Below are 115176 nucleotides of genomic sequence, written 5' to 3'. Positions count from 1 at the left end.
GGCTCGGATTGCAGTTGCTTGAAATGGATCCGGTGTAAAAGGGTAACTGGTGCATCCCTGTCCTTATCGACAGCACTACCTCATTTCTTTTCAGGATGGTTTTTATTAGTGTTACACTATGTCACTAGCACCTTTTTAAGATCTTTTTTTCTCCACGTGTATGATTTCTTTCTTGGTATTTTGCAGAAATAATTTTCAAAAACTGACTATGTTCTCATCTTGTGTCAAAACAGGAAATCACTCATGTGTTTCTCTTTCAATTTTGTATTCCTGTTCGAATCCCATGTAAAAAGAAAAAAACAAAGACTTTTAACCACGAAGCAACAAATCCAGCACCTCATCCACCGTCACACAGCTCATCTTTCACTCGTGGTAGACAGGATGAGGATTACTGTGGTTCTCAAATGTGTTGGACAACGTCTGTGATTCTGAGACACGGGCAGCCCTGTAAGGCTGGAACCTGTCCAGTTTGTATCCAATAATATTAACATAAATCACATTAATTTGCACACCACCAGGGCTTAGTAATAATAATAATAATAATAATAACAATAATAATAGTCACGTATTCCAGTCATGTTTTACATGATGTCTCATTCTCTCTCAGGTGGCTCTACTCATCCAGCAGTGAAATGGGATGGACATTAGCTTGGAGACCACTTCAATACTAGCCACTTTCACATCCTGTCTAAAACTCACCAGCTTACAATTCAATCACAACAACTACACAAAATGTTAATGATTCCTTTTGACATGTATATATATATAACACACTCAACATCTTTCTTGACAACACTGCTTGTCCTTAAACTTATTTATGATCTCTTGGAACAGGACGCATGAGTGTAACCTCACAGAGAAATATTTTTATAGTCTTGCAATATACTGTATGTACTTAGCATCCAGACACAAGATTCAAACATTCTGTACTGCAGTAGCAGTAACGTAGGGACAGAAATGAATGTGTTCTTAGTCAGACCGGCATCAAATATTTGTAAAAAGATGTAATGTATTACCCAGAAAGTGCCAAAGGTCTACTAAATGTATACTCAACACTGTTAAAATGTAGAATTTGTGATCCCAATGTAAAGAAAACAACAAAATCTAAATTATTGATGCTTCCTGATGCTGTTAAAGGATCACATAACTATTTTCTTACTGGCCTATATTTCTACTATGGAGAGGCGACAATTTGGATTATGTATCTATGTGGATGCACAGGACTCACTGAATTTTACTATTTGGGGAACCAATCTGATAATAACAGAGTCATTCAGCAATTCATGAAGGGCTGGAAACTGTTGCTCCTCATGAGCTATGACATCATGTTTTGGAATGTAAAATGCAGCACATTTTAAATGCACTGCAGCAAAGACACACTTTCCCCCTATGTGAGTGAAAATGTACCTCTTATATATGGTACAAAACAGACTTAACAGGCACTTGTATATAGTACAGTATTTGATCCAGGTTCTCAAACTGATACTGTTCTTGATATTGTTTTGTTTGTATGTTCCGATGATGGCCCTGAGTGAGTGAGTGAGTGGGTGAGTGAGTGAGTGAGTGAGTGAGTGAGTGAGTGAGTGAGTGAGTGAGTGAGTGAGTGAGTGAATGTGGACTTTTAGAAAGAAACACATTCTCAGAAGCATTCCAGTTTGATATCTTAAACTTTCACTTTCAGCTCTTAAGAATCCCAGTGTGTATTCCCGCTGCTCCGACAGTTTTTTCTTTTCTTTTCTTCCTGACGTGGCTTCTTCACTTTGTTGATTCATTACAGCATTCGTAAATACTTCTATCTGTAGTGATTGCTAAACTGCCCGGGCGATGATGAATGAATCGCGACAGTTAACAAGGTGACTTTCCTGTGATTGTCTAAACTGTGATGTTTGTCCTATAGAGGCTTTTCACTGAATGATTGTAAGGGTGTGTAACCCACCATAACCATTGCTTAACACTGGTAGTTTCCAATCCAAAGAAAACGCCCACTTAATGCACAGTTGTGAAATGGTTCTTATATATGAACACCTAGCAGACGTCGTTTTGCACTTGGCAACTGTTGCTCCTTATCAACATGGAGTAAAAATTGGTATGATTCTTCTCCCCAGCCTCATATATCTGTTCATAGTAATTTATTTACACCATAACATTAATTTGTTATGACTTGTAACACATTTTGGATTGGAGAATTGTGCATATTTTGGGGGGGCATCTGTAAGACAAAGAGGCCATTGTATCTGTGATGCTAGATTTAGGCTGTCTGATAGGGTAGCTATGAAAATCTGTTTTAGACAAAAAAATGGTGCTTGTTCATAGGTACAATGTGCAGTTGGTGGTGCACCTTTTCAGAAAAACGCCGTTAAGTTTAGGGGGGTTCATACTTTTTCCATGTTATGGCCTTGTTCTGTTCAGTTGCACAGTTTTCCCTGCATTTCAAGTCAAGAGGATCTGAAATGGGGATTAGGGATTAGATAGGAGCTCTACTAACCCTTTTAACCATTGTCTTTTAAATGGAATTTAGTCTTCACTTCCTGGTTTCGTTTGATGGCCAGAACATTTTTTGTTTTGTTTTTAGTGGAAAATCAGTCATTGGTTTCATTTAGTAGAGTTCAGTACTTCCTCTTCCTCTTTTTGTAAGTTTTATTCAACAGTATACCTCATGGTAACGTTGATTTGATTCTGATCAATTTATTGATACTGCACAGTTTGTAAAAAGTGGATTTTAACATATAATCATCCTTTTTTTATGAGCAAGGTTTTTTTTCAGGAGGTGATTGATTTTTTTTTACATTTGACCTCAGAGAGAGCTCCTATTCATCACGGTGACCCGGATGCATCTAATATGGTGGCGAGGGAGGTGAGGTGAGGTGAGGAGAGGGCGGAGTGGAATCCATCAAAATGCACTCATACGCTGTTATCCTGCAATAGTCAAAGTTGTCTGCCAGTGTGCTCACTCTTCTGTGTTATTTTGAAAGTTGAGTTTGAAGCATGAATGACGCATCAATGTAATCCCATAAAGTTGCTAAATCATAATAATCATCTATGGATATCCTCAATATCCAGAGTTATTGTCTGTCTAAAATGAGGCGCTGGAACAGACATTTTCAACAAAGCATCTCTCTTCCAGCACATAGTGTGAATAATGAACCGGGTCAGACAGTTTGCTTTTGAAAGCTCATGCTTCAAGCTCTGAAAAACTCGGAGGCAAACAAGAAAACGTCAGTTTCTGATGAATAACGGCCTGAGAGTCTGTTTTGATGGAATATACCATTTGATTGAAGTGCCATGCAGGGAGAAGGGCTAAAGGGACGTCCTCCCCACACAGGTCATACCTCTCAGTGCAGACAGTCATTAACAAAATTAAAATAATTGTCTCTTCTCTACTCAGGTGTCCCATCTTTGCATAAAAATGTAGAGGATCATGCCAGCATATCAAACTCAGATACATGTCATTTGTTGTCAATCAAAGCCTCATTTTGTTGTTCTGGAAAGAAAAATCAAGCAAACTCTTTATGCACAGATGATTGAGTTTTAGTTTCGTACAAATCACTGAGTGTATTCTGCCTCTCTGTCCATTCTGGTGCTTTGTGGTGAGCTGCTTTGTCTAGTGGTGTCACATTGTTGTGCATTTTTGTACATCTACTTCTATAGTTTTGTGTGTACCAGCTCAGTTGTGCTTCTCGGCATGTGTGAGCACAGACTCAAGACTCCACAGCTACTCAGACGACTTTGGTAAATCCTTGCGCGCCGAACAAGACCTCATTCATGTCGAAGAAGTTTTTGTAGGAGCAATTTGTAGAAGCAATTCTTAAGATTAGCGACTTTTGTTCTGGGCCATGAGCAACTTTGGACAGTCAACTTTACATTTTTAGAAGTGCAGTTTACTTTAGTCTGTAAAACAGCTGGATTACTCGGTGTTAGTCATGGTGACCTCAGTCATGATTTGTGATAGAAACATTGCTTGTTCAGAGGAATTGGGTGGAGGTTAGGTAGTACTTGTGGTTTGTAGAAATATTTCCACTGTGTTACCATGTGTGAAAATGTCATAACTCAACGCAAGATGTCTGTGGAAACTACTCTTCTGTAAATAAACATCAAAGAATGATGAAAGCTGAATTCAGTGTGATTCTTTGTATCACTTAAACCAAACAGCATGTTGTCTTTATTAACCCCCGTCTAAGAGGTTCTGGCTTTTCCTTTCTTCTTCTTGTTTGTGTGTTAGAAAAAATAACTCACAACATCGTTGACATGTTTTCTCGAAAGGTGGTCTGGTTATCCCTATTAAAGGTTTTATCCTTGTGTTTTAGGCAATGAAGAACCATTCTGCATGCAGTGACGAGCAATTGAGAAGGTACACTACACTACCATTAGGTGATAGCAGAGACTGAGGTACCAAAAGCCTTTTAATATTTAACATCTGTCCAGATACAGATACAGATCCAAAATGTTAGCAGGATAACTCAAAAATTAATTGATGGATTTTTGGAGGGATGGGTCTTGATTGGAATAATTGAAAAGATTGTAAGACCATTGTTGAATCCTAGGTTTGCATTATCCTGAATTAATTGAAATAGAGATATTGGTCGTTTACATTTAGTCATTTGACAGATGCTTTCATCCAAAGCGACGTACATACACAGATATTTGAATATAACACAATCAAAGATCTAGTCCGAAGAGAACAACAACAGCAGTCAAACAACGGCACATAGGGGCCAAGATGCAAAGCCAGGAGGAGGTATAGAGCGGATAGAATGGAGTTTGGTAACTCAATCCTCCTTGGGACCATAAAAGAGAAATGTCTGGTGAGAGTTTTAGGGCCGTCCGTTGGCAGAGCAGAGTGAGCGTGAGGGAGCATAAACATGAAAGACAAATTCAGGTAAGTGGGTTCCATTTTAGATGCTGCCTTGTAGATGAACATCAAGGACTTCAACTTAATGGGTCCAGCAGTAACACGTTGCAGAAGTCAAGCCGTGAGATAACAAGACCCTGCAGAGGTAGGGTCTTATTTTCCTGTCTGTCGCACAGGGCAAATCTGCATGACCGCGAGACTGAAGCAACTTGTTCTTTGAAGGTTAGTTGGTTATCAACTCTGACACCCAAGTTCCTGGCAGACTTTGTGGGATCAATTTAAGAGGAGTCACGCTGGATGCTGATTGGTGGTTGTATTGAAGTATTGGCTGGGATGATAAGGAGTTCAGTCTTTGATAGGTTGTGCTGAAGGTGCTGGTCTTTCATCCAGGCTGAAATATTAGTGAGGCATGCTGAGATCCATGCTGAGACTGCACAGTCTTCTGGCGCAAAGGACAGGAAGGGTTGTGTGCCATCAGCATAGGAATGGTAAGAGGAGCCATGTGAGCGGATGATTTAGCCAAGTGAGTTTGTGTGTATGGAAAAGAGAAGGAGTCCAAGCACTGAACCTCATTAAAATGATCATGAGTAGATTTTTAAGGTCTGTTAATAAGATAGTAATGGATGTTTTTTTAAGTGCCACCATTGTTTTTATGTATATATGTGTAGACTGTGTATACTTGTGTTTCAAAATCTAATTGTTCATACTAAAGCTACAACCTATGATGTTATCTAGTAAACTATTCCTAAAATAAAGCAACACATATTTGCCTTTTTGCATTAATGATATTAATTTTAATAACAAATCAGGGTATGTTTGTAGTCAACAAATCATTATAAATACAGAGAAATGCACGTTTTAGATAGCAAATAAGAGCATGATACTCTACCTTGGCAGAGGTTTGTGCTCTCTGAGTGCATCGTGATCATCATTATCTCTAAAGTTCTCTCAGTGAGTGAAGTTTCCTATGTGAATTATTTTCCTGACATTTACTGGTACAAAAATGACATTTAAGACACTGGAGAGCTTGCCTCCTTGGGTTGTTTCTTGTCCTATTCTAATCACTTTGACCTTTGAATCATATGAGTGTATGACGTATTGTCATATTAGTTTGTGTTGATAGATTATAATGAATGCCACATTGGTAAATATGAGAAGGAGGCAAAAAGGCTGGAGGATGTTATGAGAAAATAGGAGTACAAGGTAAGACTCAATTGCAGGCAACTACAAAAATATTGTTCCGGACCTTTTTTTTAACCAAACTCAAAAGTCACAATAGAAAAAGGGAAACACAAATAATAGGAACGTCTTGGCCTCAAGGCAAGAAAAGTCCAGAACTCAAAACAAAGCAAACTGAAATTCAAGGCAGGCCGGCCGGCCAAAAAGTTACCCACATGGGAAGGACAAGGACATAAGAAAAGGGAAGCCACAAAAGCGACAAAACACACAGCTGACATCAACCATTACAATGCAAGAAACTAATGTTAGGACCCTGAACTAGAACAAGTAACAGCACAGGATACAAAGGAACACACTGGCCACTGGATGGACTAATGAAGGAATGAGGGTCGGGTGTGTGTGCGAAGCTGGGGAGAGGAGTTGATTGGGTGAGTGTCAAGTGACAGCTGGTGTGGAAAATAGGAACCAAGTGTGTGTGTGTGTGTGTGTGTGTGTGTGTGTGTGTGTGTGTGTGTGTGTGTGTGTGTGTGTGTGAGTGTGTGTGTGTGTGTGTGTGTGTGTTTATATGTTTGTGTGCACTCAGGTTGGATATCCAATCTCAGTTTGTGTTGTTGTTGCAATAGTCTGAGCCATAATATGTGTATGCATTTGGTAGTAGAGAGCTGAACAAACAACATTTTAAACATTTAGTTCCGTACAAAGTACTGAAGATTCTCTTGGGTTCTGTCGGGGTCAGCCCTATGTTCCCTCAGCCCAATGGTCCCACAGCCCTATGTTCCCTCATTTCTAAGATTTTTTTCAAAATTAGGCCCTATGTTCCCTCAGCCCTATGTTCCCTCATTTCTAATAAGGCCCTATGCTCCCTCAGCCCTATGTCCCCTCATTTCTAAGATTTTTTTCAAAATTAGACCCTATGTTCCCTCAGCCCTATGTTCCCTCATTGCTAATAAGGGTTAGGGTTAGGGTTAGGGTTATCTAATCTTAAAAATGAGGGAACATAGGGTCTAATTTTGAAAAAAATCTTAGAAATGAGGGAACATAGGGCCTAATTTAGAAAAAAATGTTAGAAATGAGGGAACATAGGGCTGAGGGAACGTAGGGCTGTGGGAACATAGGGCTGCCGGAACATAGGCATGCTCCCGTTCTGTCCATACAATCACTCTTTAGTGTCTGCGGTAAAATAAAATAAGCCAGACTAGTTAATTTTATTTACAATGGTGGGCTATTGCCAACAGTCATCCATTTTGAATCGGACTAATAAAGTTGAGACAGCAGAGAGAAACTTCTTTGTGGTGTAGATGAGTGGTTTAACATTTTGTCTTGTGTTCAGCAGCTGAGGCTAATTATCAATCAGTCATTCTGAAGTGTGTGTGTGTGTGTGTGTGTGTGTGTGTGTGCGCACATTTTGACTTTCATTCTTTGCAGAATGGAGTGATGAGGAAGAGAAGCTAGAGAATAATTACTTCATTGTCCACTTTCACACCTCACCACACTAATTGCTGCTGCGTGAGGTGGGTGTGACTGCTGGATCGACAGAGGAGGAGAGAAGGAAAGTTTTAGGTGACCCCTGCTTCTTAAGTGGTGGATTGATAACTTATTGGGAAGTTTGAGCTCCTTTAACCACATTTTTGGGGAAATTATGGGGCAATTAGTGTTAATGAGCATTATTCAGGCCTCCAGGATCCCTCTGGTAAAGAAGTAATACCAGAGTGTACTGAATGTTTGTTAGGTAGGAGTCATCACATTTGTGTTGTGCTTCTTTGTACATCAAACCAACCATTGTTATTCAGTACCACAAATTGCTCAGAGGAAGTTCATTGCATAAGTAATGGCATGCAAATGGTTGAAGCAGTTGTCATAATCTATCATGCATATTATCTATTAGACACTTTTGTAAATGTGTCCTGAAGTGATGAATTGCTCTCAGGTGAAGCCTGATTTTGGAAATGAATAGAAGATTACACTAACTATTCATCAACCAGTTCCATAAAATAGATCAGAGGTGAATCTCATAATCCTTAATACAGACACAGTGTGTGTCTATTAACGTATATAATATTGACATTTGTGTGATAGCCACTTGAGGGCAGTATGTTCATTCTCAATAACATCAGTAGCCTAACCATGAGGAGAGTGCTGTGGGAGTGTTGTATGCGCAAGGATATTGCACAATATCTGCCTCCAGTTTTATATTTGCTTACAGTGAAAAATATACTTTCCTCCTACTTAAAATCCCCCAGGCAACCAAATTCGAACTCTGTAGCCATCAAATGCAAAATATGTGAGAATTGCATAATTACATCTGCATTAACGTGGATCTAGTTGTCTGGTTCTGTTAAGGGAAGAAAAGGCAGAGGAAAGTGAGAGCGCTTATAGATAAGAAGGTGAGGTGAGGGCAGGGAGACGAGACAGGAGCACTGAGGGGACATCACATGGCACGAGTCCCCCGGAAGATTTAGATAAAAGCCCTCACCGAGTCACACAGGGTTTGGACTCACTATCTTCAGCCACTCATCACTGTTAATCAGACCTCTTGTCTCTGTGCAGATGTCTGCAGAGGTGACACATGCACTCACCCACGCATACAAACAAACATACAAAACACCACAGGACAAACGCAATCACTTATGCATGCATTCACATGCTGTACGCACCCATGCACACGTCCGTGTCTGTGCATATACAAGAGACTGTGTTTGTACATTGGTGACACTTATGGGCCAGTAATGTGTATTGTTATTGTTACATTAGATTTCCATCTATAAGGAACAGGAGTGGCCTGTAGGCTGGTTCAGCTCACCTTATATTTCATCAGGGAGGCGAGCCTGTGGAGTTCGGAGAGTCAGGTGAGGGTTGTGCTAATGAGGTAGTGCTCACCGCCTGTGGGGAAATAACTGTGTGAGAATCAGGCTTTTCATTCTGCCTCTGCTAACTGTGGCTTTGCTTTCATGGTGCTACAGTTTCCAACTTCAGCCTCAGTGCAGTCCAGATCTGGAAGATGTAGAATTTTTATATATTCTTTGTAGTTCCTTAGGGAGTTCTTTCCTTTACATTTTAAATGCTGGTTCATTTTGACCTGTTCAACCTCCACATAATTAAGTAAAAGCATTGACCATGTTCTTTATCCTCGCTGAACCCATGTATGCCATATAAAAGCTTCTGGTGTCTTAGTGGGCAATTGCTGATGACTTCATGGGTATAAGTCTGGCACATGACCTTAGCTGAATGTCATTCCATCTCTGCTGTCTCTCCTGTCATAAAGATAGCATAAATGATCATAAATCATAATCATGATAATCTAATAATAATAAATAACCTTAAAATGAAAACTTTAGGTCCATGTGTTGCATGTATGCTTGATATCTAAGCCGTTTCTTCCTTCTGATGGCTCCATGGGTGTCACTATCTTTGCATGTGTTCCATGGAAACACAATAGGAAATAGGACTCCTTGCAGACAAGACGTTCAATCAATGTCAGCCAACACTGCAGGTTATAACTTGCCAACCTAAACAGACAGCCTGAGGAGGGAGAGAAGACAGGAGGGTGGGGTGGAAGATCACTCAATGAAGGCTGCAAGAAAAAGAGTTGAGAGGACACATGAAAGAAGTCATCTGCGTTATCTGGACATCACACAGTATCCTGGGACTAATATTGCATCCTGAGTGCTTTGCAATGCGCTTTGATAAACCTTGTTAAGTAACTGCAAAAAGGTGAGCTCAGTGGGACATCTGGCAGAGAAAGCAGGGAGGTGATGGCATTCGCTGTCAGTCGACCACAACAGGACCCCTGAGGGGGAATGCCAATTTTCTATACTGCCACCAGGGAAAAGAGCAACACTGGGATGTGGAATGAAAAAAACAGTGCATCACTGACCCCCTCATCCTGGCCCCAGAGCCTTAGATGGATGCAGTGGGAGTTTTATTGTGATGGTCCAGTGATTTAAGAATGAAGGATTGTTAAAATCAGGATGATGTGCGGTTTTGCACTCTTTATGTTTTGCTGTTATGCCTCTCCTCTCCCCTCCTCTCCCCTCCTCTCCTCTCCTCTCCTCTCCTCTCCTCTCCTCTCCAAAACAAACAGGTCATGGCTGAATAGATGCTCAATTGTGGAACAATGACCCCTATCAATCATCATTAGCATAATGCCATTAAGGCTTGATTGTAAGTAAAAGTGCTATATTCAAAGTTTAACTTCAGCAAAAGTAAATACATGTAAACATTTTTAATGTAGTGTTAAAATATGAATAATGACACAGAATGTTACCCCTCATTGTGTCTCTCCAGACAAGTCAATTATGAATATTCTGAATTGGAACAAAAATGGAGAACAAAGATGAGAGATACAAGGCTTGTCCCCAGTTTGTCATTGGAGAAACCTTTTTTGGTTTTGAGTATTTTAGTGCTTTTGTCATTTGGAGAATTAAATGTTCCTCCTTGGTGTAAATGACTGCAATATTTTATGAATTAACTACATTTGAGCAACAATGGAAAAGAAACCCTTCAGTGCCGGGCCGCACACATGAATTAAAGTGCTGTGCTGGCTCCCAGCCATCAGTCATCCTACAAGGCTTTTACCTGCCCTATACATTACAGCTCTGACCCCATGTCAAAGCTGTAGGAGCTCAAGTCTCCGCATACATTACAGCAGGGCCGACAGAGACATACAGACACACACACACACACACACACACACACACACACACACACACACACACACACACACACACACACACACAGGCACCTCAAACAATATACTGTATCTTTACCTTACAGCCTTTTAGCATTTGAAAGTGTTTCTTATTTCAGACTGTTGGTAGCAGTGGCAAGTCAGTGTGGCTTATTCCTGATGTAAGATTGCTTTGATTGCGCAAGTTCTCTCTTTTCTGCTCATGCATGTTTTCCTATTTACCTTTAATTTGCTGCATTTCTTGGAACTCTCTTGTGGAAGTATGCAAATGAACCCAACATGTTTTGATTTGGTATATAAATCATTATAAATTCCCTTTTGAATTGAAAAAGGGAGGTTCTAAATCCGTTCAATCCGCAGCACAGGCCCATCTGTGCACACATAGTGCACTCTGTGGACGTAAACTGATGACAAACGCATTACATTGACATTTAAAATCAAATATTTACCAGAATTTTTTTTTTAACATGCGTTTGGGAGCAACGTGTATTTGTGTTATTTAAGACTTCATCATTAGCAGTTGTGATGACAATAAGCAGAAAATATTCCTAAATTATAAATCAAAGTGGTCATGGCTTTATCAGAGCTGTCTTGTAAGTTGGGCCTGATGCATGGGTCTTACTTCCACATCAGTGAATAGTACAGGCTGAGTCTCAGTAGGCTGTGTGACCCACTTTGCAGCTCACTCAGTGAATGTGTGCATTGTGTGTTGCATCACACAGCACTCCGCCATTATCTACAGTCTCTCATACGTCAGGTCAGTGCTTGTCTTTCACTGCGAGGGGCGAGGATTACCCTAATGTCAGCCATTAATGTAGCTTTCCATATCCTGTAAACTAAAGCAACAAGAAATCACCTAAATATGAGATGCTGTATTTATCCATTCCTTTTATTTACATCCCTGCTACATTTGTTTGATTTTCTGTCCAACGGTGATAACGCAAACAGTTTTAGTCAGATTTGGATCGAACTTGACAGGTTGTTTGACGATAAGTTCAGAGCCTTTGCTATCGATTCGTTTTCAAGTTGGTCAAAAGTCAAAGTAACTCTGCAAGGTCAAATTTTCAGCCCAGTGCTAATGTGTGAGGCATATGTTAAAAGCATATATTATGGAAATGACATCACAAATAAAATTATACTTGTAATAAGCATTTTTACATGACTAATTTTGGTGATATGTATTACATTAGTATGTGGGTTATAATGGCCAGCTGAAATTAGCATACATATTACAAAGTAAATATTTAGCAGGAGATGAGATTCATCTCATGAATAACATGATCATCATCATCATCATGAAATTTCCCACTGTCCATCGGCGACAAGAATATTCATGATGGAAATTCCCACTGGCATTATCTCAATAAATGCTATATATTTTCTAATGATATGATGTCATTTCTATGGATTTCTTGAGGGATCTTTCAAACTACTATTCCACTGTCAAAGATGTGCTGCAGGTGTATCGTCTCTCTGAGGGATTTTCGAGTTTTACTGCAACAGCTTCTCCAACAAAACATAGAGTGTGTTCAGAGATATATGTAATATGGTTGCATTTGACATTTCTCTCTAATACAAATTCATGTCTACATTCAGTCATACCAAAAACACACACACACATACACATATGTACACACAGACAGTACCCATTGCATGTATATCCTGAACTTATATTAACATTTGCTGACTATTCCTCAGATGCTGCAATGAATCTGCAGTGACCCAAGGGTTTCACACAAAGCAGTCAACGACAAACTGCTCGGGGGCTGAGCAATTTATGTTTGGCCTGTTTATTGCTGAGCTTATTTACACTAGATGCCTGGGAAATGCTTTAAGGGCCATGTGCCTGTAAAATGTGTTATGGAATTGCCCTATTATTATTATTGCCATATCATTCACACATGGGGCCAAAAAAAAAACAAGGATGTGGCCCAGGATAATGGAAGAGGGAGTTTTGTCACTTGGCAACCTCTGCGTGTCATTGCATCAGTCATTTGAGGTTGTGGCAAACCGTCAGTTGTTACTGTAGTAAAAACACAGGGCAAACAAGGACTGTCTTGATGTATGAATGCAGACTGCTGCAGTGAAAACAGCTCCTGGATTTGATCTTGATAGTGCAATTGCAAATGTGAAGGAGGCCGATGTCACCCTGCTGATTAAAAGCTTATCATTACTAACAGGGACCTTTGCTCGATAAAGCATGGTTGTTAGTTGGACACTGGGCTACTATTTCCATAACTGACAAAATTTATTGGAGCACCAACATTTTTTTCAACCACTGCCTTTCAAGGCCACTCTTTATTCATATCTGCTTCACCACTGAAAAGCCAATAGCAGACCTGGACAATGTGTCAACATACTTCACCGCCGGAGAGGAGGAACTGCCACTGAATATAGAATATGATAACACCAATTTACATGGAGGAAAGTGACACTCAGGGCACTAAGAATAATGAGCGGATGCCTTGTACCTCGTTTTCCCACTTGGCCTGAAAAGCACAGCTGACTAATTGTGTGGACGGTACAGAAAACAAGAAAGAGAGAGAATAATTGCATATTTTGGAAGTGATTTGAATTGTGTGTTTTTTTGGCAGGGGTTTTCTATTCAGCATGTCTCATCTGCTAGCAATCCCACTGGGATTTTGATGTAGAAATGCCTGGGCTTAACCCTCATTTCACTTTATATTGAGAAGCCAAGGGTGGCCTCTACCCAGCACCCAGGAGAAACATCCTGCACCTTATTAACGACAAATCTTCCCGGGAGGCAGTGGCTGGAACCTTTAAGCTGTACGTTCCAGGGTAGAAAACGTCTCTCTTTGTCAAATAGAAAATTGACTTCCAAATGCTGAGGTTAAACCTTCTGAAGCTATGCTAACTGATCTGAATCTGAGAGGATGAAACATGTATTTATATGTATTTTTTCCCCAGGCAGGGACATTAGCAGAGTACCAAAGTGGGAGAGAGCGCTGAGCCACACCCAGTCAAACAGATGACTCGTGCCACGTGGCCGTAAGGACAGTAGCCCCCACAGAGTGTGTTCAGCTGATTTATGGTTTCAGCAGTCTGCCTGAGCTGAGATGATTATGCAGGCATCACCCGAGGCCCAGAGCAGCACCATAAAGGTTATTAGAGGTGCTCCACCATTCCACGTCCAGCCATATGGAGGGACCGTGTGGAAAGATGAGCTTTTAAATGCTGCACTGGGTATCTAATCCCTGAAAGGGGGGTTGAAATCCCTTCAACGCAGCAAAATGTAACAGAGCGCAAATACTCTCCCATTCTCGCTACCAATTTTGTAATCTAAGGCTGAGTGTGGCCTTTTCTCGACATAGACCGTGTGTGTGTGTGTGTGTGTGTGTGTGTGTGTGTGGCTCCCTACCAAGACCCTGAGTAACTCAAAAGGACGGTGTGCTAGAACTCTAGGGAATGCAGGAAATCAATATGGGATTGACTCTCTCTCCTGCACGGAGCCTCTCAGGCACTGTCATGTAAAATCATTTCCTTTGCGATGTCTGTGTTGATTGGGTCTCTGCCGTGCTGTGCTAATATAGTAAGGCTTAAAAAAGGTCAAAGCACCACTTTCTCTGTGGCTGGTTAAAGGGATCTTTATTTGAAAGACAAATGAGTGGAATCTAAACGGTAATGAATTTCTATCTGAACAACCTCCGTGCCGAGCGCAAAAGCTTTGTGCGAGCTGGGCAATCGAGTAATCGTTGAGCAGATTGGACAACATGCTGTCATGCTGTCCTTGTTGCACAAACAGGGCTTACATGGCTAGAGTTATAGGTATGGCATGCTACTATATGAACAGGAGGAGCATAAACAATAGGTGTCATCACTAACAGCTTAAAAGCGCTGCATCAAGGTGCTCCAGTTTCCTGCTGGAAACCAAGGCCCTGCAGGTCAAGTGAAATATAAACTCTAATGTGTGATCTTGTGTTTATGTGTTTGTAACATGATGGATTGTACCCAGAAATAACCAGGTATAGAAAACGGAAGAATGAAAGATAGTGGATGCATTCTATTTGGTTTACTATATGTTGAATCCATCTATCAATTCATTACCATTGGTGAAGAATCAATAGTAAGATGGCCATCAGTGTGATTTACTTTGACAGCGGCTCTTCTGAAAGCACAACAATAAAAGTGGGAGATATTACTGCTGTCCTCCCTCGGGCTAACCTTTTGCAGCTCCTGGCATTACTCCAAAGCATTTTATTATTGAGCAGCAATAGCAGCCCCGGCTGAAAAACAACCAATATCTCTAATGACATTCTAATGTGCCATCACTTTACCAGCTGAAACGAACCATCAGCTACTCCGCCATTAACAATTCACAGTTAACAACCCAACTGTTTCCTGGTGGGAAAGCTGCATGTGTGTCTCTGTAATGAGCCCCGGTGTACTCAGGTTTGTTTTTCTATTCAAAATTGACAGAGAGAATGGAGAAGGATGTCTCAATATTTTCCACTCTGATTTGTGCTTGATTTCTGTTAAATGGCTTAACAGGGTTTCAGGCAGTTACTCGATTGGCTTTGGTAACAGGCTGAACGTTTTGTATGGACTTGCATGAACTTAAGTAGGTCACTGTCACTGTTTTCATGAAAGTTGTAACATACTGGTGATATTTAAGACACAATTACCAGCTTTGTAGGCCATTGAATGGTCCTCTTCTGGATTCCAAAATAGAATTGTGTTATACTATAATGATGGTGACTTGTAAAATCTATTTTCTTTGGGTATTGCGTTTCCTTATAACACCCTGCATGTATACTGTATCTGTGCAATGTTCTCTCTGCTACTACACATTAAAAATGCAAAAGTTCCATTGTAAAATGTCACAGGAAAATACTTCTGACAGTGAATTTGTACCGAACGGAAATTACAACTTCATGTCCAGTGGCCTTTAAGTTCCATCTTGCAAGTGCTCAGGTTATATTATATATAACAAAGTCTGCAAGTACTGTAACTGGCAACAATGCATATTAGAGGCTCTGAGAATGTTTAAATGTTTGAGCACTAATTGCTGTTTGTGTGTCAAGAGCCCAGTTCCACCCACTTAAACAAAAAATGTTTGCAAAGCTCCATTGTTGCGGTCACATTCGGCTGGTCAGCTTCATGTCTCGGCTCTGGTATTACCACGTCTATTGGCTAATGTTTTATTCAAGTCCTGTATTCCCAAATTAAACACTAGCTCATCCCGCTTAAGTAGTATGGATTGAGAGCTCAGCCTCTATGCTCAAATCAAACAAATAAACCAGACTTCATTCAGGCTTTAAAACAGAGAGATTGTGCAGAGCAGTCATGAAGAGTGAAACAAGTTAAACCCTCATTATGTCGTTAAAATCTCTATTTTACTAACCATGAACAATTTTGAAAAATCTTATTGGCACTATTATCCTTGCAAATGGCTTGGGAGTTTGACAGACAAGTGGAAAATGAGAAAATAAAGTGAGAAAGGGATATCTAAGCACTTACCCTGTAGATTAAACAGCTAATTATGTGTCTGGACATTGCAGCACACCCAGGCTTAATTGACCTGCTGTAGTAGAATAGTGCTTCTTTTTCAGCAGTGGAATCCAGGAAAGATGAATGTGCATCCTAGGCACAAACAGATCTAATGTAGATGAATGCGCTTGTAGAAAAAGTGGCACTTTGTGATGTTGGATTAATTGTTTTGTTGTTGTCTTCTTGTTTTTCTCGATGTGGGACTATGCATTGTAATTAGCATAGAGAAACTAATTAGGATGGTAAAAGTAATGATTAGAGGTTTATGTCTGCTTTGACATTTTAATCGTCAGTGGTAAGGTTGTTTTGAGGTCACAGTCCGAAATATATGTGATGCACTAACAGACACAACTGCCACAACTGCAGGTCCACAGGCAGAAACACACTGAACCACAAATCTAAAACGAAAAAAGCTGTAAATGATGCTAACTTATTTTGATGGAGTGCCACCTTTACCTAGTTTCACAATGGTTCTTGCTGCCAGCTGGAAATCTGCTGACGAAAAAGGTTGGCCGGTGAAAAAGAACCCCATAATTTTACTACTCCAGTCAACTCAGCTGAGTCACTGCCATGCCTTCCATTGTGAACAATGAACTCATCTATCCAAGCAGACAAAACCTCATGTCATCCTCTCCCCATTGAAAGACACCCCTTTCTCCACAAGTCCCTAAAACATCAAACTCACTTTAACTATTCTATCTATTTTCCTGACCCATTATTAGAAGGATACCAAGACCTTGAACTTTACATTGTTAACTTTTCATTTACCTATGAACTTGCTGGGTTGTATTGGCATTACTCTATTATTGTATTAATCAAAACCTTTCTCTAGGTTTGCACTCATTGTCATTCTAATTTACAGGCTTTGCAGCTTGGCCTATTCTAGAGAATGAGTGAACAGGCTCAGGGAAAGATCAGTTCAGATCTTGAGTGGGCATTTCATCATAGAAACTAATTTGGTGGCGAAAAAAACAGGCATGTTGCAACTTGAATGATCTCTGAATCAGCCAAAAAGTTTCTATTGTCTAAAGCGATCCTCTGTGAGACTCTTTCTACTCATCTCATCTTGTACGTCTCTCTGGAGAAGACAATCAGGTACGTTCTACAATTTAATTTTTCAAGGTGATAGAATTGGCAAAGGAGAGATAAATACAAGATCATTTCAAAAGCTGACATTGCTGACAGAGCAGCTCCTAATAATACACCATCAGAGAAAAACAATGCCTGCACCTCCATTTAATACAGTGTAGAGGAACAATTCTTGAACGTCTTGGCAAAGGATGGTCAGAGCTTCCAAATCTTATCTGTTCAAGATCTGATTTCTTTGTTTTGCAGATCTAGTGTTTAGTGTTAACACTAGACTTCACCTGGGCTATGACTATTGGTTATAAAGAGACTAATGTCGGCTAATAAATTCCCCCTGAGACAATCAATGCCACTATCTGCATGGGATGAAGTTAATCTGTTCTGCTGAGCTTTTAGAGTCGACCCATGTATAATACTGCTGTATAACAGCATTGTTCTGGTCTATGTGCCTCTGTCACATTACACGCTGTCAAGAAGTTGAGGAGCAATCGCATAATCATTTAATTTAGTTCCCCTGCCTTCCCCATGGGAGATCATCATTCATTGGGTAGGCAGTAAAACGAACGGTCGTGACAGTTGTCATCTGTATTCACATCTGTTCCTCAGGTGGAGAGTGGCTCTAGTGTCATCTTACCACTTGTTACATCGCTCTAGGGTACTCTGTTGATGTCGAGAGATCCAGTCGCAAGTGGAAACCAAAACGGGTTTGTATTGTAAACAGGTCTGCTACTCATGATGATGCATCATATGAAGAGTGGAGCTACTTAAGGTGCACTCTGCGTGCTGTCTCCTCCTCTTATCAAGATGAATCAACCAGACATTCACTTGAGAAAATAGAGCAGCCAGAGCTACATCACCCCACAGGTAAACTAATACTCATTGTTTAGAGAGTGCATTGTGGATCTTTATCTTAACTCTGACTCACATTGGTGTGGAATAGTCATCATGAGCACTTCAGAAGGATTTGTACTCTGCATTTAGGTCTATTTTCAGTCATCTTACAACTGGAATAAGCCTACAGGTACAAAACAATGTATATTGCAAAATCACCAGTGTATTTCCTTTCTCCTTATCATACAGGACTTACTGAAACAGTGCAAGATTCTCTTCACCCATGTTGGAAAAAAGACCAATCTCAAAAGGAAGATTCTGGGCCGACACAGTTTTAGGACACATCAAAACACATACTGACCTGGCCTGATTACTGTTAGAATGTGTGAATGTGTGTGTGTGAGAGAGAGAGAGAGAGAGAGCGAGCATGTTACATATTGATATTCTCTCTCTCACAGACGCACAAACACACACACTCACACGCACACACACATACACATACTAGCGGTGGTAGCTCAGTCCATAGGGGACTCGCCTTGGGAACCGGAGGGTTGAGTCCCCGTATGGACCAAGCATGGACTGGCAGCTGGCAGCTGGCAGCTGGAGAGTTGCCAGTTTGTATCCGGGGCACTGCCGAGGTGCCCTTGAGCAAGGCATCGAACCCCGAAAAATGCTCCAGGTATGCCGCATCATGGCTGCCCTGCGACCCCTCCGTCTCATGTGTGCATGTGTGTGCATGTGTGTGTGTAAGAGGGGTGCAAGACAAATTTCAAATGAAGTGATTGCATTTAAACTGACAAAATAGAGTATCTATCTACACACACATGCTTGATTGAGATTTTGCCTGATTCACACAGCTGCTGCTAACACCCACACAAACGCACCTTCCCATTTCCATTCCATTTCCCCATGACCTATGCTTTATCATAAATATATGCCTGACACTATATGCATATACATTCTGAAAATACATACATTTACCTGACATGTATATTGTGTTTACAGTTTTAAAATGGCAGGCAATTATTAATCAGAGTTTAACAATATGTACATTTTTATTTAGTTTTTGTTGACGGATTCCACTTCCTGCCCTTGTGTGGAATTGTCTGCCCCACCTTGATTAGTTTCACATGTTCCTGATTTGACTCACCTGTTCATCATCAGCCCTCATCCCCAGTGTCTGCAGTCTGTGTGTCGCCCCTCCTTCTGTGCCACTTTGTCTTCGTTCCTCGTGTCATGCAGTACCAGTGTTGTTTCTAGTGCTTGCCTCCCAGGTTTTCCTGATCTCGGGCCGAATTTTGTTTGATTTACACGTATTTCTACCTACTCTTGAGTACTGAGTCGGCCATTTGAGTCAACATCTGTTGATGCCATCGTACAATCCACATATACGACTTTCAAACTGTTGAAATAGATGAAATAGATTTCAGAATGAATGGATCGAGACCAAGCATACTGACAGGATCATTTGGAGAAACACAGACAGTTAAGCACTTTAGAGGAGCGTAATGAAATCCTTCTGTGACCATCTGCCATGGGGCTTTCCTTTATGCACAGCAGTCTGGGCAGAGACAGGGACAGACTGTGGTGACCTCATGTTGACACTGAGACATAACTGCTATCCAGCTGTGCAGTGCATCGCTCCCTGGTTATTGATTGTCGGATGTGCAGCCTCAAGGTAGCAGTGCACCTTCGACTATTGCTGCTGAGATTTGCAGGTCTGATGAACCTGCCGCATTCTAAAACGCTGTAACATTAAATTTTCATGTTAAACAAACACTGATAAATCCATATGCACACCAAAGCAGCAACAAAGCAAAAGAGCCGTCAGTGATTGAGCAAGACGGAGGCAAACATATAGTGCCAAGAGAGGAGCAGTGTGAAAGGTGGCGACACTCCAGTGATTATGATTAATAGCGCAACTGTCAGTGTGCAACAGCAGGCAGAATGCCTGCATGTTAGATTATGTTCCATTCAATGAACATATGTCCAAATAATTTGTGAGGCAACACACACACACAAGCATCTTCATTTACGTTTAGCTTGTTGGATGGCCCTCAGGAGAGGACTTTATGATGCATTACAAACTTAATGATATGCAGGCTGTCATGAGACTTTGTACCTTCAGCTTCGACAGCAAATTCTTATTGGCTGGAAGTCAAATGGTAAATAAGCTATTTGTCATAAAGATTGTTGAGAAAAAGAACAGACCACCAACTTGTTTTGACTTGTCATTAATAAGCCAATCATAAAAAAGACTGTGGTTTTTCCTCTTCTGATTTCCCTCGTGATCAAGGCCAATCAGAAAAAGCATTTCACTGCTCCCTGCAGATTTAACTACATAGGAGTTTTAGGGCCGTGGACAGAGCCGGTATTTAACTCTCAGTCAGGCTGTGAGGCTGGCCAGTAGGCCCCAGACTCTGTCCGAAAAAGCAGAGAACGATTCAGCAGAGGCCCATAGCTGTAATTACATGTGAACAGATGGCCTTGCTGGAGGACTCTCGTCCCTCCGCCCCCTCCTGCTTCTCAACACCGCTACCTGCAGCGCACTGAGCTGGCCGCCTCCACAGTGTTGTTGCAGAGACAACAGTCTGCAGCGGTCTTTGTCAGCCGAATGGGCCAATTGTCCTTAAGCAAGACATGCTACTGTGCTGAAATGTTAATAAATGTGAATTGTGGAGTTGGTAACAAAGGATCGATCTTATCATTGTGTTATTGCCTCCGCTTTGGGATACCGCTGAAAGGTCTTAAACCCAAGACTGTTGATGTTCCTTCTTTGTATATCACGAGGAATCCCGTTGAGGCCTAATGGCCATTTATGGAAACGCATATACTTCCTTTGAGATGAAAATGAACTCTGCATCCTTAGATGATAGCGCTAAGAAAGAAAAGGTACAAAGTGTAAAGTAAGATGAGCATTCTGTTGGAGTCCTTCTGTGCAGTCCCATGAGATAACCCCTGAGTGGAATAGATGCTTACTGTGCTTGCCATGTCCTTTGTTCTCTCTTTGAGATCTCTGAGTTGATTTATGAGCGACGAATACAAATACTGCCTCTGTTTTGTTTTGCAGTGGCTGAATGCAGACACGAGGGGACAGATGTTAGAATCCTCCACAGGGAAATGTCTGTATATACTGAAGACCCATAATGTATGTATTTACAAAGTAGAACACTGAAGGCGGAAGCAACAATAGTGGCGTATCTGATCATAAAAAAGAGGAAACTTAGTTAAGTAATTGATCCTCCCTAGGCTTTTACAATCTAATGACTGTGATGTACTTATTTTATGATGATCTAATGACCAAATTCCAGACGTGTGCACTTGCTTTTAATCAGGGGCTGGAATTGGCCCGGTGTCAAATCAAAAGAAAACTGCACCCAGATGACTGTATCACACACAGAAATATGTGTGTGCCATCATGTGTGTTTGCCATAAAGCTGTCAGCCAGCAAAAGCAATTACGGCATTGTTGCTGCAGCACGGTCGGCTGCTCAGTGCCATGATTCAGCTCAGCATCTCATATATCAGGGTCAAAACGGCAAAGTTGTTGTCCCGCTGCAACATCACAGAGGTCGCTGCAGCAATTTCACAGACCACATATAATCGCTCCACAATACTGCCCACCTCTCGTGGTTCGGTACCTTGCTTTTTGCTTTTAACTATCGCGGCCGTACACCGGCTTTGCCTTAATTTAATGGCGAGAGGAGGAGCAGCTTTACTTTGCCCGCTGAGACACATTCGGCTGTAATTATACTCAGGCAGATTGGTTAGGGACAGAGGGCAAGTCACACAAACACCCACAGGATGCACATGGACCCTTATTTAAGCACATATATAGCACACCAGGGCACAGAGGTTCATACACAGACGCTGTGGACCCCTTACACAGGTCACACAATGGCATCTCCCCCCCCAGCACATGTGCAATACACACAATTTACAATTTACACACATACGACGTCTCCTGAGGCACATGGTGACTGTGATTGATTAATGCAGTGAAAGAAGAAGCACCAAAAGCACCGATGATGAAGTGCAATGGTGAGAAATGGGTGAGAGATGTGGAACTTCAGGCGGTGATACTGAACTGTTTGTGTGGGGAAACTACCGGTGACACTCAAACCACAATACAGCAGTTAATCTGTCTGCAGAGGTCATAAATTAAATTCATCCCTTTATGCAGTAACAGTAGGGCCCAGATACAGCTGTAAGTTACAGAGTAATTAATAGCCGGTACCTAATTAGGGAGAGAGTGGGACACTAACTCTCGTGTCAAGTGACTCTATTGTAGCTGTCTCAGGATTAGGATCGGATCAGCCCAAGTTTAATGACCTCATTACTGCCGAACTAACCTCTGCATTTCCTTTTTTCTAAACAAGAGCAGAGCAAAACGGAGTGTGAAGCTGCAGGACTTAGTGAAATTTTAGCAGGCACATCCAAGTCGGCTCATAATTTTGCCATCAGGTCGTCCTTTAAAATGTGCCACGGCCGACGATGATGGAGGAGTTTACAATACGCAAAGGAGAGGTCGATTTGGAGGTGAAAGTTGATGTAACTGCGCGTCATGACAGCTCCACAGTCGGATGAGTCAGATTACTGCTTTCCTCTATTTTTCCGCCTCTCCACAGGTCAGGCTGCTCGTCTGTGTCCCTGTCTGGTGCCTGCTCGGAGTACATAACTAACACTGACAGTCTTATCCCCCTGTTATATGATATTGTATTACATTCCTTTGTGTATGTTCTTGCAGTACTTTTTTGTGCTTGCTCTCTGAAAGCATAGTTTGGAAACAGGCCAGCATGAGGGATCCAGATTGAGATCAACCTGGAGGGCAAATATTACACACAGGATTTCAGGTAATTATTTGAAAATTCCACACCATATAACTTATATAAAGTATAAGCAGTTAAAGTTGTTTATTTCTATTAATGGAGCATCCTCTTGTAGAAAGGACTGCATGTTACTCACATAATACATGCTATCTTGTCTCTTTACCTGAATCTCTGTTTTGTTGTTTGGTCTGGCTGCACCTGGCAAACAAACAGAGCCTTTCCCAATACCCACATTGGATGCATTGTAAAGAACTCAACAGGAGTCAATATTCCAATGTGCTTACTGTCTTATCTTGAAGGGACGGAGTCAACCAGACATTATCCAGGCCTCAGGAGTCTCCTATGGAAAAAGAGTCTCATTAAACTTACTACAAACATGAGTGTGAAGCTGTGTGGCAGTGACTCTGCTGCCATTGGCAACACCTTTCCTCCTGGTGGTTGTAAGACAAAATCCAATCCTTGTCATTGAACAAAAGCCACGTACTCTCCGTGATTTATGCAACCTCGTGTTCACTGACCTAAAGAAGAACTTCACGTCATCAGGGGAATTTTAAAACACCTGAGATGAACTGAACCTGCAAAGCAAAGACAAATGACATGAGATGGTCAAATGGATGTTGTTTGGATTTCATAATGAGATACAGCATGTGAGCCTTTTTTTAACATCTAAAATATGCAGGTTTGGATCATTTGTTGTGGCCCTGAAGTCAAATCTGAGTTAGAAGGTAATACTTTTTGAGGGATTCCTATTATTTCCTTGCTTTCTTATCTTACTGCAGGTAGACTGATGATAAGTAGAGCATATCTGACAGGTGCAAGTGAAAAACAGAAACATTCAGAGTTATGCAGTGGATCCACTGTGTAGAATAGATGAAGCATAATAAAACATTGTAAATGTAGCAGCAACAACAAATGAATTCTGTTCCTTGACTTGATCGAGTAGTTGGTGGGTGGTTTTTGGACCTGTAGGCCTTTCGCTTTTGCCAGAATCAGGGAATGATATGTGAATTTGATTTGATTTCACACTGAAAAAATTGCAAGTGAGCCAAAATATACCAACAAAAGCCAAAAGAAGAAAATCAAAATAGGAAAACGTTTACCATTCACAGATAGCTACACGTCATGGAAGAACAGTTGGCGTACATTTCGAGTTGTTGTCATCAGCGAAACTGTGCCAACAGAACACAGCATATTACCCCACACCATATGAAAAAGAGATGTTACCTTCAAATGGCTGATCAAAACAATGGAGCACATTGCGCCACAAGCAGGAGCAATCACTGTGTTCAGACCTGTCAAAGACAATTACACGGACGGGCGAAATGTACCAATTCAGATAGATGAAACCATGTAGGTTTGACTGTGAACTTCAGATAACACTGAAAGATTTAATACTTTATGATGCTAAATGTGCTCTACCATGCATGTACATGTGGCCTTTTGTGTTTGTACTCCTCTATATAATGACACATCTGCCAAATGGGAGGAGAGGGACGTTTTCTTTCATTTTTTTCTGCCTTAGTTGGAATTGGAAATTGATCTGAGATGCAATTTTGGAAGCATTTTGTTTCATATTGGTGATAAATATGGAACCCTGACAAAGACTATTTGACATTGAACCCTCTTGATTTTGCATTTAAATTCCATCAAACTGGTCCCTAGAGTAGATGATTTCATTTGATTCCTACGTTTTTGATCCCAACCCATAATTCAATATTATTATAATCTCTAATTTCATTCCTGCTACTCTAATTACTGTAGTCACCTGTAACTGAAGCTTCTAAATGTAAAAGCACTCTGAGTTGTGATAGCAATTATGAAACCATGTGAAAATTGTTCAAAATGACCCAGATGTTGGAACACATTTGCACATACTTTATGCACATAGAAGAAAAGTAGACTTTTGTACAATATCTCACTAAATATATTTACATGACATACAATTCGCCATCAGTGCAATACATAGGAATGTTGCATATTTACCAAATGTAAGACTCTTTCCTTTATGAAGAAAAGTAAATCAAATGACAGAAGCTGATATAACTAATGTGAAAGGTAACATATGCAACTTTCATATTTGTTAACAGCTTCACGAGAAATAAAATAAATAAAATCTTCGTATGACCCTATAAACAATCAAATATTACGTATTGAAAAAGTAATAGATCACATGTACATATATATCTTCATACATGTAATGGATTGCTTTTGTACAAATATTTTATATAACTTTGGCAGTTTATCAGGAACAAAGTTATCAGAAAATATGAAACAATAATATCAAACTGTAAGCAATGTCATGTAAGTTTGCCTTCCAAAGCTCATGTTCACAGTGGTCATTCAGAAAGGCTGGAAGCCGATGGCCAAAACCAAAGAACAAAAACCCAAAAGTAAAGGAAAACATTTCCACCCTTTCAGCTAAGACTGTTAGCACTGGAGGCTGTCGTCATTGTTGTCATGGTTATAAAATTACAAACACCTATGAAGGTTTACATAGCAGTCATCGCCATTTAAAAAAACATGGTCTTTTTTTCAGGTCGACTTAAAATAGAAATAGTTTGAAGGCAAGGGGACAGGACCCTGCTCTGTGGTCACTGTGGAATCATGGGAGAGACTTGATCGAGAAAAGGACATGCACAACAGTGCTGTGTGTTGAAGAACATGAAGCAAAACCAGGGTGCAAAATGAAAGACTTTGCAACAATCAAAACGCCACACGGTCAGAGAATGACTTACACCAGACAAAATAACCGAGCAAATTTCAAACATACTAAGTTCACCATAATTCATTTACGTTGGTTTTGTTCTTTTTTCACTGATTTGGCACTTTATTGGAACAAATCTCTGTTCAAAAAGACTAAATGTTGTACAAAAGGTATTTCATGTCCCGTTAACATAAGTCATAGAATATAGTACTTAATAGTAAGCATACGGTAAGTAAACACTTGTACATACTGTAGTTTAAAATGAACATTCCAACAGATGTTTTACGCACATGCACAAAAACAAACAAACACAACTCTCTCTCTCTCTCTCTGTCTCACCCATGTGGGTCTCCTCCTGTTCTCTTTGGACAATCACGTTCTCCTGCTGTTCCAAGACCATCATGGAACCCCATCTGTTGGTACTACTCTCTCTCTCTCTCTCTCTCGTCTCTCTCTCTCTCTCTCTCTCTCTCTCTCTCCCCCTCTTTCTCCTTCCCTCTCTCCGTAAGACAAGACATCTTTTTCAATACTGTGTTTCGCTTCACATTACGACACTTCCTCTGTTGAGCGTGTGTCTGTCTTGAGACGTACAAACTCTTTGGCCACCTCATCGTGGGTCCTTTGAGAGAGTATCCTCATGATGGTGAGGCCAGTTTCGTCCATGGAGATGCTCTTCACCAGAGGGTAGCTGGCACAGCAGCTGCCCTTGTCTGCCAGCTCTCTGAGCTGGATGACCGTCATGCCGATGATGCGATCCTCTCGGGCGAAGCAGTAGTCCTTTACAGAGACGTGCAGTTCGTAGGCCTCTGGACCATGTTCATTACTCAGAACACTGGGAAAAAACAAACACAGGAGATTAGAAAGTGAAATGTTTTTATGCTGAATAGAAATTAGTTCATCAGTACCTTTAAATTGAACCTGTATAGGTGACAGATATGTTGGTAATACCCTACTTATGATTCAGATTGTGACGTCCAACAAAATTGACTTACATATCTTTAGTGTCACTTACTGTTGGCATCTAGCAGCTACTGTATATAAATTCCATACATGAAAAGCCCACAGTCTCATTAAAGCAAAACGGAATTTGCGCAAATGCAATTACATTTCAGATCCTGACATTTGTTTCGCTGACTTTGATGTGTCAGCAAATGCGTCTGGCTTGATAACATTTCCCCAATGAAATGCAGCCTCATTGTATGTGTGTCTGTGATGAGACAATTCAATCATGTTGAGCGAGTGAAATTTCAGTTTCTGTGCAAACAAGACATTATTCTAAGCCAGATCTTTCATTAGCCTGTTTTCTAATTATCCCCAGCAAGCTAACAGCTTCTAAAAATTCAAATGTCAATGGAATAAATGAATTTTTGTGCCGGCAGCCCCAGGGCCTGCACTCATCACACTAGCGTTGCCAAAACCCAGCGTAGGATCCCTCTGGATTCATCAGTTCAGCGGCTCATTGAATAACTTAACAGCAGCTGAATGAGGCACAAGTCTATAGATTGTTAAAACAGTTAATTGTCTCTGTTGTGTCTCTGTTTTCCGACAAATCAATGCGGCTAAAGTAGCATTTCTGTTCTATCTATCGTAAAATGCTTAGAACAACTGAAACGGTGCAGCACAATTAAAAGTACAAGACACAAGACAAAGCTGTAGTTGTTGCGCCATGTGAATCATGTGGTGTCACAAGTTGAGTTGGGAGATTTCATGTATTCCCTCTACTGTGGCTTCCTCCTCATTCGTCTCACCTGCCCAGTCTGGACACCTGCATGCCACCAACTCTACAGCACGTCTCCTTCTGTCCTCCCTCCACTCACTGTCTGTTTGTTAGTGTTTGTTCCAGTGTTACTCTGCTAATCTTCCTTGTCTTGATTCTTGCATTTGCGTCTGACCTCACAGACTATCACACCATACTGATGAATATATTGCAGTATACAAGCACAAGGCAGACTATTGTGTAACAGTTTGTATACTCGAGGTACAATACTGCATTATAATAAAGCTGAGGTGTGAACTCGGATCCTATTTATCTCATTATTCCCAAGAATCTCTCTCTCTCTCCGTATATGGTATGTAATGTTTTCTGAAATGTCAGCACCTTGAGCTACAGTCATTGAAAGAAAGCTGCTATAAAAATGAGGAATATCAACATCATCATCATCATCATCATCATCATTATCATCACTTCACCACCGGACAGGAGGGAGGCAGCATTACTCACTATTGGAATGTTTCATTATACTTTGGTGACCAATTATTATTCTTGGTCTTGGTGCTGAATTTGCGCTTCTTGTCAGCCAAGTGCGGTCCCACAGCATTGACCTCTACAAAAGGCCGGAACATGGCATTGGTCTGCCAGATGAGGTTGTTTACTGCGACCACTGTGAAAGAGAAACAGAAAAACAACTCCATGTCAAACACTTTGGTGCTTTCAAAGAAAATTACCAGATATATGCCACTCTATGCATTCTGCGACAATTCTTCTTCTTTCTGCATCTGTCTCCTTCTTGCAGATAACTGACTACATTGAGAAAATGTCACATTATGCTGAGATATTGTCAAGGCGACAGCAATGCATTGAGATAACAGAAACATTTCCAGTTATCCGAAACAGTAAGGGTAAACGTGCGTGTCTGCCGGTGTGATTCTCAGCACGCTGTTTTGCCTTGAAGCTGATAAATCCACACAGAGGAGGCAGAGATACGCATTAGTACCTCTCCAAAATGTCACACTATAACATAATGCAGCTACAAGCCATCTATACATATCTACACCCTCCCCTAATGGCTGTAAAGTATAATATGATGAGGCTGGCTGAGGGAAACAGATTAACAACAACATAGTAAACAGCAAGGCTTGAAGAAGCATTCCTATTTGATTGCCATAGAAACCAAACTCTGCTCAGACTGCTGGCAATCGCATTGTCATATCGCTGCTGCTGGCTGATTATAGCTGATTACCAGCTGTAGTGCATATGGCGCTGCAGTGGGAGGGAGAAACACACATCAGCCCAACTATGTGGACGATGTTTTCAGTTGTGCCTGCTTTTGGTCGCTGACAACCGTCGACATGGCAACGATTATAGAAAATGGACGTCTGTTTGAACGAAACGACATGAGAATCGATTTGTCTTTCTAGAACAAAAGAACTCAGAATGCAAGATAAAAAAATGATGATAAGGGAGTCTGGAAGCACGCGAATGCTTCTGAATCTGCAACCAGTAATTGTGATCAATACTACTTTAATAGATCTTTGTTTGGAGTGTGATGGGGAAGCTGGAGTATCATACGGGCTCCCAGTAGGTGCCATGTGTGAAAAACTACAGTAATTTCAGCCTTTATTAACTATCATTTTAATGCGATGATCAAAGTGCGGCCCCAAACACCCACATGGAACACCTGCTCATGTTCTCATTAAGTTGGGTTGATTACGCCTCTGGACTCTTTTCTGTTTCTACCATTTAGGGTGGGACAACGTTCACCTTTTTGATTTAGATTCGTTTATCGATTTTGTTGACCTTTAGTGGCCATTGTGTAAGTTGTGTAAGTTGGTAAGATTCTTATTTCTCGTTTTGCACTACATGACTTTTCTCCACATTCAGGAGTGTCCTCACTTGTTTCGTGTGCCGTAACAAAGAGTCGCAGAGTCGCCGCTTACCTGCATTTAGGTTTCACTACCATAGAGCACCACAAGCCAGATGAAGCACTTTAAAACTTTTAATTGTGTCCCACAGGAGGGTTTGTTTTAATTACAACTGTTTTAAAACTAAATGCTTGCTATGCATGCACAATTGTAGGTCTGATCTTGGTTATGCATCTTGTGTCACAAGGAGGCCATCCAAGCCCAGGTAATTGAAGTTTTGTGACCTACTTGGAGTTTGGACTAATGTGGTATTGGCTTTTTGTGCTTGGCCTTGTGTGTTTTGTATTTATTGGCATCCCAAAGGCTTTGCTCTCTTTCCCTTATTCCCCTACTTAGCCTCTCAGTAGCACTGGCAGCCACCAGGGCAACAGGGAACACAGGAGCCAACAAAGTCTTTCATTGTATAAATATGATGGTCCAGCCATCCACATGCTCCACAACTGCAATGGGAGACGATACGATGATCATTGCTGCCACTTTTGTGTGGATTTACATTGAAAATGTTTTTTGTGTCAGCCTATTGCTACTCCCCTCTTGTTTTTGTAAAGAAGAGATCTTGAATATGTGAGAATGCAGCTGATAATGTCCACAATAGCTTTATCACACACACAAGGCTGCATCACAAGCTGTCAATGACAAACAACAAAATGTGAACAGGAGAAAGCTTACCCTTCACGCTGACTTTGTGCTCTCCGGTACCAGGGTGAGAGATGAGATCCACTTGCATCGACGCCTCCCCCACCGATCCGTTGGATGACTGACCTGGACACACACCAAAACAGCAATAGAATCAGCGAGGGAAGTAAAAAAAAACAAGAGAGGGAGAGGAGGGAGTGAGAGAAAGAAGGGGAAACAGATGAAGGGATTGAGCAAGGGAGGGTAGAGACGCTGATCCAAAAAGGGGAGTAGAAACCACCTGTCTGCATGTCAAAGCCACGAACAAATCCAAGAATACCAGCAGGAGGAGGAATAAACACACACTGGAGCTCAACCCCATGTGAGCACAATCAAGGGTTCCGCCAGCTTCAGGCTGAGCCAGAAACCTGAACAACAATAAGAAAAACATGCAACAATCTCCCTGTTTTCAAGACCATGGCAGAGGCATACGGTAAGATAGGAACATCTAAATAATACAGCATCTCATAGGTAAAACAAAATTTGAATTTCACTACAATCCTGACAACTAAAAATGAAATGAAGGCTCGTTTCACACATCTGAGTGCAATATACATGCAGGGAGAGTGAAAACGTCCCGTCTCATTGGCCGATTCTGTCGCCCGGAAACAATCTGACTTGGTGGCTGAATGTTGATGCTGGGAGTCCCTGGGCTTCACCATCCAAAGGACAAACAGATGTTCAGCACTGGGAGGCAAGAGCTGGCGTGGTTGATGAAGGGGCATGTTGATCCAATAGCTAATCAATACGTGCCAAACAAGGAGTGCCCATTAGAGCTGGTAATGAAGAAACAAGCCTCCTGATTTATTGTAATGATGCACTGAAAGGTTGGAGGAGGGCTGCAGAATATTTCTACTGCACAATTAAGCCACGGACTTGTGGGAAATTAACAGAGGAATGCCGCTGCAGAATTGCTTCAGCTGTTGGTTGAAATAATTAAATAAACAAACAAATTCTATGTTTGGACGGGACACTTTCAGCTGTGCCTTTTCTGAAATGATGCACACTGAAATCTATATCAGACTAAATAGGCTGAGGAATGATTTCAATGTAAATAAAGCTCGATTCAAACACAATGCTGTCAAATACGCACACCGCATTATATTGGATCTGGCTTTACCATTTCCATTCAAGCTTAAAGAAGACATATGACCTCGGCCTTTACGCTCAGAGAGAGTCGTATATGCCTGCATGCACAGAATTAACTAGCACATGCCATAGTCTAAATATGGCCCCATCAGAGAGCTGGGGTCGCTGATTAATGAATCACTGTCCACTACACAACATCAAACATCAGCACAACCCTACATTGTTTACTGACCTAATACATATCACCCACCTCACTACCTCCACTTAACGACATCGCATTAGAGCACCTGGGATAATAAAAAGTGACAACAAAGTCACAGAGTGTGAATGTATGTAGAGGGAGGGAGGGAAAGACTTTAAAGGAAGACGAAGACGGAGCGATCTGAAAATAGGACGCTGTTAAACCCATCTGCCAGTCAGAGAGAGTGGCAATGCTGGTTGGCCTGCTGGCTGACTGGTTGATTGTCTAACTGGGTGTATCCCGCTGCCACTCAGCTTCCTCTGCAGCGTTCTGCAAGGCTGACCACACCAAAGCAACAAGGAGTTTAAAGCTTCAATGCCCCGCTAGGCTGAATCTCCCTGGACACCCAAAGGCATTTCTGCCTTGTTACAGAGACAGGGAGGGGGGGCGGGGGGGATGTATATGCATAGACAGATGGGTAAGTCAACAGCACACAGAAGTGGGTCAATGATGATGGAAGAATGGAGGCTTTCACCAGTGTTGTGGAAGTGACTTTGAAAATGAAGGTTTTCAAGCCACAACCTGGTCACGATTGAAAGTAATTATGCTGCAGCTGGGCAAATTATAAAATAATTATTATAGTATACTTATAATAGTCAGCTACAATATAATCTCCTGAAAAAATGGAGCTAACTAGTTTGTCGCTACGTCAAGGGGTTGTATAAGATGTCTGTGCTGTTTTATTCATAAAGCATATCACCAGAAAAATGTGGCAGTTTAAAAGTAATGTTAAGGTTAGGCTTTTAATTTGCTGCATGTTGTTCTTTCATTGTTTCCTGTTTTTTTTGTAATATCAACCTTTCCTCTTGTTCCATATCCCTCATTTCCTGCCCTTTCGATTTCCCTCCTGCGTGGTTGTCTACTTCGCCCTGATTGGTGATTAGTTTCACCTGTCCCTGATTCGCCTCATCCCTCGTTCACTAGTGTGTTTAGTTAATGTGTTTCTGTGCCTCTGCACCACTTCCTGTTTGTTCCTTACATGAAGTGGTCGAGCGTTACTTCTAGTGTTTGCTGACGTGCACTTGATTCCACATCCCATGGTTACACACATCAAAAATGACCAATTTTGTTAGAAATCATAGAAAATATTTTTTTGCGCAATTTCAGTACCAAGGGAAAGCAATTCGTCTTTGTGATGAATGTCTTTGTATAGACCCCGAAGGTTAAGTTGTTGTTTTGGAAATGGTGGAGCTACTGTCAAGGTTCTGGAAAAAAAGTAGTTCAGATTAGTTAGCTAAAACTGAAAACTTTTCTTGTTTCTTTCATTATTGAAAAAGCCCAATGACCTGAAGCAGTAAAGCGACAGAGAGAAATTGCTCCTAACAAGATCCTCAAACGTATATGAAGGCAGACAGGAGAGACATTAAGGCTGATGGGGGAAACAGCACTTTGTTATGGTTAAACCAGGACTGAGGATAAAAAGGTTTCCTTTTTCCGAAAAGCTCTAACTGGCAGGAGAAACTGCCCGTGATTAGTGATTAGTGAGTTAATAATGCGTTCCTTCACAGTTATCAGTTAAATGCCGTGTGATTAAACTAATGAAAGGCTTCAGATGTGTAGTACACAAACTGTGAACAATGGCAGCAACAAAATAAAGTGAGAAAATCAATTGATCGTCCAACAGGCTGAAACGTTCAGTATGTGTATTTTCACTCTGGTTAATTGTTAACAGCAGCTCCTCAAAGCGTATCCACAACATTTAATGAATATATTTAGTTCATGTCTAGTATTTGTCACGCCCAAAAGCTTAAGTTAAGATGGAGTTAAGTTAAGTTCAGGTCAAATTTACATACATTTACTTACACTGAATAATCAACTGAACGGCTTAGATGTCTCTTAATGGTCACAACTGTTTTAAAACATCAGCCAGACCTCCTACCTCAGAAATGCACTGGCAGACTGAATGTGTGCATGATGATTTCATTGGAACAAATTCTGGCAAAAACTGAGAATATCTCATTACCTTGAGAGGTTTGGGTGCATATATATTTCTTGATCAAGGCATCTGTAGGTTGAGTGTAAAGGCTGAGAGCGTATTTGAGGGACTTCAGGTCTGGGCTCTTCTCGAGGAAAGTTTTCTTCAGCCCGTTTCCTCCGGCATGAAAGTATTGCTACAGAAAAAGGAAAAAAAGAAGTCAGCAAACTTTTGCAGAACAATCAAGTATACGTAGGTTTTCTAGCTTCCCCAAGCCAAGCAAAAATTAATGAGTCTCTTTGAAATTCAATGACAAGTTCTGAGGGGCGTACAAACAACAGCAGGTTTTGCTTGGGAAAGAGCATGTTTATAAGGAGGAGAGAGCAGCTAGGAGACAGCAGTAATAATCAGTTTTACAGCTAATTACAGTGCACTTAAATCTGAAAGCCACGCTTGCATGGGTGCTGGGACTTTGTACTGATGAGCCTGATATATGAAGACAAAAAGGGCTTTGCAGTCTCACACGGTGGGGGAAAGAAAATGGCCATAGATAATCGTGTTAAGGAACGATATATATGCTCCCAAGATGCTATTTATTAACACAGGCACTCACAGGCTCATCAGGGGCAATTACATTTAAATAACACATTTAAAATGATGCAAAGTGATTCATCATGCGATTTCATAGGGGCTTCAACCGCCCATTAATTGGTCAAACAATCTATGAGCGAGCGATCGGGCGGTCAGATAGATTACTGACAACTCAACTCAAAAATGTTTTAGATGTTTGTTAGACTTTTGTTTGGTTTTAGCTTAGTTTGAGTCTCAGAGCCGATTTCATCGAGGCACGATCAGACTTCCTTTGATTGTGTGCAAACTTTTGTATGTGCGAGTGTGTGTGAGAGAGATTCTTTTTGAGCCATCTGTTTTGTTTTCTGTGCTTAATTCAAGGCACAAAGTCATGTCTGAGTCAACACGGTCTGGAGTTTTCGATGAATGGGAACGCCCACATTGTGAATGTCAATCCATTTAGAATGAGTGATTCTTAGGCACAGCAAACAGAAAAGATAACTTAAAAGCTGCACTGAATAACTTTTGGATGTTACAATAGGACTTTTGTGATGTTAAAACTTGTAAGTAAAGCCATCCCACCTGCAAATTCTAAAATAAAGCGGTGGAAACGAGCCACAAAAGGTCATTACCTAAACAGAACCAAACCACGTCATGACATACTCATTATTTATACACATACAGTATATGTATATTAATATGGATGTAATATTTTACTGTCAAGACGTCACACAAAATTGTACTGTGTCTGCATGGCCAAAATACTTCTGTCAGTAACAAAGATGAGGCGACTGACAGAATGTAATGACAAGACGAATACGCAACAACATGATGGCAAACATTCAGTACATACAGCATATGAAACACATTTTGATATCAAATATACTGTATGTACAATTTAATTTGTGTCATTTGGTAAATTTAGTGCCATAATGTTGTGGTGTGTAGATGGATCACTGTTCTGTGTGGGGGCATCAAAATTAGACACAGGGGAGTCATGTGATCAGCGCCTTAGTGGGTTCACTCGCTACAGCTGAACATAAACAGGATAAATCAGATGCAAACATACATTTCTCCAGCTGAGCCACAAAGTGTGGTGTGCTGGGCAGGCCTAGAGGGTAAAACCCGGATACACATGCTCACATATATACAGTATATTTACCGTATATGTGCTGTATGTGGCTCTGAATACATTATATAGTATTTTCCTTCATATGCTAGTATGGTTTATGTTTCTGCCATATGGCAAAGTTGGATTTGGTAACAGATGGCTTCCTTTCTTCTGCACATTCACTCGCAGATCAAAGGACAGTGGACATAATGCAAATTCACTGTAAGTCACTTCAATTGATTGAATGCTTTCTTTGTCAGATAAAGGGTATTGTGTGGGAGCTTCTGTTTAATGCATTTACCTATAATCTTATCCATCAGAGAGGTTCAAAGTTCATTCCTGGTTACATGTTTCACAGGGAATAATCCATAAATGGACTAACGGTCAAACATTCAAGCACTATGAACAATACGTGGTTTCAGCTACAAATTCAGGCCAAATGATTGCACTGTGATGTCCAATGTAGTGGATTTCCTAAGGATTTTGTATCCTTACACTGATGTCATATATGTATATATGTTTGAGATATCAAGGTCGACACTTAAGTCTCTATGAATATGTTTACTTACTGTGCCCCACTAGGATAGCCATATGCATTTCAATTTTTAATTTAATTTCAAGTAAGCAACCTTGCACATTTATGCTATGATTGCTGATCCCTCCTATAGGTATTACCACACTGAGAGTTTGCTGTTCTCAGTTGAATACTGATGAGAAAATTTCCAACGGCATGATTGATCTAAACGTGCAGGTGGTTTCCTTGGCGACGGCAGAAATCAGTTAGCTGGGCACTTCATGAGGTAGCGTTCTCACAGCAATGTTTCTCCATGGATCTCTTCTCTATTTGTCCCTGTAGACCTGGCTTGGTCTCCAAACAGCCCTCTCAATACTCCCTCACGACAAACACAGGGAAAATTAAATGTAAATGAAAAAGGACAGTAGACCATCTTCTCTTCTGCAGAGGGATTTGGAAAGAAATCCTTAATGGGGTTTGACTTGCATGATCAGAGGCTTTTACTCAACACTTTTACAAATTTCTTTGATCAAAAGTATCAGTGTATCTTTTTTTCCAGGGTAAATGTCATTACTGCCCTCCCAGTCCATTAAACTCCCACCCATCTTTGAAATTCCTGCCTCGAAGCCTTTTTGTAGTACAGATGGGATAATGGATATATAGCTGTAAAATGGGATGAAACACTTCAAATCATCTGAAAATCAGCCCGTCGCCCACACATTGCAGGGTGTCAAGTCCAGTCCAGTTTCAACTCTCACTTTGCTCTTGCGTCAATATATATCCATAAAAGGTTAAGCTCTCACTTTTAAGTTAAACAGCTGAGATATTTGTGAGCTCTACTGCGCGATACGATGGTAAAATCCAGCAGTAAACTCACCTTGATTGTTGGAAGCACAAGGTCCATGGCTGCACACTGTCGTGGACTCAGACTCCTGGCTTCCTCTCGTGTGACATGCTCCTGATAGGTTACCAGAATAAAATAGATGGTTGTTTTATAGTAATGAAGATGCATCTCGTTACGCATAAAACAATTAATGACACAATAACATTCATATTTTAAATTTTCCAGATATTCATCCAGCACAACAGAAATGACGTTAGACATTCAACATTTTACTGTTTATAATTCAAGAGTGGGCCCAGGCCTTCACACCTCAGGGACAAACCTAAGCCTTACTGTCTCACACAGCTTAATTATTCTCTAATTCTATTTTAAACATGACAATATTGTTTTTTCAATTGTAAATGAAGTTTGATTTGTGCAGTCATTGCAGCAATTTCCGAATTGGACACTGTTTATTTCCCACAGTGTTCCTTGACAGAAAACTGGCAAAACAACAGATACTTTTGATTGAAAGTCCATCTTTATTCATAACAACTGCTACAAATGATGGTCATTATCTACACAGAGCGCTGTGCCTTTGTTCCTTGTAATTTGCATCATTATTATTATATTTAAGTGGGAGAAAAGTGCACAAGATTTCAAAGAGAGGCTGCGGATGAAAGATGCATGTGCTGTCATCTGTAAGAGATCATATGGATATCATATGGATCATACTCAAACAAAACATAGGAGTGTCTCTATTACATTAAATGTTAAAGAATAAAATACACATATAAATACTTTTTGCTGTGCATGAAACACATCTCCTGGATGAGAGATTTGACTAAAAGGGAAAAAGTTAGTCATGTCAAAGAAGGAGAAAGCTTCCCTCCTCTGAAGAGTGAAAGAGGCCCTAAAATGACTCCCATAAAAGCCAAGGAGTCACTTGGGAATGTCATTACTTCCTCCCATAAATGTTGGTCTACTGTGCACCACTGACTGGTGAACTGGTAAAGTCCAGTTACCTTGAACTACTACAACGACACATACATAACTGTACAGTATACTGTATACTTAAACACACACTGGACTGAATGCATAACAGTTTTCCAACACCAGCAGATAATCAACGATGATCGGTAATAACTGGAGGATGAAAAGCTATCCCATCATCTGTGTGCTGATATCCTGATGTCACGGCAAATGAGAGGTAAAACATTTGCGGTGAACACACATTGTTGTCGGTGCCAAAGCTCACTGGGGATCTGTCATACCAAAGTTGTTAATAACACCACTTGTGAGACTACTGATCCATTCCAGCCCCTCACTAATCTGAGCCGCTGGGATTAGAACCCACAGGTCAAACCGGCAATTAAGACCGAAGTGGCCTAGTGGAGCACCGAAATATACTGAGCACAGCTAAAGCTTGGCTTACAGTATATGGCCATGTTTGTAACTGATTATGCATTACATCACATTTGGAGATAAAGTAAATGTCAACCAAACAATTCTTGGGTCAGGATGAGTGAAATATATACTGTACATATTTAATATTTAAGGCCTCTGTGTATTCTGCACACTGTACAATGCCCCTGATATAAAATGTAATACATGTTCAGCATCACTGCAGATCTTAGTGTAATGCATAGGCATATTGACTATTCTAATGCTGAGATGACAAGCTGGCTAAGCAGAGAGAAATCCCTTTGGAATCAAAAGGAGGCTCCCATATGCGGTTTCAGAGCTGCTATGAAATTTCAGAGTTATGTCAGCAACACGGGCCAAGGGATCATCTCAAAATTACCTTCAGTTTGGACAGCTGTCCCAAGTCCTTGGCGGCATTGAAGATCATCTGAGCCCCTTGCTGTTTGAGAGACAAACATTTTCCGTAACGATAGATAAACAGGGAAAATCAAATCAAAACTCTCATTACATGAATGTGCAAAGAGGAAGATGACAGCATGAACATAATGGGCAATGCTGGATAGAATTATGTAAGCATGTGATTAGTGAGGTGTGGCAGAAAGAGGAAAATGAAATGTCAATAAACAGCGCCAATCAACTTTACACACAGACACACAGCCACACACAGAAAACAATATGATGCAAAATAGGAACCCAGCTTTTACAAGGGAGTGTGGCATTGCTTCTCGATGTGTGTGTTAAGATTTAAGCTTTAGAGAGAAAGAACAGGGAGGCAGATGATGGGCAGAGAGATGAAACAAGGGAGGGACAGGGTGTCAGCGATCGAACTCACACTCTGATCACTCAGCGGAGGCAGAACAATTGTTCTCTCGATGGTGATCAGCACGATTTTCCACAGCTCTTTGAGGACTCGTTTCAGCACAGTCTTCTCACAAATCTTGGCAAATAGCATCAAACTGCAAATTTGTCAAAACAAGAAAAAAAGGCCACTTGTCAGGTCAGCACTGGAAGCACAAGTCTCACACGGAGTCAAGACAATCATGGGGCTGGAGGTTCTAAGAGGTGACACTATCTTAGAAGACATGCATAGGTTATACTGTATATGTCTATATGCTGAATAAATGAATGCACTTTACATTTTAATCTCACCCTATTGTGAAAAATGTACTTGGAAGACAGGTGGAAGGATTTGGCATTTCCATATCATTAAGAGGATTCCCTCTAATACCCCACTGGCCTCGATGTTGCTTTGACAGATAGCTAAGAGCAATTCCCGGAGCTTAGCTTGCATTCACCGCTGCTACAGTTTGTTCAAGAATACCACAGAAATACACACACTTCCTCTGTCGTTCAATTGATAAACCCTGGTGCGTTGTGAATACTAAAGTAGAACGACGGATGAATCGGAAGCCTCAAATTCACTCGGATTACTGGAAATAGAGTGGAAAGTCTCGCCATGAATTTGAAAAATAAATAAAAATGTAAGCAGAAATACAAATATACACATTTATTCTGTCAGAAGCACTGTTGAATTGTAATACTATGGCAAATACAGGTGACGACTGTGGTGTCATGGCTCTTATAATGCAATCAAAAATCTGTCTGCTATCCTGCAGGGCAAAAACAAAACACAGTGAGAAATGAATGGATCGTGAGTGGAGCCAAGGCATATTACTGCATGCCGGGCTGTGTTATCTGCCAACAGGATACAACATATTACGTAGTTAAATATATAGACTTAAACGCCTGGTGAAAGTGGCGTTGTTATCTCACAGGTCGTGGATCATCTTAAGTGAATTACAGCGGCGGTAATAGCAGATAGGTGGGAATCTCATTATTTTATCCCATGGCACTGCAGACTGTAGGGTCGTAAATTGTGGACACTCACTTAATCATGAGCACGAGGCAGAGGGTCAGTGTCTGTCCAATCACATGCCTTCAATGCAAATTGTTTAGTGCTTATCGTAGTGCTGGGAGCAACCCAGCATCCACGGACAGCCACAAATCCAATTTGGAGATGATTGGACTATAGGGAGCATTTCTGCAGAATATTTTTGAGAGGTAAAGGCAGAAGAAGATGCAAAATTTGACTTTGACAACTGGGAATATGTACATATTTTCAAAATATCCATATTGTGAGTCTCCACCCATAGGTAAGAAGAGAGGAGGAGATGTCATATGCCAACCCAGACAAATAAAAAGAGGGTGGAAGGTTTTGGAGAAAAGATTCACAAAGCTTCATTACTTGATCAGTGCATCCTCCTTGATACCCACTTTTTATCCAGAAGGTCCATTAGAGGCCTGAGGACAGTCTCTGCATCTATGGCAGCATTGGTCCCTTTGGCTGGGCCTTTCATCTGAATCAGCTCCTGGTTCATCTGCTTCACACAGTCTTCAATGACAGGTTTGAAACTGTGTAGTGAAAAAAGAAACAATTATTTTAACACTTGGGAATTGAGCACTTGATTTTTCCAGTCTTTGGAGCTGATGGCAGGTTTTTGGAGAGGCAGTGTTGTGCTGTGTCTGTTGCTGACGTTACATCATTTTAAAAAGCGACAGGAGCACAGGAGTATTTTATTCAAGCTGGACTTGTTTGTCACCTAGCTGTGCTCACTGGACACGTTTCACAGCGAGAGCCGGAGTCAATTATATTTTGAGTTGCTGTCTGTCAATAACTGCATGGACTTAATGTGCAATCTCTGTTATGGGACTGTGGCAGGATATGTGTGGAGTCATTCACCTGAATACGAAATGTGATCTTTACAATACACACACACCCCCCCCTCAAATCACTTCCGCTAATTCTCACCTGGAGCCAAACACTCCGCTGAGCTCATCCAATACAGTGTTGAGTCTGTTCTGCAGCTCCTTCAGCAGATCACTTGCCTCTGCATCCAGCTGTCAGGGTGAGACAGAGCGTTACTACATCATTACACTCTGTACACTAAATTGTACTGACTAAGAGAGTCCGGATCTTGGGAGGATGCCTCAACTGGGTTGGGGTGGGGTTGTATTGGCGACAGGACAGGCACAGAGGAGAGGAAACTTCCTCGCTGTTGCCCCCCCACCCCACTGATTCTGCGAGCCATCTGTACCGAGTAATGTGCTGAATACAAATGGACGGCACATCTGAGTGTTGAAATGATGGCTTGAGCTTGTGGAGTCCTGAGACATGGTTTCAGCACAGAGGCGGCCATACAAGTAGGAGGAATTTGTCGGTGTGTGCGACTCTACAAGTTAAGTGCGCAGTGAGCTTATCTTGCCATTTAACATATTGGTGCCTCGAATCTACAAACGCTCTGAGAGTGAAACCGTGTGACTGACTTTTTATTCTCTGGAACAAAGCTCTTTCCGCTGGCAAGATAGTATTGATGTGTTCAATTGCGACATTTCTACACATCAAAATTCACTTAACAGGGCTTGTGGTGCAAAACTCAGCATGTGAAAAACAACTGGGTATAAAGGCTTTAGTGGTGTTTGAAGACACAAGTCACTGCAAACTAACCTCTGTGACATCAGGAGGGCCGCTTCCAATTAGTGCTTTGAACACCGGGTCTTGCTGCTAGATTATAGATTTTGAAAACTCTTCTGACAAACAACACAAAGAAATAATTGCAATGTCTTCAGAGGTCAGTTCCCCCGACTTTGTTCATTCCTCTGTACAGCAGCAAAAGTACAGCAGTTGTTTTCAAGGCAGAATTGTGGGCCCCAAGACCGATAAATAGAATTTTCTGTTTAATGTATAATGGATGCTTAATGGAACCACGTGCTTTTAGATTGGCAGCGGCTAACCATCAGGCCTCTTGAAACCATGTATGCCTGACACAGTGATAAATCTAGAACTAAATGAACAATTATGAATTCCCATGTTGTACTCTTTAAAAATCCATAAAATGCCTGTCTGGGTGCTTTTACCAGCACCATCTATTCAGGTCTGCAGAGAAAATGTATTAACGGACCAATATTTATTGATGGGAACATGATGGATATGTGTGCTGTGCTCAGTGGGCGTGTCTGCGCCAACAATTCTTAGTATAAATACATCTGTGTGACTATGCTCAAGAATTTACGTTTGCCATGTACACATTTCTGAGCATCGATTGTGTTGGATTTGCAGGTGAATAACACATGTTGCTCAGCGAGGCTCTGTGTCTGTGATGGATGTGTCAGGCCAGGCACTGCATCACATGCATGATAGATCGTCACATTAGACCCGATAAGCTTAGGCATGGAGTCGCTCATCTCACACGTTCTAATGTCGGGAAGGCTCAGCTGGGAAGAGCATGTGTAACCTAAATCTTTTAGAGACCCTGTTATTCCACAGACATGCCTCAATCTGCAAAACCAACAAGGCAGATTGGTGTTTGTGTGTGTTTTCCATACGCACATGCTCATACTGCTGTCACTATAATGGAAGTGATAGCAGCATGCAAAACAAGATGTGCCTGTCAAAGGGAAACTTGCCCATAATGGTTAAATTTATTCTTTTCAAAGCAAGAAAATAGTGCAGGACTCTGGGGTTTTTTTCCCTAGCCCCATTGGCCTGGGGAAAGTTTTAGGTTGAGCTCTAATCTGCAGTCTGGCAGTGTGAAATTGAGCTTCTCTATTCTTCAAGAACACTGACTCTTAATGGGAATGTTGGCAAAGGAAATTCCCCTGCTGTTAGATAAACCACAGCACCTGTCACCTCCTCAGAGGGGCAATCTCCACTCTGACTCCATATGGTTACTTACGCCACCGTCAAATGCCTCCCTAAACACTTTCAGGAAGGCCTCCATTCACAGAAAGTCATAGGCTGGATTGGTTTCAGTTGTGGTGACACATAAATTCCCACTAGGATACATTATTTTACATCTGTTACACTTAGTGACTGAAGTCGTTATTATTCTGGAACTTTTCACAATCCTCGCTGTCCCATGGTAGCCAGTTTCAATGCATTCTAACTGGCGTTCAGAGCTCAAGCTGTACAAGCTCTTTCCTGGCTGAAAGCCTATCGACAACAGCCCAGCTTAATTTCCCTTTGCCTGTTTCAACAACATCTACCCGCACACATGTTGTCATTCTGAAAGCCCACATTGCCCTAAATGACTAACAGTGGTAAAGTAAATGAAGATTTAATAGCCTATCATCTCTAAGGTGAGAGAGGAATAGCAGCAAACAGCATGACACCCCAAATAATGGCCGATGCCAAACTTGAGAGATCGGTTAATGACAATTCAATAAATGGGTGATCTGTACAAGATTGTTGCTAATCTGTTATTAGCAATGCTTTCAGAAAGGCACTGTCTTATAAAATTGAGAGTTAATCGCTTGTAGGGAGCCATTCTGTGATAAATGCTGTGCAGGGAGGTGCATTATATAGAAGAAAGTATACCCTGACTGTGGAATTTTAATTTAAGAGAAACAACTTAATTCATACTGAATGTGCAGAAATGATCAAATAATTTATTTTGCTTCAATTAAGGGATGCGGAGATCTGATGTCATGACATCTTTAGACGATTTTAGCCTGGGAGTTATCCAGCGACGTGTCTGCTAACTGTGAGGAGTCAGCAGCACCTCAGCCGACGGCACAGCTGGGGAGATTTGAAAGTATTTAAGAAGCTCATTAGAGTGGTCTGAAAAATCCTTTCTGAAGCATTTTGAAGCTGCAGCCTGGGGAATGGAGAGAGATGATCAAAACCACAGCCAGCGACTTGGTGCGTCTCTTACTCCGCTTTTAAGGTTTGGGGGAGGGAAGGGGGGTGCTTGGGATAAATATTTTACTTCTATATCAACTTATATTTTTGCTATATTAGCTTTGGATATAAAATACAGAGGGGAAAATAGCAGCCTAAAGATGCGATTGGGCGGGTTGGGGCCACTGCTCCCCCTCCCCCCACCCCCGGAGTGCAGGGGATGGTGAGCTCGAGCAGCCTGTCCAGAGGCGTGATGGTAACTCTGACTCCGTATGCTCTGTGGCACATGCTGCTGCTGAGGAGGGGGGGTTGGGGCGGGGTGGGGTGGGGTGAGAAGCATAGGAGCGTGAGCGGTGAGAGGGAGGCACGTGGGAGGGCGTGCTGTTTGTTTTTTTTTGATCATTCAGTAAATGGTGGGAAGGGATGTTAAAGAGTCCTATTGCACACACCTTACAGAAGGACACAACCCCCTCCTCCTGGAGACAGATAGAGAGAGCACAGAAAGGAAAAGGGGGGAAACAGAAGACACAACCACAGGAGAAAAAAACGCAGGGCAAGACAGGAGTTAGATACTGGAGAGAAACATGCGTGTAAGTCCTAGGAAGACGTGGCAACTGACAGACCCACAGGGATCCACTGTGCACAGAGACAGAGGATTCATCTCAAAATGTACAAGAATGTCACTGGAAAATAAAATACACAAGAGGGTTGGAACGTGACAAGGTACAAGGGAACATTTTTGAGGAATGGTAGTAGGGGGATAGTCATAAACAAGTGGTGTTAGTAAAAGGGAAGTGTTTTCAGTCCATTACATCCAGTCAAGATCTGAGGGAGGCACATCCCTGCTGGGGTCAGATCATTTTCAGCTCACCAAGAAGTCATGTGAGGGAAGTAGAAGAGTGCCAATGCAAGGATCCACCTTCAAACATATTAACCAGCATGCACCCTACTGAAGTGTCCTCCAGCAAGACATTGTATCCCGGCTGGATCTAGTGGTGCTGTTGCGTAGTTGACCTTTTGCTTTTTTTTTTAAAGGGTTTTAAGGATTGAATTGGGAAGAACTTCACCCTTCCAAACTTGACACACCCACACACACACACACTTCTAGTGCACCCACACTCTCGGAAAGTCACTGACCTGTTTGCCACCCATAGACTCAAACATCTTCTCCAGCTGGACGCGGAGCTGCTGAATGTTGTTGAGGAGGATGCAGGGCTGCAGATACATAAAATACACCAAAAGTCTATTTTCTCTTTATACTCTTTATACTGACATTGTACTTTAAGGAACCGTTCAAAAGCTTGGAGTCAATCTTTACTGTTGAAAATATCCTAATGCTGCAAAATGTCAAGATAATCAAAATGGTAAGAGCAGAAAAAAACATGTCAATCATCTATGGGGAATATAGGGAAACAGAGAGTGATGCTTGTACTGAATATGTCAGACATTATCGATTCTCAGCGACACAATAACTTCCACAGACGTCAGACATTAATAACTTTCTTCTTTATGGGGACACTGAGTTATTCCTCACAGATTTCACTCAAAAGCACAACGGCAGAAAATTATGATAGTTGTAATGGACGGCACTGAAATGATCATTCTGGGACCCCGCAGGACAAATCTGTAAACAGCATCTCTGCAGTCAGCACCCAATGATGCAGCTCTCGCCTATATTTACGAGCATATTTGTATGAGTGATAGTAGATAATCAAAAGCTCAATAAAAGGAAATGGAGATGTCCCTCGGCTTCATATTTCCAGAGTGAAATAGTGAAAAATAAACACCGATGTAATCAAGGTCCAACAATGCCTGTGCTACATTTCATACAATATAATCAGCAACATGCACATTGCTATCTGATTACGCAGAAAAGATACACATCTGTCAACTGCTTTACATAATCCAAAGGCATATTGGCACCAACAAATAAGAGAAATTTGCATATATGACGAACATCAGGAAATGTATGTATTGCAGTAATCAGTATTTACATATAGAGATACACAATTACAATACACAATTCCTACAGGTTTCCCCTCACCGATGCTGCTGCTTGCTGTTTAAGCATTATGGAGCTCGTATTGTTTGTTTTTGAACCTGTCATCCAGGTCAGAGGTCATACTGTATATCCCAGCGGTAGATCAAGGCAACTGGATTATAGGTGTTGATTCATGAAAAGCATTTTTACCACGCATTGGTCTGGCTTCTTCATGTCGGTGTCATTACACACTACACTACACACACTACACACCTCAGATGTGACTCACTGGGTTTACATGAGAGTCTTGGTACTAGAAAGAGCGCTTTTTCGAGGAAACACTCTTTTGACTCACGACAAATGGAACTATTTTATACAGATGCTTTGAAGGAGAAGTTACATCAGCCATCTATGGTGTGCTAAGGCATCCTTAAAACAGAGGAGGTGGGCTGCAACCTCATCACTTGCAGAGCAGTTTGTGACCTAAGGAGTCGCCTGGCTTTGCTGGTTTATTGCTCATAATTGACTCAGAATTGTAGACAGTGAGTGAGCTGTTCAATTTCTGCAGCAAGTCTAGTTTAGTAGCTTTGAACAGCTACTGTCAGATTTTGCACACTGGACTTTTTCTCTGATTACATCATAGAGATGGAAATAGTTTTAATTAGAAAGTAAGTTTATCACTTTGTAACTCCATCTGCATGTCCTGTCTCTACGTGGGACATCTGAAGTTTTCTCCGGGACAAACATAATGAGCTTGTCAACTCAGTGAAGAAACATCTGCCTCCTCCTCTTGTACTGTGTGTGCATTTTCTGTCACTTCTGCTTCAAAGACCAGGGTGGCTAATTAGGCCACTGTGTGTGCTCTGTGTTTAGTCACCCATCACATTCAACAATGGACAGGCTGCCCAGAAAATAATGATCTTTTCATAGTCAGCTATGTGGTGTGAGATGAATAATTGGTTCTCAATTAATAGAGACACCCTGTTAAGATCAATACAGGATGCAGGTTAGACCCGAGCAGGTAGAATCAGAGAGTTAGCACCTTAAATATTCTCCACAAGGCGTGTATGTTTGCTGAACCTTGGCATTTCCATCAATGAACTCATAATTCTGCCTTTTCAAACAAACTTGCAAACTTTTGAGCTGACACTTACCACGTTCTCTTTACTTAAATACAAGGGAAAGTCCTTGGATATGATGGCAGCATATTGCAGAAGAACTTTGTTGATAGTCTGCGGGGGAAGGAGACAGAACACTTTATAATTACGCCTCAATCACAGTCCTTTTATTGAATCTTATTGAATCAGTAGGAGTCAGAGAAAACTTTGAGCAGTCAGAACTTAATAAATAGATAATGTCAAAGAGATAAAATACCCACAAGTCTCTCTTAGATCAATAGCAAACTGTTTAACTGTGCGTTATTTACTCTCCGCAACAGTACTCAGGATTCACTGGGGCAGCTTTTCAAAGAGCCTCACCTTTGCAAAGCGGCACATGAAGTGAGCGAGAGCCTGCGGGTTTGGACACTCCAGCTTCTTGATAATTTCAAAACTCTGGTTGAGTTGCGTGAACACGTCCACCACTGAACAGGAAAATAGGGCATGCTCCGAGGTCTGCTGGAACTGTGGGCAGACAGAGAGGGAAGGAGGGAAAATGGTGAACGACGGATTAAGGAAACAGGGAGGGAAGAAAATTTAGTGAGTGTAAGGAAAAAAAAAGGAAGAGAGCAGAGAGCAAGAGAGAGAGAGAGAGAGAGAGAGAGGAAGAGTGTTTCCACTGTAAGATCTCTCAGTGCCTCCTAATAGTTGTAACTTTATTTAGAACAGTGAAGAAGACGGTCCATTAACAGAATGACTCCATATCTTCATCCGTCACAAAACCACTTACAGCTGGCGATGCTGGCAATTGTGACTGCTGGTGACACCTCTTGCACAAGTGATCTCTCCTGCTGAAGTGTAATGTACTGACTAATAACGCAGACTAAAAAAAGCAAATCTGAACCTCAGACCCATAGGTCATTATTACTTTTTATCAGATGTTTTATTACTTCAATCCTGTCTGGCGTGTCACGTTTTCATTCTGTACTCGGGCACTTCACCCCGTTCATTAGGAGGTGATTCTTCTCCCTCTGAAAAATCTGTCCTTGTGGATATAAAAGCATCGGCCACAAGTGTCTTGGCCGGTTGAATATAAAGCAGAACTTTGAGAGATAATTAAATCACTGTACTCACTCCATCCTTCTTGTCTCTTTCCAGTGCTCCATTGAGGAAATCCATGGCAACGTCCTCATTCTCATCCAGCCACTGAATGACAAACGGCTCAAACCATCTAGAAAGGAATAAAGTCAATTATCACTCCTGGAAGTCACAGTTGGAAGTAATTAAATCACACCCTCCTGCTCACTTCGCCAAACTATTTCACACAAACTCCGTAGTCGGCTTAAAAACTCCTTACGACCACTTTCAAATCTCATGTGTGCGCTTCACATTTTGTCAATTATACACTTGTGGCTTCTTGATTAGGTACATTGTGAAAAGCCCCAGCAGATCTTAGGATAGTTTCTGCCAAGGCAGTTCATGCTGGCGCTGATTTCAGGTTTCAGCGTATCAACAGATTTGACTCGGAGGCAGACAAAGGACAACAGAGGACAGGACATGCCAGGACAGATGAGTCGGGCAAGGAAGCACGTTTGTTAGTAGAATAATAATGCTATTCTGTCTGTTCCACTTTGCCATTTCCTTGTTTAATATAGTGGCCCAGCTTGTCCTCAAAGCAACGAGCATCCCCTCAAAACTGCTTTGTACTCTGTTCTAAGGGCATTTGCAACAGGAGGGAAAGCCAATAAATAAGGAGGGTGGGGCAAGAGAGAGAGGAGACAAACGAAAGGTGGAGGAGGAGAGTGAATGTGTGAGTGATGCACATTCCTCTGGAGGAATCAATCCTGCTGAAGATGGTGTTTGACTGACAGCACCGGGGAGGGAGGGGGTGGTTGGGGGGGAGCCATTACTCTGATAGACTGGCAGGATGGAGGGAAGCGGGCACTGCATTCACCGCTTGCATTCCACACGTTACATTGCAGTTATATTGCACCATGGAGGAAGGGGGCAAGCCAAAACAACAATACATTTTCTTGTCGACTGTAAATTTGTATCTCTTTTGTTTCTTCATCCAAACCCACCACTTTATGATGATTTTCCACAAATCTTGTATCCCTGAATCACACTGAAAACCAGTGCTGGCTACTCAATAGAGGGCACACATGCATGCATCAAAAAAATGCACAATTTTAATTTCAACCTAGAAAAACAGTGTAATCCGCAGTCGCCAGTCAAAAACAAGTAACTTCTATGTTCTATACAGTATATGTTGACAAGCCACTCCTCTGTCCTTTGTATGGGCGGCAGGGAGAATGCCAGTCAACATCCCTTTTGAAATCCTACACACACTTTGGAGTGTGTAGGATTCCAAGCCCAATCCACTGCAGCAGAACTGTCAGGTAGGCGCACATTTGCACGTCCTCGCCAAATAAACATCAAGTAAACAACACTACAGTTTACTCCCACTGGCTCGTTGTCGACTAGGTCATTGTTTGGCCGCTGTAGATCCTAAATGTGTAGGAATGAAGTTGGAATATAAGAAGGAGCTCTGGACTTGGACTTGGCTTTGCAGTGAGTACGAGCCAGAAAGACCACACAAACACACACATATAACTCAAAAGCATGTATACCTTTATGGAAAGTGGTGTTAGATGCATGAGTGGAAAAAGTGTGATTAAACACTTTGAACTGTGACCCTGTTTACTGTGATCCTCTAATCCTACTCAAACCACCAAAGGATCCCTAATCCTTTCTTTCTTCCTTGGATTTACTTATATCTGTGCGTTGCTATAGCTACAGCGGAACAGAAGCCAAGGAGAATATAAGTAAATTAGTATGCTGTAAAAAGCAGCACTGAACGCCGTTCCAGAGGAGAACACACCGAGAGACGCTCCAAATTAAACAACTCCGACCTGACCAGCCTGACCTTGACATTCATCAGTAGTGATTCATCACTCCGGAGATTCCACTCCTCCAGAGTTCAGTGGCAGCCTGCTTTTCACCACTCCAGCCCAGGCTTGGCATCAGACATATCAATGTTGGGCTGGTGCGCAGCTGCTCGGCCATGGAAATCCATTTCATGAAGCAAAAGACGCACAAATACTGGGGATGTTGTTTTCAGAGGCAGTTTGAAAGTATGGTAGGATATTTATGCGCTACTTGCCGGCCTCGCTCGGTGAGTTTGGGTGGTCTGCCGCTTCATGGCTGAGCTGCTGTTGCTTGCGAGACACTTCAACTTCATAATAATAGTACTTATGACAAAAGTAGCATCCAGTGACAGCACCATGTTTAAAGTCACTGAGCTCTTCAGTGTGACCCATTCTACAGCCACTGTTTGTCTATGGAGATTGCATGGCTATGTACTATGTTAGCAATGGGTGTGTCTGAAGCGCCTGAACTCAATATATAGAAGGGGTCCACATAGATTTGGCCATATATTGTAGGGGTACATGCACAATAATAACTTCATTATGTAGCAGGTGAATTTTAGTTGGTCCAAATGTTGGGTCTGCTTCTGGTTCATTGAAATTCACAAGTTAGCAATTGCTCGGTGATGTCCTGGCAACATGTAGCCCATCAACTACAGGAAGCACAAGCCACAAATGCTAAAAACACTCAAAATCTGACTTATCATCAATAAATGGTAAGTTTACAGATCTTAACAAGCCAAAGAAACACAATCAGCACCCAACGCTCAGCAACATTATCTGAAGTTGTTCTGGAGCTGTCAGCCTGCATTGTGATTTGGATCGATGTCATGAAGCAGCTTGTTTGTCGAATTAAAGTCTTTAAGTTTGGCCTCAGCCACAGTCAGAAAAGACAGAACTTTCAACAAGAGTCTTAATGACTTGGTGTGAAATTCTTAAAGCCGATGAGAAGATAAAGGTAGCAGGAATGAGTGGATGTACAAAGCGTTCAACTTATTGAATGACTGAGAGTGAGAGAGAGAGAGGAAGAGAGAGAGATAACAAAGACACTTACAGTGAATATTCAGGTGGAACACCCTTGAAGGCCGGCAGGTCACGGACGTACTCATTATGGAACCATTTGACTTTGAAGTGAAGATTCATGTACTCAGTGCTTTTGCATAGACGATGCTTGTCGTGCTCTGTAATGCAGAATAAAACATGAGAAGCAAATCACATTGACATATTGTTAAAACACTGACACTAACAAAATGTTACAGAAACCCACGCTGCAATGCTTCCTACACTTATGGGTGTGCAAGTATCAAAGGTAAACAATTAAGTTAAACACATTTTATACCCCCACACAGCCAAACACAGCAAGTAAATACGTTTGAGCACATTTCAAGATTTTACCTCTGGCAATTGAGAAACAATGGCTAATGATATGCTTAAGTATTAAACAATGAAGCGAAATTAAATGTTCCTCTGCAAACATTTACATGGAATTTTATTTGTATTTCATCCTCATCTATTCACACATAAATGTAAGCACATATCTTAATGGGCTTTAAACAGACCAGGATAGCAATGGTTGCTGATAATCTGACATGTTGTCACGGCCAATTATGTGTAACCTGGAGCAATCAAATAATTAGCAAATAAAAGTAAGCTTGTGATTAACTCCAGAGATAGCCCTTCAATGACAAATATGCAAATAAGCAGATGCTCTAGTGGTTTAGAATTTCACATCAGCTAACATGGCTGCTGACTCATCGAATACAGTATCTCCACAGGACCCCCTGAAGGAAAGACGGATGATGTAAGGGAGAAAAATAAGTAAAACAGTGAGAAGGATGTGTGGAAAAAGACCAAGGGACAAAACAAGTCAAATATGCTTGCATTTAGAGCTCTGTAAATGAGACAATGAAGGAGAAACAGAGGGGACACATCTGGTTGTTCTGTCCTCAGCTGCACTACAGTACAATTAATGCCAACATGTGAAAATCCCAATCTAAGTCTGTCTGTCAGTCAGACACAGTAATCTGCATATTTAATATAAACCGTGCTACAATCTTCCCCTGAGCTCAGCACAAACACTGTATTTCCCTCGGTTGCCACTACGTTACATCTAATTGTAAATTGTTTTGTGAGACTCTTGTGACGTTTGCTCTATTAGCAGGTGTGAATTGCCGTCCCTGTCAGCTAAATGCACACCGTGTTGTGCACGAAAAACTTACACCAGGTGCCTCTAAGTAGCAAACGATAAATAAAAACACTCACACACACACACATTCACAATGTCTCGCAGATAGACGCTCATACATCAACACAACATCAAAGAGGTGCTTAAATCCATGCTCTGCGCCCTGGCTGTCATGCCTTAATCCCGATAAGGAGTTGGGTGCTTACTGTGATGAATAGTGCAACGCCTGCCACCTGCCAAATCTCATCTGAGGGCCCTGAGGAAAATATCTACATAGAATTAGCATATTTACATGTACCTGCCTATAATGTATTCAAACACAATGCAGGCTTTATTCATTAGGACGAAGATGATTCTGAAGGTTGCAGTCAAATCACAGCAGCCAGCAGCCGATGTGGAAAAGCACGCTCTTAAAACACAAGTTCGACTGTGATTAATGGAGAATTGTATTATAATGGCAAGGCAAGGCCTTTTAGTGCGTGTGAGTATGTGCGTTTGCGCACACCCACTCGTCTATTTTAAGTGTTAAAAAATGATTTTGAAGAATAATGTGGAAAGTTTTAACACAAAGAAGCCAAAATACAATAGTGGTCTAAAACTTAATTAAAAGTTTTGATAACGGTTTTTAATATCCACAACTGTGAGCCTTTTGTGGGAAAATCCCTCCAGTAATGTACAGAAATTGATGTGTTTTACTGTTCAGAGAGCAGAAAGATAAACAGAGGAAAAAGTCAACAGCGAGCGTGAGTCACCAACGCCACCGTGACAAAAGACGTCCGAATGTCAAAGTGCATCAGAAGAAAATCTAAGGAGAAGCATGCCACAGTAAGTTAGTGTCACTGCCAACACTGACTGGCCCTGCTCTTTGCACGGATCATTGTCAAACACCACAGTCATCACTCAGAAGTCACTAAAATATTTTTTTAAAGCATTTGACAAATTACAATGACTTGTACACACAGCAATGCAAGCTCAAGGGCTTTGTAAATACACACAGGGTGCTGCCTATCAGCAGGTCTCAGGATCAGCCTGTGAAATGGCTATACAGATAATGTGTGTACAAAATTGTTCTCGGCCTTGCATAAAAGGCTCAATATTCACAGTGTGTTATGGTTTTGGAGCTGGATCATTTATCAGACAAAAGGTAAGAGATCAGCATTAAACTACCTAGCTACCCACACACACATATGCACAGAATATACTGTACATGGACACACACAGAGACAATCGCATCTGGTAAATCGTACTGTCTGCATATACACACACACACAAACACACACACACACACACACACACACACACACACACACACACACACACACACACACACTCACACACACACACACACACGCACACACACACACACACACACACACAGTTGCAAAGGAAGCAGATGGAGGTCAGTTGGGAGACAGAAAAGAGGAGGTCAGCAGGTGCTTTGTTTATCGCCCACAGTCAGGCATGGCTTGTGTTTATGTGTGTGTGTGGCCGATATCATTGTCCCATTATTTACTCACTAATTCTCTTCACAAAAACACACACCTATGCAAACATGCTTAAGCATGTGAAATCATTACACAATCACAAACTAATACACTATTACCTATAATGATGCAACAATTACACTGCCAACACTGTGGTGCCGGGTTACAAGTAAATGATGCTCTGAGACAAACACGGGAGGCACAGGTACTGATGATAGGAATATCAGGTGTCCACATTTAGGGCGATGATGTAAAATGATGAAGAAGGTCCATGTCTAGTTATCCAGTTAATAACAATTTGGTGATTCAACACAGACACACACACGCAATTCTTTGACCCTAATCCCATCAAACTGATTCATAATAATGTGTTAATTTTACAGTTTGTGATGTGCAAATTGGCAGTGTTGGACATCCCAAAATGTCCCAAGATATAAAATCACACCGCCTTTGATTTAAATTGACTTCCTCCCAGGACCCGCTGCTGCTCTTTCCATATCTCCATACGCTCTGATGCTCCTCCCTATCTCTCTCCAGCAGTAGAATGTCATGTCTTTTCAACTTGTAGAGTGGCGTTTAAAATGCAGCGTGTTCAATATCAAAAGCTGGGTATTTCTGGTACTGTATACGTGTAATACGGTATGCTTTACCCCCTGGACACCAGTATTACTACCTTAAATTTTGCTGTGGGCCATAATGATTAGCACAGCTGTTTGAATGGAGTAATGTGAGTGGCTGAGAGGACACCTTTCCAGTTTAAATTAACTTCATCCAAGCCTTCTGCACATATGAAGTGTGCATCCACAGTCACTGCCTGACACACATACATGATCGAGTGTTGCTGTTACAACAGCTACCTCCCTATCTGTTGTGCTGCTGGTGGTAAACAGTGTGGGCAGTCCTGAGGGAGGTGTAGGCTCAGGGTCCCTGATGAGGTTGTCATCTTGTCTGAGTCAGCCCATAGGGATGCACACACTCATAGGAGACTCACTCACTCTCTGTGTCATTGATTTAAATGTCATAGACTTTGTGATAAACTGCAGCGATTCGACACTTTTCCCGTCTTCTCATTTGCATTCAGTGCATACATCTGCAGGATTATGAGATGACAGAGACAAAAGGCAGGAGAAGCAGACTTTCAACCAAGGCCAGTGTATAGTCAGTGTATGTGACATAATTCCTTCATCTTCTGACCCAATTCTGTCGAAGGACCTGCAAAGCTACACAGAGGTCTACTGACACGGCTTTACAGTGACACTAGAACCCAGGGACTGCAATAACCGCAACAAACTTGACTCAAACAAGGCATTTAGATATGGTTCATACTGCTGTGAAGCTCTGCAGGGAGACTTTCTTAGCTTACAAAAGACAAACAAATAGTATATTCACATACATCAATGCTTCCTTGCCCTTCAGTGTGTTGTATCAATCAAGATAAACTGGCAAAATACGTCCCAGGGGACCTGAACGCTCCCTTAAATGTGTTATTTATGTATATCTTCAATCAGCTATTTTGATAATGTGCTCAGCGTGAATGTATCTGGAAAATGCTTACGTTTATCTGTGCGTGGAAACTAAAGCATGATTAAGGTTAAGTGGTTATGGTTAGCTGACTACAACCTCTTTAATTTCCTAATCCATCTCTCCCTGATCGCAAAGCGATTTGTAAACCGAATGAGTAGCTACAAAACACTGACAATCAGCATTTATGAAATTTGTCTATATAACAAAATATGAGAGACATTGAACCGGACCTCTGTGCTTTGTAAACTCTGCATCTATCTTTGTCTACGCCAATATAAAAGCCATTGGCTGTTAGGTGAAGTGAAGACAGTAAATGAGAATTTAGTACATTGTGCATTACAGTGTAACGGCTGGAGTGCAGACCAGCGTATTAAAGTTAGCCTGCAGGGCCGCGTGGAGTGTCGTAAACAACGTCTTTCTGAGGAGAAACAGCGCTCTCACGGCTAAGGTACATTAATTGAAATTCAATTACAATATTCTATGGAGTGAAACTGCTCCCACACTGAAGATGAGTTAACGTGGTGCTGCGACGATGGATTTTTAATGTCAAGCGATTAAACAACTATACAGTGCCGGCATATACTATAAAACTCCATCAGGGAGCGTTGACTGAATTGACCCCTGAAGTGTCATCACTTTGCTGTCTCTGGAAAAGACATCTGGTCATAAACATGCCCAGTCACAGTCCAAGGAGCTGTTTTGATTTTTAGTATTGACTCGATCATAAATCTCAAAGGAAATCCCATTTTTAGAAACTCCTCTCTCTCTCTCTCTCTCCCTCTTTTGCCTCCCCTCTGCTTGTATGTGTAAGGCTAAACGCCGGTGCTGCAGAGATTCAGAGCTTTATGACCGGGGATAAAAATCCTTTGCTTACTCTCTTCAGATCTTCCCTCTCTCTCCCTTTAAGCGCTCTAACCTCCCAGTTAGCCCACAATTCTTCCACGCCCCTGCTTTTCCTCTGCGGGGTCATCAGTCATTTGCTCACTTTGATTCCCATTCTTTCCCCTCTCTCTCTCTCTCTCTCTCTGGCTACACTTTGTTTCATGTTTTCTATTTCTTACTTACATCTCCCTCTCTCTCTTTCTCTCGCTCTCTCTCATTACACATAAAGATTTACACACAGATGCTTAAATTAGAAGCATCCATTTCTGGCACGAAAAGCCTCCAAGGAGGATGCAGAGATTTCATTAAGTGATGTGCACGCATATGTAAGCACACAATCACACTCACATTGATTTCTCTTTTATTTGATTTGTCTCTCTTTTACCCACTCGCACAACTGATCATTTGCATCAAATACTTACACACACACACACACACACACACACACACACACACACACACAGACCGACAGACACACATAAATGGGGCAGCGAATCTTAACATCCTGGTCCGTCTCCTTCAGGGTGTCTCGGTCAGCTGCCCTGCCAGATCTGTACGCCTTCTTATGTAAACAGCTCACTCCGAGTTACTTCCACCCGTTTGAGAAACACAACCTGTCTTCCTCTTCCACCTCACCCACAGAAAACTCTTATATTCTGCGTGTGTGCAGCTCTATGTAAATGCATCACTTTTCTGCAGCTTCTACATGCATCCCTATCAACACACACAAAACCCTCTGAGACACCAACACTGGAACTGTTTGCAGAAAGATTCAACCAGTGGAGCCGCATAAGAGCCCCTTGATTAAATATCAGAGTATAGAAAATGTTACGCTGGAGAATTTAAAAACAATAACCTACATCAATTATGAACATTTTTCTTACACAAAGGATCCTAAAACCTCCATAGCGCCCCTTAGCTGCTAATCTTTACCACTGTAAGAGTAATTGCAGAGGGAAACACTGCTTGCTACATGCACAAATGAGAGAGAATTATCTAGCCACTAACAGATGCCAACCATGAAACCTTTAAATGGAAAGCTGTAAATAATTATTAGAGTAATGGAATCCTCTATGGTTTCATTGCTCTCATTTATAGATGACACACAGACACAATATGTTTAGGGAAACTATTTATTCCCTCTTTTATATCTGTCAACCCGCATTATTTTCTTGCCTGACCTCCCACGTGCTTTTGCTCATAACCATACATCACTCCGAGCCCACGCTTTGTATTCACGTGTATAAGAGGCAACGTACAATTCAAATAAAAATAAACTTTATCCAGCAATATAACTTGCAAACGTTATATTGCTGTACATTATAAGACGTAAATTTACCTACTAGGCAGTATGCTCATACAAATTGTCCAATAAAAACACATGTAGACTCAGTAAATGTCCTACATAGCATGTTATGTGAGGGTAACATATGGGGACACACAATAAAAGCCAGCTTTGAAGCGCCTGTCCATTTTATCTGGATTGGTTTTACAATCTGAACAGTAAAAAACATTACAGGATTTACAGTGCACATGCTTGTACTACGCTACTTCTTTTTATTTATGAGTTCTCAAACTCGTCTTCATATAACCATCAGCCTGTTTTTACAAAACCAAAGCCAGAACGCCAACAGCCATTAGGATGAACAACAATGAGCAATAACTCATGTAAAGTATTACAATGAGGGATGTGACAGCCGTGTCCTCCTGGCATGTGTCGCTGTGGGCAACCTGTGATGTACTGACAACACGAGACAGGAAGAGGAAACACAGAAGAAGAGCAAGAGAGGGAGGGGGAGGCTGAGTGCATCCTGCTTTCTTGTCTCCATTTGTAGCATGAAAAAGCCTCAGGCGTCTCACACACACATGCACCCATGAATGCACACACACTGCTGAAACTTAGTGTGAGTCAGTGACACCCTGCATAGTCACGTGGACACACACACACACACACACACACAGCCTCAATGCGAACATGGTTTTACTTATTAATAAGATTGTATCATTACATTTTGTACTTCTATGAGCCAAAATCAGCACTACAAAATATTTATCTTTGCTATTCTTGTGTTTTTCCAATATTTTAGCTTTTGTTTGCAAAATCCTTGCACCTTTTGCAGTTTTCAGAGGATCAAAACGGCATGTAAGAGATTGTGAACACAGGCTTTAAACCTCAACACAAAAAGAAGCTGTGCTGACTCAAGGAAGAGAACAACCTGCAGGTGTGTTTGTGCGTCAGCTGCACACCTCCACAAACCTCTGCTCCATGCACGGGCAGTTCAAAAGACCAATCTCCTCCCCGAATGAGCTGAATCCAATCTCCATGACGCCAACCACAAACCAAGATTGATGCATTATCGCCTAGCTTCCTCAAATTTCAGGTTTTTTTCCTTGATCCAATGATCTACATTTCAAATTCTAATTTAAATGTCACAACTGCAATTTATTCTTAATTTAGTAATTCCACTCAGTCCTATTTTGTGCATTTCATTCACTGCTTTCCATTATAAGATCCTAATGAGTTCACCCACATTTAATTTCCGTACTCCATTGTGCTCACTTATTGTTTCTTGTTCTCATTTTTATTGTTGGGCAGTAAGAAATCCCAAGGTGGAGCTTGTTTTATTCAGATTGCTGTTTATATCCAAAATACGCCCCTAACAAGAATCATTTCCACTCTGACTAACACCTGCTTTATATTTCACTATATTTATCATTGGCATCATTCTATAAACACCAATCTGCACACAGGCATATATTATACAGACAAAGTTGATATACAAGGAAATGGAAGGAAACTAACCATGGTTTTGAGTCTGATCATTTTGTAAAGATGCTACTATCATGTTGTTTCTGTCCAAACCAAGCAAAAATTCACATGTTATCAGGGATTTGATATGTTAATCTCGCCTGGTATGATCCAACCATCTCCTTGCACCTACGTGGATGATGTGTCTCACCTCTCTCAGCGTTAAAGTTCACATTTTAAACGCATCTCATATGTAACACCATTAGGCAACTATAGAATATATATACAGTATGCTGCATGTATCTATGCACATTGTGTATGTGGAGACACTGCAGTTCCCACAGGGTACCTGGTTGCCATAGCAACTCAGGATGGTTTAGAAATGAGAAAGCAGCAGGCGTGAGCTGTGTGGATGAGGATAAATCACACAGAAGCTCTTTAAGTGCTTTTCTGCCTTTTCTCTTAGGATGGGATTGGAGAGAAGCACTCCCAATCCTTGACCTCAATCCGACCACCGGGTTTCTCTAACCACCTCCTCTAAGGCAGTTAAACTTACAAATATGATACCTTCAGATTCACTCAGTAAGGCAATATATCAAATTGTTTAAACGCCAATGGCAAACCTCCACATGCATGTCCTCACCTATATACATGTTGTGCTGACAAGAGTAAATCCGCATGGATACTGACCAGGGTTGTGTACATTTCAACAAAGCTGTAACAAAGTTCTGTTTAAAAAATATGCCTCATTACCGTTTAGAGTTATTGTGGCAAGAATTAGCTGAGTGCAACTTTAAGAATAGAAATTCACACACCATAACCCTTTGTTCTTCAAGCCCGCTGAGTGCGCGCACACACACACACACACACATACACACACACACACACACAAAGCCATTAAACATTCATTCAACCCCTTACTTCCCATTCCATCAACCCTCCTCTACTCATCTCCCTTTTTTTGTTGGGGTTGAGTCAGAGGCCGCCCACCTAAAAAACACAGCCACTTCATTAACCTCCAGGATGTGTTTGCTGCCCTTTGGGAGGCGAGGAGGAGAATGAGGGTGTTAGGATTGAAGTGAAAACCCACAGCAAAGTGGGAACATCTGTCTTCCTGCCAGCAGAGCAGATCCAAGATTTATTGCTTGATCACTGAGAGGCCCTCTGCTGGCTTTGTAACAAGACTTACTCATGTTGACAAAATCTATACTGATACATCTCAGCTAATGGGAATACTAAATGTGAATTATTTTCCGGGTGAATTTTCTGTTTAAATGATGGCAACGTTACTTTGACAGAGCCATGGATTCAGACGGGGAAAGTGGAGAAATTGGGGAAAATACTTTGACAAACACAGTCGTTCTGTTATACCTAACAGGTATAGGAGTTGTTTTTATTGTTATTTATAATGGCAGAGTGCTTGAGCAGGGCAGTTTTCAAGTAAGAGCCTGAGATGGAGTTCACATGTTTGTCACCGCTGCCTTCAGGTACCTGCAGGGACTTAACCAACCAAAGCTGAACACATTCACACACACACTACAACAGCAGATGTGGGTGATAAAATAACCGTTAAAATTGTCTGTTTAATATGATACACCATACAAACGAACAAACTGTTTTATGGACATCTTCATTATAATCACATTAAATCAGTATGTTAATATATTTTTAATATGCCTTCCACTTGGAGTGTATTTTTTATTTCTATTATCAAGTATTTTGTTTATGCTTGATGGCCAAATTATTACACTGTAAACAGATGTTGCATCATCCTTTGGACTCAAAACTACTTTCAGCAGTTTCCTATATGTCCTTATCAAACTATTTGTCGCTATCAAATAGTTTAAATGGCATCTTTCTGATCAAACTCTATCACGAAGACACTGTTTGTGATTGTGCTGAAGTGAAACACTCAAAATGTCCAAGCTTCCACAGCGATCCCTCCCAGTTTGAGAAAAATTGCTTGTTAAGGAACTCCCATCTGTTTTACGTCTCTCCTCCCTGTTTGTACCGCATGACAATACAAAAGCAGTCACAGTGCATTTCACGCTCTATAAAACGGTATCAGTTGAATGAAAACAGAAACCGAAGTCTGAGATACAGAGACACACAACATTAATCTTATCCCTTAACTTCACCATCACATGCCGCAAAGTAATATGAATGAAAACATAAAATTGATCTTAAAGTCCAACACTGTCTGCACTTTGGTTTCTTATCACTTTGATGACATTCGGAACTCCCCAGACTGGGAAACACACCCACAAAAACACAACCCTGTGCATCCCATCTACTCGACTTTTGACTGTGGCATTGATTTGTTGTTTATCTTGATTAAAATACGTTCCAGTCTGTTTATAGTGATCAATAGAGGGAATCAGGGCAGTGTAATCTAGATAGACATTACAGCTGACCGCAGCCAGAAACAGCCGATAAACAACAATGTGACACCATCCGCTAAACAAAAGTCAGATTCACAAAGAGATAATTCTTCACCAGCGATCCAGCCGGTATATGCGCCACATGAGCTCATTAAAATACACTTAGTACACCGACACACACACATACAAGCACAATATATATATCTGTCTGATCCGCAGCACTACTGACCTTCCATAGCGTACTTCATGTCCAGGGCGAAGAGGTTCCACGTGATCTCAGCGCTGATCCTACCCGCGTTCAGCTCTTGTGGAAACCTGGAGGAATTGAAATGGATTCCAATCAGACTCATTTCCTGCATAATGACACGCTCGACTGGATGGCTTGATGGCTTGGCCCCAGTCTGGATCTCTAACAAACGAGTTAACAGATGTGCGCCAAGACATGGCTGGTGAATTTCATAATCTAATAATCGACCCCCTCCTCCGCATCTTCTCAATACCTGGTGAGAGAGAAATGGAATGAAGGAATGCAGCTTTAAGATGCAAAGTGCAGAAGATTAACGGCACGAGAGCAGAGAAAAAGAAGGCGGCAACCAATTTTAGAAAGCAATTTGTTATTTTGAATGTCTATGGATTTCCAGTCAAACATTGAAAGTGTGATGTCAATGGTTTAATTATCTGTGTCTTCAGACAAGAGATGGGAGGACATTTATAGATGAGTTGGGAGGTCACATCCCCGCAAATGTTTTTAAAAGAACACAAATTACTTTGCTTGAACCCAGTGCAGACACCAATGGCACACACGCTCACACACGCGCCCAAACATACCAGAAAAACACACTTGCTTCAATCATTACAACATCTTTTTATTGACAGAGAGAATGAAAACTCAAAGAACTTGTGGGCGGATCTGTGAGTTTTGTTTGCCCCTAGGCGAAAGGATGGAGAAAAAAAAAAAAAAAAAGAATCATCCCACAAACAATTGCGCCTTGTCTCATTTCTGTCGCTCTAAGAATTGTTCTCCCCACTTCGGTCTCTCTCTCTCTCTCTCTTCTGTCTGTTCCTGCTCCCTCATTGTGCTTGCAGCTGAGGAAAACAATGAAGCTCCTCAGCTGTAAAATCGAAGGTGAGATTTGCCACCGCATGGTTTATAATCTTCTTCAGCGGTAGGATATATGCCTTCATAATAAACAATAATATACTATAGCTTAACCTTAAAAAAAAAGCTAAAAAAAGTAAATCAATCCATTTATTATGCATTTATTATTATTATTACCTGCAGCTTGCAGATTTGTAGGTTAGTTTCCCCGGCCTGAGCACCACACTGACGCTTTGTATATGGCCATATCATTATTATTTAAAGGTGACAGCTTAACTCCGCAGTTCATCAAGAAAAAAGACGTCTGAGTAACCTGACCATAGGAGCGCCACGGAAATGGGCATGAATATTGCAAAAATCTGTCATTAGACAGTGTGAGAGAGGGAAAGCTCAAGGCATAAACAGAGGCTTAATAAGCATCGTAAATCAGCGGGAGGAAGGAGAAGCGGAGGAAGGGGGGAGAAGAAATAAACATGAGAGAGACGAGGAGGGAAAATAACATGCTTCATCTTATCACGACTCCCATTTTCTTTGTGTGACGTGATGAGTTCCGTTTCAGTTTTCATTCACATTACCCCAAATGATTTTAAGGACACTTGTCTCACTACAATCCTCACATCCTCTTCATCACTTTCTCTCTTTCTACACACAATATGATAAACAAGGCAACAAATGCGCTCTTCAAATACTAATGGTTCACAGGCGAAGTGTCTCATCTGGGAACCCGAAGATGGATGGATATTATGCCGCTGACACAATGTTCAACAATGCAAGTGTTCCCAACTGCTTAACATAAAATATGGCATAGTGACCAGTTGTACAGCTGGAACAGCAGGAAAGTGTCTGACTAATCGTTCTGATTGGCAGCGACCATCTGTGCTATAATGAAGCCATACTTACTGGTTAATGACTGGAGTGTACGCCGTCCGGTCCTCATCGATGACGGACACCATGAGGGTGATGAGTTTGGGCCAGAAGTCCAGGTTCTTTATCGATGGACCCTGCTCCTCGCGGGGAATGTCCAGCTTCCGGCTCTGGGAAGAGGGAAATCAGGAACGCATAGGAGAAAAGAGTTTAACAGTGTGCTGAGGGTGAAAACAGCAGACGTGGCGATTAGAGAAGTGAATTGAGAAATAATGACCAAGAAAAAATGTCAAAGATGCATGGGCTCAAAGGAGACAAGGAGATGAAGCCAGGGAAGGAAAAGAACAGGGATCTTCCAGCTGTATTAATGTGTTTCTATATTTGGTCTTGCATGGGACATCGTGTTACCTTTCTATTATATTTTAATCTATTTTACTGCTATATTTGCATATTTTTTTACGGAATAGAGCAAATAGGGAGGGACAGGGATGGGCAGCATTGTCACAAACCATCATTCACATAGTGAGGGCAATAAAACTATAAATCAAATTAAAGCTTGGCTGAATGCCACAATTCAGCCCGATTCCCAGTTGTTAAAGGGGGAATATGAGTAAATCAGTTTCTGCAGTGCGATACGTTACAAAGTGTTTCTTGGAAGTGGTCAATGTTGCACAAGTGGGTTTGATGTCTCTTGTAAATGCATCCAGTAACACAAAGCCATAGATCCTGAGTAACCCAGCTCCATTATTGATTAGTCCTTGACATCCACAACATGCTTAGCTCACCTCATTTAAATGTACACATATGTGCAAATACACCTTTAAAGTCTAAACGTTAAACAGTATCTTAAATGGCCTGAATTCGATCTGCGTACAGCTACAAGGGAGAGTGGATATGCATGAATGTGTTTTTTTTACGCGTCCTCTTTCACTGCTACCCATCCAACATGTCTGGTTACATGTCATGATGTCTTCAGGTGAGAGGAGCTCATTCTAACACCACTTATTATTCTGTCTTTGCCATCTGTCTGCACCGTACCAAGGGCGAACACACACAGAGCTCCTCTGGTGAGCAACTACCAGTCACTGTCTCCCTGCCTGCTGGTCCCGCCACAAATAAATACCGCAGAAAGGAAGCGATGTAACACAGTGATAGCAAGGCCACGCAAACAGATAAAAACACAGCTGAGCCATGACAGGAAGCCATGACTACATGGGAACACACACACACACACACACACACACACACACACACACACACTTATAAATACTGACGATGCCAAAAATGATCCGTCACTGTGGACTATAGAGAATGCCCTCCAGCAATAGAGGCTGTTAAACACACTCCGTCATTTTTATATGCAATTCTGGCTGAACCACAGTACAATTTTGATAAACAGAAAAGTGTGTTAAAAATGAAACATTTTCCAATCTGTTATTGAGTAATCCAGGTTGAATTATTTAGCAACCATTGGTTTATTGACTTGAGTGCGATACACAGAGGAAATGCAGGGGAGAGTTAATGTTGGGAATTCATTTTTTTAAAACATCTGTGATAAAAAGGTATGCAGTGGATGTCTCGTAAAAGATCCGACTGAAGGGACAGAATGTAATCTCATAGCAGCAAGGAAACCAAGATATGTCTTTTATCTGATTTGGAGTCTTGTGATGGAAAAAATGAAGTCTATCATTTTGTGTCGCAGGGACATGGAAAATAATTCCCTATGACCTCAGCTCCACACATCATATGGATCAAAAGCTCATGAATTTCTAACTTCGCATATATTTGCGCAAGAATCATGCATTCATGTAAGACTCAGTGAAAATGGCAGCAGGGTGGCAGTTTGAGCTTTACAGTCAACAACAAAGCTCTGTTAGGAATTGGCAATTTCTCAACTCATTGTGTTTACATGTACAGGAGCATACAAATCCTCTATGTGCTGCTATAGGCAAGCAGCACCTATACAATGTATCTATTATGAGCTACAAGGAAGAAGAAAAGGTTGTCATCCAGACACTAAACATTCTGATCATATAGAATTACATAATTGCATCATCTGCATATGCACAATACGTAGGGTCTGAAAGGTCGAGTACAGACGGGCTGATGTGTGCATAAAGGTGATTTTCTGCTAAACTGGAAGCATGAATAATCAACTGAACATCTCAGCAGGAGGCGAGTCACCTAGGTGAAAAATGCACACACTGTATCTCTACGTGTGTGTGTGTGCTTCTGCATGTTTTTATGCATATATGAAGGACAGTGAAGGTGGTTTTGTTCCTGCTAAATTGGATGCAGTATGGATGCCACTTAAATGTAGCATAGACTCCCTTTGCTCATTTGTATTCAACTCAAGTACGAACAAACACATTGTTAAAAGTGATTAAGTAGCCTGCTGCATTTTTACAGTCAACAGCACACCCAAGGGCTTCGATCTCAGTCGCACAAGAGTGGTGGAAACTGTACACAACCAAGAGCGAGGTGCAGTCTCACTCCAGCGCACAGGGCAGCGAGGACACTGGATGCAATACACACACACACTGCATTTGGCTTTCAAGCGCTGAAGAGTAGCTAGAGGTTTATGTTGTGTTTATCGCTCAGCGTCTACGTATGTGGGGAAAAGTCAACATCTCCATACATCCGGCTCATTATCTCCTGTTTCTTGACGTAAATGTCAAGGAGGGACGCGATGTCTCTAAGGGGGCTTCACCGTGGGCCCGAGGCCGAGGCCGAAGCTTTGGAAAAACATTCAAAAGGGTAGTAAATGGGGTTTGTGTGTGTATAAAGTACCAAGGTTAAAGGACTCACAGGCGTATTATATATGTCACAAATATATGTAACAATGCCACGAGTCCTGAACCCCACATGAGGTTGGAAATAAAGAAAGAACTACTAGAGGTCGCAAAAGAATGCTGCACTTACAAAAATAAGAAAAACAACTAAATAAGTAAAGATAAAACAAAATAAAGTACAAACAGCCACATCTTTTATTTAGAGTAAAAGAGGGATTCGGAAGGTGTAGTTGAGACTTTTAAAACCATTCAAGATACAGGAGGACCAAGCAGAGGAGGAAATAAGATACACTGCTTTGATTTGTCTTTCAGCTTCAGCTTTGACGGAGAAAAACATCAGGCTGGTAAAAGTGATAAGAAAGAGCTGTCTGTCCATATTCCAGCCGGTGTTTCAAAAAAGGCTAAAAGGAAAAAAAGATTAAAAAGATATTGGCTGTCCGCGCTGTGACATTCTGCCTCATGAAAGCTTCAATCCAGCCAGGCATCTTCAAACTATCCACCCAGATTACAGCGATAAAGAGATTACAGTGATAAGCTTCAAACCTGCTAACTGCTCAGTCAAAAAACCAGGAACCAGGCTGTCGAGGAAACGCTGATTAGTCCCATCACAGTCGGCCAAATCCATACCTGTACAGATAATCCATACATGTGCCAACAGGCCTGTATTTGATAACGGGGTTAGATAATTTGAATTGCACTTTCGTTCTGCAGAAGCCTTTGACTGAAGTTCTCTCTTTGCTCTTCAAACAGAGAGGAACGTTGACGGTAAAGAGCCTCTCCCTCGGTCTTCAAAGCTCAATTGCTTCTATTCATCTGTGTACTTATGCATTCATATTTAAATAATCTACACTACATTCGGCAAGTGTGTGTGTATGTGTGTGTGTGCTTGCACAGATGCATTTGTAGGTTTGAAGGCATCTCTGCTCTGCGCTCTGATCCCTTCACATGTGGATGAGCCAGAGACATTTATGGATGTTTTTCCTTTTACCTTTTCCTATTATTCCTTCAACAGCTTTCCATTCTACTCTCATCTCTTTTTCCTCTGCTTGGATTAAAAGAGCTGTTAGACTACACACACACACACACAGAAACACCCTTCCCCCCCTCCCTTCCTCTTCCATGGTTCCCAAGTCATTTTAGATACAGGCGGAGGCACAGAGCGTTGCCGTGTTATGCAAGAATCGTCGCCGCGGCGCCAGGCACTTTGCTGCTTTCTTGGCCACCATGTCAACTGTTGTGTCACCACACTCAGTCACTATTTGCGAGTAGAGAAATGGGGTTTTGAATGGGTTCCACCCGCTGTGTCAAATGCTACCTATTTCATAAGAGCATAATAATTCACAGTCACACTGTGGTTCGCTTTGGGGTGAAGCTGATGTCTTTCTCTTGTGTGTTGGAGAAAACACAGATATAAAGGCTATCTATCTACTGCAAACTGTGGCGGAGGGGGATGTAATTAGGAAAAGTGCCTATCTCTCTGGTTGGGTAATTGCTTATAATCCCTCAGGCTGCTTAAACAATGAAACTTATTATTCACGTTACGAGCGAATCACACCCTGTTATGACCCAAAAAGACTTTATTTCCTGAGGTGTGGTGGCCATTCTCTTTGGTTAGCAAACCGTGAAAAGCGTGAATAACACAGCAGCTTGTTGCCTGATTGTTTACTCATGCAAGGCAAACACGGAGGCTCACTAGCACGCGGGAATCCTGGATTCTGACAAATAAATCTCTGGATTTGGTGAATTTGCATGTAATTAGGGTGTGTGTGTGTGACTCCAGAAAGGAGAGAGAGAATACGCCTTCAGATGCTCATGACATGCGTGTGATATCTGCTATATTCTTATAGGAGGAAGCAACAAAGCAAAAGGCTTCCATGCACAGAAGCCTTCTCGTTCTCCATTCCAGCCAGTCATAGGCTCAGCGAGTCACAGGTCCCAGTGACATCACAACAGCAAGATGGATCCATTCATTGATGAGCTGTTTGCCGCCTGATGCTTCACTGTTTCTCCGTGGCTCTACACATCCAGCCAAATAAGCCCAGATTTATAAGGTCAAAACCCATTCATGCAAAGTTTAAAACACTTAAACTGCACATTTTAATGTCTCGCAAAAGCCAGTCACGTACTGCAGCCTACTGATCTCTAGCCATGCTGGGTCAAATTTGTAGTTTCCTGCCACGGTCACACACCTGCGTATGAAGCAGACTGAATCTGATGACAGGTGGACGCTGTGATGTCATGACAGGATGAAGGTCATGAATGGGTTAAATGCATGAGGTGAAGCAGTGACATGTCGGTGACGTTCTCACAAAGTTTGCAGCGACAGTAGAACATCATTGCTTTGATATTAAGGATTTTTTGAAGGACAGTCATCTTTAGATTATGATCAAAATTACTTGAGAGTAAGATTTTATGAAACTGGTGTCTTTTTTAACTATCTAATGTGTCTCTTGGTCATGTAGACGAGGTGAAAAGCCAGAGGAGAAGCTGAGGAGGATCTGGCGGCTGCTTACCTGATCCAGAAGCTGGTTGTACAGCTCGTGACAGTTATCGAAAATGTATTTGTACGTGGAGTCCAGACAGGCTTTCACACAATCCTTCACCACCTGACTGGCCCTGGGTGGACTCTGGAGCTCTTGTACCTATACACACACACACACACACACAGAGACATACACACAGCGTTAGTAAAGAGTTTCCCTATACCTCATAATCTAAGCTAAAAAATGGATATTACTTTACAAAATAATACTCACAACCCAAATCAATTATTCACTGTGTCGCAAATGCATTACCATGCACCACTCAGCAGCAGAGCCATTATAATATCATTTTACATCTTTAAAATATTCATAGTGACATATTTGCTTTCATGTTACCTTTGGTGAATCAGGGTGAGGCTGCTTACATCTCTCATGTATATCAAAATTTACTTCCAGGTCAGATTTGCATTTTTGGTGCATATGCAGTAAGTATAATGTATATTGTATATTGTATATTGCGTAACCCCTCTTAGGGAGAGAAGCGGAGCAGCAGCAGTGTGTGAGCTGCACACTGCATACAGCGACGCACAGAATGCTTGGCCATGGCACAGAATGAAAGCTTTGGTAACTTAAAGTGACAATTTTCATTCCTTTGCTCACAGCTGCCATCTTAGCTATGCTTCAGCGCTCCGGCACCACAACCCTCCTCCACCCTACACACACACACACACACACACACGCATTCTCCTACCAATGGAGATCTGAGTGAAGCCAAGCTTTTTATATAGCAGGAGACAACTAGACATACAGCCTTGCCTGTTGGGAGGCAGGAGCGGGAGAGGAAACAAGACAGAGCTGGGAGCATAAAACATGGAGGATTACTGTGTAGTAGACAAGTCAACAGACAAGTCATGTCACGTTTATATGTATGGGACAATATCGTGGACAATATCTCAAAGGGCCTTACAGGGCGACATTTCAACGGTTCCTGACCAAGGCATAATAGCAAACCAAAGAAGACAGGGAAACACACCCAAATACAAGTAAGAGGGAGGAAGAAGGAGGAGGAGGCGAGTTAAACAGGCAGAGTGCAAAAAGAGCCGAGGGTGGGAGAAGAAACACGTTACAAGGAGTCTGGAGAGATGTAATAAAGCAGGAAAACAGGATACATGAACCACTTGGAGCCCTGAGCCAGTAAAAGGATTTCGCCAGGGATGTGGTCATATGAATCATAAAGTCAGCGAGAAAGAGAGAGAGAGAGAGAGAGAGATAGAGAGAGAGAGAGAGACTAAACAAATGACGCCTCACTCACTTGGACAAATTGCACTCTCGCAATCTCCCAGTCAAGACATTGTATGACAGCAAATCATTTGGTTTTGAATGATCAGTGGCGTTAAAGGGGGCATGTTTTCAGGAATTATGTGTCAAAATTGATTTCACCTAAATGAAAAGTACCTGAAATCAATCTGAGTTTATGTTTAGAACTGATTGTGGGGCGAGTTTATGGCGATGTGACCCACAGTGAAGGTGGCGTCAATGAAAAGCAGCTGCCTTTCCTCTCTGACTGACAGAGACCCATAAAAGTAAGGTTGACATGTTGTAATGAAAAGTAAAATGTGAGACGGGAGGACATTCGAACAAATCAAGTCTGTGTCTGAACACGGACAGAGCTGCAGATTGTGTAACCTCCCTGACTGAGACGTGACACACACGGGACACATGAATATGTACATTTGCAATCTCACATTACATCTTAATGGATTTTAGGCGCCATAATCTGCCAAACTTCTTCCCTCGGCCACGAAACACACACAAGCAGACACACACAGTCGCTACCTTCATCCTGAAGAACGTGATACTGGTGAGCAGATCAACTGTGGACTTGAGATCTTGGAGACGCTCCGGGTTGCCTGCAGGGAAGTTATCCTAGAAAGAGAGAGAGGGAGGAAGAGAGAGAGAGACATTAGGGAAGGAGGTGTCGAGTTGAAAAGGAGCTTTTTAACGTCACACCGGCCAAACCTGCCCACCCATCAGCCGCGTCACGTTGCTCAGGAAAAAACATTGAAATTGATTACAGAGCGGCACCCAGCAATCATAACTAAATGACTCTCTGTCTAATCGTTTAGTGGACAGGGGAGGTCTCCACTGATGAGAACCTCTATTTCAGGGCCATGAAGTCATCAGGCAGTGCAGAGCAGCGTGACGGGGGAGCATATAAAGCCTGACAGCCCTGAGGCAAGGCATCACCGCACCATACATTATCCTATTTCTCCTACTCTCTCTGTGTCTGTGTGTGTGTGTGTGTGTGTGTGTGTGTGTGTGTGTGTGTGCTCTGATTTGCTTGCTTTCTATCACCCTCGACCCTGTGTCAATGACTGATCTGTCGTAGCCTTAAGGTCTGACAAACACAAGCACGTAACGGCTGGTGAGGAAGAAGCAACACCTTTTGGACATGAGAAGCGAGGATGTTTTGTTGTTTTATTGAACTGATAAAGGATTCAAGACGACCGACTTCTGAAGATTCAAGCACAGAAACACAAAAACAGACATGAAATTGGTTTAACGTAGGAAATATAAATAACATGTTTTTCGCTGTGTTCTTTGGCGCGGCTTGCTTCAAAGGCAGTCTGCTCACTGTTGCTTTTACATCTCTGGACTGTGATTAATATGATTGCTTGTAATTTCCAGGTGAAAATCTTGCCAAACTGAAACCGCCTCGGGCAAACGATGTCAAGATTATTCCTGAACGACCAAATGTGGATCACTGCCAATGAATCAAGCAAAACAAACACTGTGTTACGCCTCAGATATTCCAAAACAACTTTTTGTATTGTTTTTGTTGTTTCTATGTGATTGAAGAACCTCTATCCAACACCCTGTCATGTCCAATCCCACCACACTCCTACGAATCTACAACCTTGAACTACCGCGGAAGAAAAAGCGAAGGTATTGATCCCAGGAGCGCCACAAGTCACAACTTTCACTTCGGTGCTGTCATAGAAATCTGTCTTACAATGAGCTCACATGCATGTGACCGTGAGGAGAATAAAAGGCAGAGAAGAAGATGGATGTGGATGATGAATGATACTTTCTTATGTCTGTAACCTTCAAACACAGTGTAGCCATCAGTCCCTTGGTGATTCTATACAAAACCATAAAATCTCCTCACTGGAAGTTACCAGAAAATCAACTCAAATAAATGTTGCTTGGAATTTATTCATACCAGCTGTCGTTGATTATAAAGTCTTCATTATAATCACATTGTCAACTGAATATTTTAATTTATTCAATGAATGTGGAATCGATGGGAGAGCGAAAAGGCAAATGAATATTGTTACAATATTGCATCATGCGCTTCCTTTCCAATTCCAAACACATAAGCACTTTTACACAGAAGAGGAATATAATCCTTTGTTTTTAAAGTTGAATAATTCATTACATTTGCAAATAAAATCACTTGTAAAATATCATATGAATTACTAAATGACTGTCCAGAGTGCATTCTCTGGCAAACAAGCAGAAAAATGTATGATTGGGAATCTTGCTGTTTTTTGATACTCACACACACACACACACACACACACACACACAAACACACACACAAACACACACGCACACACGCACGCACACGCGCACTCACGCACACACACACACACACACACACTAAACAGCAGTTGCAGAGGAGGAACAACCAAAAACGAATAAACAAATAAACTGCTGTCTCCATACAAAATGTTCTAATCTCAGTAATCAGATTTTTGGCAAACAGTTTTGACTGCAGGTGGCAGATCGGTTTGTGTCTGAGAATCTCCTTTGAAAAAACAGCGAGACATTGCAGAACTGTTAGTGAAACACAACCTTGTTTTATTCTGTACTGAGTTCATGAAATCAGGAGCTTACCATGTTCAGACTTTGATACAGCTTGTATTGTGATTTAAAGTCCTGTGATTAGTAAATTGTTTACAGCTTAGTCATGACTTCAGCTTCCAAGAGTCCTCAGTAAGTTGTCTGTTTATACCACAGCCCAGTATTTACCAAGTTGTTTGTTCCTCAGGGCAACTGCCCGGAGATAATGCGCATCACCAAGCTAGCGACTGCATGTTTTAGCTGTAAATGTGTGTGTACTGTTATTTAAATTTCAGGGAGGTTTCTCCATTCTTACCTATGACGCACATGTAAAAGCCATTACGCTGCTCTTACAGGTGTTGCAGGAAACCACAGTAAATTACCTCATTCAAGCTGATTGCAGATAAGTGCAATAGAGTGATAAGAGCTCTCTATAAGTCACCTCTGTGTTCCATTTAACCTCTGGGCTGTTTGTTGCCATTTGATTTCATGTTCTAGCATATTAGATTGTCTTAGCTGCATGGTTTCTGTGATGATGTATTAAAATAATTTGCGAAATTCCATCAGACATAAGCAGCTGTACAGGCAGCAGTGGCTCAGTCCATAGGGGACTCTGCTTGGGAACTGGAGGGTGGCTGGTTCGAGTCCCCTGTAGACCAAAAGTGTGGATTGGCAGCTGGCAGCCAAAGAGTTGCCAGTTTGCCTCCAGGCCGCTGCCGAGGTTCCCTTGAGCGAAGGCACCGAACCTTCTGTGTGGAATTTGCATTGTGTGACACATGTTTGTATAAAAACTGCATGAGAAATGTAAAAAGCTGGTAAGAGTGAAGAGTAATTTCTCCACTCTGAAATAAGAATATGGGTCTTCTTCTTCTTTCCCTATGCATTAGGATAAAAAATTATGACCTCCTGGAACAATATTTTCTTTTTAAGGACATTTTCAATAAAATCTGCCCTCCCCATACGTTGCGAATGGCAGGCTTACATCTTGCCAGACAGTCCCCGTTCTCCTCTTCATCCTCAAAGTCATGTAAAGGAGTCTTTGCTCACTTAGACAGAATTAATGTCACAGTGATGACTGTAGTGCTGTTTTAGTCTTATCCGGTCAAAGACGAGTCACTATCAAAATGTATATGCCTGTAGCAGCAGATTAATTGATCAAAGTCCATCATCTTTACTCCCGACAACGTACAGCTGAAGTTGCAGTTATGTATAATGCAGTGCACCAAGTCTGCATATGTCAAATGTTTCTACTGTGATTCAGTTACGCTTTAGATTACAGGCATTTTAATGTTAAACATGGGTTCTGGATCAAGTGGAAGTGATCTGATCTTCAGCACCATGGACAGCTCCCCTTAAGGCCCCTCTATGCTGATTTAGAGAATTGAGGAGAAAATACAGAAATGCATTTAACATCTGGTATCAATTATCAGGAGACAGATCTCATCTTTTTAAAACCATTAAAAAAAAATGTTTCACAGAAAAAAATGTATTCAAACAATATAATTAATAATGTCTATAAATGTCATATTAGTACTTAAATGGTTCCTGCTGTTTCATTTGAGCTGTGAATGTTTTAAAGACGCCAACTCCAAGGATTAGAGATAATATGATAATACATTATGTTAATTTAAATAAAAGCCTAAAACATAAAGCTGCTGTCTCCATCTTCACTCAACATGTGCAGTTAATGAAGCTCATATCAGCTCTGTTAGTCGTCAGGCTGCTGTTAGTCTTTATGAATATCAATGTTTTGTTTCATGTCCGCATAACTTTCTCTGGGAATGTCGCTTTACATATTTCATTTTGACTCTGGTTTATAATACTCTGCCCTTTCATTAACATAATCCTTCTCTCATCAAGGTTGGCAACATATCTTTATAATCCATTGTAGTCCGCAAAAGGTGAGGCTGGTTTTGTCTCCTCTGCTTGTCTGTTAAGGGTTTTAAAGGGCAAACTCTGCTCTGGATTATGTGGATTTTCTTCAGCCTCTGTAACAATGCAGATCCAGCTTTGTCATCTCTTAGTTTCCTCTACCAGAAATGAGAAAGTCTCTTTTGACAGAATGTGGCATATGGCAGCAAGTAAACATAAGACGACGATTTCTTTTCATTGTTTTTTTAAAGTTTAAAACTTATTGCATATGAGCTGTTTTCGCTCTGTTTGTCTCAAAAATGATCATATAACTGGATGCTTATTGTATTGCCAGATGCCTTCTTCAATAAAAAACTCAAACCGTATTACATATAAGCTACTACAGTAAGCTCTGTCCTCTGCACTGAAGGAGAACGCAGGAAGCACTACACCACCTGAAGCAACAAATGGTTGTTTGTATAAAGTAACCTTTTCTCTGAAGGGATAACGCTGCACTGAGATCCATTTTAAAACGCAACACAAAACTCCCAGAGGTGCTTACTGAACAAACACTGCTTTATATCAAACTGTCCAAACTAAACCAACAGCCTGGATCCCTTACAACACACACGGATTACTGAATATTTATGTCCAGCGTAGGGAAAACCTGTGCGGCCCAGCTGGGACATAGACCCTCTACATAGTGTCAGTCTGTGTCACCACTGCTAGACTAAACTTTAAGGGGAAGAAATGCATGGGTGGCAAAATTTAGAATGGCAGCTGTACTCCCTCTCTGCTGATTCAAGCCCTTTGTTTTACAAAAGCAACCTTAATCTCCCTCAGAATGTCATTATAGGTAAATCCATACAGTGAGCAGGCACAGCAGCCAGATCTGAATCTTATTACTGTCCAAAAGTGGCAGGCTGGCTCTGTGGGACGGGAAGAAAAGAGAGAGCATCAAATATGTGTGTCTGTGTGTGTGTGTGTGTGTGTGTGTGTGTGTGTGTGTGTGTGTGTGTGTGTGTGTGTGTGTGTGTGTGTGTGTGTGTGTGTGTGTGAACTGTCGGCCTGTGTGGCAGGCTTGACAAGAGAGCAGCAGGGCATTTCTGGCAGGTGAAGCCAATGTGATACGCTGTGACTGCTCTCGACGCATGTGTCATCACCGGGCAGCCGGGCCATCCGACAATAAAAGAGGCCATCTCTCTTTCACTTAACCCTCTCATGCCTCCTTCATCACCCTCCCTCCAAAGCTTCCTTCCTTTTGTTTCTTCATCAATCGCTCTTTCCCGCTTACCTCTCCTCTCTAGCCAAGACCACTCTCTCATGCTCTGTATCAAAATCCCTCTTTTTTCATCCCATTACCTCATTTCATCTTTCTATTGCCTTTCCAAGCCCCTTTTATCCTCTTTCCCTCTCTCTATTCGTCTCTATCCTCCCCGTGCCACACAGGGAGCTGTAACAAAGAGCAGGAGGACTAAAGCTATCACCCATTCAGCCGACACACTGCCTCTGGTGTCACTTTAAAGGTGACTAAGGGTCAACTGTCAGTTACAGTTCACCATGTAATGCCACCAGCTGGCATGAAGTGTGTCTCAGGTGCACACGTTTTTTTGAAACACATTATGCATGGAGACATTGTATTGACTTGCACTCATTCCCTGGAGGATTTACCCGAGTCACAGCCACAACTGCTTCACGTCTAAACCAAACCCTTAATGTCACTTAATGTCATTCTAATTCAAAGCACAAGATACAATACCTAATACGATCACACATACACACACACAGAGAAACGTGACCCTACATACACACATGGGTATTTGTAAACAGCCCCAAGAAGAGTTAGTGGTTTGTGTGTATGTTTGCATGTGTGTATAACAGGATTAGCACTCCTCGGCTTCTGCTGGGTGACCATGTATGTCATGATTTCAATCTCCCTGAGTAGAATACTGCTGCACCTTTAGTGGCCTGGGAGTGACAGATGGCATTCTGAGATGATTCTGTGAGCAAGCTTCCTCCCAAACACACACATATGTTTTAAATTACTTACTGAAAACGTGCCACTTGCTGAATTAAAGATAGTTTGGGTTATTTTTAATGCATTTGTATGTAGCATCAGCAACATCATATGCAGTTCCATTCACTTACCAGAAGGTGGTAGAACAAATTAAGTAGATGTGAACCTGCTTATTGCCTATCGTGTCTAACAATACTTCCAAAAGGAATTATCAAATATATGAGGAACTGAGTCACTGACTACTTTTCTTTGCTTTTTACAGTGAGAAGCTTTATAGCAAACAAATAGCAAGCAAAGCACTGATCATTTCATGTGAGCGATAAATTGCCTGAAGCTTTACAGGGTGTTCTGAAGAGTACAGCCAAGAGGGAATTCTGCCACAAAACTCATTTGGGAAGTGCATTTTGGGAAATCAGAAATCCCCAATTTGACTAAGTGCTCTAATCACAAAACAATCCCGATGACGTATTGACGACGTATTGATGACGTCTTGATGACGTGGTTGCACACTGCAGATATTGGCACGGACAATATACATAAATACAGGACATCTCGACAGGGAAGAGATGACCCTATGTCTGAAATTACTACTCACAAGGAGGGAAAAAGCCACTGTGATGTTGCTAATATGGACATAAATCTGTGTGACAAGAGGAAAAACAAGCAGACAATGGAGTAGTTGAGATTTAGATGCTTTCATGCATATGGATTCACATTCTAGTAGCGTTCTGTGTTAAGGGTCCCCATCTCTATTTAATCTTGTAATTTTAGCACGGAAAAACTCTGTATTTGCTCTGTCTGTCTGTCTGTCTGTCTGTCTGTCTGTCTGTCAGGAAAAGAACCTAGTATCTATTAAAATCCTCCCATTGTGCTCTGTGAAACCATTTGTGAATGCACAGTAAAGCTGGTCAGTGTGTTTTCATAAGCCCCGACTCTCATTTCCACGTTCACACTCTGCACCACGTGCACATCAAATAATAACATGTGGGTGCAGCAAATTTGTCACTTGAGTAAACAGTTGTGTGAGGACAAACGACCTCTGACACCAACGACAGCAGGTGTGTTTCCTAATAAAGCATCAAAATGGGACAGCTTGATCTTTAGACCAGCTGGACCTGCTCAATGAGAAGATGTTTGGAATAAAGCACAATCAGGTTTATAGTTAGTGATCTATCTATACATAATAATAATCTTTGCATGGAGTTGAAGTGGATTGAGTGAAGTTAAGTGGATGTGAACAGAGCTGTTTAAAGTGCTTCTTGCTGTGCTGCGTAAAAACCTCGACTCTGGTGGGACTCGAACCCACAACCTTTGAATTACTCTTCATGTGTTTGACTAGAAGTCCAATGCGCTATCCGTTGCGCCACAGAGCCATGTGTCCTCTACTGCATGTATGCATCAATATGTCCATGTATGTAACTATCCATCTATGATAACAATAAGGAAAGGAAACTACCACATGTTATAATGGATGGGGAAACTGAAATGGTTAGAACAGAGCAGCTTAAAGCTTTCTTGCTGTACTTTGCTGCCCAAAAACCTTGACTCTGGTGGGACTCGAACCCACAACCTTTGAATCACTTTTCTTGTGTGAAGTCTCTTGACTAGAAGTCCAACGCGCTATCCATTGCGCCACAGAGCCATATGTCTGTCTGCCTGCCTGTCTGTCTGTCTGTCTGTCTGTCTGTCTGTCTGTCTGTCTGCCTGCCTGCCTGCCTGCCTGCCTGTCTGCCTGCCTGTCTGTCTGTCTGTCTGTCTGTCTGCCTGCCTGCCTTTGTCTGTCTGCCTGCCTGCCTGCCTGCCTGCCTGCCTGCCTGCCTGCCTGCCTGCCTGTCTGTCTGTAATTCAGCATTAGCGGCACAGATGTATTGTTCTTGACGCTGCAACACGCAGTTCCACTCGTCTCAGTCTCACTCACAGTTACCAAGGGCACACACTGACTTATCGTATACCTAACTGTCACACTCTATTGTTGCTGGAACGATATGTACCTAACCAGAAGGCACATTTTCATTTTAGCTCTACTATCAGCTATTAATTTGTTCACCCTCAACAACACGCATTCTGTGTAATTACATTCTGTCTTATTTAGATGAAGGGCACAAAGCACAGGAAAGTATAAAACACAGGTTTAAACGTGCCCAAGCAATAAGAAGATCCAGTCGATAAAGCACTTATGAAGGAGGGGCAAACACACAGCTGGCAATAACAACAAAGTGCAAATGGATTGGATCTCTAAGCCAGATATAGTAAGCACATCAACAGAGCCGACCAGGCAGGCAGCTTCTTAGATGGCCACACTTCTGTCAAAACTGCATGGCCAAATGGAATCCAAGCACAATACGGTGTTTACCGTAACTTAAAGGATGCAGATACTATACATAGCAAACTATTGGCATAATCCCATCATATCATCATAGACCGACAGACAAACACATCCTTGATCTTAGCTCACCACGCAAAATGTTCACACTTACTCGATACTTGGAGAGGTCGATCCTCAGCGAGTTATGCAGCTGGTCCAGCAGTTTGACAAACTTCTCCCTCTGTTAGGGTCAGAAATGCATAATTCACTCCAGATTGTCACCAAAGGCAAAACATTGTGTACAAGAATTTACAACACTGAGTGGTCGGTTCCATTGCTATGCATTGCAGTGACTCATTTTGACTTCCTGGAACAACATTAAGTGATTAGGCTGTATTGCCAGACTGGGCTTAGTGCCTGGAAATATTATTCAATGGCTGGCAGCATTAACTTATTAAATGCTCAGTCAGATTGTGCCTGCAACCTCCGAGATTTTGTTGATTTGGTTTCTGTCTTACAACTCAGTTTAGACATAAAAAAGTACAAAAGGGACAGATATCAATAGTTGATGCTGCACGAGTACTTTGTACATGAAAGTTGTGAGTGTGTATTCTGTGGAATAGTAACAAACATTTCATCTGGTAATTGGTCAATCAATCAATTAATCAACTGAAAACAATTTCTTTATTTTGACAGCTGTGTGTCCACATTTTGTATTACATCACCTTTTTTCACATCTTTTTTATAGTACCTCAAATATCAAAGACATGATGAGTAATGGCGCACATACCCCAAAGTTGGATGCAGCAAATCGATCAGAAGCAGATGCGGTGGTTGTTGTGGTGGTGGTGGTGTGGGCGAAGTAGGCATTGATGTTGGCGAGCAGGTTACTCATCACTGCCGGCACACCAGGACACATGTATTTGGCGGATAGACAGGAGAAATGCCTGCAGAGGAGGATACGCAGCCATTATCCCACTTGGCTATATGCATGAGAGGAGGAGCCGTGAACATTTTGGTGAGCCATAGATATAAAATCTCGGCCAAGGATCAATAGGCAATCACTGGGGAAAACATTCCTGTGACCACAAGGCTGTTAAATTGAAACCCCTGACCAGAGAGAAATTTTTAAGGCAGAGAAAATGATTTGGTAATGCTCTGTCTTCCTTTATCAGTGTTTTTATCCTGCCTTGGTGTAATCCGCTATAGCTAGAGAGAAATCCATCCATGTGAAACAGGGTAAAGTAAGTAAAGTGCAGGAAAAGTAAGTTTTAAACATATGGTGTGCAATTAAACTTGGATGTACTTTTTCTCATTGCAGTCACTTACATAAAAATATCCACCACCCTCCATACATTGATTAGCACTGCTGTGACCACACAGTAAAATGAAATCATGCAGGCGTACTGCAGAACAGTACTTCTTCATCATTTTCACCTTCTGGCTCCTGAAATGAATAACACATTTTTAATGATTAAGCAATTCTGTGGCAGGAGTAAGTGTACAAGTAACTCATTGCTGCATGTAACTTGTGTAATAAAAAAAATGTCTACATGAGTATATCCACACCAAAGATGCCATAAATCAAAGCAGCGTAAACTATAATATTACAGATACTGTTGACGCAAGTGTGATGCAATATTCTGCAATATAATAGTCTAGTAATAAAAACTATTGTCTCAGAAACGACCATAGAGTTGAATAGAGACCCCTTTGGCACTGTAAACTACAAATGAAGTTCACAAAAGGAGCATCTCTGCAGAGTGATAAACTGATAATAAATCAGAGGTAACTGTTGGCCACTGCGGCCTGAGAGAGGAGCATCACAACTAAGTGTGTAAAACTGTTCATTTTTTATAGAAACTCCAGAAAGTTAGGCATTAGAAATCTGCTGGGCATCTTGAATAGACTATACCTAAGATAGTGTTAAGGCTCAAACCAAAGTGAGAGCGAGAGTGAGAGTATTTGTGTCTTAGAATATAAGCCATGGAACGTTTGAAACCAAAGATGAACTCACACAAATTATTCAAAATCATAGACACTCAAATCCAACAGCTTAGTTGTTCTAAGTTGAGCAATGTGCTTTTCCTATCAGAGAGAGACTGGCAGAGTCGAATATGAATACACCACTGCTCAATAACACCAATGATGGAATCATCAATACCGACATAAATTCTAAATGAACAATGAAACCACTTCAGTGTATCTTAATTGTTTCCTGTTTGCATCTACAGATGAAGTCATCCCATATCTACCCTACACAAACCTGATTTCAACACAACATAGTGAGTGGCTCTACAGAGACAAAAAATGTGAATAACAACTCCAATCAAAAAGATCAACCTTTCTCTCAACACACAACAGATCTGCAACATTACCACCTAGCAGTGAGTCAGAGTTGCAGCGTGGTTGGGGCAGAGACGTCTATCTGAGCGACGAGCATATGGTCTTTTCACACACCATGTGGAAAGCCTCCTCCGTTATTATTCACCGGCATCTATAGTGAGTACCACTAATGGGTGCCAACTCCGTTCACACATAATGAGAGATGAGAATATGGGTATAAAAATATGGTATACAAAAATATAAGTGAATCAATTTGCACATTTACTTTCACGCGGCAGACAATAATTAACAGGACGGCTTCCTTATCAGGCTCTGGATGTAGCCCATAGCAATGCACATCTGGATGAACGAGATGCTTCTCACTGTAAATGTGCCCGCAGCTGAAAATCACGAGAAAGTAGGTTGAAATCTATAAATAATACATTTCAGTCTTCACTCTGAAATGGGTGAATCGACAAATTTCCTTTCACTCCGGTGCATTTTACACTCCGGCATCTGATATACTGTACATTTACTACTGTCAATGCACAGTCTACCTAATTTGCATTGAAATTGACACACATATTCAGTAAGATAGACAAAATGTGGAGTAAATATTTGTGTTCTTACGTCGTATTTTAAAAAAGAAAATCTAATCAATATATCTTTCCATAATGTGACTTCTTCAAAGGAGAGATATGCACCCACACACACACAGAATCACATACATGTTCTCATCAGGAGTTCTATTTAATTACTTGGCTTTCAGCCTCTAAATTACCCAGGAGCACTTGGGGTGAGGCGTGATGCATAGAGTGATGATGGCAGCTGCTGAATTCCCATGGTGCTTTTACAGCTCCATTTCCTGAGCTTATTATCAAAAGGGAATTGCTTCTGCCATTATTAAGAGGCCTATTTTTTAATGCACACCATTTTATGAAACATCTTATATGTACACAGCCACATATTAATTTGTTCTTCCAGACAGGTGTGAGAAATTAGAAAAAGACAGCAAGAAACAGACAGAAAAATAACAAGGGGCATGTGTGAGAAAAGGTATTGTGTGTGTGAGGGGGGGTGTTTGAAAGCTTGGGGAGAGTCTGGCAGCAGCCATGATTTATGCAGCCAACATGTCAGGAGTGACTGGGAGTCAAGGTTCTGTGATGAAGAGCACAGAAAGCTGCGGCCTTTCATAAATTCCTGATGAATCATAATAACTGCTGGTATGAAAAACTGTAAGCTTAAACAAGGTTCCAGCCTAAAGCGTGCACTCCTCCTGAGGAGGCTGTGATGCGGCCACTTAGCGCTCCGCATGCCTGCACTTACATAAGTGGTAGCCATTCTTCACAAGATGCAATCCACTGTCACATTGTGCAAACAGCCTGTCACCGGGAAACACCGCACTGACCTGCATCACACTGGGCAACAACACCCTACTGTAGATACTGTATGTGCTGTTGTAGCAGGTGTTTATTATTGTAGGATTTTGAAAAATAAATCAAAATTCTAATCCTTCTTTACAAGACTTATACCCTCGCACAGTGTTTGCCCTGAGGCCAGTGTTGCTAAGCAGCGGCTGAATGAGCCATTGGAAGCAGAGTGCTTTTTGCTAAATTTTTAACTATTCAAGCAAATAGCATCCAAACTGGGACATCAAATGCATTTCTCAATGCTTCACCTCAGATATGCACAAGAGAGCGGCAGAATAATGTACATGAAAGCATAAAAGTGAGCTGTGCCTTTCACTCAATTTACATTTAATCTGCGATAGCGGCAGCTCATTACACAGTCTGCGTCTGGGACTGCCCACTAAGTGCATTTTGCAATGGATGGAGGGCTTAGAAGGTGGAGTTCCTTAATGACTTTTTCTCTGTTTTCCTCTACAAGTACAGATTAGAATAAGTTATGCGCTGAGTTCTCAAGGCCTCAGTTACTGTCAATCAATGATTGTCTCTCTGTTTGGCAGAACTAGAGTTATGTGTATTTATTGAAAGTGTAGTAAAAGTTTGTGCTAAAAGAGTCATTCAACAAACTTCTAAAGAAATGTAAAAGACACTTGATTATAAAAGATCCAGACCAATTTGTCTATCATAGGATTAAAATGACAGATCTTTCCACAGGGATTACTTATGTCCTCCCATTCTACAAAGTCTTGTCAAAACCGACAGACTACTTTTTCAGTTGTCTTGTAATTAACAATGAACACATGTGGAGATAGGAGTGAAAGCATAGCGTTGGTGGAGGTAAAGCCTTGTCTGACAGCGGCTCTCACTGGATCGGGTGGCGCAGACACGACTTTGATATCATTAACGTCTCCCTATTCTCCCAGCTAACTGCAGTCAAAACATTAGAACATCGGATATTGCTCTCCAAGAGACTGGAGATGAAGGAGGTTTCAAGATTAATGACCACACAGCCACAGCTCCCTGACCCTTGCTTGTCTGATGCTGTACAATGGTCAGAAGGCACGTTCATGTTTTATTACCGCTCTCAATCCCTCTTTTGAATAAGGGTCTTTTCTGAGGTGCTACAATTCTTATAAATATTTCATTACAGATTCTGAACATATTTTGGCAGTGCAGTCACTCTTTTCTGCCCTCGCTGAGATTTCTAAAGAACAGAGGTTAATTTAAATCCATCTTCCCCACCTCCAATTTTCTTTATAACTGCCTTACATGTCCCTCCGTCCACAACCACGTAGAATTCAAATATCAGCTCTTGTGTGTGTGCGTGAAGGAAAGAGGCCCACACTGAAGGGAAACAATGGACTAAATAACACTGCGGGTCAGATGCATGATGCAGACCCCAGCAGTGGTTACCGGGATATCGACACTCAACACAGCACAACATGATATTTGATAAGTTTGATCAATATTTAATGACTTTAATGTTCGAGGTGGTTTGGGCTGGGTGTGGATGTGCATGTGTGTGTGAAAGAAAGACAGAGAGTGAGAGACTCATTGACTGACCGAGGGTCACTGAGGATAGACACACACACACAGAGAGAGAGAGAGAGAGAGAGAGAGACGCAGGAGTGGTAATGTGTGTCCATGATCAATCTGACCAGGGCAGGTTTTTCCAGGAGACCAGCAATCAATCAATCCATCTTAGGAGCCCGATAGACCTCCGAGCTCCAATTCTGCTGAGGAGACATTTTAACTACTCCTCCTCTCATTTTGCTCTCCTTCCCTCGTCTCCTTCTCTTCTCCACTCTGCCCAATGAGACAATGACAGACGAGCAAGACAAAGGGCCATAGATCAGGGTGGTACTAACGTCATCGCCTGATAGATGGACTCCACTCCGTATCTCATGGCAAACTCGTCCACTATCTCCTGGGACACGTCGTCATAGTAGACCTTCCACGCCTCGTCCCCTTTCACCTGGGGGATCTTCACCACGCCGCTGCTCTTCACCTCCGTCAGGTAGTGGAAGAGGTTCTGTGGGAAGACGCGACAAAACACAACAATGGAGCGAAATGAAACCAATATAAAGTAATGCGTCATCGTGAAACACTTGCAAACGGAGACACCTGCAGAGATGTTTTGACATCTTTCAGTGTGAATTTTGGAAAAACTGTTACTTTCACAGTATGACGTTTCAGCACATTTGATTTTAGAAATAGAACAGTACCAAAACAAATTAGTCAAATTCATGGCTGGTAGAGTTTGTCAGCTCTCCTCATCCTGAGTCATGTTTTGACGGTTACCTCATGTAAACACGTGTACTGGCCATGGGGTGGAACCACATTCTCCTCTCCTTTCATCTCCACGCTGATTTTGAGCCTGATGGCACCAGACACGGCGGATTTGTCAGTCCTCTTATCTGTAACACCCAACAAGGCTCATTTAGTCGTTTCATCAGGGGAAATGACATCAAAAATGATTTCCACGTTCATTAAGGATACATGTGTTGTACTGTCTCATGCAGGAAGGCTAAAGATGACTTAATAATGATTTAAATGTGTGAACCTTGCACATACACATGAGGGCTGCACATCGAAATCGTGATATGAAAATTTGTGTCATTATTAAAACGATGTCCTGAATGCGCTGCATGTGCAAGAGAAGAGGACCACTTCTCTGCTTTATCAATAACATGGACTAATTTAGTGTAACATAATCTTCTTCTTCTTTTCCTTTTGGCTGCTCCCTTCAGGGGTCGCCACAGCAAGTCATCCGTCTCCATCCATCCCTATCCCCTGCATCCTCTTCTCTTACACCAATTAACTTCATATCCTCCTTTACTACATCCATATATCTCCTCTTTGGTCTTCCTCTAGGCCTTCTGCCTGGCAGTTCCCTCCTTAGCATCCTTTTCCCAATAAATTCACTATCCCTCCTCTGTACATGTCCAAACCAGTGTAACATAATACATGAACTATAATATGTTAAAAATCTGTTCATTATATATTAATCACAAACCATTTACAGAACACCATAACGATTAGAAATGGAACTGCCACGTAATAAAATTCCCCAGGATGTGAGCTTTTAGTACAGGAGGACACCTTACTGCTGTCAGGTCACATAAAGATCTGGGAAATCCCAACAAGAAGAAATATTTATAGCTTATGAAAAAAGCTTAGCTTTGTCTCATTCTTCTTGTTAGTTTACACATTTTGGTTTTCTGACATATAAAAAGGTTCCAGCCCAATTGCTTGTTACCACAGGGTCAGTTAGGCAGTGACACCTAATGAGCTTTGCTGTTCCTGTCCTAGCCAGTAAGTAGTTATTCAGTGCACACACACGCACACGCACACACACATATACCTGATGGATCTGAGCGCTAATGGCACAGAGTCGATCTCCAGCTGCTGCCCTTAGCAACAGATATTAAATGGCTTCCCTCTGTGCTCTCTTGCACATACAATTTTATCGCCACTGATTTAAACCGAACAAAATGCACTGCAGACGGTCGGCGAAAAGACAGACAAGTGAAAAAAAAATTAAAATTACAACAATGTGTCAAAAAGACTGAGACAAGTGTTAAAAATGCAAAAGCGCTGAAGAGGAGCTGAAGAGGATTAGAGAGGAGAGCAGCTGAGAGGGTGAACACCCACACTGGCCTGTTTAAACATTCATTGTGAGCAGTTAAAAAGGCATTGAGCAGCAGCACGGGGGCAGAGGTCACTATTAGCACAAATGACTTCCTGTATAGCCAGAGAGAGCAAACAAAGAGAGTATCTGCCCGTCACAACATTTCCAACATAAGTGGAAGCTCCCATTGTGCCGCCATTCAAGGCCGAGCAGCACGGTGAGGTACAGGCGGGGACGTAAGGGTGAAAGACCTGAGCCACTGCTGTGTGTGGTGCCTCTGAATCTGATCACTAATGGCAAAACACTCAAAACAGAACCATGTACGAATGTCATGAGAATGCGCAGAAGAACTGGAGGGATAAATGAGGAGAAACGCCTCGGTGAGAAACTGTGATGAACATACCCAGATTGTACCAAACATCCATCTCTCCGCTGAGAGTGCGAACCTCGATAATGGTCTGGCCCAAGAAGTCGTCCGACTCGCGCTTGAAATGTTGCTTCACCCGTGATTTGATGTCGTCGTCTTCGTCCCACACACGAACCTTGATGCGGTCCGTGGCGTTGTGGCATTCACTGCGATTACGTGCGATCAAAACAACAAGCAGAGCAACAGAGCAGTCAGTGACGGATCATCAGGTCAGGATATTCAGTGAAGCAGTCAAACACACACAATCCAAGCGTGAGCATGGGTTCAAACACACTCTCACACACACTCACTCAAACATATGGGGAGCACTTCTGGCCTGGATTCACATGGGAAAATATGAGTCAATGTGGATGCCTTCGATGTGTATGTGGATATGGGTTGTGTGCTTCGACAAGGAAACACTGCACGTCTAATATGAAGTTCATTCTGCATCTCTGCACTTTTACACTCTGTCAGCGAGCACAATCACCATCAAATCATTGGTTTAGAAACAGCTCAAGACTCTTGAACTGTGATATCCCAAATATTCTCGCCAAGTCTGGGCAAAACAAAACATGTAGACAAAGCGGATTTCTGTGTCTTCTGTTGCAGTCACTGGTGTGTCAAAAGTTGCTCATGCCTACAATTTGTAAGTTAAACTGATGCGATTCATAAATATGACGCCACACATAACTGACTTTCCATAGTATTTCAGCAGTTTTGCTTCTCTGCAGAAACGTTGTCATCTGCCTACTCATACCGAAGATTGAGAGCCCCTGCAGGAGAGTGACTGTGGTATTTCTCTATCAATTCACGCCAAGGATTACCCCAGGAAGCTTTACAACGTAAAATCTCTCCTCACTCTTTGTCCCCCTCGTGCCTCAGTGCAGCCGACAGAGGATCCACAGTAATGGCACAGCTAAATAGAGCAGAGGTGGCCAAAGCACTTAGCCTCAGACAGGGTCAGAATGTTCGGTCCTGGAATTAAAACTGACAGATTAGATTTTACGCTAATGACATCTTGGGTGTGACAGCCAGAGAAACAGTATCTGCAGTATTTTTTCAAATAATCCCCTTCCTGGGTGAAGTGGCGGTTGCTGCAGTCAGGGCTTTGCTCTCTGCCAGGCACACAGTAATGTATCGCACTATTAATCTACATTACTTTAGTAATGGGAAAGAGCTTTATTATAGCCACCATCGGAGTCTCATTACAGGTAAGAAGGTAAGCCTGTAACTGCCATCGGACACACAGACACACACCTTCTCTTACTGTTAAATTTACTCAGGCATTTAAATTAGAGACGTATATTTAAATTAGCAGAAACAAATTGTTATAAAACTTGGAACCAACAGGGCAATTCATGTTTGTAACTGATCAGTTTAGACATGAATCAAGAATGTGTTGTAGTTGTTTAATTCATCATAGCACACTCACTTAACAGTTGTGTAATGGTGTAGCTCTGCGCCCCACACTTTGAGAACCACTGCATTAAGGTATTATCTGAAAGTCAGGACAGTTTACCGTGGGGCATTGTGTGAACTGGCCAAATGCAGTAATCCTCATCCATCTGGTGTTACAACTGTAGCAAACAACTCCTTGAAACTATGATCTTGCACCCAAGTCTGGGGTCTCATTTTGATTGTTTTTACTTATTTGTCTTGTACTTAATGATTGCATGTTGTCTGTTAGATGTGTTGCAGAGCAGGCCAGCATTGCTTGAACAGATGAGCTTCCTGCTCAGCCAAGAACATTAAAGTGAGAGCCAAATTTGACAGAATATCTTCAATTTAATAATGTCTCGAGATTGTCTTGGAATAGATTATTCCTGATCTTGGCAGGGGGATTATCTTGTTGGGAAGCTGGAGGTCAAGTAATGAAAGAATACTCACAAGTAGAACTTCTCATCCCAGACTGGGTTCAGGTTTCCAAAGATGGTTTTCGTCCTGCGTTTGGTCTTGCCCACCTGAACAGTGACATAGGGGTCGCTGGAGCCCGTTTTGTCCTTGGCCTGTAACCCCTGGGCACTCATGACTGATCAGGGGAGAAGAGGAGTAAGGAAGATTAATCTCAAATTGAGTCAGCAACATACGTCAAAACCCTGAAGATTTAAATACTTCATCAAAACTTAATAAACTTTAAACTTGTGTGCATGAGAGAGTGAACTAACACGGCCGTTTAACAGCTTGTTTCCATGTGATCTGTACCCAAATAAGCAGAACATGTGAACTATTGCAATCCCATTGCGAGATCTTGATTAGATCTCCGTCGCGGCCGGCCAACTGGAAATTCATTCCAAACAGCTGGGAGACATTTGCGAAATATCTTCGACCCACGCGCTGAAAACATCACATCATTTTAATAGTTATTTTGTATAAAGAGTGGCAAAGTGCTGCAAAGGGTATATTGCTTGCCTCTGGAAAGTGAACAGGGACAGCCCACACACATACAAAAATAATATCTGTCAAATGCTTGGCTATATATCCAAAATGAATTCATTAAATGGAGCAACTGGCCACTCTCTGCATACACCCCAAAGCTTAGAAGCAAATAACTGCCTTTTATTTTGGCCTCATTTTAACAGGCCCGGTTGCCGATTTGTATCTGGCAAAGCTACGCAGGATGGGCTTTGATAGCAAAATGACCTTCGGACTGGGATCACAGTGCAGGCAGAATCCAGTTAATGAGAACGCAACATGCAAAATGTAGAAAGGCACTAAAACATTTCACATCAACTGACATTTCTCAGTCATTTGGAATTTATTCTGATTCTTTGATTCTTTGGTTCCATCTGAAAAGTAAAGCCTTTGATGTTGCCTGGCTGCCTTCCAAAAGTTGACTTGGCTGGTTAACTTTGCTGAGCAACAAAACAAACTTCCATTTTCACCATTTTGTTCAGCCTTGACATATGTCCAAGCTATAGGTAGATTCCATTTCTGTTGTGCTAAGCCTTCCAAATCTTATTCAGCTTGCTCACCCCCACCCCACCCCACATACACACACACACACAGGTAAAGAGAAAGGAATGGCCAGAGGACCATAAAAGGGAAAAGGACACTGGGTCATAAAATATGCATAAGTGGCAGTCTAAATAATTCAGGCTACATATATATCCTTCAGCTGAATGCCGACAGATATTGGTGGGGAGGGTATAGAGGGTTTTTGACAAATGAGGAGCCCATTGCCTGTATGCACCGGGGGCAAACTAGATCAAATCCCGTATATGAAAAAGAAGGGTCATGAGAGTCAAACACGAGAGTATCCAGAGTCAGCACCTAATCGTTATACTGTTTACTTCCCATTTATCTTTATTTCATTTCTGGTTATAAGATTAAGCAGGAGAAAACAGAAGAATGGATAAGAGAGTAGAGGAACAGCGAGGTGAAAACTTATAAACAGAGGAGTGGAGGAGATTGTTCACAGGTGACAACTAATCACCAGTAATGTGAACTTAATTGCACAGCTCATGAACTTGTGTATTCTAAATCAACAAATTGTAATGTGTCCGACTTTTAATCGGAGTGTAGGAAGGCATATGAGTTTCCACAGCACCCGTTTGTTTGACAAATTCTTGAGAATGTGAGCGTAGTATGAAGGGATGACAGGTCTGGGATATTTGTAGGTACGATAATGGATCTGGTGATTAGCCAACATTTCAGAATTAGCTGATTGTACTGATCGAGGCTCATATCTCACATCTCACTGGGAAATATGTAATGGCTGAGCTTCTGTTGTGCACATTCAGCACAGAGGGGGAAAGTCTCATGGTCGCTGTGAGAGTGCAGAATCAATGCCAAGCAGTGTTAATCAAATGAATAATGAATAAAAAACTCAATAAATATATTCCAAAGTGTTATGTTCAATAGGCATCTGAGAAATAACCCAAGGCAACCCTGGTCTCTCTCTCACGCTCCCTTTTCCCTCCCCTCTCAATTTGTCTCCATCACTCTCTTGTTTCCCTTTCCGCTCCTTTACGGATTGAAACACTGAAATGCTTGGTGGGCAATAACCGAGCCGGGGCTGGCACAGTTGCCATGGAGATGGATTGGCACGGAAGGTTACAAACGGCCATCAGACAACATGGAGAGTCGAGGATACGCAGCAAAGTTCCTTTTTGTTATTTCACAGAATGAATATATATAATTTTCTTATGGTAGTAGAGTGGTAGTATAGTATATTTTCTTATAATTCTCAAGGGTTAATATGCACTATATGTATTTAAATGACATGAGAAGAAAAATGGGTTTGTTGCAAATCCAATCAAATCAAACCAAAAAGTGTGTAGAGTGAAATATGTTCAGTATTTCAGTGGAAAGTGGATATGTGAATTTGTATGGGTATGAAACAAAGGCGTTTGTTGCTATGTGTTGTTGATGTTAAGCCTAATAAGAGAGAATAACTGATCATATAAAAACCTCAAAACTGCTAGTAAATTCATGTCAGGTAAAGAATGCAGTGTTGTGCCATAAGATGCAACAGTTTCTGTGCGGATGTGAAAGCTACAGTATGAGGTCACTGTTATGCAATAAGGCTGCAGCGTCTTGTCATGTCTGTGAAACATTGCTGTGATTATTGACCGAGAAGCTTACATCTGTGTTAGGGGTGTAAAGATCGACTCTCCCCTGCTTCGACAGCAAACATCAAAGTACCCGGGAGCATGGCGCTGAAGCCCATACTGTTCTAGTGGGCTGCTCAGTGGGCAACAAAACTACTGATGTCTGGCCAAACGTGTTTATTTGTGAGGTTTCACCCACAGCAACCCATGGATACAAACGTTCCCTGCTATTCATTTACTCTTTAAGAACCACCAAACCAAAAATCTGTGAGTTGTTCTTGTGTGTCTAAACATTCAGCAGCTCACAGATCTTATCATGTTTCTCTGTGTTTTCTTTGTTCATCTGAATATATTCTGTATTGCCGTCCCATCATACAGCACTCAAGGGTATTACATGTTGATTTGCATCTCTTTAAGGAGGCCAGAGCCAGCAGCTCAAGAGGCTCATTACATTATACATTATACAATACACAGTTCAACTGGCACATCTTTACAAGAGATTAGCAAGCAAGTGAGCCCAAAAAGGACATAAAGAACTGTCCGATTTAGCAGGTACAGAGATAAAATAGCCACTGTAATCAAATGTCATTATTGCTTCTGTAGAACTTCTTCTCAGACAGTCTTCTGAGATCGATGTGTTGTGACTCGCCACAATTCAGCATCTTCACTAGCACTGTCATGCCCGATGAGCTCTGAGCCACTGCTTATCTCTTATAAATGCTGCTTTGTATACCTATATCATCTTGTAATGAATACGCTATATCAGTTCTAGCTTTCAAAGTCTACATGATGACCAAATATTGTAAATCATTGTCCACACGGCAATGATACAAATGCCACTGCTATGGCATTAATGACAAATCGATTCACATCTGCTCAATTCCTATTCCCATTTATAATTTAAGCTGTGTTTGGTTTGGGGTCAGAGGTTAATGATCAATGGGGTCAATCGTAATTACATAATAATTAGAATAATAATGTTTGTTACTCGTGATGTGCCTGACTTGTGATGGTAGTGTAGTTAGTATCGCTTTGGGGGATAAGGTTAAAAGTTATGGGTCAGGGTCCAATGTAATTGTATCAGGGTAGCTTTCCAGACATTTTGCCAATATTCAGATGGCTAAACATTAGCACAATGATTAGAACCTGTATTATGACTGAGAAGGTGTGAATTCAGGATGTTGAAATTACATTTTGCCTCTGCGTTCACACTACTGTTCCATGTTCTCACGACCTCCAGCGGCCGTTGTTCCCTGCTGTTTCTATTTCAATCTACTTGTACTTCATATTTCCTATTTTACCTCAGGGTCTTCAGAAAAAAGTTAAACAACAATAATAATAATAATTATACAACCTTCTTTCCTTCTCCTTATCTCTCTCTCTCATTTTCCCCCTCTTCGTTGGCTTCAATAAAAATATACAACAAAAAAAATAAATTTTATTTTGCTTTTCCTCACCTGTGATGCTGATTTTTGCCGACCACTTGGATGTCCCATCCAGCACAGCCTGCTTGGCCGTCTTCAGGTGGCTGGTAAATTCCTCTTTGGAAACTTGGAACATCTCCTGGATCACCTCAAACACGTCTGGACGATTCTTCTCACGTATCTTCATGCGCTCCTTCATTGCCATAATGATGTTCTGGGTCTTATCCTCAGCCCCGTGCTTAGAGCTCTTCTCCACCGCCCCTGCAAAGAGCCAAGGAGACATCAGCTCACTTCACAGCCTAAAACAACAACACAAAATTCCTGTAAATAGTGTTCCATAAAGGAAAGAGGAAAGGAAGAGGAAATGAATATTCCAGAACTGGTTAAGGGCCGGTGATTCATTGGTGGGGCCCAAAGTGACATAATTTCACCTTTTCTCTGCTGACACCCCTACATGTGTACACGTGTTTCTACGGGACAAAACAGACTCGTGGAGCAGTAAAGTGTTCCTGTATCTCAAGCATGGTCATGAGTACAGCTTGAAACGTGATTGAAATTAATCACAATTACAATTATAAAACACTGTCCTTCTGTTGTAGGGCACCAATAAAACACTGACACATGCAGGGCGTAGCTAATCCACTTAGGGTTTGTGAGGATTGCCTTGAGGATCATCCTGAGGGCTGGTGAGACACATTGTTTGTATTAATCTTCACTGTAACAACACAGTGTGCCTGATTGGAAAATCTGATTGAAGATTGTAATTGGTGCAACTGACTAAACGAGCAGTGTAAATGCACCATGAAGCTTGTAGCTATGTGTAGTGGGGGCGGGGACATGTTTTACGCAAATCCCCATAACAATGCAGTCCCAAGTAGTGCTTCTATTTATAGACAAATATACAGCATATACAGTATCTATGGGAACAAACATGGTTGTGTGCTTCTTCTGACATCTAACACCTTGTGGGCTTATGAGCCATGTGTGATATAGTTCCTTACTTTGTAAGCAGTCTGCATTGAGCAGGTCCTGGCACTTCTCGTGGCATTTCACGCCGCACTCGGAGCAGCGCATGCCCTGGCGAGCAATGCCCCACAACAGTCCCTCGCACTCATGGCAGTAGGTGGGAGCAGTGGCTGTCCACACCTCGAAGTTATGTGGCGTTGTTGAGGAAATTGGGTAGATCAATGCCTGGAGAGTCTTCTTAAAGACGTGTAGTTTCTGAAAAGAAGAGAATATTGAAAAACGGAAATTGTAAGATTTATAAGTAAGCCAGTAAGAGATATGGTGGGTTATATTTTGAGCTATAGCTCAGGGAGCTGTAAGCTTGGAAAGACCTTCAGCAAAGTTTTAAAATAACTGTGCAAGCAATTTCAAAAACTTATCAGATTTGGAGATTCATATTGAAATATAAGAATGATGTTTGTAATATGTAGAGGAATTTGGATCTAATGTCACCAGATGTAATCGCATTAAGGTTTTGTTTAAAGTACAGCACATGTTTAGTGGACCTAATTCAAACTGATCTGCAAGAGAATGGAGCCTGACGGATGTATTTGTGATAACCTAATCATGGCAGGGGAGGCTTAGCTGTGTAAGAGTAAATCAGTCTTTCATCACATTAGACATAGATTAACAACGCTCCTGGCCGCAGTCTTTGTTCCCTCTGAGTGGTTTACTATCAAATGTTTATACAAACAGAATACTCAAGTCTAGCTGTGGCTCGTCCAGATTGACTGCTCATTGTAGCGGAAGTCGCTCCAAATCGAATGCTTTACTGCGCCAGTCCTGGACTGGATAACAGACCAGGATTTGCCAATTCTTGCGGGTAGAATCAATGGATGCAGTAAATAAGGTTTTTAAAAGTGAAGCATTGGCCAGATTGAGAGAGAGAGAACAGGGAAGAGAGAGGGAGAAAGTGACAGAGAAAGGGAAAGAGATGTATGGTGGTGAAATAAATCTTGAAGAGGTACTTGATCACAATTTCTACTGAGATCCGGCCCTCCCCATCACCTCTAACCCCCCTCCCTCTCGGCACCCTGTGTGCTGACAACGTGCAATAAAGTCCAAGCAGAATCTCGATACAGTGCCACAAAGACTGCTGCAATGCACACACATACAGACAGATACACACACACACGCACACAAGCTTGTGCTGATGATTAAATGACACCAGATGACAAAACAACAGGGCAATCTAACATTGTGAGACTTTGTGTCTCGGTTGCTCTGAGCTGCCACACACAGGAAGACCTCTAATGAAACACAGAGATGAGAGGGAGAGAGAGAGAGACAGAGAGAGAGAGAGAGAGAGAGAGCGAGAGAGAGAGGGAGAGATCTCATCCTCTCATCTTCCTCTAATCTTAGGAAGATGAGATGAAGAGATAAAGCAGATGTCGGAGATTTATCCACTGCTTTCACTGGAGCTGACACCAGGTTCAAGAAACCTTCCTCGCCACATGCGCCCCACAGAGCTGAGTGACTCAATGTTGCTCTGAGTGCTGAAAGTCTCTTAATTTTCCTTCCTGCGTTGACTGACAACACTTTTATTATAATGTTGTCAAACTAATTGCTTTTCACAGAGCAGGAACGTTCTTCATTGTCCAGCAGTCTTACTGGCTGGCAAATACTAATTTTCTAGGCTATTATTTTAAATGCCACATTAGATTTTTTTTTCTTTAATGGAATATGCATGATAGTTAATTACTCCACTACTGAGCATATGAAGTGTGTACACCTCATTTTCTGACTTGGCATTTTCATTGGACGTTCCATAAATAAAGTCATTTTATGTCCCTCCTCACTCCCCTCCCGCACTCTTTGTCCAGACGCTTTCGATTCACACCGAGCAGCAAGCAGGTGGTGCAATCCATGTGTGAGTCCCACGTGTTAGACTGTGAGATAAAGCTGGCCATGCACACACACACACACAGTTGTAGAATTGATCGACAGCCACAGCTTTCCCCAAGAACAACATGACAAAGACGAATCCCATCTCTCGACTCCTCCTCCCATCCCTCCTTTGCAATTTTACCGCCCATTATCCTTGTCAATGATTTGATTCCTGCTGCCATTCCCTTAATCCAGTTCCAACCCTTGATACCTCTAATCTCTTGCTTTAACTACTCTGTAATGACAGCAACTGGGGATCTTGCGATTTTCTCTGAAGTACTAGCTGACTTGGCTGATTTTAACTGACTGTTTTGGCTTTCTGGACAGAATTACTACGTCTCATCAAGGCTCAACTGACCCCGATAAACAATTGTAGGCACCATTTTCCTGCTAGCGCTAGCTTTTTTCCTTTAAGCTTTTCGCCAAGAAAGTGCCGTTGTTACTCAAAGAGAACCAATCGTGAGAAAGCTTGTTGAAAGGTCAGAGTCCATCCAGCGAAGAACCTATTAAACTTTGATGCAGACACATGAAATTTTGAACAACCACAAATGTGCAGCTAGATTGTGTTGATTCAGGGCTTTTGACATATGTTCAATAACTACAAAAGTTCCAGAAACAAATATTGTGTTTATTATAACTTTTTTTTAAGGCTGGTATTTAACAACAACAAACCATTTTTGTTGAGTTGTTGAGCCATGGAGGAATTAAGTGCTTTAATAAGCGCCCTTCTAGTTTGGGGGTTTTAGGGTCCTAATGGTGAACAGTTGATATGCATATTTATCTTTCATGAATATTTCATTAAAGCTATACCATTGTAAAATTGTCTTTGTGCCACAAATTTTGACAATGAAGTGTTTTAAACATACTGTATGTTGCAGCTCTCCTGATAGCACCCTGCCTGATGAACAAGAACATAAACAGACACTTCCAATCGTTCAGGGGTGCTAACAGCATCGAGGCAGCATGTGATGAAGGTGTGACTGTGGCTGTAATGTTGAGTGAACCATGTGTCTCAACAGCTAAAGCAGCACATCTAGTCAGTCAGCTCATGTTGATTGTCACGGTTAAAAAGGCTCTAGTATTTGGATGATATGCAGTTCAGCACATTGAGCAGACACACAGGCCGTTAGCAAGCCCACATACACACACACACGTGGACGCACACACACACACACGTGGACGCACACGCACACGCACACACACATACACACACACACACAAACTGTTTTTCTGCTCTAAAAAGCAGAAACATTAGAAACATGAGGCATAAAGGGAAGAGCATCAAGAGGGAAATGTCTCCTCAACTACGACAGATTGGCAGCAATGAACGGCAATGAGGAATGAAAATCCTTCGAGTTGAAAGTGTCAAGAGAATTTAAAGCTGGTGAAAGATTAGAGAACACTGCACAAGAAAAAATGAAAGACTTTGTGGTTGCAATTTCTTTTCAGAGAGCAGATTTTTTTAATAAGGCTTCTCGATCAATGATCAACGCAGGGCTATGGGGTTATGGTTGTAATCACTGTTTTTCTCTCTACACTCGTTCTACTTTCAATTCTCTCGCCTTCCTCTGGCTCCTCAGCATATGGTAGTTTAGTGGATATTCCCACAGTCCGCGCAGGAGTGCAGTCTACTGGACATAACATTGCAGATAAAACTGACATCTGCTTGTCCTACTTAACAGAAGCCTTGCAATCTGCAGCTCTGCTCAAAACTGAGCTCTCCTCAACCTCCAGTTAAGTCCTCTACATTGTCCATTACAATTACATACATCCTTGAGTTGAAGGCCCCGCCCTAACACCAAAAATAATGCAACTTCCTCACAGCAAGGAACATGCTGAATCTATCGCATACTTTCTCCTTTATGTAGAAATTGTTATTCAACCCTAAAGTCCAAATAGTTGTCCAATCAAACCACAAGCTATTAGTAAGCAATCCACAGCCTGTGTATGTGTGTGGACCTTGAACACCAGCCATGTGTGACAAATTGATGAAAAGTAAAAATAGGCACAAATCAATCAGCACAGAGCGCCAGGCCTTTGTTTGAAATAGATAAAATATGCTGCACATTTGAATCTAGTATTCTTATAGGCATAGTTAAGCAGCATGTTAACACATCAGGAGATATGAAAATGGCTGCTTGTTCTCTCTAAGAAACTGCTTTCTCCTGCTGTTTGACTCATCTAACACAGTCTACCCTCTGGGAGGGAGGAATTGCAATCAATTAATGCAGAGAGAGCTTTGGAGGTCAACACAAAGAGTCTCTCACAATCGACTCGATATATTCTGCCCTTTCTCTATGCACAATACATATTGTTTATTGTATGAATAAAGCAAATAAACACGCCCTAAATAGATGGAGAGGTAGACCGACAGACATACATATTTTGTGTGGCTCTGTGGCGCAAATGGATAGCGCATTGGACTTCTAGTAGAAACCAAGAGGAGAGATTCAAAGGTTGTGGGTTCGAGTCCCACCGGAGTCGGAGGTTTTTGGGCAGCACAGGCTCCTTTAACATCTGTTCTCATCCACTTCAATTTCCCCCACAATTAAAACATGTGATGTATTCCTTCACATAGGGAAAGAGATGTCCCTCTTCTGCAAAATAAGCACTTTTTGTGCAAAGATTATAAGGATAGATAGATAGATAGATAGATATAGGAGTGATTCACCCACTCTGGTGGGTTCAAGTCCCACCAGAGACATATTTGGCCAGCAAACCTCAATTTCCCCCTTCATTAAAACACATCATTATAAGTATAGATGGATAGAAACATAAATAGCTTCCCATGTACCTTTATTGGATGGTACTTCAGCCATGAATATTACTTACCAGGTCCTCATTATTCAGGGTGGAGCGGTTCACCAGAGCGAACGAGATGCCTGCCTTTCGAGCAGTGAGGGTCTGAAAGAGAAGGAAGAGGAAAAGGTTGATGGGGACACATTTAAAACCAATCCATTAGTCTGTGGGGTGACACTCTAATTTTCACTGGTGCACAGAAAGAAAATAAACTTACAAGAGCCTGGGATATCCAAGGAGAGGATTTACATGGAGAGTTGAAGAAATAAAGAAATGTAATTAGACACGGATACAGGGAAACTGTGAAAGCACAAACAGCAGGGGAACTGTATTTATCCATACTGAGCGCATAGGTGTCTCTACTGCCATGCAGGACTGCTGCCTTAGGGCTCAGAGTTCTAGAAAGATTCATCATCAAGAGATGTTATACAGCAGCTGCATGATTTGTTATCTAGTCATGCACTTGAAGTCACCAATCTGCAGTCATGCTTGGCATTTCTATTCACCTCTCTGCTGGATGGAGCTTTGATAATATTTTCTGCTGTCTGTTCTGCACATTAGTTCGACACAAACAGAGAAGCACAATACACACGCACACTCGTATGGGTGAAGCCAGCTGTACTGCACAACTCACACACACACACACACACACACACACACACACACACACACACACACACACACACATACGCACCCACAAATATAGACGCACCCGTTGACCCAGAGATACACAAATTGACGCACAAACAGTACACACCCGCACGGCACGCTCTCACAACCACAAAAAAGGATCGCACTCACTCTCACACACACATACACACACAGATACACATTAGCTATCATGTTAATTTCCATTGAGTTTGGATGATTAGATATATAAAGCAGGAAATAGATTGCTAGACATTTATCTTATACGGGAGGAAGTTATGTGACAGAGGAATGCAGACATGGACAGCTGACAATATTGGATCAGTCTTTACCACGAACCCCTTCTCTGTACAGCCCAGCTATGGTAAAGATCCATGGAAGCCATGGAGAATGTAGGAGGGAACGTGACCTATACATGAACTGTGAGTGTTGATGTAAGTTTACCAACATGCACTGGCACTGCTGAGGTTGCTGCGGGCAATACAATGTAACCCTCTGTTCTGATGTTATCCATTCAGGTATAATGTAGCATTCAGTGCTTTGCAAATCGATTTTCAACTGGTTTTCGCTTTGTTTTGGTGTGTTTTTGCACCCCGCCTTGAGCAGGGAATCGTCCCGTTCCTTCCAATCGAAACGCTGTTGCTGCCCTGAAGCAATCACACAGCAAATGGGGGACATTGACAGAGGAGAGGCATGAAAAGGGGACCAATTCGATTGCTGACGACTGACTTCATCCCACGTGTAAAAGGCTTACTCAGCGTCACTTTTACATGATTTAAAAGCCTCACACAGTTAAATCAGAAGTCAATGAAGTCTTCAGATATATTTTTGGGTTGAGTTGTCAACATTTCAAGTCAAGTGCCATAACAATTCAACACCTGCCGAGCGGCGAAAAAGCAAAATGATCAAGCATCGGCGAGGCCGAAATCTGACAACTCACTGAAAAATATTACCCATAGCTGTTATGGGTCTATGTAGAAATGGCAAATATACACGCAGAAGAAAAAAGAAGAAAAAAAGAAAAAAGAAAAAACAACAACCCATACTTACCAAGACATTGTTGGTTATTAATTTCATGAGAGATATGGACAAATACAGCATCAACTCATGTTGTTCACTGTGATATAAACATTTATCAGCATCTACGTGTACGACATCAGTCTATCATTGGAATTAAATGCATTTTATTAAGCATTATTTTAAAGTTGAATTAAAACAGACTTTAAAGAGACTTTATTTAAAATAGCTTAGAGAATATTTGATCCTATTGGCTAAAACACATGACAATGAGAAACACGTACATTCACAAGACAGAGACGTACTGTGCAGTGTATTATGGACAAACAGTCATAAACAGACATGGGCACGACTGGCATCAAGACAGCCTGTTATGTTTCGGAGAGACTACCATGTGGCACAGTGCTACAGTGGACTGAAGTGGAACAGGCCTCTCTGCGGGATATGTTATGACACATTATGTTGCAATAAAAACAAATGGAGGAGCATCAGTGTGATGTAATGCCTTAAACACCCTCTCTAGGATAATTAATCAAGCTATTGAATGATGGCGAAGGTTAAATTTAACATTCCCACATGGCAGCACAGTATACTAAGTAGCTTGATTTTTAAGTGATTGCTTTTATCACCAATCAGCCCCTTACTGGCGTTTATATATCTATGTGTTTTCTTTAAATTTGAACCGCAAAGCATGTCTGCATGAGGTAAATAAAGTCAGTGACACCGATCATAAGCTTCAAGAAATGAAAAAGAAATGTTACTGGTTACTGATAATAAACGATGCAACACTGCTTTTCAAAGCACTTCAATGGTTATTCAGCAAAGTGAAACTCATTACTACATTGAAATTGGACTGAGGGAACCTCTTCTGAACCCACACTCAGCATGATTCCACTTGTGTGGTATTATGTGGTCCCATTCAGATAGATTTGACATAAATCACATATAACCTTGTTGAGGCAGATGACTCACCAGGTCTCGGACAAGAGGCATTGTCCTCTTACGGCGTAAATCTGGCATGCTGTCAATACCATAAAGAATACTGCCAGCCCTAGAGAAGCAGACAGATTTAAGGTGTATTAATATCATAATAATGCCATGCTGGGGGGGACATTACTACAATGAAAGGGGGGCCTTGATTTACACAGCCAGCACATACCATGGATCATGCCTCCTACCTAACCTGTCTCACCTACTCCACAACATGTCATGTCGTACCGACCACCTAATCTGGGACTCCTGCTTGCCCTCTGCTCAGAATCAGAGTCCACAGAGTCTGTGTCTTTAACAAGCTGGTGCTCCAGATTAATACATATTTATAATAGTACTGAATACAGATTACATAATTAGTTCAATAGATTACATACAGTTAATCTCTAACCCCCTGGGGGCAAACAGTATGTCACCCTCACTGACTTCCCACAGGCCTTACTCTTTCCCCCTGAGGCTTTCGGTGGTGTCACCTCAACTGTCGCTCAAAGTCTTTCCAATGACCTCAGCATGACATCAAGCCCAAATGTCTCCATATAGAGCTACTTAAGCTCGTCTGTCAGCTCTTTCCGGGGCATCAGTGGTATGACCCTAAAGATACACAACATGATGAGCTACGCAGGCACTGGCCTCATCTGAGAGCCCCTGGGGCGTGCAGCCATTACACACACTGCAGGGCTGCCTTGAGTCATGGTTGGAGCTGGGCTGGATTAATACTGATGATTAATAGTGTTGATCTTTTATCTGCGTCATACGACAACATTTCATTCCAATTAAAGTATATATTACATAATTAACAATTCATATACTTTTCCAGACGAAAGATCATTTTGATAAGTTCCATTACAGACGCTGCAAAGGCAATTTGCCTCTCTATTATACAGTATTTATCTTCCTTCTGTGACATGGGACAAAACAGGGCTAGTAATGACATCTGGCTGAGTGCCAACCGAACAGCATGCCTGTAAAATTACTACATGTGCCTCCATGTTGGGATACAAAACAGCACAGAAGCACAAAATTGCAGAAGCCTCTTAACCAATCAGATCGAGACGTGAAGCCCCACTCACCCCCCAGACTGCAGGCCGAGCACTTTGGGGTCCAGGACACTGCGAGTCTGCAAAACAACAAACAACAATAAAATGCAATATAAGAAAAAGAACACACGCTACATGATCACAGCAAGTGCAAACACCTAAAAGCACACAACAGCAAATTAAAAACTGAATAAAGGACCGAAACTTGGACATATCCAAGACACATTAAGGTCGGGTAAGGACACAAAAACGCAAAGAGGAGTACAGTACAGAGACGGGAGAGAGAAGTACCACAGGCAAAAGATCTAATTATTCCACATCAATGTAATTTGTGGGCTCAAGACTGAGAGATTTGCCGCTCCCAATGCTTCAGGCCAGATTTGCCTGTTGTATAACACTCTCTCCACACTGACCACGTAGTCCAGTATGTAACACAAATCGCATTCTGAAGAAATAGATAAATGACACAAAGTGACAGCAAGATGACTATGCGGCCATCTAAGTCACATGCGGTCACTTTGAGTCCATAAACAAGTTCACTTTAATTACATTTTACGACTAAACAACACATACACATAGGCATACCCCATATTAATCCTTAAAGACACAACACAAAAACACAGACCCTAAAGCAAAAGTAGAAGCGCACACAAACACATGCACATGCAAAGGAAACCGCACAAGTCTCCAAGTGATTCATGATAAACAATGATTCAAAACCTGAGAATCCAAAGCACTGCTGTCTGCAAGGAGAAAAGGGACACGAGAGTGGAGAGTTAGAAAGGAACCGCTCACTGTAAAACACAAACACTTAGTGTACAACATTACTACACTAGCACCCTGTGATGATACAACTCTGTTTTGCCAAACAATTTGTGCAAAAATGGAAATGGAGTCAAAATGTGCCTGAGGGATGGCGGCTATGAAGAGAGGAACACAGGATACAACGGAAAAAGTGTCAGAAAGCTTACAGCTAGGTTGTAAAGTAAACATCACCAGTACAGCACTAATAATAACAGTGCCGTTGATCAATAACATAGCGTGACTTAACGTTGAGAGCTACAAAGACACGGGACATTAGGTAAGCTTAAGCGGTTGGTATCATATTGCCATTTTGGAGGGCAAGGCCTTGAAATAAGCAAGACTGCACAGGTACAATTACTGGGGTATTGATCCATGGGTGACAAACGGCAGTATAAACATGATCTAACGAGCAACAAACAGAAAACAGCTGTTCGCCAGAGAAAGATTAAATTATTGCTCTACATAAAAGGACATGACACACAATTTATTGTTGACACAGAGTGGCAGTGTTACATAATGATGTTTTAGACAATGTTCACAGCGCAGACTGCCTCCTTCTCTAATTCTGTCCAGTTGGGTTTGTTTATCTCACATTGTCTCCATGTTAAAAATGATGCTATTACAAGGTTTGAAAACTAGAGTTTAAATAGTTAGAGTTCTTTCATTCTCTTAAATGTTAATGTAATATACCGTTTTACCCTGTTTAAACCATTTTTTTTACTTTTACTTTCATTATGTGGTCTTATTATCTTGCGTCTTTTACAAATCTCTTTAAAGGCCTAAGCGCAAACCAGGTTGACAAACTAGGCTCCTTACATACATTACTGTTAAATGGATAAAAACGATTTTTACAATAAAAAACTGTGAACAAAGTTTTGAGAAATGCATGCAACTAATAGTAAAATCCAAAACTGCATTCCATGGATGGTGAGCTAAGCCTTCTTCTGCACAGCTAACCAAGATAAAGCCGTCCTCACGTCCAGCAAGTCTGCGGCTGCTCTCGGATAAAAAACAAGCCACAGACTTTGGCTAGGCAGCTAATATAAAGGCTATTCCTTGGATGCCTTAAATCTTTGGAATAAAAATGTAATCGATTCGTAGACAGTGTGTGGGTAAGGTGTTGAGGGAGCAACAGTAGTAGTAAATCTGTGCCTTTTCGGTGTCGATACGCATGGTCACACTGCACATAGATCAGGGCTCACTGGAGCAGAAAAGCCTGCACATGGCAGTCAGTTGTGGTCCAACACACACACACACACACATACTTTCAAACTCTATATGCATTCTCATGTGCATACATCCAGGCGCACACAGACACACTGGTTTGTTCTGGAGAGATAAGGTATCTCCAAATGACTGAACACAGAATCTGTGAAATGTCTCAAAAACTGAACTCTAAAACCCAAACATTCCATTTCGGACTTGTGAAAATCACTCAGGTAGCATTATGGGTGTGGACCCACACACCATGTTTTACCACGTTAAAAACGGAGGTTGTTTAAGGCAACACCATAAAAAGCTTTTACGAACTCTTGCCCTTAACTCAAGAGCAGGGGTTATAAAACATACTTTTCATTATTGTACTAAAACCAAACACAGACAACAATCATCCACCCACACTTAACACTGAAATGTTCTATTTGTGTTCGGATTTAAAGTCAGGTGTGCAGTTCAGGTGACAGAAGCCAGTGTTTTGCATTTGCAATGCTTGTAGTAGTCAGACCTGTACCATGAAAAAACTAAAACTTAAAAATAAACTAAAGTAAGTGAAAAGAAAAAAACTTAATGCATCAGGAGTGCAGGTCAGGGAGTTTCCAGTGGTGAGTGTGGTGGGTAACAGTAATGTTGGCTCTGTTCCAGTAGACATCACAGTGAGACAGCATGCAAAAATAAGGGCAAGTCACCCGAACACACCAGAATGGCATGCAGACAATATGAATTCTATTAGTCACAGGAAAATATAAAAATGTCTGGTTTGTCAGTCAAAGCACAAGAGGCAACAGACCCGACAGTGAATGCACCAAACAAAACTTTCGGGAGTGCAACCACCTAAACATTGGACAAGTCATATGTCAAATCTTAAATCACATCTTAAATCAAGACCAAGTCCAAATGTAGAGAGAAAAAGATAAGTTGTGTATATGTTGCTGGAAAATTGGACTGAGGAGAGCATTGCAAATATGCATTTGCTGAGTGGAATCTATTTCCTGGGCGCATGTGCGAATACAATACAGTGTGTTCTACTTAAGGAACCCAGCCAGATCACAGCAGTAATAGGGAGAGCCTGGGTCTACAATGAAACAAATAAAATGTAATCTTTAAATGGAATATATAATTACATTTTTATTGAAGTGTCTTAACTATCACATCAGAGGAAACATGAGACTAAAGCAGCTTATCAACATTCTCCTCAGGGTAGCAGACTGAGGAAGACTTCAGAGCCCCTTTGGCATCAGATATTAGAAATAAAATATTGATGTGGACTGCTTCAGTGTGCAGAATTTACCAAACTCTGGGAGGAAGAATTTGTATTTTGGTGGAAAAAAGGAGTGGTGTGTGGAGCTAAATTTGTCAGTAAATCTATCTGGTATGAGAATCTAGCCCTCAACATTTTAAGAGATTCATCATATCATACTACTATTGGTGGTGTTCAGGAGTGTGTTGCCAGATGAGTGCACCTTGACCAAACACTCCAACAACAAAATTTTAACAGTTTAAACGTTTACCAATCCATGCACATGTGTCTTGCTTATCTGAAGCTGGAGCCAATCCCAAATACACACAGACACAGATATTTTTGCATCACATCAATTTAGTTTTTCCAATTTTCCAATTCAACTCACATGCGTTCAGTGTCTCTTTAATCATTTGAAAGGCAAAAGACCTCACACATCCAACAAGCAGTTGTGGGTGACAAATTAATGAAGCCTAGTTCATATTCTGCCTTCATTGTATTAAAGTCATATTTGTGCAATGTCTCCTCATATCAAAGTGAAATCTGCAAAACTTACAAGCACAGAAAGTTTTCTACATAATTGCCTCCGCCATTACATACAAGAGAAGCTCTTCTTGCCTTTAGGGTGTGAAGAAATCCTCCTGCAATTTCATGTCATAAAATCCAAATTGGTTTTCATAATGCAAAGGCTTGTAAAAATCGAATCAATAAAATATGATTCTGCAGGAATGAATCTGCTCTGTTGACCCCTTTGTGCTGTATAGGAAAGTTGAAGAGATCAAACATGGTCCCAAGTCATTTTTATGCCTTTGCGTTGATACCTATCTTTCAGTAACAGCATGTCTGTTTTGGCTTGACTGGCCCCTTGACAGGCATTGGGCTTTCTGTGTTTACTCCAAAAGCACATATATATTTTTTTTCTGTAAGCACTCTTCTAAAGTATCACAGAGGGTCAGTAGATGTTAAATTCAGTCAACTGAAAAACTACCCACAGCCATTCACAGCAGCGGAACTCAAAACAGCCAGAAAATGAATACAAATCTCCAAGATTATCTGTTCAGCCTCTTCTGTTTTTGTAGATAGGTTGCAAAACAAAGTTTAGACTCCTTCCAGCTGAGTGTAAAGTGTGGAGTGGAGGTATTCCCCAACAGTCAAATGAAAACAGAGCCATTGGACAGAAGCAGATGGTGCTTAAAATTGAATGATATAACCGAATACAACAATAGAGACTCTAAATTCTCTGCATTTTTTATACCCACGCTTTTTGCTCAAAATGGTACACTAAGCAAGAAGAGGGTCTATCTCTCCTTTGTTCCCCAAGGAGCAAGCTGCAAACTTCACGCGCACAGACCTCTATAAATATTCCAAGCAATGCTGACCTGGTTACAGAATGCCCTTGGGAGTGTGAATTAGCATCTGAATACAGACACTGCTGTAGTGAGTTGAAGACAGGCCTGGCAGGAGTGGCAATGCTGCTGTGACTCCCTTCACAGCTCCCACATGACCAGGCAAACAAGCTCCAGAGCATGAGCACACACACAAACACTGGCGCACACACACGCGCGCACACACACACACCAGCAACAAGAACAAGGGAGGAAGGAAAAAATAATGGCAGGGAAAGGAAAGTGTGTGCACAGGGACAAGGTAAGTGAGACATTTGGAATAACCTGGATTTCTGAGTCTGAGCAAACCCTTTGGTAGGTGGTAATTACTTAATGTTGGCCAAATTGTCATAAATCCATCATCTGTTATTGGCTGTAGCCCTTGTACGATATCCAAAGCTGAACAAATGAGTGCATCAAACCTTTGGTGGCAAATATTAAAATCAATCAATCAAAGGATTGTAAAATATTTTTTGAGATATTTTGGCCAACGTTATCGTTGTATTTAATTCCCATTCTGCCATTATAGTGTTCATTTATAATCTCCATAAAAACATTAACATGGAATGTACACGTGCTACAAAACAGCAGCCCAAAGACCTGCTGTACTATCATCTACACAGTGGGGGACACAGTAGTAATACTCCATCATCCAAGCCCTATCTAACCTGACAGCTACACCAAGAAATGTGCCTTAATAAAACCAGTGTACGTGTCCAAGGCAAGGATCTGGGCACATCTGGGAAAAGTTTGAAACATATGTCACTCAGAATCAATTTCCTTTACCGCTATCCAGGATGCGTGAACCTGTCTGCACAGTGACAAACCTTCCTACAAACGTGCTGCCTGACCTACAAACCCACTTCTCTCCTGTGAAAACAGAGTGTTACGATTATAAGCTGAGAGTGTTACAGAATGAATGACAAAGAAGGAAATGATCATCAACCATGTATAAAAGGAGCAAAAGGAGCATGAAAACCGATGTCATCAACAGCAAGCTCTAGTATGTCTGGATGTTTTACTTCAACAACAACATTAACTTTGAAGACTTATCGAGACACATCACTGATTTTATACATCCCATCAGAATGCAAGGACAGTACGCTGCTGCAACACAAACACACACATCAGCCAATTATCAGCAAGGAGTCCTGTCTCAAATATTTAATCTTCCTCTCAAACTGCCTCACACCATCTTATACACAGTTGTTGAAAGTGAAAAGTGACTGTTAATAAGCAAAGCTACCACCAACATCCACATTAATACTTAAAACCGTAGAAGACACTACATGAAATACATTTAGGTAACACTATTTACCACAGCTACTGCAAATAACATCACCAGCAATCTGCCTAAACGAAGAAAACTTAGTTAATAAGTTACAACTGTGGTATGGTGAGTAACATAATTACAGGAACATAAAGGAAAGGGACAAAAAACACACTGGCACATCTTCGCCGCAAGTCAGTGATGCCTGGAGTCTGCTTCACACTTCTTCTCACACATGCAATTCAACAAAAAGGAGTCAGTCGGGTCAGTTAGTCAGTCATTCAGTCTATTTTCTTGCCTTGTGAACCATGTCATTGTTTTGTATTGTGGTTGTCTGGGCAAATGTAGAATGTTGGTATTGACTTCCATACATAATTTTGATGTACGCCTAATGGCTTCATTTACATGTATGAGATGACACAAGTATCACTGTGCATGCTAAAGGTGTACACATAGTATAAACTATTTATATGTCACGTGTGCCAGTCTTCAAGTGTAGTCTGTATTCAAGTGTAGTCTGTATGCAACTGGGCTGCCTCATCATGAATGTAAGCTCATATAGTTGCAGCTGTATGAAGTATTGGTGGAAACTCCCTGGATCCTATTTTTCAATTTCTTGTCTATCTAATAAATCTTTTGATGAGCCTTGACCGAAGCAATGACGTAATATTCGGCAGTAGGTGGCCTTTATTCAATTATTATTATCCCAAATCTAATTCATCAAATCTAATTTAATATTCAACATAGTTTTTAACAAATTTAACATTCTAGCTTGTAAGTCAACACATTCTAAATTGTGTTGTTCAGATTTGAACTCTCCACTGCCCCTGTAATACTTAATGACATGAAGTCCAGCTGTCATTCATGATGAGGAATTGAGGACAGATTAAGTGGCTCACACTGCTGCTACATTGTAGCTCTATTAAATTCTGATGATGAATGATAAATCTCTAGAAAATGTGTGAGACAATTCTCTCTCCACAGGCCCAATTTACTGAAAAAAGCGACCTTCTTACACTGACACTGACACCATAAGCATTCTGGGACAATCCCCTCTCTCTTGATCTTTCAATCCAAAATCAATTATCAATTCCAACAGACATCCTTCCACTCAACTGTCAGGTTCCCTTGAATCCCAAGATATTAAACTGCCAACTTTCAAGTCTTTTGAGGTAAAAGAAGTCAAAGCCAAAGCTCTCGATTCATTTCATTACAGTCTGCAAGTATTTTTTTATTTAGGTATATACTTCTTCGGTTCTGCGTGCAAACATCCAAGTGTGCTGATCAGTACATATGACATTGACCAACTCACATTAACCTCAGGATGACACAGGTTTGCTCTCAGTCTTTCTGGCATGACAATCAAACACTTTTGGATTCTTGGCAGCTGTCTCAAATATTAGATGTCAGAGCATCCTCAAAGGAGCCAACCAAATTAGTGATCAGAATAGATATAGCCATGGGCAATATGATAGAACACAACACGTGCAAAATAGAACAATACAACTTTGTTAGTGTCTAACACGTTTCAAAGTTTCAAGTCTCTGCAAATAGTTTTTTATACTTCACTAAAATGATTGGTGACCAATACCTGCCCAGAGGGTGAAAAAATAATTTAAATCAAAAGGGAACAATCAAGAGTTTTTCTAAATTTGTAGTCATAGAGACATAACACACAAAAATACAGGCACAGTATTTAAGTGTAGGTGTTTCTATTACATTTCTAATGGTTTATTGGTAGCTACTCTTACACTTTTGAGTAAAAATACACATTGTTATGATCCACCATTTTTACCGTACTGTGACATGTAAAGGCACAACTGCAATACTACAGCCTGTAAGAAGAAAAGAGTCATACCTCCTGCCAGGATCTGCTGCTCGAGCTCAGCCATCTGCTTCCTGTATGCCCTCAGTGCAGCCTCTTTGAATGTTGGCCGAATGCGCTTCTTTGGTGGTGCCTCCTCAGGAACATTTTTGTTTTCATCCTCCTGCTGTTGCTCAACTTTTTCAACCGCCTCAGTGGCTTCCTCAATTATCTCCTCCACCTCCTCTAACTCCTCTTCTCCCTCTTCCATCTCCTCTGTCACATCATTGTCATCTGGTTCTTCGACGTCCACATACTCTACCATAGCGTCATATTCAGCAGTGTCCTGAGTCAACTGGTCATATTCTTCACCATACACTTCATCGTATTGGTCATCCAAACTGCAATCATACTCAAGAACACATACCTCTTTACTCGCCTCATCGTCCTCAAAGGCGTCCGCAAAATATTGAGAGGCATCTAAGTCCTGAGAAGGATCATTGTCTTGACAAAACTCATTGTCATCAGATACATTATAGTCCTGAGAAGTCCCACAATCTTGCACATGCTCATCGGTCTCCTCTGTCTCATTAGTATTACTTCTATTCTCCAAGTTGGCTAGTACCTGCTCCATCACTTCAACATAGTGGGTCTCATTGTCCATGGGTTCTCCTTCTACCGCCTGTGCTGTTGCAACTGTTTTGTCCTCCTCAGCCTTGTAGTTGACGGGCTCTGTGTGCACCTCTGAGTCTACAGGACTGCTGGAGTTATTTGCAGTGGAGGTGGAAAGGGTACGGAAGCGACCCATAAAGGTGGACGAGGGGGCTGCAGGCTCCTCAACAGGAGTGGGGGCAGGCGGCGTACCAGTCTTCCAGACAACCTCCAAGGCAGACTTGGCCCTCTGCAGTGTAGAACCAAAGCCAAAGCCAAATGACTTCTCACTCAGATCTATGCTCAGCCTGCTGCTCCAAGACTTGGGTACCTCCTCAACCTTCTCAGCCCGAATCTCACTCTGACTGCGGTACATAGTTGAAGTCTTATTCTGGGTCTGTTGAAAACTATGACTAACATCCAGCTCTTGGAATTTTTCCTTGGGAGCTGATTTGGGGGCTGATTTAGGTGCGTCTTTAGGGACGTCTTTCGAGGTTACATTAGGTGCCACTTTAGGGGCTTCTGTGGGGGTTGTTTTTGGACTTTCTTTGGGTGGAACCTTGGAATCCTCCTGAGGGGATACCTTAGGGGCTTCTTTAGGTAAAACCTTGGAAGTTACTTTAGCAATCTCCTTCGATGCTACTTTAGGAACCTCTTTTGGGCCTTCTTTAACAGGTGGTTTTGCAGCTTCTTTAGTAACCTCTTTAGCAACAACTTTCTGACTTTCTTTAACAGGTGGTTTTGCAGCTTCTTTAGTAACCTCTTTAGCAACAACTTTCTGACTTTCTTTAGAAGCAACCTGTGGGGGCTCTTTAGCAAGTACTCTGAGGGACTCTTTCGGGGAGTCCTTGGGGGACTCTTTCGGGGAGTCCTTAGGGGACTCTTTGGGGGTTACAACAGGACTTTCAATTGGTGTTACTTTAGGGCTTTCTTTCGGTGATTCTTTTGGACTTTCTTTAGGAGTAATTATTGGACTTGGATCTTTTGGTGTCACTTTAGCTGTGACTTTAGCAGGCTCATTAGAAACTACCTTGGATGTCATTTTAGATACGTCTTTGAAGGGGGGCTTGGTGGCATCTTTAGGTATTTGTTTGGGAGTCTCCTTAAGGATGCATTGAGAAGATTCTTTAGGTGTTGATTTATGGAGGTCTTTAGATGACTCTTTTGGAGCTGCTTTAGAAGTGACTTTATGTGAAGCTTTACCAGACACCTTGGATCCGTCCTTTGGCAATACTTTGGAGTTTTCATCTTTAGGGGCCACTTTAGGTGGTTTATGTGTCACTTTAGAGGAAGCTTTAGGAGCATCCTTAGAGGATACTGTCGTGCTTTCTTTTGTGATTACTTTACATTCCTCTTTAGACTGGCGATTAGATGTCTTCATGATAGACTCCCGTTCTGTGATGGGAGCAATGATATGGGTGGTTATAGGCGGCAGAGAAGAGTCTCTGTCAAGCATCATAAAATCTTCATCCCCTTCAAATTGTAGATCAACCTCTTGGCATTTTGTGATTTTCTCAGGAAAGCCAGGAATGGTTGATGGGTCAAAGGGACTACTGACCTCTATGGAGGCTTCCAGGCCTGAGTCAGCACCTTGCTCCAGATGATGCCAGTCTTTCCAGGGTGATAGATCACCCTGCAGAGAGACTTGGGAGCCACTGTAGTGGCTTCTATCCCCTGACATGCAGACAAGGCCATTGCTCACTCCACTATCAATTGTTTCTGTGGTCTCAATCTCATTTCCATGGCTAGGGCTAGCATACCAGGAGGAGGACATGTCCTCTTGTTTTCTCTGCCACAATTCCTGATCTGAAGAGGACAGCAGGGAGCCACCATTAGCCCGTGTCAAGTACTGACTCTCAGAGAAATCTTCAGAGTAAGACTGGCAGAGTTTTGAGCAGTCAGACTCAGAGCGGCTGAGTTTAGGAGTGGAATAGTCACTCTGTGAAAGCCAACCTGGGGTCAGATCAGAGTAATACGCCTTTGAATGCTTGTCTGGCTCATAATATGAGTCATCAGCATAGTGAACTGAACCTGAATATCCTGCTTCATCTGACCGACTATGATCATGGGACCGCCTCTTTTCTGATTTGCTTTTGTGAGCAGGTTTTGAAATTACCATTGCATATTTATTTCTACTTAACTCATCTAATTCTTTATCACTATCCATTGAGTCCCAGTCATCACTCTCTACTACTTTGTCCTTTCCTGAGACCTTTATATCCATGCTTTCATAGGTTTGTGAAGAAGACATTTTGTCTTTTTTCTCCTTTCCCTCGTGGGTTAAGCTATCAGTTGAAACTGTAATGCCTGTTCCCTTAAGCTTATAGCATTTTTTCAAGACCAAATCCCTATCTTGAGGTGTTGCAAAAATAACAATAATAGGACGTGGTTTTGCATTAGAACATTCTCTTTGTTGCCCCAACCGATGAGCTAGTTCCATTTTGATTGTTTTATGAGCATCAATGAATCCCATTTTGTCTTTGAGAATTTTATATATAACAATCTCAGTTTTTTCTGATCTTTCCTCAGGAACATTGACAAAGCGCAAGGTGGAATTATTGGCTTGGTGGCTTATCTGTTTTATATAGTCATGGATGTCCCGTGTTTCCCTTCTAGACTGAACAAATCCTGAGCGCAGCTGCTCAATTTCACTTTGAACTACTTCCACACTGCTGGATATTTCATCAATGGAGCTCTTTAGTGCATTTACATGGCCACGCAGCTCAGTCAGTTCTGTCTCTATCTGGCTTATACCCTGAAGTTCCTTGAAAATCATCTCCATTACATCCTGGGTCTGACTGATGCAACCTGTGGAGGAGGAGCCAGGCTCCAGGGTGGAGCTCTTTTGCTGCCTGCCAGCACGGTCTAAGGACTTGCTCCGGATGCCCAGGGTCTTCCTCCAATTGCTCACCTCGGAATCTGAGGAGACACATTCCTGGCTCTTCTTCCATTTCCTTAGTTTGCGCAAAGCGCCTAGTCGAAGTGTTTGTAGACTGGAGCGTTCCACCCGCTCACCCTCTGAGCTGCCATCAGAGGGAGCCAAACTGATGAGGCTCTTCCTATTTCGTCTTACTGGCATAGTGTGTGATTTACGCTCATCCAGTCTCCTGACAGGTTTGGTCTCACTCAAGGTGTCAGAATGGCTACTATCAAGTGAAAGAAGGTCAGGAAATATACTGTCATTATTATTTAAAAGACTAGAGTTTTTTGGGAGTCCATTAGCTATAGCTACACGATAACTAAAAGTGGGCGAAAGGGATGAGCAATCGTTCTTTCCGTCGTCTTCGAGTGAAATGTTACGTGCAGAAGAGCATTTGGAAATCTTTTTTACTGTAGTCTTCAGTGTAGTAGAGAGAGCTAGATTGTGTGCTTGCAAATCCGTGTTCAATTTAGGTTCTTTATTTTCACTTCTCTCTTTCTTCTTTATGGGGTTTGCCAATTTCTTTGTAAACATTCCTTTGCAAATCTTTTCAATGAGGGATGATATGATCTTGATTAGAGCAGAAACCATGGATGGGAATCCTGTGGACTGGTTTTATCATCAAGTGAAGGAGAAGTTAGCTGAGAATACAGCGTTGATGAGTCAGACACAAGCAACCTGTACTTGACAGCAGAAACTCAGCTCCAAATCACTAAAACCATCAGCAAAGAAGAGATTCACAATTTCCTGTAAATCCAGCGGTCCTGCTCCAGACAAGGCACATCTCTCTGAAAAAAGAAAATAAAAATGATTTTATTATTTGTTTACAGATGCTTGGCACATACCTGCAGTTAACAACAATTATTCATACACTACACAGATTCATTAATTTGTCATCACTGAGGTGACAGCGATTAATCTACCTATTAAAACTTTAACACACATCACATGCACAAACCTACTATTATGCAAAACTGAAATGGTACTTGATAAAACCATCGTGTTGAGTATTAAATGAACAGCAATTGTTCATTAAAAGTGACTGGATTCACAACAAATCTTGCAGAGCACTCTTGTAACCCATTAATGTCACTTTTACTGAATATAAATGTTGAGTGAGAGAGATTACAGGAAAGCCAAGGCCATAATTGTCAAAAACACAAAAATAAGTGCAAAAATAAACATTTGGTAATTAATTCTGACAGAAAAATACACATTCATATTCAGATAATATTTCATATTCCTACAGTGGCTGATCTTAATGTATTATTTTCCATTTCCAACAGTCTATGGATAAAGCCAGCAAGTTTGTTATTATTTGCCATACATTTATTATAGTGATAACATTAATGACATGGGTAACTATTCATCTACTTATTTTCAGATTAAATATCCCAATTTAAATTTAAATTGTCTAAGCGGATTTTACACTGTATCACACTGTCTCATTCATACATGAAGCCAACCAGTAACTGGAAAGTTCAATTGACCTAATGATGGAACAAATACCAAAAGCTTCTTGAGTCATACTGCATATTGCTGGACCTTAAACAGCTGGAATATGTAGGTATTTTCGATTGAGCAACGACCAGCCAACAGAGTGGAAAGAGGGACGTTTGCTGTGCAGAGGATGTGACAGCTGCTCCACATTAGTTCTGGGATTTAGAGCTTCATGTGTCTACAGTCTTATGACCACAGAGATGTGTTCACTTCAAATGAGCTGTGAAACACAGCATCGCAGTTCACTTTTATTGCTGGACACAGAAGAGAGACCAGGCATTAGCAAATAGAGCTTAAAACTTGGATGCCAATGTGGACGTTGCTGTCTGCGCTGTGTGATGGAAAGAATCCAGCGACTTGACTGTTAGTTCTTCAGGGAACTTTCGGTAGTATCCAACTCTAAGAGACTAAATTTGAGTTACACTTTGAGTGAGTTGCAACTACAATCAACAACTGAGATGGCAGCTCACTGTGACTAGAATAGACTGATCTTGACCCAATTGGTAAACGTATGTCAGTCAAATTGACGTATATTTTCCTGTATGTATTATGCTGTTTTGTGTTGAACACATTGCTCTTATTCTTTAGACTATCTGCTTTGAACCATGGCCAAGTACCTGTCCCCTGAGCTATACCAGCATTCTAAGAGGCTCCAAAAACTGTGCTTGCTTTTTAAGCACTCTTGGTGATCTTTTCATTGTAAAATAATAGTCTCTCACTTAATGTACTTAGAAAAAGGGATTTGGATTTATTTAATTCAATGACTTGGCTCTGTGCTGGGTTTTTATATTGAAACAACGGGCCACTTCCAAGACAGTAGCTCAGACTCAAAGAAAGCCACATGGACCCTCAATGCCAAAATACTCGGCTTGAAAAGTCAATAGTATAATAGGTGGGTTTTGCTCCATCCCATCTGGTAAACTTAATTAGCAGCACACATGCTGAGGTTGCATTCTGAATTAAAAATCATTGCGACGAAAGTTTGTCAGAATCTGGACAAGCTTTATTTTTCTAATGTAATGTAAAACTGACTACTAAGCATCTCGTTAACCATGTCATGTTGCGACAATAACGTTTCTGCCTGTTGATAATGTAAGTAATCTGTTGAAAATGTATATGTCTAAAACCCAAAAAACTGAAAACAACATCACTGTCATCAGAAACAGTCTATAAAATGGTTCTGAAAAGGTATTATTGTGACTGCTGCTCCCTAGTGGTATTAAGGATTAATCTATTATTGATTGATAAGATGCTTTTACTGTTCGTTAAGGAAATTGTTTAAAATGTGCATGCATAGTCAATATGCAGCTGAGGGTTAGCTTAAGGGCAACAGCAGGGGTTGTTTTCGGTATAAGAGATATAACAATCTGAGGACTATTTTTCTTTTCCAAATCAATGAAAATACATCCCATCTTGACGTACTGCTTCGACAACGTGA

At 41.5% G+C, this 115176-nt stretch overlaps 1 protein-coding gene and 3 non-coding genes across 4 annotated transcripts; 1 reads left to right on the top strand and 3 right to left on the bottom strand.

Annotated features, from left to right (window-relative positions):
* Positions 1-25100: 25100 nt before the first annotated feature.
* unc13c (unc-13 homolog C (C. elegans)) lies at positions 25101-112891 on the bottom strand. The gene is made up of 33 exons (XM_076156043.1): positions 109183-112891; positions 108722-109101; positions 101670-101692; positions 100983-101029; positions 99895-99973; positions 97291-97344; positions 92568-92787; positions 91600-91827; positions 87480-87621; positions 85587-85756; positions 83854-83969; positions 83421-83584; positions 78612-78768; positions 77994-78062; positions 69639-69728; positions 67833-67961; positions 62564-62697; positions 60794-60879; positions 50414-50540; positions 47567-47663; positions 46814-46957; positions 46490-46567; positions 44492-44569; positions 43804-43830; positions 40487-40575; positions 39952-40089; positions 38510-38633; positions 38057-38116; positions 36307-36387; positions 33283-33430; positions 29984-30076; positions 27894-28053; positions 25101-26504 (listed from the first exon to the last, which is right to left on the bottom strand). Exons 1-33 carry the CDS (start codon positions 112827-112829, stop codon positions 26219-26221), a joined length of 7665 nt encoding a protein of 2554 aa, XP_076012158.1. The 5' UTR covers positions 112830-112891; the 3' UTR covers positions 25101-26218.
* On the bottom strand, positions 76798-76889 carry trnar-ucu (transfer RNA arginine (anticodon UCU)). Its single transcript is given in 2 exon segments — positions 76798-76833; positions 76853-76889. It is a non-coding gene; the product is annotated as a tRNA-Arg (tRNA).
* On the bottom strand, positions 77059-77158 carry trnar-ucu (transfer RNA arginine (anticodon UCU)). Its single transcript has 2 exons — positions 77122-77158; positions 77059-77094 (listed from the first exon to the last, which is right to left on the bottom strand). It is a non-coding gene; the product is annotated as a tRNA-Arg (tRNA).
* Positions 96850-96942, top strand: trnar-ucu (transfer RNA arginine (anticodon UCU)). The gene is given in 2 exon segments: positions 96850-96887; positions 96907-96942. It is a non-coding gene; the product is annotated as a tRNA-Arg (tRNA).
* Positions 112892-115176: the final 2285 nt, after the last annotated feature.

This window comes from Genypterus blacodes, unplaced genomic scaffold, assembly GCF_046128005.1.
Source record: "Genypterus blacodes isolate CSIRO-AG114 ecotype Tasmania unplaced genomic scaffold, CSIRO-AGI_Gbla_v1 ptg000067l_1, whole genome shotgun sequence".
NCBI classification, from domain to species: domain Eukaryota; kingdom Metazoa; phylum Chordata; class Actinopteri; order Ophidiiformes; family Ophidiidae; genus Genypterus; species Genypterus blacodes.
Note: the sequence above shows the minus strand (reverse complement) of the source record. Positions and strands in the feature narration are given on the sequence as shown.

Bases quoted from the DNA above. Each gene is read 5' to 3' on its own strand.
- unc13c (XM_076156043.1), bottom strand. From the start codon at position 112,829: ATGGTTTCTGCTCTAATCAAGATCATATCATCCCTCATTGAAAAGATT. The intron at 92,788-97,290 runs GTAAGTAATATT...TCTTCTTTTCAG, and splicing joins CCCTGAATAATGAGGACCTG to AAACTACACGTCTTTAAGAA. The intron at 78,063-78,611 runs GTATGTGCGCCA...TGACCCTAACAG, and splicing joins TTGCTGCATCCAACTTTGGG to AGGGAGAAGTTTGTCAAACT.